General features: G+C 45.5%; 2 protein-coding genes across 7 annotated transcripts; one reads left to right on the forward strand and one right to left on the reverse strand.

Annotated features, from left to right (window-relative positions):
* The first annotated feature begins 6,557 nt into the window (after positions 1-6,557).
* On the forward strand, positions 6,558-71,299 carry LOC137425653 (uncharacterized). 4 transcript variants are annotated; one of them, XM_078776924.1, is made up of 8 exons: positions 6,558-6,645; positions 7,703-7,931; positions 8,283-8,339; positions 12,000-12,056; positions 19,571-19,594; positions 44,473-44,529; positions 65,085-65,141; positions 65,582-67,381. In XM_078776924.1, exons 2-8 carry the CDS (start codon positions 7,733-7,735, stop codon positions 66,379-66,381), a joined length of 1,251 nt encoding a protein of 416 aa, XP_078633050.1. In that variant the 5' UTR covers positions 6,558-6,645; positions 7,703-7,732; the 3' UTR covers positions 66,382-67,381. The 4 variants fall into 4 exon arrangements, with proteins under 4 accessions (XP_078633050.1, XP_078633052.1, XP_078633051.1 ...); XM_078776925.1 differs by having other exon boundaries at positions 6,566-6,791; XM_078776926.1 differs by lacking the exon at positions 19,571-19,594 and having other exon boundaries at positions 65,582-71,299.
* Positions 71,300-72,721: 1,422 nt separating this feature from the next.
* IQUB (IQ motif and ubiquitin domain containing) lies at positions 72,722-113,532 on the reverse strand. 3 transcript variants are annotated; one of them, XM_078776929.1, is made up of 11 exons: positions 112,956-113,532; positions 112,701-112,924; positions 105,316-105,491; positions 104,416-104,571; positions 88,645-88,855; positions 85,660-85,835; positions 82,884-83,054; positions 82,363-82,539; positions 75,598-75,849; positions 75,200-75,385; positions 72,722-72,950 (listed from the first exon to the last, which is right to left on the reverse strand). In XM_078776929.1, the coding sequence occupies exons 2-11, from the start codon at positions 112,750-112,752 to the stop codon at positions 72,804-72,806; spliced, it is 1,704 nt and encodes a 567-aa protein (XP_078633055.1). In that variant the 5' UTR covers positions 112,753-112,924; positions 112,956-113,532; the 3' UTR covers positions 72,722-72,803. The 3 variants fall into 3 exon arrangements, with proteins under 3 accessions (XP_078633055.1, XP_067970393.2, XP_078633054.1); XM_068114292.2 differs by having other exon boundaries at positions 112,701-113,529; XM_078776928.1 differs by lacking the exons at positions 85,660-85,835; positions 88,645-88,855 and having other exon boundaries at positions 112,701-113,529.
* Between the last annotated feature and the right edge of the window lie 30,647 nt (positions 113,533-144,179).

Below are 144,179 nucleotides of genomic sequence, written 5' to 3' on the forward strand. Positions count from 1 at the left end.
AAGGACATTGAGCTAAAACACTCAACACAGGGACTTCGGCTTCTCGGAACAACATTGTTGGTGTGCGTAATTCGACCTGAACCAAATTGTGACTTCAGTACTTTTTCCACCAGTATCTTCTATGCAAGTTCATTAAGGGTTTTGCTATTCATTCGGTAATTTTCAGGTAAAGCTTGCTTCACAATGATCAGGTCAAATGGTCAGCGCTCGATTGGCGAATAATTATAATCGACTTTGACAATTTATCTCACGAATAAAGATGTCTCAAGCTCGTACTAGCTCTTTCAACAGGTAGGATTCTCCAAGAACTATAACTTTGGTCACTTGTTACCTATCTTCCACCGATATACCTACCTACCATATATGGTGCAATTTTTATTTTTTAACCTCTTCAAAATGGTACTTGGACACTAATCCTCCACCATTTATGGTATCTATCATGATCATCTTTTCAGATGAAGATGCGAGAGACACATTGATGTCATGTGTTTTTATTTCGAACAAAGTATCCGCTCTCCACATGTGGCGTACGACAAGTACGTACCATAGTTTTATGCCGTAGTTTTGCTGTGCACTTTGATTTTCGGCCCTTGCCAAGGGAAACGCTGAGTTTTGTAACCGACCTGTCGGCAGGTACCACATCCAAATGTTTTGCGTTTTGTGAAAATTGTGTCTCAACCATGAAATGAGGATGTGTTTCCCATGCAAATGTGCTTTTCCTCGTATCACTAGTGCATGCCACCTTCCGCTAGCATTAGTTGTCGGATGCTAAAGACCACACGGTCTCCTTCGTGAAGAGTTGGCGAAATATCGCCGGCGCCATGAACAAATTGCAAATTCCTGCCCTGGCTTCCTGAATGGGAATGGCGACCCATCCAGGATTGTAGGCAGGTGATGGTGGAGGCAGCACTGATGCTCTGCATGGAGCATGCAGGGTACATGATGATTCTGATGCTGATTATGACGATGACGATGATGCTGATGCTGATTATGATGATGCTGATTATGATGATAATTATGAGTATGATGAGGATTATGATGATGATAAATGATGATAATTATGATCATGATGATTATTTTGATTATGATTATGCTGATGATTATGGTGATGCTCATGATGATGATTATGATCCTCATTATGGTGATGTTCATGATGCTGATTATGATGATGATTATGGTGATGCTCATGATGATTATGATGGTGATGCTAGGTAATTATGAAGATAATTATGATAATTATGAGTATGATGAGAATTATGATGATAATTATGATCATGCTGATTATTTTGATACTGATTATGCTGATGCTCATGATGATGATTATCATGCTGATTATGGTGATGCTCATGATGATGATGAGTATGGTGATGCTCATGATGCTGATGATTATGATGATGATTATGGCGATGCTCATGATGATTATGATGATGATTATGGTGATGCTCAGGATGATGATTATGGTGATGCTCATGATGATGATTATTATGGTGATGCTCATGATGATGATTATGATTATGGTGATGCTCATGATGATGATGATGATGATGATGATGATGATCGTGAATGATAATGAAATGCTTCCAAAATCATTAGTACCCTCTACTTTCTCTCCCAACCCCAACCTAACCTCAACCTCCCCCGACTGCTATGACCCCCATTTTGAATCATGATTCCACTTTTCACAATGAGTTACAGATCAAAGTTTCTCATAATCCAGTTTATGACTATGAGGTGACTGCTGCTCTCTAAGTACAGACATGCCAGACTTCTGCTCATCATTATATTTCCACTTTTCTATAACAAAAATGGTCGATTGATGAATTGAATCAGCGATTTATTCCCCCCTCTCCACCCTGTGTCCCCCCTAAGGCTGTTTTGGGGTGGTTTATTGAAATGGTAAATGCTAATGCCCTGTGCAGGACACTTGCCTTTCTTCGTGTGATGTTATGATCGTGCTCCTATAATGTGCATACATACGTATTATGTGTATATGCTTGTTTTTCACGAGATTAAGGAAAGAAATGTTGCAATCACACCTGCTCCCCCCCCCCCCCTCTCTTCACCTTCCCCCCACCCCCCTCTCCCCTGCCCCACATCATATTGTCTTGACTCTTGTGCTTAAAATCATGTTGAGCTTTTGTGCATTGAATCTTACTGTCTTGTAAATGTTGTTTCATTAATTTGCAGAAACGGTTCAAATTATTTATTATTTACCAAAGAAGTCACTTTAGTGAAGATGGCAATAAATATGGATCAGAAACATGCATCAAGTGCCCAGTAATATTGGGCTTGTTGACTGCTAACAATTCTGTTCTGTGTGTTTAGTTGTACTTGGAATTTGGTCAAGGAGTAAGTGATAGCTCGGCTACTCTTCCTGAAGGAAACCGTGGGATCTTTACTATCCACCAACAACCAGCACTGGCAGACTGGTCATCTGGCTTAACATCCTTCCGATGGATGGCGCACGCATTGATGGATGGTGCACGCATTGATGGATGGCGCACGCATTGATGGATGGCGCACACATTGATGGCGCACACATTGATGGATGGCGCACACATTGATTGATGGCGCACACATTGATTGATGGCGCACACATTGATGGATGGCGCACACATTGATGGATGGCGCACACATTGATTGATGGCGCACACATTGATTGATGGCGCACACATTGATTGATGGCGCACACATTGATTGATGGCGCACACATTGATGGATGGCGCACACATTGATTGATGGCGCACACATTTATGGCGCACACATTGATGGCGCACACATTGATGGATGGCGCACGCATTGATTGATGGCGCACGCATTGATTGATGGCGCACGCATTGATGGATGGCACTCGCATTGATGGATGGCGCACACATTGATTGATGGCGCACTCATTGATGGATGGCGCACGCATTGATGGATGGCGCGTGCATTGATGGATGGTGCACGCATTGATGGATGGCGCACGCATTGATGGCGCACGCATTGATGGATGGTACTCGCATTGATGGATGGCGCACACATTGATAGATGGCACACACATTGATGGATGGCACACGCATTGATGGATGGCGCACGCATTGATGGATGGCGCGTGCATTGATGGATGGCACGCGCATTGATGGATGGCACGCGCATTGATGGATGGCACGCACATTGATGGATGGCGCATGCATTGATGGATGGCGCGCACATTGATGGATGGTCCTGCGTGCAAAACACCAAGGCGACAGTTTATAGAGAGCTTCGTAAGCGAACCTCTATGGCAATTGCATGTATATGTAAATCCATTCAAAATTTCACTGTCATTCCCCATTCCCTTGGGAACAAAATTTCATGTTGTCATTTCAAATGTCCCTTCCATGATCCGCCATCTTGTATTCACAGTTTGGCGATATATGTATTTCTGGTGACGTCAAACGTTTTATATACACTCGAATCCCACATTCTCTGATGTTGAGTTTTTATTTAATTATAATAATAGGTATTGTTTTTATGTTAACTTCATCTCTTGGCCTTGCTGTGTTTTAATTTGTTGAGTGTAGTGACTAAGGTAGTGTAGCTGGTGGTACCTCATGAGGTGGTTCATAGAGAGCTTCGTAAGCGAACCTCCATGGCAATTGCATGTGAAAAAGTCACGTGAAAAAGTAAGTACACCCCATGTAAAGTTTTGACTTTTTCAACAAATTTCAACATACAGCTATTTGATCTTCATTTCAACAATATTGAGAGATAAAGGTGATATAATATAACAAATATCATGAAACATTTACATTTTGTAGTCCATTGTATAATTTAAATAAGCAGAAATGGAAATTTCGCATGTGGAAAAAGTAAGTACCCCCTTGGCTCTAATAGGTGGTATTGCCCCCTTTGGCAGAAACAACCTCAAGTAGGCGTTTCTTATAACTGTCTACCAGTCTCTGACATCGACTGGGAGAAATTTTGCCCACTCCTCCATGCAGAATTATTTCAGCTGTGCGATGTTTGAGGGGATTCTTGCATGCACAGCTCGTTTCAAATCCCCCCACAACATCTCGATGGGATTTAGATCGGGGCTTTGACTTGGCCATTCCAGAACCCTCCATTTCTTCCTTTTCAGCCATTCCTTGGTGGATTTACTGGTATGTTTAGGGTCATTGTCATGTTGCAAGGTCCACCTTCGGTTGAGCTTCAACTTTCCGACATATGGCCTCACATTATCCTCCCAGGCCCTGATGCAGCAAAGCTGCCCCAAACCATAATATTTCCACCACCATGCTTTACAGTTGGTATCAGGTTCTTGTGGTCAAATGCTGTCTTTGGTTTTCGCCAAACATGTCTTCGGGTACTGTGGCCAAATAGCTCCACCTTTGACTCATCTGTCCAGAGCACATTGTTCCGGAAGTGCTGGTCTTTGCCTCGGTGTTCATTGGCAAACTTTAGTCTTGCACTGATGTTCTTTCTGGACAGCAAAGGTTTCCTCCTGGCACACCTCCCATGTAGATCAAATTTGTGCAGCCTCTTTCTAATGGTAGACTCGTACACTTTGACAGCAACAGTGGCAAGATGTACCTGTAGGTCCCGTGATGACATTCTGGGGTTCTTTGAGACTTCTTTCAGCATCTTGCAGTTTGCTCTCGGGCTGAACTTGCTGGGACGGCCTGGCCTGAACAAGTTGGCAGTTGTTTGGAATCTTCTCCACTTGTAGATGATCTTCCGGACAGTCGAATGATTGATTTCAAATTGTTTGGAGATCTTTTTAAATCCCTTCCCAGACTCGTAGGCATCTATAACCTTCTTTCTGAAGGCATCAGAGAGCTCTTTTGATCTAGGCATGGTGACGCCGCACACTTCAACAACAAAGAGCAAACCAAACTAAATGTCTGGGGTTTAAATAAGACAGGTTCCTCCAAGATCCTCTCTAACGATGTTCTAATCATTTGCACCTGAGCTGGTGCACCTGATTCTAATTTTAGGTATTTGAAGTAGTGATAAATGTAGGGGTGTACTTACTTTTTCCACATGCGAAATTTGCATTTATGTTTATTTAAATTATACAATGGACTATAAAATGTAAATGTTTCATGATATTTGTTATATTATATCACCTTTATCTATCAATATTGTTGAAATGAAGATCAAATAGCTGTATGTTGAAATACGTTGAAAAAGTCAAAGCTGTACATGGGGTGTACTTACTTTTTCACGTGACTGTATATGTAAATGCATTCAAAATTTCACTGTCATTCCCCATTCCCTTGGGAACAAAATTTCATGTTGTCATTTCAAATGTCCCTTTCATGATCCGCCATCTTGTCCCTTCCATGATCCGCCATCTTGTCCCTTCCATGATCCGCCATCTTGCTCACGTGATCTTGCTTTGGTCTGACGCGACAGATAAATTATTTTCACCTTGTGATTTAAATCAATAAATTACAATACAGTACTGTACAGAAGGGATTTTGAATTCGAAACCGCTCATCATTTATGCCAGCTACACCGACTTCCTTTTTTCCACCAGCTACACCGGCTTCAGTTTTCCGCCAGCTGCACTGACTTCAGTTTTTCGCCAGCTACACCAAATTCAGTTTTCCGCCATCTACACCGACTTCAGTTTTCCGCCAGCTACACCGACTTCATTTATAATTCTAAGCCCAAGATCAAACAACATAGCCTAGCTAGGCCTCGGCCTACAGATGTTTGCGAGGGCTGCGTACTCGATCGACTGACCATTGTCGACGAAGCTCTCACTCTACGCAATGCGTATTTTCATATTAGCTGGGTCAAGATTCTGCACAACAGCCTATAGAGTTGAGCACGGCGCACGGAGGTGAGCACGCTGCACTACACATAATCCTGTCTTGTGGTCCATCATTGAGGTGCGCTTGGCGGTTGAATCATCCCGCCCGATGATGAGGCGACGGGACAGAAGATGGAAGTTTGGGAGGCGGGGGCAGGGAGGAAATAAGAAGTCTGGAAAGAACTTTGTGTACGTACCACGTACGTAATAAATGGATGTCCCTATTGCTTACAAAATGCTATTTAATAATCAACAGTTAACCGAAATCAAACGACCTTTATTTGATCAACTGGTCGAGTAGAGGTGTTTATAATATAATTCATTTATCCGGGGCATTGGTCGAGGTACTGAACCTTCAACGTTTTACATGTGATTCCTCCATTGTGACGTCATCGGCAAAAATGTGTTTTAAATTCACGATCTGTTCCTTACGAGTTGTTTTTGTTATTATAAGCTATCTTTTCAGTTTTATTTCCAATTAGCTTCTTCAGCCCTTTTTGTTTATTTGAATTTTTTTGCTGAAATCTTTAGGGAACAAATACATATATGTATTTATCGAACTAACGGCTCAAATATAGGCGGTGTATAGGCTCTGATCATGCAGCGTATTCACTATCTCCCCTCACCCAATGTCCCCAAACTCATTCTCTCATCCATTATGCCGAGAAATATTTGGCAGTTAATAATGTATTAAATATACCGATTTATAAGTATCGCTAATATTGCACGACATTGATGTGTGGAACTGAAATATACATGTTACACCAACCAACCAGCGATCCTCACATTGAACACGGAATTAATCTGCAGATGTGAGGGAGCTTTGTTGAAGTGATGTTTGCGATGTGGTGATGAACGTTGTTGTAAGTGTACACACCCGTTTATACCCCAACGATACGTTCCGTGTGATAATTCCGAATTCCGATATTAAAACTCTATTTGCGAAGAATACAATTGAGGAGATGCGGGATCTCCGTATTCATGGACAATGTCGTACACAGGGGGACAGGTACCGTACCGTAGCACGTTTACACCTGTGATTAAATATTTTAAAACACGTTTATGATATACTCTGTGAACCATTGTTAATGTTCTGAATATAAAGGTTGTTGATGCAGTAATTGAATTCTGAAGTTGTTTTTGGTTACAAACTAGAACGGCACTTTATCGACGTCACGACGTCGACTGATATGGCTCCGCCCACATTATTACATCATTATAATAATTTTGTCACGTTTGATTTAAATCCATTCAGCTGTTCACAAGTTAGCACATTTTTACCTGACTCGACCTCTGACCTTTGGCCTTTGACCTTGGGACCCCCAAAATCGAATCAGTTAATCTTTACATCATTATACATACCCGTTCCAAATTTGAATTTGATCACTTTAGCCATTCTCAAGTTATAGACCTATTACAGACTTTTACCTTTGACCTATGACCCCAAAATCGAATCGCTTGATCTTTACATCATCATACAAGCCTGTACCAAGTTTGAATTGGATCACTTCAGCCGTTCTCAAGTTATAGACCTATTACAGATTTGACCTTTGACCCCAAAATTCTGATCAGTTCATCTTTACATCATTAGACATAAGTGTACCAAATTTGGGCAGACTCCCATCACTGGTTCACAACATATCACGGTAACAGTATTTTTTTTTACCGAACATGACCTCTGACCTTTGCCCTCTTGGCCTCAAAATCTAATCAGTTCATCTCTACCTCGTTATACATATCTGCACCGAGTTTGACTAACATCCCTTTGGAATTTAGATGTTCTGAAGTTATCGCGGTAACGAAAATATTTCATGGACGGATGGACGGACAATTTGAAAACATATTGCCTCCGGCGATTTTGTCGGCAGAGTCATAAAAAACATTTCTCAACGTTTTATTGACTTTTTTTCTCATTTACAGGCGTCTCCTGTGACGTGATATTGACTGCAAATGGCGTCCACGCAAGAAAAGGCAAAGTGCGTTGCCTGGTTTATAGAGACCAAATCAGCTACACAGGTTCAACATCGGTTCAGGACGACCTATGGAAGGCAGCCACCACCGACAAAAATGATTCATGAGTGGCACGAAAGGTTTATGGAGACCGGTAGTATCCTACCGAGGAAGGGGGAAGGCCGGCCAAGCACAAGTGGTGAGAATGTTGAACACGTTCACGAGTCATTTGAGTGCAGTCCCTATAAGTTCATTCGGATACGCATGATGATCTTGGGAAATCCTGACAAAGCTTTAAGAACTAGTCTTTCACGTGCACCAAACCACTTTAATCTCATTATTTATTTATTTATTAATTATGGTTTGAATTTGGTGTGTACGTGTATGTTGTACACTTTGTACCCAAATTGTTGGGCTACTCTATGTCTGAGATAGGGGTCTGTATTCATCAGACATTCAAAAACATGAACATGTTCTCTAACATGAACTTTCCTACACAGTGACTCATCATGGATTTGCCTTTTATTTGAAAAACACTTTGTTGTTGCAGGAATGGCTGATTTGCAGAAGGTCAAGCACGAAGTGGTAGACCATTCTTACACAAATGGTGAGACTTTAGAGGGGAAGTAGGAGATTTTCTGCAGTTTCATTCAAGTTGTGAGCACGGCGCAGTGCTCAGTGACTAAGCAATGGTTTCCCAAATCCTCCACACATCGGGGTGGCCAGACCCTGATCTGCGGAGATCCGAGCACATATTTACTTAGGCTCCTGGCATTTGACGAAACTCCCTTTCTCTCTTCTTCTGCAGATACGAGCCAAAAACAGCATCATGTTTTCGAGCTTGCTTTTTCTCCATGTTCCTTGCTGCACACGTTTCTGAGATCCTGGAAACTTTTTATTTACTTATTTATGTACATTTATTTACAGGGTTTAAAGATCATGGAATAGCTTTCACACAAATATTGCAGTCGGATGCAGACACAGACACCAAACAACGCAGTACTTGACTTCAAGCCAATAGTTCATACAAATCAGATTAAAAGTGATAACCACACAAGATCTCCATCATCCTCATGTGCTAATTAGTCAAAGTGGCATTTCTTGTGAAGTTCCCGAGTTTGTTTGGAAAAGAAATTTCATCAAGGTGGATTAAATGCTTATTTAAATTTGTATTTCAAACAGATGCGGTGACGTAACAATTTGAACATTCGCTTTGAGTCTGGGAGGTGAGATAGAAAGGTGACGTCACAAGGATGACGTCAACAATACGCAGAATGTCCTAGGGAATTGTGTCCCATCTCCCATGGTCAGCCGCATTTTTGAAGTCAAGTCCGCTGTTGTCTTGGGTATTTGACTGCATGTGTGTGCGTGAATTTTTTTTGCATCTGCTCCGTGCGCTTTACACCATTTATAGTGGCCTGCAAAAGTATTCACCCCCCACCAATAATGCCACATTCAGATGAATTACGAATTACGTAGAAACAATTTTTCCAAGCGACCTTTTTTATTCATAACTGAAGAGATGAAGAGATCAAATTAAACTGTTATCATCGAAGGAGGTTTGTGTCAGGAATACCTGAAAATAACATGCTTGCCAGTCCCTGCTGATGAAAAGCAGCCCCGTAACATTATGCTGCCACCACCATGCTTGACAGTAGGGATGGTGTTGACTTGGTGATGTGCAGTGTTGGGGTTGCGCCAAACATAACGCTTTGAATTTAGACCAAAAAGTTCAATTTTTGTCACGTCTGATGACAAAACGTTTCTTCACAGGCCTGAAGTATCATCAGGATGCTTTTTCTTTACGAGCTTTGAGATGTCTTTTTCAGTAATGGCTTCTTTCTTGCCACCTATCCAAGAGGCCAGCTTTGTGAAGAGAACAGGATAATGTTGATTGATGAGCACTGACCCCCATCTCGGACAAAGAGCCTTGCAGATCTTTCAAAGTCATTGTTGGATTTTCAGTGACATCCCCAACCAGTTTCCTGTTTGCCCAGCTGCTGAGTTTGGATTGGTGACCTGATCTGGGTAGAGTCTGGTGGTATGAAACGTCTTCCACTTCTTAATGATGGATTTCACCGTACCCAAGGGGATAATGAGCGACTTTTAGATCTTCAAGAGATGACACTCCTGAATTATGTTTCTCCACCACTTTGTCTGATTTTTTTTTGGAAAGCTCCTTGGTCTTCATGTTTGCTTTGTTGGTTGACCAAGTGAGGGTTTTTATGGTCTCAAATTAGATTGAAGAGAGTGTGGAGAGTCTGTGATTTTGAGGGTTTTGTGTCCACTTCTTCAAGACGTTAGAGGTGTGAGGCAGGGGCACCAACCCAAAGGGGAGAGCATTATTCCATCGGGCTGCGGATGAAGGCCTTGTCGGTGGTTAGAAGTTTGGACTCGCCAAGAAAATGCTTTGCACAACAGAATATGCCCGGTCAGCAGCTGGCTTTGGAAGCAAACGATTTATGGGGTTTGCACAAGAGAGATTGTGGTTGATGGTGAACCACCCCACAAGTTTGAGAGAGCGAAATTCTTTGAAAGGTTTGTATACAAAGTCGAGGCTTGTGTAAGAGCTAACACATAAAACACACAGCACCATAAACAGAAACACACATAAAACATATAATAAAGGGAGTGGGAGACAAGAGGGGGAGAGAGAGAGGGAAGCACACAAACACAACAACAGCAGAGAACAGGGACATCGGGAGATCTGTGGAAGGTAGAGGGTTGGGGTGGGTTGGGGGGGTGGGGCAGGGGTGATGGAAAGGTTCACCAGACAGTCTTTTTGGGAAGACAGAGCGATAGTGTGAGATTCGTCAGGATAGAAAGACATATTGCACACATTGTCCAGCTGATGATTATATCAAGGTCTGGAACAGGAAAGAGGCTGCTGCCTGCCTGTCTGAAGGCTGAGGGATATATTTGTGATCAGCAAAAATATGAAGGTTTTTCAGAAAACCATAAAGAGCGTTGATAAAAATGAGGAATATGATTGGGTCCAAAACACTTGTGGCACTCTAGCTTCAACAGGGACAGGAGATGAGAGGATGCCATTAAGGGCCACATGACTAAGCAAGTACAGGATGTCAGAAAGCCATGAGAGGTGGTGGCCTTGGATTCCATAAGCTGAGGGTGTGTATTGCAAAGCAGGGTGCCAGATTGTCAGATGCTTTAGATATGAACAATTTACAGCTGGATTGACATTCAACCAAGACTAGAGAACATAAAGACGAGTGTTTATGCCTTTAAACGTTTTATTTTTGAATGTTTAAGGCTCGAGGCACGGACTGTATAGCCCTCATGGAGGCCAGACCTTAAATAAATGAGAAGAAATGTGTGTGATGTTTGTTTGCGAGAAAGAGAGATTAAAGCTAGCCCAGTAGCTGTAGCTTGAGTGAGACAGAAAGTAAGACCAGCAATCCTGACACGGAGAGCGTAAGATGGTTCCGGGCATCACTTTAACGTCCTGATTTTTTTTTTTTTTTTTTTTTTTTTGGATACTGAATCGAGGCTCGTGAAAGAGCTAACATTTATTTCACAAACAAATCAACCAGACAAACAAAACATACAAAAAGAGGGAGCGGAAGACAAGATGGGGAGAGAAGGGGAAGCACACAAACACAACATTTGAGAGCAGGGAGATGTGTGGGAGGGAGAGGGCCCGGGGGGAGGAGGCGTGGGAGGGGGTGGGAGAAGTATAAAACACAAGGACACCAAGGACTTCCCGGACAGAAGTTGGTATTTCATAAAGTGGATTTGGGGTGAAATTATGGTGGGTAGAAAAGATCAAGGTTTTGAATGGGGGAAGATAAGAGATGGTGGTGAACAGCAGTTTTAAAGACCTGGAGGGAGGAGTGGGATTGAAGAGAGTGAGGGAGTTTGTTCCAGAGGCGGGAGAAGAGAGGAATGAAGGAGTGAAGGTGAGCAGAGAGAGGACGGTAGTACGGTAGTACTACCCAAGTCCAAGTCAGGACGGTAGTACTACCCTGGGTGGTTGCTGTCTCCAACCTACTACCTGAAGCCTATATTTAGAATAGTCTTTAGAATTTATGACAAATGGAAACACCCACAAAAAATGTTCCCCTCGCTCTGCTCGGCGAAATTATATTTTTCAATGCAATGTTAATTTTTGCCCCCACCCTCCTCCCCCCGAACCTAAAATGATGGATCCACACCTGCTTCAAACCACTAATCACAACAAGGTATATCGTTATGGTAGAGTATAATTGTTGTGTAGGGAAGCTTTTATGAAGAAGGATCTTCTTTGCAGGCATGGATGGGGTGCTGGGCATCAAGAATGAAGTTGTGGATCTTTCTTGTGCAAAAGGTAATTATTTTCATACATATAGCATATGCTTGATATTAATAGTCATTTTACTGTTTGAATATTCAATTTGTAAGTGCACCTTTTTATTAGTTCCCTAACCGAAAGGGACTATAGGTTTGCTCTCCGTCCGTCCATCTGTCTGTCCCACCTATGGTTTTCTGGACTTTTCCCCATACCCTTTAACATATTCAACTGAAATTTTGTACATGGCTTTGTTAGGACAAGTTTGGGTTTCGGGGTGTTTCACAAATTTATGCCCTTTTTGCTTGGAACAAGAACATTAATTGAGACCGGTAGGGGACATGCATTGCAAAGCCATCCTCCATCTTGTTGTTTTGAACTTTCTGTTCAATAACTACCATTTTTACTTCTGCCACCAAAGGTATATGGAGGTTGTGTTTTCACCCCTGTCTGTCTGTTTGTCAGTGACGAGGATAACTAAAAAGGTTATGAACAGATTCAAAAGAAATTTGGTGGAAAGGTTGGGTGTGTAACAAGGATGAATTCGATTTTGGTTCAGGTCCGGATCCAGATCCGGCCAATCAGTGGGATAACTGTTCGGTCTGGCAGAACCTGGCAAGCTGTTCAGCCTGGCGAAGGTATGCGCTCTACCGAGTGCCGTTCTAGTTTAGAAATGGGATACCTGAAGCACATTTTCGAGTCTTTTGCACAAAATGAAATCTACAGGGATTCCCACATCGTGTGACCGAACCATGTTTTTTTAATCAAATGGCAAGGCCTCACTTCGAATATTGTCAACTGTTTTTGTCATCACATGTGTAGAACGACATTGCTGTGATTGAGAAGGTTCAGCATAGAGTGACTAGATTGATTCCGGGCCTAGCTAGACTACGCTTCGAGGAGTGGCTGAAGGAGACAATACTTTGCATATTACATTGGAGGTGATTACGAGGGGATATGATAGATGTTTGTGATAATTTTTGGGTAAAATGCCAGGGGCATTGAAAATGCCCCTTTAAAGAAGGGAATGTTCCTTGTGGCAAAGTATAGAAAAGAAGGGACATTCCATAGCTTGTAGAAAATGCCAAACGATATAAAATAAGGGGCATTCAAAAAATCTTGTATGCATGCTGGACTACCCTTGTGTTCTTAGGAGGAACCAAGTAATGCTCTAGAAAAGTTTATTTAAAGGGGCACCCTACATCTGGCAAATAAAATACATTTACTTCTTCACTCAGGTGTATGAATCAAATTGGCACCCCTTTTGCACATCCCTTTGATAATTATTCAAGACAATATAAAAGACTTCAAAAAGTAAGAAAAAATATATATATTCAACCCAGATGGGACTCAAACCTTCACTCCCCAGCTTGGGAGTCTGATGCCTTATCCATTAGGCCATTAACCCAGCACATGAGATTTGGGTAATAATATTTTGAAGAGTTTTAAAATGTGTATGTATACATATATATTTTTAATATATTTATTTATATATATTTAATTCTAAAACAAAAAATTATCGCACTTAGGTGAAATTTGTTTCGAAAGCCATTAACTAGACCTATTGGCCGATGTGTATTTCAAGTTTCAGCTGGTTTCAATGTATAGTCCTTGAGATATGAGCGCCAACACATTTTAGACGGATGGACGGATGGATGGACGGACGGACAGACACCAACGTGATTTTGAGGGTTTTCTAAATAAAACTCAAGAATGCGGAAACCGATGTTGCTGAAACTTGGAACATATTACCTCAATGTACAAAGCATTTACTTCTGAAATTTGCAGCCGATTTCATCCAGTAGAAGCCGAGAAACGTATTTTCAGTCCCCATGTTAAAGCTGCATACAGAGAAGATACCATACAGTCGTGGCCAAAAATATTGGCACCCTTGCTCTTTTTTCAAATAATGCACCATTTCTTCCAGAAAATTGTTGACATTAAAAAATCCTTTGGTATCCACATATGTATTTCTTTGGTTTGCAGTGGAACAAAAGAAAAGCTGAAAAAAATTACTAAATCTTAGTTTATTCCACACAGAAATCCTAAAATGACCTGGCCAATATTATTGGCACATTTTAGAAGTTGTTAGAAATAATTAGATTTCAAGCAGGTGTTACGTGGTCCCCTCGGTGACTACCTGGTCTCGGTGACCCCCGGACCGTGAGAGGAACTTCGCCAGAAAGTTGTATCACATATGCGCTTTCGCCACGCAATCCATATGAATTCCACCCAAGAGAAAACTGAGTTTCAATGATATATTTCAAGGGTAATGATACCATACAATTTCAATGCTACAATCAAGGATATTTTCCCCGAGCAATCCACCCTCAACAATTCACAATCCACAATCAATCCCCTAGATGATTAAGATGGCCATCTTATATATGTGTGTCCCCTTTTGTACTCACGACCCCCTTTTGGTCTCTGTCCCTCACAATGTCTCTGGGCCCCTCCTGACCAAGATGATGGTCGGCTTCGCCGCACTCGGGCGGTTGAACGAACCCCGGGTGGACGTGTTTCCACCGGGCAGGTATCGTACCGGGGACCACGGCTGCAGCCCCCTCGTGGCCATGCGAAGCGGGTACTGTAAAGCAAGCAAAAGCCACCCGCCGCTTGTACCGCGTTTTAGGCCCCAACGTGCGACCCGTACGCGTCTTTGTAGACGGTGCCGCGAACGGTGCCAGAAGCTGGGTCGGTGCACGGCCCCACGGCAACTTGACGCGTCCACCGGGTAGGTACACGTCCCGGTAACTCCTCTCGCCAGACGGGCTTGGGAACGCCGCTTTTCCACGCGGCGCAAGATCGATCCCACCTTTCGTCGGAGCGGGGCGAGGAAGAAGAATCCTCGTCGCTTCTTCCGACCTCGTGTCTCTCTTCTTCCGTTTCCGGTCTCTTTTTCCAGAAGGGCTCCTGGCCCTCCAACCACAACAACCCTTAATCGACTACACAGTGATAAGCAACCCTGAATCGTAATTCACATACATTCCCATAAATATGTAACACAGGTGATTCTCCTTTACTTTGGAATTGAACTCACCTGTGGTATATTTGAACTCTTGAACACCCTGCAATATAAAAATCACTCATTCAACCAGTTTGAATAGAGAAAAGGAGTCATTCAGCTGTTTTGTGTCACTGTGTGTACCGGCAATGAGCATGGAGAAAAGAAAGAAAACCAGAGAATTGTCTGTTGCGGTCAGACACAAGATTGTAGCCAAGCATGGACAATCTCAAGGCTACAAGTCCATCTCCAGAGACCTTGATGTTCCTGTAACGCAATGTTGTCAGGAAGTTTAAGGCCCATGGCACTGTAGTCAACCTCCCTGGATGTGGCCGAGAAGAGAAAACTTGATCGAAGATTGCAGCGAAGAATTATTCGAATGGTGGAGAAAGCACCTCCATCAACTGCCAAACAGATTCAGGCTAACCTTCAGACACAAGGTACGACAGTTTCACCTCGCACCATCCGTCGCCAACTCGATGAAAGGGGGTTCTATGGTAGGAGATCCATTCTATGAAGCAACAACCTCTTTCGGAGACTGTAAATACCATACTGGGAACATCTTATGGCTTAATCGACATGCGCAATATGGTGGCTATTATGTTTTGCTTAGTCCACACATATTGCCTGTGTTCCTAAAATTGAATTTACAGTCTCCGAAAGAGGTTGTTGCTCAATTTCTTAATGAGGTGTCAAAAACAACAAAATGGAGAATTCTTAAGAAGGACAAACATATTTTGGTACAAAATTAATGTTAAGCAAATATTACGAACAGCAGTTTCAATACACCCATGTTTGAAGAAGAAGTAGAAACTATTATACTATCTTCTCCAGCCATGCGATCCCTAAATATCTCTCAGACATTGACATCCCTCTGAGCAATTGGAACATTCAAATATATATCTCCATTAATGCACTCACTGATGGTTGCGACTGGAGTCAAACCCAGGCTATATGCACAACCTTCTCAACAATTAAGCTCTCAGACCATTAAAACATCCATTTCACAGATCTGTATGTAATCGAGTCTCGACTCAACACCTCCAAGGCAACACCTCCAACCCATCAACATTAGCCAGTTTATGACACCCCAGATTCCATCAAGGTACAAACGGTCCGAGCCATGGGTGCTTCTTAACCCTCTGGAGTCTACAAGCCGAATTTATCGGCTCGAACCACATTCAAATTTACCGCGCAATTACCGCCTCCTGGATTCGATGTGAATCATGGGAATCACATGGAATTTTCTCAACAGGCTCAAATCTGTCTCTAATCTCGTTTGTGATTGGTTGAATGCTCTGATTTATCCAAAAGATGGCCAATGAGGCTGATCATAACGGCAGTTGTTTGAGATACTGCGCGGTGATAAATGGCGGCTCGTCCGCAAAGGGAGCGCCGAATTCCATGTCGTTTTACTGATTTTGTGGCTGATACAGCGGATGGCAATGAACAGGATGAACAGAATGATTCCGATGGAAGTAGACAGGATAATGAACAATTATACCTGTCAAATGATGACAATTTTATTGATTCTGAGGGGGATGATGAAGATGAACATCAACATGGTCAGGGTGACGGTCATGGACATGGCATGTATGGTGACGGCGATGCCTTCCCGATCCCGTTTTGTCTATGGACCACCACAGCTTTCCCAGAGCCAGATGATCGAGGCATTTATTGCCACATCAAGGGTGACCAAGCTCGAACAAGGGATGATTTCATGATGAAAGTTGTAGACCGGGAGCTAAATCTCATAGGGGCCTAGATTAAGGAGTTTGTTGAACACCCATTACATGAAAGGTTTGACACCATAGATAGTTAGTATGGACCTTCTAGATCACTGCCAGGTAGGTAGTCGTCTCAAATTGTGGTAGCACTTTTTTCTACAGGTCATTTTATAAACCGACATGCAAACGCCGTGAAAAGCAATAATATTAAGGGGTAGGGGAAACATAATTTACTATTTCTTAACTTTTTTTAATCACAATGAAGTCATTTTGGTATCAATATGTGCCTAATGGAATGCTCTAACAGTCTAATGCAACTGTATAGCAACACAATAGGTTTTGGAGGAGGTATTAACCAAAATAGGGGGGAGGGAGTGACAAATAATGCTCCTTTTTGGTATCATTTTTAATGTAAAATTCAAAACTTAATATTATTATTGCTTTAATATTCCCAATTTCAAAAACAAACGCAAGCACCTCTCCTTGTGAAAATGTTGGCTTCAGTATGACCCAAACATAAGTATACTATGAACTGAGCACTGAGCAAGTTACAAAAGTCTTAAGAAGTATGCAAACATATGCATGAATAATTAGTCAAGTGCTATGATCTGAATATTTACAGTGCAGGTGAAAGAAATCATTGACCAACAAGCTTCTTTATAAAATGTTACCTAAATATGACTTTGCTAGTGCTTGTATTGCTATGGTACACTGGAAATGAGGTAGCTTTTAGCATTCACAGGAAAAGCAGCTCAAAGTATACCTTCATTGAAGACGGTACCCCATCCAGGCTGATGAAACACAAGTTCTGACCATACATTTCTTTGGTCATATCTTGTTTTAAAACAACAATAATAATGTAGATAATTCATGAAAATGCAATGTATAGTAACAAGATATTCATTTCTCTAGTTTACATGTATCTGTCGTGCAGGTGTATAACACATACTAAACCCCATAAGAAAAGTTGTGCTTAAAAATAGTACTACCTATGTTTACCGTTTAATTCGTCATCATCATCAGACTCTGAGTCATGGAAGGATGAATAGGGGTTGCAACATTCCTCATGTCCCATACGTTTACAAGATTCAGTACAGCCCAAATCGTTGACTTAATCAAACAGTCTGCTCTAGTACATGTGTTGCATCCACAGCGTGTTAATTCTAAGAGTCCACTTGGTGCAGGATCCTTAGTCATTCGGACTGCTTGCAGAGAGTCATTCTCTACTTCCCAACCATGCTCTTCTGGGGGTGGTAAGTGTCGCATGGCATCAAGGGACTTCTTCCAGACATATGCTTGCAAGTTTGCTCGTTTAAGGTGTTGGATAAGGCTGTCATTAGTTGGAGGAAGCCCTTCATTCTTTATGAACTTAGAGGCAAATTATATATATTGTTTCTAATCGTGCTTCTGTAAAATAGTTGACAATCAACAACAATTTTATATAAGAAATTATACCAAAAAGAAGCATTATTTGTCACTCCCTCCCCCCTATTTTGGTTAATATCTCCTCCAAAACCTATTGTGTTGCTATACAGTTGCATTAGACTGTTAGAGCATTCCATTAGACACATATTGATACCAAAATGACGTCATTGTGATTTTAAAAAGTTAAGAAATAGTAAATTATGTTTCCCCTACCCCTTAATATTATTGCTTTTCATGGCGTTTACATGTCGGTTTATAAAATGACCTGTAGAAAAAAAGTGCCACAATTTGAGACTACTACCTACCTAGCAGTGATCTAGAGGGTCCATACTAACTACCTATGGTGTCAAACCTTTCATGCAATGGGTGTTGAACGAGCTCATTTTTGTCAGGTCCCTGCTCCCGGTCTATTGGATCGAGCCTATTGCGGAACAATACTGAACCAGCCAGGGCAAATATTATTGATCCAGAGCAGCCTGTGCGTCACCCTCCGAATGCCCAGGAGTACACTGTTCATGGTCATGTCATACGTCGTCTGCCCGTTGTTATCACAAGAACAGGCAAACGTCGCCAAGGAGAACGGGACTGCGACATTTGCAAAAGGGCAGGCAATAGGCGCCGTCGGTCTGTACAAGAGTGCACAAGATGTGACATTGGCATTTGTAAAGAATGCATCCCAAACCATAGATAGCATGGTTGAGGTGAGGGCACATTTGATCAGTGTTGTTCCTGGCCTCAGAATTCTATGGTGAGGGTTTTCACATTCCTGCCCTTGGTTGCCTCGAGTTCAACCAGTTACTTCAAGTTCAATGCCTTTCATTTGAAGTTTGTATAACTGGAATTGTGGAATTATGGAATTGTTGTGATCTGTAATCTAGCTTGATTTGACTCTGGTATTTTTGCCTTATTTTTTTTTTAGATAAACCCTTGTTGAATGACAATGGCTGTCTTGTTTGTAGCCTGCACGAACTACATTCTCTCCCTCAGAAATACTTGAAAAAAATTACTGGTACTGAATGTAATAATGTATTTTTCTTTTGATGAAATGGTTGTACCTCCTGAGTTGTCCCATAAATGAGGGTCACTGTCCAAATTTCATGCTTCAAAATACACTTTTCGGGGGTCAGTGAGAACCCTGTTCATTGGTCCGGAAATCCTTTTGAGAAAAATGTTTTCCAAACGGGTTTATTGGCTCGAATGTGAAGAAAAGATTCTCACTGGTCTGTAGGTTCATTGGACCACAAATGGAAAGTGGAAAGTGAGCCTTTTTGAACAGTGAACCTTCGGACCAATGACATGAATGAGCTGTAAATGTGCTGTCACCTGAAACATTCCTGTGTTGGATTCCTTCCTCTAAAATTAAAAATAAAGTTTTTCTTGTCAAATTTCTCTTGCAGTCTTTCACAACCTGCTTGTGATGGGTAAGTTCCTGAAAATGTCAAATCTGCGAATTTATGACCCTGTGACCTTGACCTTGATGACCTCTATATTCTGCAAGGGCATTTCATTCTCTACATGATGGTATATGGTCTTTGGGGTGTAACTGGCAATCTTCATCCTGAATAGTGATGGCAAAGATGTATTACACTATTTCTAATGCATTAGCTTAGAAATAACCCAAAGAAAATTGGTCTCGTCCCTCACTAAATGTGCCGCTGTGCCCCAGCAACTTTATGGAAACTTATGAAACTTTATCACATTGAATTTTTTGTCCCTGCTGAGGTCCTTTATGTGAAAAAACATCCTTGCTGTCCACCATATTTTTGTAATGATGTGTGAAAGTAGACTGAAAAAGCATGAAAATGTCAAATCAGCCATTTTATGAGCTTGTGACCTTGATCTTGACTTTGAATGACCTTGGTGACCTTCGTAAAGTGCAAGGACATTTAATACCCTACGTGATGGTATGTGGTCTTAGGGGTCTAACTGGTAGTTTTCCTCCTGAAAATTGACCATTTGTGAAATAGGCATTAAAAATGCTAATGACCTAAATGGTCAGTAGACTGGAAAGGTTATGTAATGGTTTAATAATAATAGTAGACTCCAGAGGGTTAATGCACCCCACGAGCTCCTTCAACACAGCATCGCTTTCACTGTCCACTTGGCTTTGACTATATAATCTTTCCATTTCGGTCCACCTGTCCACACATTAAAAGCTAATTTCCCCTGTCCACAGACCTTGTACAGATGTCTGAGACCTTGTTCGAACACAAAGGGATCAATCACACTGACGTCATACTTCATTCCACAACCGAGATGTCAATCATAACGCAAAGCATTTGATCACAGCTCAACACGAGTGCTCCAACATGCCACCTGATCTCCCACTCGCCCATTCCTCATGGAAGCCCAACCTTGCTCCTGGTCAGGGACGAATGTCATGGCATTTACGGTCACCAACATCAGGTTGTTCTTAAAACCAGCTCCAAGCTCATTTCTTAGCTTCACAATACCGTTCCAAACAACGTCTTCAACGTCACAACTTTCTTGTATTGCGCAGTTGCGTCATCACGCCGAATCACCATGCGGAAACTCCCTCTCGCTTCATTGCGAACCAGAGTTTTATCGATTTCAATTTTGTCGACATGACAAAACACATCCAGTATTTTAGTAATTTAAAATGTTATTTTTTCGATCTTCCATGGATGTCCGGTCAACAGCAACACCCGAGCCTCGACCTGACACGGCGCAAATCACGGTGCATTACGTCATACGTTACGCACGGCGTCCGACTTCCCTTTTCAGTGTGAACCAACGAAAGCGCCTTTTAATTTTTTTTTTTTTTTTTTGTAGATCGTACGTGTCACCTCCCCCGTCTCCTCATGCTGAGCCCGGACTCTTGCACGAACGCTCGATCAATATTAATTATGTACCTCTATTGCTTAGGATGCCGAAACCAACAGTCCGGCTACGAACCATGCAAACTCAAACGACGTATTTCTGAGTCACCACTCCTCATTTTATATTCAACCCCTCATATGGTTTCCCAAATCTTCCACATATCGGGGTGGCCATATCCCGATATGCGGCATCCGAGCACATATATACTTTGGCTCCTGGCATTTGATGCAACTCCCTTTCTCTCTTCTTCTGCAGATACGAGCCAAATTCCTGCATTTTATCTCTCCCAGCTAGGAGCCAAATTCCTGCATTTTATCTCTCCCAGCTATGAGCCAAATTCCTGCATTTTATCTCTCCCAGCTACGAGCCAAATTCCTGCATTTTATCTCTCCCAGCTATGAGCCAAATTCCTGCATTTTATCTCTCCCAGCTACGAGCCAAATTCCTGCATTTTATCTCTCCCAGCTACGAGCCAAATTCCTGCATTTTATCTCTCCCAGCTACGAGCCAAATTCCTGCATTTTATCTCTCCCAGCTACGAGCCAAATTCCTGCATTTTATCTCTCCCAGCTACGAGCCAAATTCCTGCATTTTATCTCTCCCAGGTACGAGCCAAATTCCTGCATTTTATCTCTCCCAGCTACGAGCCAAATTCCTGCATTTTATCTCTCCCAGCTACGAGCCAAATTCCTGCATTTTATGTGTCCCAGCTACGAGCCAAATTCCTGCATTTTATCTCTCCCATTCATGAGCCAAATTCCTGCATTTTATCTCTCCCAGCTACGAGCCAAATTCCTGCATTTTATCTCTCCCAGCTACGAGCCAAATTCCTGCATTTTATCTCTCCCAGCTACCAGCCAAATTCCTGCATTTTATCTCTTCCAGCTACGAGCCAAATTCCTGCATTTTATCTCTCCCAGCTACGAGCCAAATTCCTGCATTTTATCTCTCCCAGCTACGATCCAAATTCCTGCATTTTATCTCTCCCAGCTACGAGCCAAATTCCTGCATTTTATCTCTCCCAGCTACGAGCCAAATTCCTGCATTTTATCTTTCCCAGCTATGAGCCAAATTCCTGCATTTTATCTCTCCCAGCTACGAGCCAAATTCCTGCATTTTATCTCTCCCAGCTACGAGCCAAATTCCTGCATTTTATCTCTCCCAGCTACGAGCCAAATTCCTGCATTTTATCTCTCCCAGCTACGAGCCAAATTCCTGCATTTTATCTCCCCCAGCTACGAGCCAAATTCCTGCATTTTATCTCTCCCAGCTACGAGCCAAATTCCTGCATTTTATCTCTCCCAGCTACGAGCCAAATTCCTGCATTTTATCTTTCCCAGCTACGAGCCAAATTCCTGCATTTTATCTCTCCCAGCTACGAGCCAAATTCCTGCATTTTATCTCTCCCAGCTACGAGCCAAATTCCTGCATTTTATCTCTCCCAGCTACGAGCCAAATTCCTGCATTTTATCTCTCCCAGCTACGAGCCAAATTCCTGCATTTTATCTCTCCCAGCTACGAGCCAAATTCCTGCATTTTATCTCTCCCAGCTACGAGCGAAATTCCTGCATTTTAACTCTCCCAGCTATGAGCCAAATTCCTGCATTTTATCTCTCCCAGCTAATAGCCAAATTCCTGCATTTTATCTCTCCCAGCTATGAGCCAAATTCCTGCATTTTATCTCTCCCAGCTACCAGCCAAATTCCTGCATTTTATCTCTTCCAGCTACGAGCCAAATTCCTGCATTTTATCTCTCCCAGCTACGAGCCAAATTCCTGCATTTTATCTCTCCCAGCTACGAGCCAAATTCCTGCATTTTATCTCTCCCAGCTACGAGCCAAATTCCTGCATTTTATCTCTCCCAGCTACGAGCCAAATTCCTGCATTTTATCTCTCCCAGCTATGAGCCAAATTCCTGCATTTTATCTTTCCCAGCTACGAGCCAAATTCCTGCATTTTATCTCTCCCAGCTACGAGCCAAATTCCTGCATTTTATCTCTCCCAGCTACGAGCCAAATTCCTGCATTTTATCTCTCCCAGCTACGAGCCAAATTCCTGCATTTTATCTCTCCCAGCTACGAGCCAAATTCCTGCATTTTATCTCCCCCAGCTACGAGCCAAATTCCTGCATTTTATCTCTCCCAGCTACGAGCCAAATTCCTGCATTTTATCTCTCCCAGCTACGAGCCAAATTCCTGCATTTTATCTTTCCCAGCTACGAGCCAAATTCCTGCATTTTATCTCTCCCAGCTACGAGCCAAATTCCTGCATTTTATCTCTCCCAGCTACGAGCCAAATTCCTGCATTTTATCTCTCCCAGCTACGAGCCAAATTCCTGCATTTTATCTCTCCCAGCTACGAGCCAAATTCCTGCATTTTATCTCTCCCAGCTACGAGCCAAATTCCTGCATTTTATCTCTCCCAGCTACGAGCCAAATTCCTGCATTTTATCTCTCCCAGCTACGAGCCAAATTCCTGCATTTTATCTCTCCCAGCTACGAGCCAAATTCCTGCATTTTATCTCTCCCAGCTAATAGCCAAATTCCTGCATTTTATCTCTCCCAGCTACGAGCCAAATTCCTGCATTTTATCTCTCCCAGCTACGAGCCAAATTTCCTGCATTTTATCTCTCCCAGCTACGAGCCAAATTCCTGCATTTTATCTCTCCCAGCTACGAGCCAAATTCCTGCATTTTATCTCTCCCAGCTACGAGCCAAATTCCTGCATTTTATCTCTCCCAGCTACGAGCCAAATTCCTGCATTTTATCTTTCCCAGCTACGAGCCAAATTCCTGCATTTTATCTCTCCCAGCTACGAGCCAAATTCCTGCATTTTATCTCTCCCAGCTACGAGCCAAATTCCTGCATTTTATCTCTCCCAGCTACGAGCCAAATTCCTGCATTTTATCTCTCCCAGCTACGAGCCAAATTCCTGCATTTTATCTCTCCCAGCTACGAGCCAAATTCCTGCATTTTATCTCTCCCAGCTACGAGCCAAATTCCTGCATTTTATCTCTCCCAGCTATGAGCCAAATTCCTGCATTTTATCTCTCCCAGCTACGAGCCAAATTCCTGCATTTTATCTCTCCCAGGTACGAGCCAAATTCCTGCATTTTATCTCTCCCAGCTACGAGCCAAATTCCTGCATTTTATCTCTCCCAGCTACGAGCCAAATTCCTGCATTTTATGTGTCCCAGCTACGAGCCAAATTCCTGCATTTTATCTCTCCCAGCTACCAGCCAAATTCCTGCATTTTATCTCTCCAAGCTATGAGCCAAATTCCTGCATTTTATCTCTCCCAGCTATGAGCCAAATTCCTGCATTTTATCTCTCCCAGCTACGAGCCAAATTCCTGCATTTTATCTCTCCCAGCTACCAGCCAAATTCCTGCATTTTATCTCTTCCAGCTACGAGCCAAATTCCTGCATTTTATCTCTCCCAGCTACGAGCCAAATTCCTGCATTTTATCTCTCCCAGTTACGAGCCAAATTCCTGCATTTTATCTCTCCCAGCTACGAGCCAAATTCCTGCATTTTATCTCTCCCAGCTACAAGCCAAATTCCTGCATTTTATCTCTCCCAGCTACGAGCCAAATTCCTGCATTTTATCTCTCCCAGCTACGAGCCAAATTCCTGCATTTTATCTCTCCCATCTACGAGCCAAATTCCTGCATTTTATCTCTCCCAGCTACGAGCCAAATTCCTGCATTTTATCTCTCCCAGCTACGAGCCAAATTCCTGCATTTTAGCTCCCCCAGCTACGAGCCAAATTCCTGCATTTTATCTCTCCCAGCTACGAGCCAAATTCCTGCATTTTATCTCTCCCAGCTACGAGCGAAATTCCTGCATTTTAACTCTCCCAGCTATGAGCCAAATTCCTGCATTTTATGTGTCCCAGCTACGAGCCAAATTCCTGCATTTTATCTCTCCCATTCATGAGCCAAATTCCTGCATTTTATCTCTCCCAGCTACGAGCCAAATTCCTGCATTTTATCTCTCCCAGCTACGAGCCAAATTCCTGCATTTTATCTCTCCCAGCTACGAGCCAAATTCCTGCATTTTATGTGTCCCAGCTACGAGCCAAATTCCTGCATTTTATCTCTCCCATTCATGAGCCAAATTCCTGCATTTTATCTCTCCCAGCTACGAGCCAAATTCCTGCATTTTATCTCTCCCAGCTACGAGCCAAATTCCTGCATTTTATCTCTCCCAGCTACCAGCCAAATTCCTGCATTTTATCTCTTCCAGCTACGAGCCAAATTCCTGCATTTTATCTCTCCCAGCTACGAGCCAAATTCCTGCATTTTATCTCTCCCAGCTACGATCCAAATTCCTGCATTTTATCTCTCCCAGCTACGAGCCAAATTCCTGCATTTTATCTCTCCCAGCTACGAGCCAAATTCCTGCATTTTATCTTTCCCAGCTATGAGCCAAATTCCTGCATTTTATCTCTCCCAGCTACGAGCCAAATTCCTGCATTTTATCTCTCCCAGCTACGAGCCAAATTCCTGCATTTTATCTCTCCCAGCTACGAGCCAAATTCCTGCATTTTATCTCTCCCAGCTACGAGCCAAATTCCTGCATTTTATCTCCCCCAGCTACGAGCCAAATTCCTGCATTTTATCTCTCCCAGCTACGAGCCAAATTCCTGCATTTTATCTCTCCCAGCTACGAGCCAAATTCCTGCATTTTATCTTTCCCAGCTACGAGCCAAATTCCTGCATTTTATCTCTCCCAGCTACGAGCCAAATTCCTGCATTTTATCTCTCCCAGCTACGAGCCAAATTCCTGCATTTTATCTCTCCCAGCTACGAGCCAAATTCCTGCATTTTATCTCTCCCAGCTACGAGCCAAATTCCTGCATTTTATCTCTCCCAGCTACGAGCCAAATTCCTGCATTTTATCTCTCCCAGCTACGAGCGAAATTCCTGCATTTTAACTCTCCCAGCTATGAGCCAAATTCCTGCATTTTATCTCTCCCAGCTAATAGCCAAATTCCTGCATTTTATCTCTCCCAGCTATGAGCCAAATTCCTGCATTTTATCTCTCCCAGCTACCAGCCAAATTCCTGCATTTTATCTCTTCCAGCTACGAGCCAAATTCCTGCATTTTATCTCTCCCAGCTACGAGCCAAATTCCTGCATTTTATCTCTCCCAGCTACGAGCCAAATTCCTGCATTTTATCTCTCCCAGCTACGAGCCAAATTCCTGCATTTTATCTCTCCCAGCTACGAGCCAAATTCCTGCATTTTATCTTTCCCAGCTATGAGCCAAATTCCTGCATTTTATCTTTCCCAGCTACGAGCCAAATTCCTGCATTTTATCTCTCCCAGCTACGAGCCAAATTCCTGCATTTTATCTCTCCCAGCTACGAGCCAAATTCCTGCATTTTATCTCTCCCAGCTACGAGCCAAATTCCTGCATTTTATCTCTCCCAGCTACGAGCCAAATTCCTGCATTTTATCTCCCCCAGCTACGAGCCAAATTCCTGCATTTTATCTCTCCCAGCTACGAGCCAAATTCCTGCATTTTATCTCTCCCAGCTACGAGCCAAATTCCTGCATTTTATCTTTCCCAGCTACGAGCCAAATTCCTGCATTTTATCTCTCCCAGCTACGAGCCAAATTCCTGCATTTTATCTCTCCCAGCTACGAGCCAAATTCCTGCATTTTATCTCTCCCAGCTACGAGCCAAATTCCTGCATTTTATCTCTCCCAGCTACGAGCCAAATTCCTGCATTTTATCTCTCCCAGCTACGAGCCAAATTCCTGCATTTTATCTCTCCCAGCTACGAGCCAAATTCCTGCATTTTATCTCTCCCAGCTACGAGCCAAATTCCTGCATTTTATCTCTCCCAGCTACGAGCCAAATTCCTGCATTTTATCTCTCCCAGCTAATAGCCAAATTCCTGCATTTTATCTCTCCCAGCTACGAGCCAAATTCCTGCATTTTATCTCTCCCAGCTACGAGCCAAATTTCCTGCATTTTATCTCTCCCAGCTACGAGCCAAATTCCTGCATTTTATCTCTCCCAGCTACGAGCCAAATTCCTGCATTTTATCTCTCCCAGCTACGAGCCAAATTCCTGCATTTTATCTCTCCCAGCTACGAGCCAAATTCCTGCATTTTATCTTTCCCAGCTACGAGCCAAATTCCTGCATTTTATCTCTCCCAGCTACGAGCCAAATTCCTGCATTTTATCTCTCCCAGCTACGAGCCAAATTCCTGCATTTTATCTCTCCCAGCTACGAGCCAAATTCCTGCATTTTATCTCTCCCAGCTACGAGCCAAATTCCTGCATTTTATCTCTCCCAGCTACGAGCCAAATTCCTGCATTTTATCTCTCCCAGCTACGAGCCAAATTCCTGCATTTTATCTCTCCCAGCTATGAGCCAAATTCCTGCATTTTATCTCTCCCAGCTACGAGCCAAATTCCTGCATTTTATCTCTCCCAGGTACGAGCCAAATTCCTGCATTTTATCTCTCCCAGCTACGAGCCAAATTCCTGCATTTTATCTCTCCCAGCTACGAGCCAAATTCCTGCATTTTATGTGTCCCAGCTACGAGCCAAATTCCTGCATTTTATCTCTCCCAGCTACCAGCCAAATTCCTGCATTTTATCTCTCCAAGCTATGAGCCAAATTCCTGCATTTTATCTCTCCCAGCTATGAGCCAAATTCCTGCATTTTATCTCTCCCAGCTACGAGCCAAATTCCTGCATTTTATCTCTCCCAGCTACCAGCCAAATTCCTGCATTTTATCTCTTCCAGCTACGAGCCAAATTCCTGCATTTTATCTCTCCCAGCTACGAGCCAAATTCCTGCATTTTATCTCTCCCAGTTACGAGCCAAATTCCTGCATTTTATCTCTCCCAGCTACGAGCCAAATTCCTGCATTTTATCTCTCCCAGCTACAAGCCAAATTCCTGCATTTTATCTCTCCCAGCTACGAGCCAAATTCCTGCATTTTATCTCTCCCAGCTACGAGCCAAATTCCTGCATTTTATCTCTCCCATCTACGAGCCAAATTCCTGCATTTTATCTCTCCCAGCTACGAGCCAAATTCCTGCATTTTATCTCTCCCAGCTACGAGCCAAATTCCTGCATTTTAGCTCCCCCAGCTACGAGCCAAATTCCTGCATTTTATCTCTCCCAGCTACGAGCCAAATTCCTGCATTTTATCTCTCCCAGCTACGAGCGAAATTCCTGCATTTTAACTCTCCCAGCTATGAGCCAAATTCCTGCATTTTATCTCTCCCAGGTACGAGCCAAATTCCTGCATTTTATCTCTCCCAGCTACGAGCCAAATTCCTGCATTTTATCTCTCCCAGCTATGAGCCAAATTCCTGCATTTTATCTCTCCCAGCTACGAGCCAAATTCCTGCATTTTATCTCTCCCAGCTACGAGCCAAATTCCTGCATTTTATCTCTCCCAGCTACGAGCCAAATTCCTGCATTTTATCTCTCCCAGCTACGAGTCAAATTCCTGCATTTTATCTCTCCCAGCTACGAGTCAAATTCCTGCATTTTATCTCTCCCAGCTACGAGCCAAATTCCTGCATTTTATCTTTCCCAGCTACGATCCAAATTCCTGCATTTTATCTCTCCCAGCTACGAGCCAAATTCCTGCATTTTATCTCTCCCAGCTACAAGCCAATTTCCTGCATTTTATCTCTCCCAGCTATGAGGCAAATTCCTGCATTTTATCTCTCCCAGCTACAAGTCAAATTCCTGCATTTTATCTCTCCCAGCTACGAGCCAAATTCCTGCATTTTATCTCTCCTAGCTACGAGTCAAATTCCTGCATTTTATCTCTCCCAGCTACGAGCCAAATTCTTGCATTTTATCTCTCCCAGGTACGAGCCAAATTCCTGCATTTTATCTCTCCCAGCTATGAGCCAAGTTCCTGCATTTGATCTCTCCCAGCTAAGAGCCAAATTCCTGCATTTTATCTCTCCCAGCTACGAGCCAAATTCCTGCATTTTATCTCTCCCAGGTACGAGCCAAATTCCTGCATTTTATCTCTCCCAGCTACGAGCCAAATTCCTGCATTTTATCTCTCCCAGCTACGAGCCAAATTCCTGCATTTAACTCTCCCAGCTACGAGGCAAATTCCTGCATTTTATCTCTCCCAGCGACGAGCCAAATTCCTGCGTTTTATCTCTCCCAGCTACGAGCCAAATTCCTGCATTTTATCTCTCCCAGCTACGAGACAAATTCCTGCGTTTTATCTCTCCCAGCTACGAGCCAAATTCCTGCATTTTATCTCTCCCAGCAACGAGCCAAATTCCTGCATTTTATCTCTCCCAGCTACGAGCCAAATTCCTGCATTTTATCTCTCCCAGCTACGAGCCAAATTCCTGCATTTTATCTCTCCCAGCTGCGAGCCAAATTCCTGCATTTTATCTCTCCCAGCTACGAGCCAAATTCCTGCATTTTATCTCTCCCAGCTACGAGCCAAATTCCTGCATTTTATCTCTCCCGGCTACGAGCCAAATTCCTGCATTTTATCTCTCCCAGCTACGAGCCAATTTCCTGCATTTTATCTCTCCCAGCTACGAGCTAAATCCTGCATTTTATCTCTCCCTGCTACGAGCCAAATTCCTGCATTTTATCTCTCCCAGCTACGAGCCAAATCCTGCATTTTATCTCTCCCACCTACGAGCTAAATTCATGCATTTTATCTCTCCCAGCTACGAGCCAAATTCCTGCATTTTATCTCTCCTAGCTACGAGCCAAATTCCTGCATTTTATCTCTCCCAGCTACGAGCCAAATTCCTGCATTTTATCTCTCCCAGCTACGAGCCAAATTCCTGCATTTTATCTCTCCCAGCTACGAGCCAAATTCCTGCATTTTATCTCTCCCAGCTACGAGCCAAATTCCTGCATTTTATCTCTCCCAGCTACGAGCCAAATTCCTGCATTTTATCTCTCCCAGCTACGAGCCAAATTCCTGCATTTTATCTTTCCCAGCTACGATCCAAATTCCTGCATTTTATCTCTCCCAGCTACGAGCCAAATTCCTGCAATTTATCTCTCCCAGCTACAAGCCAATTTCCTGCATTTTATCTCTCCCAGCTATGAGGCAAATTCCTGCATTTTATCTCTCCCAGCTACAAGTCAAATTCCTGCATTTTATCTCTCCCAGCTACGAGCCAAATTCCTGCATTTTATCTCTCCTAGCTACGAGTCAAATTCCTGCATTTTATCTCTCCCAGCTACGAGCCAAATTCTTGCATTTTATCTCTCCCAGGTACGAGCCAAATTCCTGCATTTTATCTCTCCCAGCTATGAGCCAAGTTCCTGCATTTGATCTCTCCCAGCTAAGAGCCAAATTCCTGCATTTTATCTCTCCCAGCTACGAGCCAAATTCCTGCATTTTATCTCTCCCAGGTACGAGCCAAATTCCTGCATTTTATCTCTCCCAGCTACGAGCCAAATTCCTGCATTTTATCTCTCCCAGCTACGAGCCAAATTCCTGCATTTAACTCTCCCAGCTACGAGGCAAATTCCTGCATTTTATCTCTCCCAGCGACGAGCCAAATTCCTGCGTTTTATCTCTCCCAGCTACGAGCCAAATTCCTGCATTTTATCTCTCCCAGCTACGAGACAAATTCCTGCGTTTTATCTCTCCCAGCTACGAGCCAAATTCCTGCATTTTATCTCTCCCAGCAACGACCCAAATTCCTGCATTTTATCTCTCCCAGCTACGAGCCAAATTCCTGCATTTTATCTCTCCCAGCTACGAGCCAAATTCCTGCATTTTATCTCTCCCAGCTGCGAGCCAAATTCCTGCATTTTATCTCTCCCAGCTACGAGCCAAATTCCTGCATTTTATCTCTCCCAGCTACGAGCCAAATTCCTGCATTTTATCTCTCCCGGCTACGAGCCAAATTCCTGCATTTTATCTCTCCCAGCTACGAGCCAATTTCCTGCATTTTATCTCTCCCAGCTACGAGCTAAATCCTGCATTTTATCTCTCCCTGCTACGAGCCAAATTCCTGCATTTTATCTCTCCCAGCTACGAGCCAAATCCTGCATTTTATCTCTCCCACCTCCGAGCTAAATTCATGCATTTTATCTCTCCCAGCTACGAGCCAAATTCCTGCATTTTATCTCTCCTAGCTACGAGCCAAATTCCTGCATTTTATCTCTCCCAGCTACGAGCCAAATTCCTGCATTTTATCTCTCCCAGCTACGAGCCAAATTCCTGCATTTTATCTCTCCCAGCTACGAGCCAAATTCCTGCATTTTATCGCTCCCAGCTAGCTTTTTGAACGTGCCATCTCTGGGGAAACCTTTAATTTTATCCATATGTTCCCCTGTCCAATGGGACCTTTTCTGAGCACCCCGGATTGATTGTTCACCAAAATGCAAGATGCAGTGAAGCACTGCCTGACTTTTCATTTTCACCTTGATTATAAAATCATAAAAGTCCAAAATGTTTCAGAATGCCTCAATTTAACTCAGGCTGATCTTTCTTTACAGCAGTTGAATGATGACGCTGCTTCTCAACCTTATCCTGACTCATTCTCTCATCCAAGCATGATGTGGACAAATTCATCAATTGGAACTCCCGAATTCTACATGATCAATATTATTTTGTTGTTTCCCCACATCAATCCTATTTTGCTGCTACTCTCCTGCGTCATCTCTCTGCACCTGTTAAATCGGCCATCGCGCTGCTTATGTAGGCCAAACACTTCACACAGTAAAACACTGGATCCAATATGCAAATTAATGCAGTTTACGAAGACACCTTCATGCACGAGTACAAACCAATGACCACAAAATACAAGGAAAACACTATCGAACAACATGGACACAACCTCTTTTTACTTCCAATTGAAGAACAACAAATTTCAATATTTTATATCCCAGCTTCAAGGTGGAATATCAACTCCCAATTGAATCGATCTTTTTTTTTCTTCATTCATTCATTTTCATTCAACCTTTCATTCTACCAAAAATTTCATTTCATTCAATTCATTTTCTACCAAAACTCATGATCATAGAAGCCATGATATCCTGGGCTGGAGGTATAGTCAGGTTCACTATGTTTTTTCGTTCAAAATTTTGGTAGATTAGCAAAACTATACATTTTTGGAATATTCAGAGCATGAGGAATCCAAAAATTAATGTTTACATTTGCGTAGACACCTTTGCGAAAATGACACTCAGGACAGTGATGAAGATCTGTAAAAGCATATTCCTGAACGGTATAGACCTCGTAGATCCTGTGTATAGGACTTATAGTTCAATCTGATACTACCTATAACTTCCTATAACAACCTATAACTTCAAAGGACTTGCAATATCATGTATTATGTAATACAGTTATATCACAAATATAAAGACAATGGTTTTCAATTACCTTTGTTTGTTGCTTTTCTATAATCCTGAGCACTATTTTGAGGCCTTTATTGGATTCCTTGACCCAGAAAACATAGGATTAGCATATTTAATTAAGTTTCTCGGTTGACTAGAAGCCGAGATCGCGCAAAATATGTATTTTATGGTGGCCATTTTCAAAATCCAAAATGGCGGCCATGCAGGTGTCTGTGCAAATGCCAACATTGATTTTCAGATTCTCCATGCTCTGAAGATTCCAAAAATGTACAAGTTTGCTAATCCCAAATTTTTGAAAGAAATTATATTTGTTAACATAGTGAACCTGACTATCTTCATCACTGTCCTGAGTGTCATTTTCGCAAAGGTGTCTACGCAAATGTAAACATTAATTTTTGGATTCCTCATGCTCTGAATATTCCAAAAATGTATAGTTTTGCTAATCTACCAAAATTTTGAACGAAATTATATTTGTTAACATAGTGAACCTGACTAGTACCCGGTCAGGAAATCTGTGCCACTTGAGCCATTAACCTTGCATAGGGATCTGGTCCTAATTCTGTGTCAGTCAAGTTGCTCGTTTTTGTCAATTCGGTCGCATCTGGTTTTCTGCATTCAGTCACGGGCATCTGTTTCTGTAAAACTGAGATTTGTTTCTTAGTCACGTCTAAACCATCTCGTAAACTTGCGCATTTTGACTCCATTTCTCGTGTCACGCATTCCTCCATCCAGAGTCCAAAGGCCTGCCAGTCAGGTCCTTTATTTTTCTTTTTATCGTCTCTGTGGCTTTTAATTATTTCCTTAAATCCTCTAACCACATTCGTTGGAACGTTCCCTATACCGGGAATGCGGACTTCTGTCCGACAGTTATTCCAACCCACTGATGTACAAATTGCACGGATTCCTCCCATGCTGTTTTCAAAATGTACTCCGGCGGAGTACCTGCTGATGGGCGATCGGTTTCATCCGGTGGTCCATCTTGATTTCCCATTCTTTCTTTTTTTCCCTTTATTTTCCTCTCAGTGAGGTCACTACTCACGGTATTCCCTGTAGTCCTTAGTCACTGAATGATCTTTCCCTTATCCTGAGGTCACACCTCGTTTTCCTTTACCCCCCGAGGTCCCACCTCGTTTCCTTTACACCCGAGGTCCCACCTAGTTTCCTTAAAATTTGTCCTATTTCACATAAACGGCCTGTGTACTTTTTACAAAGTTTAATAATTCTGGTTCGGGCTCACGCAAAGCTGTGGGGGAAAGGATTCGATTTACCTGGAAGCGACATGACTTTGCTCCTACGAGAGATATAAAAGGTCTCTCACCTTGTTCCCCTAGTTCAGTGGGTACCCGAGCAACTGCTGTCACCCCCAGAAATCCTCGGTCCTCCCATCCACAGCTGGCGAGCCCTTCTCGCTGTAAATGTCGATGTCCGAGCAGATAATGAATACACCGCACTGAAATACAATCCGTTTATTTGAATACACATGCGGAGAAAGGGTAGCATTGAATCACTTGCAAAACCCTTTTCTGAGAGTCTGTCCTTGTTAAATTCTTTTTTATATATGTATGTATGTATATATATATATATATATATATATATATATATATATATATTGTTACAGACACGACTCTGATGTTAAGGTGGGCCGAGCGGAATGGCCGTCGTGTCCGCACAAGTTACCCGATTGTGCCCGAATGTTGACTAATCGCGCTACGCTGGCTCAATAGGAAAGAGAAGACACCCGGCTGGGTTATAATGACACAATACGACACCAGGGTTTCGATTCTCAAGTATATTCGTACGGAAAAAGGTTAGATTACAGGGGCTAGAGGTATATTACAGGAAGACAGGCACTTAGACACACTCTTATATTATCCCCGGACAGACGACAGACACACGGGACAAAATTGCTGACTCACACGGGGGTTGATGAAAAGGGAAGGCAGGTCGCGATGGCTCAGGTGCACCTGGCTCAGGGACAGAATCACGTACGGTGGTGTCCAGAGATGCGTGAAGGTATCACAGCGCTTGTGGGTCGCGACTTTGGTCTCAAGCTGGGGAGGTCGCTCAGCGCTCGGGAGGGTGGCGTCTTTTCCTTCCAAGCTCGGGGCGCATCTCACGTCACGTCCGGCGCGGGGCCGCGTATATCCGGCGGGGAGTCACGCCCTCGCTCGTTAGCTCCGCCCCATATGGCATCGGCCCATGGCTTCTCATTGGGTGCGGGGGTTACCGGCTCCGCCCTTGACGAGGGGCCGACAGGGAGCCCCCTTCTGGGTAACCCCGTCGAGCACATGTTCAATGGCGGCCAACCGAGCCGGAGTGAGGACGCAAAGCCGCTGTTGTTGTGGTTGTTGTTGGAGCTTGAGATGATGGGAAGAGATGCGGGGAGGTATGGGAAGGTCCTAAACTCCTACTGGTGCCATATCATCACATTCTGGTGCAACGAAGAGTCATAATTAATGGAAACAAGTCCTTAACTGACATAGATTAAGAATAACTAGCAAGATGTCCTATAATTGTCTACGTGTGGTGCGGGGGACCTGGGCACGACATTTAATGGGGGGATGAAGGGGAAGATCGGCTCTAATGGGTGTTGTTTACAGACAATGGGACTAGGGAATGGGGTAAGGGAGAGTTGGGGAGTATCGGAGAAAATAGGGGAATATTTACAAGCGGATATGGAGGCCAAATTCCATATTCGCAACATTGCACCCTTCTCTACCCTCGGGGCGTCCCGACCCGATAAATTTTTACCTACTTTAGTGTGGCACGCAATGTAGTTCCCTCTACTATTAACTCTACCCTGAGTGCGACAGTTTTACAGATATTCACAAATGAGTAAATATGTCCCCCTGCGACGTTGCACCCTTCTCCTCACAGAAACACACCCACAGGATAACCGAATCCGGAAAGAATTCTCAAACTAAACATACAGCCGGTAGGGAGCATTATTTACAAGACTACGCTGCTATTTACACTACGATCCAGGACCTGTTTTTGGAGGAACACATGCAGATGTTATGCATAGAGAGAGCGCGCTTGCCAACATCGATACACCAACCCACGAGTGCTCTGTGGCCGACGGCCTTTAATAACGTGCAGAGCACCCTTTCCCGAGCATCAACAGCACCACCCCACCACCAATCGGTGCAGTCACCATTGTTCATTGGAATAAAAATAACTTCAACAACCCCTAACCCTGCAGGTGTCTCTTGCTCTTCTTGTGGTGCACTTGGTGTTAATTAACAGTGGTTCACCTTTATGGCATAGGTGCCACGTTGACCCATAGGTCCTTCCACGGGTGGTGCTTGGCCGCAAAAGAGCTGCGGTCCATTGTGGGTGGCCACAAACATTGCGGTCCATATGGTGTATCGATCCAGGCAGCCAACAGCGAAAGTGCAGGCCCACAACTGCGTAGCCAGCACCTCTCTCTCCTCTCTCTCTACCCCAAAGCCAGATCCTCGGAGGTGGGAGACAAAAGAAGAAACAAGTGAGTAAGGTGGTAAGGGCGCAAAAGTGCACGCAATGCAAGGTGATGCACACTGGGGGCACATGGGAACCAGGTGAGACAGGTACGTTCCTACCGTACGCCCCCCCCACCAGGTAACCTACATGGCCCCTCCCTTACCCCTTACTGTATCAACAAAACACAACACTACCCATAAACATCTACTTTACAAATCCACAAACATCCCTACTGTCTTCCCCGTTCCTCCCATATACCAAATTCGTCTTCTCTCCCTCCTAACCAATCAAATTTGCCATTTTCAACTCTCATCAAAATTTGCCATCTCCAACTCAACATCATAATTTGCCATTACCAATTCATCATCAGTCCCTCCTAGGGAGGGAGAGATGGAATCACCCCAATGTCTCATCCACGTCGTGATGCGTCTCACAAATCCACACAGCGATTCATCTCCTGCAACAAAACAAAGAAAACACAGGTGTGGAGTCATCATCATCACCACAGGTAAGTGGCTGCGTATGGTGCGACAGGTTCATCAATCCTAACTATCTCCTAAATGACTTTAACAACTTTACACTACCCGGGGTCTCTCTCCGGCCAAACCATTGGCCCTCTTACACTATGGGTTCTAAAAACCAATTCCCATTGGCCAAACTGTGGTGCTCTTCAATTTGGGGTCTCACTCCCCCGATTCATCTCCCGGTGCCCTCGTACAATTTCTGGGCTGCGACGTGTACCTCTCCCAGTGGGTCTACCCACCTGCACACCTCCACCACTGCAGTTGCCTCCGAGCTTACCTGCTCCTTACCCTAACCTAACTACCAGGGGAAGGCCCTCTGGCTCTCTCCCCACTCCGTGCCCTCTCTGGCACTGGGCTGCCCGATCCACACCCGGGATCCTCAGGCACCCACTCACAACTACCGGCTCCCAGAGCCCACCTGCGGCCTCACCTGGCCGACATCCTCACAGTGGTGGAGTGCCCAACCAACTACACACACTAACAGGCTACACGCCCAGCCATTTCCACAACACTAATGCACCCATTCACAACACCATTCTGCAACCGCACCACAAATGCCAATATCCAACCACAATTTACCTGCACCCTCTACCTAACACTTACACTACCCGCCCCGGGTACTCGTGAAAGGGGTCCACTCTTCCCCCATCCACACCTTCGCACCATGCACACCACTCCGTACCACTTACTCCAACTTTCTCCACACACCTGTACTTGCACACCTGTGCTCTCACACCTGGTGCCACCGGCACCCTTCTCTCCCCAAGCGCATTCGCGCTGATCCACAACACTCACTACTCATACACTGCTCCACACACCTGTCCAGTTGCACACCTGTGCAATCACACCTGTTCAATCCTCACACACACAGCATCATCTCAGCTAACTACTCCCTTCTGAAACTTGCGCTTCCCAGTCGTCCCTTTAAACTATTGCGCTCCCACGTCATTATCATCCACACTAATCTACCTGCGTCCCCACTACAGGTATCAGTCACTAACTAAACTTAACGTTACCTACTGTCATCTTCGCTAGATCCCTATCAATATCCTAACCCACCCGGGCTAGTTTTCACTGCCATACACCCCATAAACTATTGCTCCTTTGCCCCACTCACATGGGAAAGATGGTGGATTTGCCATCCCACCACATCGGGGGTCTCTCACTACCAATTTTGCACATCAAATTTCAACAAATCAAAAATTTGCCAATCACTGCCCATCATCTGCCAATCACTACTGCCAATCCCTTGCCAATCATCAAATTTTGTTTTTCTCTAATTTTGGGTCCAAAACACTAACCTCATCACCCAGTCGACTCACTAATACCTCTCGGTGCGCCAATCCCTGTCCAAAGCCCGGCTTCGTAAAGCCAAGCAATGGATGCTGGTTGTTTTGTGCCAGCGGCTGGATACATCCGGCACTCGGTGCAGGGAAGGAGGTTTACCCGGCCCGAGATCCCACGCACCTTCTTGGTACGGAGCCATCCAATGTCCCGATCTCGACCTGCCGGAATTCCTCAACAAAAAGTGGTCGCCATGACGACTCTTTCTATCGGGCCGCCCGCTCCGCCTATTGGAGCACAGACGTGGCCGTTCAAAGCGAGGCCCAGCGTGGATCGCGCACGGCGGTTCTTTCGAACCCGCCGTGGCTCGGATCCCCGCTGGTTCTCGCGGCACGCGAAGCCCGGCACGCACCGAGGGCCCGCTTCGGCTAAAAGTCGACCTGACCTTTAACCCGTGTAACGTCGATGCTTCACCTGGACGCTTACACCCCGCAGCCCGTTCCTTGCTCACACATCCAGCTGTGCCCATGCTCCTCGTACCTTTCCTTACACACCCAGGTACACTCATTCCACTCACAGCCTTGGTCACACACCTGACCACCGAACACCTTGGCACACATTCGTTGCTCGCACACCTCACCAAAACACCTCTTCGCGCCCCCTCCTCAGTCACCTCCTCTGTGACAATCACAGGTGTGCCCTCATTCGCACACCCATCCACGTGCCTCACCACCAACTCCAGCGTGCATTCCCACTCACGCTCTACCATTCCAGGTGTGCATCCTTCCATCCCAGGTGTACATCCTCGCTCACCTGTCACAACTAACTCACGCTCCTTGTCACTCTCACTACTTTCACCTCCATTCTTGACAGCGCACTCACCCTTACTCTTGACAGCGCAGTCTTTCCCCATGCACCTGTCCGTCACACACCTTTCTCGCGCACACTCTCCCGTTACACCCTCTGTAACACTCACCACAGGTGGACACTCTTCCTTACTTCTGACAGCGCACTCTTTCCTCATGCACCTGTCCGTCACACACCTTTCTCGCGCACACTCCTGCGCACACTCTCCCGTCACACCCTCTGTAACACTCACCACACCACGCTTCCATGTGCTCCCTCGCACACGCGCTACGACCGACTCATTCTCGCCAACACCCTCACTCCTGGGCACACACTTTTTCCTCACACACCCCAGAGTCGGACTTTCTCGCACACCTCCTCTTTCGCACACCAGACCTGTCGCACACTTCACCAACGGCCTCTCACGAACACCCGGGTCCATCTCGACCCCCAAGCTTATTAAATCCCCTGGCGCATCATACGCACGACCATATTGGTCACCACTTACACCAGGTCCTCTTCCTCTTCGCTTCTCCTCCATCACCTGCGAATCCCTCATCCGGTTAACGAGCACATCACGATCCAAACACAGACTTTGGACCAATTCTTTTATCTCCTCTTTTATCTCTTTGTTATCCCCTCTCCGTCGCTTCTTAATTTCGCTCACCCCTTCTTCCACTTCTTCTAATTTGTGCCTCACCTCTTTTATTCCCCGGTACGTCTCCTCAAGCTCGTCCTCCAAGGCTACCTTGACCGTTTCCATGTGCGTCCTCACCTGCCGGTCCTTCGTCTCCATTACCTCTATCACCTCGTCCAACCTCGTTGTCAGTCCCTCACGTACCATCTGACATTCCCTCTTCGTCGCTACCAAGTCATCTTTTAGTTCTTTCTGTGTCGCCTTTAAACCTCCTAATACCGCAGTGTTCCTTTGAACCTGCTCCACTAACTCCGTCTGTCCCACCGTCAGCTGCTCCACCTCCTGCGTCAGGTCCTCTATGCCCCCTTGTAACTTTACAGTCCCCTTTCTCACCTCCTTCTCCATGTGCTCCTTACAGTGCCTCACCTCCTCGCGCACTCCTCCGACCTCCTCACCCACTCCTCTTCTGATCTCCTCTCCCATCACTTGCATCTCCTGCCCAGATGCCACCCTCATCTGCTCCATTTCCTCCCTGTGAGCATCCAGTTTGGTTTCTACCCCCATTCTGACCCCTTCTATCTGCTGCCCCATTTGGTTAACTTCCCTTTCCGCTTGGTCCCTCATGTCCCTCAATTTGCCTTCCATCCTGTTTTCTAACCCCTCTAACCCATTTTTCACTCCCTCTATCTGATTCTCTTGAGCGGCCATTCTGTTTTCTACCCCCGTTAACCCCTCCTGTATTTCCCCTAATCTATTGTCTAATCCCTCTATTCTACTCCCTAACCCTCCGATCTGCGCCCCCATGTCCTCCCTCAATTTCTCGCTATTGGACCCCATTCTTTGTTCTAACCGTTGGCTATTGGCCCCCATTTGGCCCTCCAATCGCTCACCCTGAGCATCCATCCGGTTCCCCATTACCCCCAATTGGTTACTCTGCAGTTTGAGGGACGCCTGCATTTGCGCCATAAATTGCTCCATGAGGACCTGCATCTGGGCCATCCCTCCCACTTGTGCAGCGGGTGCGGCCGACGTAGCTATGTGCGAGGCGCCATTTCGCGCGTCTGCTACCCCCGCTGTTTCGCTCTCCTCACGTGTCTCAATTTGGTCCTGGACCGACCCTGCTTCACTCTCCCCTACCGGACCCCAGCCGTCTTGATCCGCCATAGCGCGACTTTCAAAATTCGAGTTTCGTAAAACAAATTCGAAATTTCGCCGTTATACTTTCGTCGAGCGCAGTACCCGCGCTCCGGATCGATTTTGTCGAGCGCCGTACGCGCTCCGGATCGATTTTGTCGAGCGCAGTACGCGCTCCGGATCGATTTTCCCTCCCAAAATTTGGGCCTAACTAATTTAGTCCCGGGTCCGAATCTCACTCCTCGACACCAATTGTTACAGACACGACTCTGATGTTAAGGTGGGCCGAGCGGAATGGCCGTCGTGTCCGCACAAGTTACCCGATTGTGCCCGAATGTTGACTAATCGCGCTACGCTGGCTCAATAGGAAAGAGAAGACACCCGGCTGGGTTATAATGACACAATACGACACCAGGGTTTCGATTCTCAAGTATATTCGTACGGAAAAAGGTTAGATTACAGGGGCTAGAGGTATATTACAGGAAGACAGGCACTTAGACACACTCTTATATTATCCCCGGACAGACGACAGACACACGGGACAAAATTGCTGACTCACACGGGGGTTGATGAAAAGGGAAGGCAGGTCGCGATGGCTCAGGTGCACCTGGCTCAGGGACAGAATCACGTACGGTGGTGTCCAGAGATGCGTGAAGGTATCACAGCGCTTGTGGGTCGCGACTTTGGTCTCAAGCTGGGGAGGTCGCTCAGCGCTCGGGAGGGTGGCGTCTTTTCCTTCCAAGCTCGGGGCGCATCTCACGTCACGTCCGGCGCGGGGCCGCGTATATCCGGCGGGGAGTCACGCCCTCGCTCGTTAGCTCCGCCCCATATGGCATCGGCCCATGGCTTCTCATTGGGTGCGGGGGTTACCGGCTCCGCCCTTGACGAGGGGCCGACAGGGAGCCCCCTTCTGGGTAACCCCGTCGAGCACATGTTCAATGGCGGCCAACCGAGCCGGAGTGAGGACGCAAAGCCGCTGTTGTTGTGGTTGTTGTTGGAGCTTGAGATGATGGGAAGAGATGCGGGGAGGTATGGGAAGGTCCTAAACTCCTACTGGTGCCATATCATCACATTCTGGTGCAACGAAGAGTCATAATTAATGGAAACAAGTCCTTAACTGACATAGATTAAGAATAACTAGCAAGATGTCCTATAATTGTCTACGTGTGGTGCGGGGGACCTGGGCACGACATTTAATGGGGGGATGAAGGGGAAGATCGGCTCTAATGGGTGTTGTTTACAGACAATGGGACTAGGGAATGGGGTAAGGGAGAGTTGGGGAGTATCGGAGAAAATAGGGGAATATTTACAAGCGGATATGGAGGCCAAATTCCATATTCGCAACAATATATATATATATATATATATATATATATCCAACCCGCCTGGGATATCAGCGTAGCAAAGATTAAGATACAGAACGAGGAGATAACCAACAAAGGCGTGCCCTGCACACAAAGCGCTCCGCGTACGCATTGAAGGTCAGTTTCCTCGAAACGCAGGTGGTACATATTTTCTCGAAACGCAAGTTTTTGTCATGCAGGAAAAACAATACATATAAGGCTCCACCTGTTGGCTGGTAGAATGAAGCATAAGATACATGTTTTCAAAGTCAACCTTCCACACACATCATCTCTATGTTTACAGAAAACAAAATGAAGCCTTCAAAGAAAAGAACACCTTCCCTACAGTCAAACATGGAGGAGGTTCAGTGATGTTTTGGGGTTGCTGAGCTGCCTCTGGCTCTGGGTACCTTGAATGTGTGCATGGCATCATGAAATCAGGAGATTACCAAGGCATTTTGGAGCGCAATGTTGAACCCAGTGTCAGAAAGCTGGGTCTCCGTCGAAGGTCATGGGTCTTGCAGCAGGACAATGACCCCAAACACACTTCAAAAAGCACCTAGGATGGTTCAAGCCAAACCGCTGGACTGTTCTGAAGTGGCCAGGAATGAGTCCAGATCTAAATCCCATTGAACACCTGTGGGAGATCTGAAAACAGCAGTTGGAAGAAGGCACCCTTCAAATCTGGGAGAACTGAAGCAGTTTGCACAAGAAGAGTGGGCCAAACTGCCAGTAGAGAGGTGGAGGAAGCTCAGTCATGGCTGAAGGAAGCGCTTGGCTGCAGTTATTTTGTCCAAAGGTTGTGCTACCAAATATTAAGTCTGGAGTGTCAATAATTTTGTCAATGCCATTTCTTTTTATTTTCTGATTTAAAAGGACATATTAAGTTCTGAATCAAAAACAAAGGTTCTGTAATATTAACAGTGAAATAAAGAATTGTGGAGACCAAATACTTTTGTCAATTTCAACTTATTTTGAGAGAAAATTGTGAGTTATTTGAAAAAAGTGCAAGGGTGCCAATATTTTTGGCCACGACTGTTTTTAAAGGGAGGGGCGCCTTGCGCCTCCCTTTGATGAAGGGTATAGTTAAAATTTCAGTGGAATAGACAGTGACAGGACCAGGGGCCACAACCTTTCAGTAAAGAAGAGGAGTTAGTACTGATGTCAATGCAGGTTAGGACGGATGTCAAATGCAATGATGGAGTTAAGACTATCTGCTCATGATCTGGAGTTAAGACTACCTGTTTTTATGCCCCTTTTGTGCAATGCAATGCAGTGATGTTGGCTGAATTCTCAAGTAGAAGGAAAATGACCTCGGGCTCCTGAACAGGGCAGAGCAGGATTTTGGAACACAGGTGCTGATGCCACCCTGGCCCTTCGCAGAATCGGAGTCTAGGGTTGCCAGAAAATTCCCCACCTCATGTGAGAAAGGGTCCAAGAGCAGATGGGTGTGCGTGGATAAGGTAGTGACATGGAGTGAGGGGATGGATGGAGGGGTGCATGCTCCAGAGACGGACTTCACAAGGTGCCATCATGTCTTTGATAAAGGAGACAGATTTGAGATTTCAATCTTGAGATTGGTCAGATGTTGTTCTCTGACTCCCCTGAGAGTGGACACACACTTGTTTGTGGGATTTGTGGAATGATCTGACATTACTTTCGCTGGTATTTGCCTTCCATGAAGAGAAGACAGCTTCAGAAGAGGTGAGTCACGATGTGTCGCATTGTGTGAAAAAGTCATTATGCCGCCCGATGCATGCTACATGTTAAAATAACAATCTCAGCACAAATTACATTAATGACAAGGGCATTGCTTCACATCGAATGAAATAACCTTTACTCTTTGCATTTTGAGGAACCTGCTTTAATCATTACATCCAGTGGCTTCTTCCCATCACAGACTGGTCGGTGGTCTCTCTGTCTTCTACCACGCCCTTTATTCCCGTGCACCCCCTGCTCTTACCGTGCCCCCTTTTCCCTCCCCCAGGTTTCTGTAGGGTGCATGTGGTCCGCCATCCACCTCCTACTGGTGAAACTCCAAAAATCCAGAATCACTGCTTACCTCCACTCGTTCGTTCCTTCTTTCCCCCACCTGTGGAACCAACTTCCACATCCTGTTCAATCTCATTCTTCCCTCCAGGTCTTCAATACAGCTGTACACCACCATCTCAAATCATCCTCCATCCAAAACCATGATCTTTTCTACTCCCATCCCCCAAGCACACCTCATTCCAAATTTCCACTTTTTCCTTCCTGAGAGTTTTCTTCTGTATCCATCTTGTCCACCCCATGCATTCTCCCCACACCCATTATTTGTCCAAGTCGGTCGGCCTCTATTTTGTTCTTCAACCCTGGTGTTGGTGTTTCCTGCCTTACCTTCTCTCTGCTGTTCCTTTTGTTCCGTTGCATCTTGATCCATTCAGTGTACGAGCTCTTCCACGAGCCTTGACCGTTTATTTAAAAAAAAAAAAAATGTAAACAGGAAAAATATTTGCCTTTCTGGTACTAATTCATTTTCTTTAGTCGTTCATCTTCATTTATATTTGTGTCTATTTATATGGTATTTATTTGTGTTTATTTATATATGTTCATTGTGTCTATGCCGAGTCATCATAAGGCCTACATAGTCAGTCCTTGTACGGCTACCCCAGTACAAACCAGCTGTGCAGATTAATCACAGATGACATCCTCATCTTCTCTGTACCATTTCCCATTGGATGGGGATTTCGTTTTTCTACCAACTGTTGAACTACCCTCAAACGTTTCTTGAAATCTAAAAAGCAGATTGATTGTTAAATTTACTCACATTTTTTCCATTATGTAAATAAAAGTGAAAGCCAAAAGCGAACTGTATAGCATTTGTTATTGTGACTGTCGCTGCAGATTTGACCACAGAGGTGAAAGTTGAACCTGAAGCGTCAAATTTTGCTCCTGCACAAGGTAAGGTACACCTCCTCATACATTCCATGAGCCGTTCTCCACGGCAGATACATCTGTTACTGTACTTTACTAGTGTGTTCTTTCAAACCCGTAAGCATTGCAGGTTGTGTGGCGCCATCCAGCTCGCAAATGTTGTCTCGACATCAAAATTCCTCTCGCACCTGCAGCTGAGACCGAAACGGTGATTGGTCCTTGGAAATAAATGTATGCATCACGTCACTGTTGTAGAGTCACTTGGCAAGTATTCCTTGTTTTGGTTTCTGAGGCTAAATGGAATAATGAGTTGTTAGTACTGCAAATGCTCATCCCAGCAGGAATTTGGAACTTAGTCACGGTGCAGCGATAGCGTGCTTCCTCTTTAGGAAAGGATTTTTAACGTCCACCAACGACCAATGCTGGCAGATAGGATACCCGGCTTAATGTCTTTCCAATTATGCACCGTGCACATTGATGCCTTGCTCTGCATGCAAACACCCAGGTAACCAGGTTGACGGCTTATAGTTGAGTCGGGAATCAAACCAGGGTGAGACACCGATAACCGATCCTGCCAGCCTAAAATAAGTTTATTTAAATGGTAGTTTTGTTACTTTTTTGTCACTCTCAACAACAACAACATGCATTTAAGCCCATTTTCCCTACTAGAGCGGGGGTTAGCTTTGCGGTCCCCATGACAATCTTCTCCATTTTGCCCTATTTTCTGCATCTCTCCTTGTTCACCCCCTTGCCCGCATTTCTTCTTCCACCATCTTTAGCCAAGTCTTTCTCGGTCTTCCCCGTCCTCTACTTCCTTCTACATTCATTTCCATCTCTCTTCTCAACCAGTCACTTTCATCCTTCCTCAACACATGACCAAACCATCTCAACCTGTTCCTCTTCACAGCATCAATCACAGGCTCTATTCCCATCATCTTTCACAATTCATCATTTGTCTTCCTCTCTCTCAACGATACTCCGCACATCCACCGAACGATTTGCATTTCCACCCTTTCCAGCCTTCGTTGCTGCTCTACGTTCATTACCCATGTCTCGCTCCCATAAATCATAACACTTCTCACACATGCAAGTAGTGTAATAATGTTGCTTCTGGGACACCTCCGTTTAACATGGGAAATCCCTATCTAATGTCATTTACCCCCTTGTCTTTTTCAAAAATCATAAACACCTCTATTTCTCCCACCCTCATCTTTATGAACCTTTTGTCTGTAGTACCTATCCTTAATGTTGTTCATTAGACCACTCAAACACTACAAATATTTGTTTTCTCTTATAGACCTATCATCCTTCTTCTACATATCATCTGGCAGATTAATCTTTGACCCACTCAAACATTGACCCATTCACTTCCATATTAATTCTTTCCCTCCCTCATTGACCCTAAACACCTATATTTCTCTCACCCTGTTCTTTACGAACCTTCTAACCTTTTGACATGTTATCCTTATTCATTAGACCACTTAAACACCTGTGATCCTTCTGACCTCATGGACCTTTTAACCTTTTACTCTTAATATCATCTGGTGAATATAACCCACTCAAACAACGACCCTACAAATATTTGTTTATGCGTGGGAAATAATTTAATTCTCCTACAACTCTCTTCACCATCTAATATATTAACAAAAAATATGTTTGAGTTTGGTTCTTTATTAAGATATTTTAACTGAGCTAAGATAAAATGGTAAACCTCCCTCAATGTTCTTGCTTGAGCGCCTCCAGTGCCACATACCATTTTTAAATTAAAGTATATATTTTCCTGACAACCATCAAAGTTTTCCGTCCACTCAAAAATATTTCCATCTTTTTTACCCAATTCACCGGTATTTAAATTAATTCTCTTATTTGTTTTGTGAACTTTTTTACCAGTTGCCTTTTCAATTATACCTATTTGATATTTTTCACATTCATTATGTTTTCCATTTATATACCAAGGTTGATTACACCTCCACTCTTTAGTCTGGTTGATACTTGGTTCTATCATTTATATAATAGTAAAAAAGGCGGCGGTAGCCCGTTAAAATCCCCAACCCCCCCCCTTTTTAACTTATCACTTATATATATCTTATCACTTATATATATCTTATCACTTATGTATATCTTATCACTTATATATATATCTTATCACTTATATATATATCTTATCACTTATATACTTATATAACCATAAGGGAGACTATCAATTCCATTTTCTAAAATAAACCTCTTATCATCAAAAGCCCCCAATGCTTTCTTATTTATCTCTTCTGAATATAATTGATGTTTATAACTTCTTATTCCATTAATCTTTCTAAACTCTTCTTTCTTTGTTGTTAAACAGTTATAATAATCCTTAAAGTTTATTGTTTCTTTAATAACATTTTTCTTTACACCTTTTAACTTCTTATCAGTCTTTTCAACGTTATTCACAATGTATTTATAAGCATAAGCCTTTGACCTCAATCCCACAAATTCACTCATAACATTTCCTCCTAATTCATCCTTGAACTTTCCAATCACCTTTTTATTTTTAGAAGAGAACAACTCACTCTCTGGACTGTAATTACTCGTGTCATAGATATTAATGTCTCTTTTCATGTCTGAATAAACATCGTTGGTATTAATTTTCAAAATAAAACTATCTGTATCCATATAAAGTAGATTAACATCATTTTGATATTTCTTCCTCAAGTTATTATAAAAGTAATCATACATTAATGACTTTGATAAATCAAGAATTGTTGTTCCAATATAAATAGGTTTGTTCATTTCAATACTCTCTTTAATCAAATGGATCGCACAAAAGTTCTCAGTAAAGACCTCAGCTCGAGTAAAACTCGGTCTATTAATTAATTTTGATGCTTGTTCCCAAGATGTTGATAGTCTGATATTTTGTCTTTTCCTCACATTCTCCATAGTCTTACCAAAGACCGCATTATTCATCAATTTATAAAAGTCTTTCTCAAAATCTGTTTTTGACTCTGTTCTTCTTTGTGTATTAAAATCAATGTACCCCTTTAACCAATGACTTTGATTGAACTTTAGAACCCTATGGATCTTCTCTACTCTTAGACCTTTTGATAAATATTGTCGCAAATTTCTTTGGTGTAGAACATAATTTTTCTTGTTATATAATGTAGTAAGTAATTTTTCTGTTGATTCACCTATATCAAACGATCGTTGATAATCACTCAACCATTCTTTCTTTGGACTTGCTTTCTCACAAGCAAATGGGAGATCTTTGTGTAGGTTATGGAGTTCCTCTGGATATTTTAAATCAATTTCAAAATAATAACCAACTTTTTCTTCATCCAATTCTTTTTGTGTAGAGATACATACATCTTGTAAAACGTTTTTGTAGTCTTTTTCCTTTACCCATCTAAGTTTTCCATAAGGAAGAGCCTGAGACATTGCCCAGCCATACAGGTTGTTCGCGTCATAGTACATCAAGTAAGAACTCTCTTTCGTTGGATCATAATTTGGAAGATATTTGTTATTTGCTTTTGCGTATCTACTCGAGCAGACTTGTGAAATTCCACCTCTTTTTGCCTTTTCAATCATCAAAAGCATATCAACATCGGTTATCAAATCCAAATCTTGTTTTGTCATTTTCAACATCGCACTCCAGGCCAATCCAGGTGCTGTGTAGTAGTGAGCAGGATCCAATCCATATCCAGTGCGACAAACAGATCTAAAGGCTTCAAATACATCGGCCAATAAAAGCACATCAGTTTTGAGATACAAATCGTGATACTCGCCAAGATTCTTGATGTTATATTTTTCCCAAACATTTTGTGCGTGTACATAATCTTTATCAGATATATGACTATTATTTAATTTGTTATAGAAATTTTCTTTTGAAGGAAGTTGTGTTTCATTGAATCTCTCAAATGAGTCCATATAGTCATAGGGGTAAATTCCCTTTTGTGTTAGAAAATCTTTATCTAAAAAATACTCTGAAAGACATGGAAACTCTTTTAGATTTTGAACCAAGTTAACCAATGGACTTGCCATGAATTTAAATGTATCAAGAAATCTGATATGAGTAATAGGAGATGTGTGAATTGTTTTTGTGAATGAAATGTATTTCTGATCCGTGTTTGGAATTGCTGAGATACTTCCAGAAGTCTTTGAGAGTTCCTTGATAAATAGATGTGTATCATAATGAGCGTTGTTATGAAGAAAGACAGGAATGAAAGAGGGGAGTTGATAATTAATATTACAACTTTGATGAGCCGGACCTCTATATTTACCAGTGAGATGACAATGGTCTCTAACCTTTAGACCTTTACCAATTTTCTCCTCACAAATATGACAGACATTGTTTTTTATAAATTCCCTTTTTTCTTTACTTGTTAAGGACATTGGTTTATTGGTTTCTCTCATTATCTTGGTTAATCGAACACAGTCTTTTTCTAGTCGTTTCACAAACTCCTCTGGGGTATTTGAGCCTCTATACATCTCTAACTTGTTATATTTATCACCAACGGATGATTTGATATAATAACAAAAACCACAAGGAGTATGTTTTTGATATTTATTTGTGTATGATTCTTTTGGATCTTGAGAAGCAGTATCAATTTTTTCTAAAATACTTTCAAAATCAGCATATATAACAAATGGATGTTTGATCTTTTTATTTTCATCTTTGAATGTGATCTTTGAGCCTTCTTTAGGCATATTGATTACCGTTGATTTATGTTCGCCACAATAATTTGAATGTTTATCTAATCTTTCTTGTGAATTGAAGAAGTTAAGACAACGCAAACAAATATATATTTTATTTGTTCTCTTACAGACTTGTGGTTTTATTAATTTAGCAATATCTTTGATGTATGTATAATGTGAATTTTCGTCTGAATTAAAATATAGAAGATTAATATGAGTTTGTTTACAATTGTCAGAAAGCTTTAAAACCTGAATGTTGTTTGTTTCTGTTAGACCATAAACATTAACTGATAAATTATTCATCTTTTCAAATTTAGGAATATCATTTAAAGTCATCGGAAACTTTACATCTTTTGTATTTAATGTATTCTCATATTTTTTATAATGAGATACTCTTTCATCATGAAAATGTGGAGGATGTAAGTGTGCTAAAATAGACCAGAGAAAACATTTATTGTCTTTATTTTTGATATTGATAACTGCTTTTCTATTTTTGATAACACTGGGTAAATCAATGTAAGAAGAAGCTTTTAGAGGATCTGATTTAAGAATATGAATGTCTATGTAAATAATTTTTCCTATATTGAATCCACTTCCTACGATTGAATTATCCACATCTTGCTCTTGTTTAATAAGTTCATCATAGACTCCTGATGTTTTAAAATCTTGATATGAAGATATAAAGTGTGGCTCAGTTCTCATGTATGGTGCATCTATAACTCCTTCATCCTTTGTCATTTCTAATTTTACTCCCATATAAAATTTAAGTGGTTTCATTTCCTTTAGTGTTTTTTCAATCAACGTTTGAACAGCAGGTTTAACTATTTCTACAGCATCAACTATAGACTCTGGTTCAGGAGGTTTGAAGTTAAAGACTCTTATTTTAATATGTCCTTTGAATGCTCCATCAGAGTTTTTAGTTGTGATAAAATTTGATAAATGTAGATTTGTTTTAAGATGTATTTTGAATCCTTTCTTGAGGATATTTTTATTACATGTAGAACAGTGTTTTGTTTCAGGTGGAAGAGGGGAAAGTTTGTTAAAAATGTTGTATGTATGTTTTGCGGTGAGAATATGTTGTTTATAATATTTTACTTCCTTCTCGCAAGTATCACAATAAACCATATTTATAGCGTGAGAAAACGTGGTGTTTTATATATATCACTGTGCTTAAAATAAAACACTTTTGAGCTTTACAGCTCCGTTTTATATATATCGCTGTGCTTAAACTAAAACACTTTTTCACTCAGAATCATCTAAGTCATAACTATCACATGAATACTCAGAATCATACTCAGAGTCATCAATAAAGCTACTCTCATAACTATCATTTGAGCACAAACTATTAGTATCATAACTATCATCTGTGTTCAATGAAATACTATCATCACCATCGTCCAAGTTCAATGAAATACTATCATCACTATCGTCCGAGTTCAATGAAATAGTAAAATCTTCACTGCTGTATTGACTCATATTTAATTAGCAAGAAAAATATTCCCATCAATATCTATATACTTTCTTTCATTAACAGATTCAATCTCTACAATTTTTATATCAAAAGTTATCTTTAAATAATCTCTAACTATCATAGAACGAAATGACATTTCACCAGAAATATTAACATCATTCATTTTACTTAGATCTACACCCTTTGGATTATTAAAGAAAATACAAATGTCTCCTCGAGAATTATTAATGGTCTTATCATTCTTTTTCAAAGTATCGTGGTCAATCACTTTTTCAAGCTTTGAATAAATTGCCAGGAGTAGAGGAGAAACTTTTGTTAGATTTACTTTAATGGATGTCTTTCCAGGTATAGTTAGAGCTCTTCCTTTAAATGAAATAGAGGGGCTCATGTTATTTTCCATAACTGGTTTTACCCAAAAATTTCCATATTTATCTTTGTTCAATTTAACATCTTTGACATATTTTTCTATATCTTCCACCGAAGTAGAGATTGATTGAAATTTGTCTTTTGTGCTTTGAAACATTGTATTTATTAATGAATAAACTTGCGTTTAGTTTAAGTAAAAATTTACCACATAAATATGATAAGTTCTGAAGGATATTTAGAATTTCCAGACTCTCCATATGATAAATTAGAGAATTGTCCGGCTTGTGATAGAGTGGGGCTTAATGATGAGGATTCATATAAACAATGTTTATTCTGTGATTATATTCTAATTAATGATAATAAGAAATATAAAAAAACATATAACTCTTTTAAATTAGAACCAAAAATGAATTACTTTACAAGTTTAATAAGAGAGATGAATGTTAAGCATTATGGTGATAATACACCATTTCTTACAAGGAAAGAGACTCTTTGTATTGAGGAAATGTATAAGGGTTTAATGATATTTATTATTCAAAATAATTTTAATGGAAATGTTAATACAAGATACTACATAAATAAAATAATGAATTATTTTGAAATTAAACCCGAACTCAGGATAAAATATAGAGTTTCTAAAATAGCTCAAAAAAAGTTGGATGACTTGTTTTCCAAATATATAAATGAATGATTTTTTACCCGTTTGGGAAAATAAGATAAAATTTAATAACCATAAAAACATTCCAAATTCATTGAGATGTCTAATAGTTGGTTCAAGCGGATGTGGGAAAACCTGTTTACTTTTAAAGATGCTCCTTGGTCCTAATTTTTTAGATTATGATAATTTAATAATTTTTACAAAGTCAAGTTTTCAACCCGAGTATCAACTACTCTCACAGGGTTTTAATGCAGGTCTTAAAAAGGAAGACATTATCGGTTTATTTAAACTTCAAAACAAACTGAATGATTATAATATTGAAGATATAATACAATTATTTTGTGATACACAGAAATCAAAATCGAAACCCATAACTTGTATTCTCAGTGATAATACGGATGATATACCTTCACCTCAAGATTTAGATAAATCAAAAAAGAACCTCGTCATCTTTGATGATTGTGTTAATGAGAGAAACCAAACAGTAATGGATAGCTACTATACAAGAGGGAGACATTCTTCTTGTAATTGTATATATCTTAGTCAATCATATTTTCAACTCCCTCGACGCTCAATAAGAAACAATGCCAATACTTTTATTTTATTTAAGTTAAATTCAATAGATGTAAATAATTTTTGGAGAGATAATTGCTCTACGTTATGTAGTAAAAAAGAATTTGAAAATTATATGAAACACACGATTGGAAAATATAAATATATTGTTGTGAAACAAGATGAGATACTAAATGATATTTTTCAATAAATAAATACAGAAAATGAATACCGAAGAAAGAGAAAGAAAGTTTAAGGAACATCAACAATTAGTTTCAAAAGTTGTTAAACAACAGGAAGAGATAAAGAAGAAACGGAGACAGAAACTAACTGGTGAAGAAGCCTTTGAAAGAAAACAAGAGAAATTCTTTAAACCACTTTTGAAAACTCAACACTCACCTACAGTTCCCACGGTAGAATTTACTCCGAAAAAACTTCAAATGCTCAAAGATTTTAGTCAGATAACAAAACAAGAACTTGGTGAATTAGAATATGATGACGAGGGATTATTTCGGAAACTTGAGGAGGTAAATCAACCCCCTAATTATGTTGTGGAAGCTCTTCAAAACAATGAATATTCGGCGGGTTCAAAAACCAGAGCAGGTCTCATTCCAACAGAAGAACCAGCAGTGTTTCATCTTGTGGAAGAAAAGGTATTGATATTTAATGATGAATTGATGTTCTTGAGTTCTACTCAACCAAATGTTAAATTAACTCCAAGATTAATGTTTCTTCTAACAAACCCCGGATTCAGCGGTTCAAAATATTTTGAGGAACCACTTGATATGGAAAGAGAGGAAGATAGGGTATATATTGAGTTGTTAAATGCACTTGATTATGGAGTTTCTGTTGCTGGTAAAAGTAAGAAGAATGAGAAGGAGAAACATATTATTGATGCTTTAAGTAAACTTGGTTCAGGTGTTAGTTTTCTTCCAAATGACACATCACAATTAGTTAATAGGCTATTATTGTTGTTAGGTAGTAAGAAGGCTGGAAACAACAATTGTTTTAATGAATCCTCAGCCATTTTAGATCAGTTGATGAATATGAAAATAATTAATAAATGTCAATACAAAGATATTTTATTAGATATTAAATAAGATGAGAAGCACAATTCTTAGTTTTAATTTCACAACGAGCGATTACACAGCTTCATTCCCTTACCCACTACAACTTGACCCCCTTACCTCATATGAGGCATCTTTATTGTCAATGGAAACTTATAATACCTTGTTTAATATCACAGAGAAAAACAACAAGTTTAGTTATAATCCAGGAAGTGGATATAAAACTATAACCGTTTCACCTGGAGCTTACGAGATTTCTCAAATATCTTCAGAAGTCTCTCGCCTTATGAAAGAAAAAGGTGATGAACCAAAAAATATTGTAATAGATATTCAAAAACACACTTCAAAATCAACTATTAAACTTAAAAATAATTATAAAGTTGATTTCACGATTGAAAATTCGTTTAGAGAGCTATTGGGTTTCTCTTCAAAAAAGATTGAAAATAACGGGACGTTTTACAGTGATAATGTTATCCAAATATCCTCCGGTATAAATTCAGTATTAATTCATTGTGATTTGATTGATGGTGCTTATAACGATGGAATAAGAACAAATACAATATTTTCATTCAGTGCATACTCAACCCCGATTGGTTATAAATTTAATATGGAACCAAAAAATCTTGTCTATTTACCTGTGTCAGGAAAAACCATATACAGAGTAAATTTTAGGATAACCGACCAAGATAATCGTATGATATCCTTTAATGATGAAATTATATCCATCAGAATTCACCTACGTGAAGTTTTTCAATAAATAAATAATGGTTATTGTGAGAAAACACGAGTTGGGAAAATATAAAATAATTACAGGGGAGGGCATGTTCCTTTCACCAGACTATACAAGGTATGTGGGTAGAGGATACTATAAACCTAAGAGACAACGAGGTGTAGGTCATCAATTTCGAAATAAAGGAGATGGGATAATTGATACTCTAATGGGTATTGGTTCAACCATCCTTAAACATAAAGACCTAATTGGTTCAACTGCTTCTGCCGTGGGCTCCGTTGCGGGTGCTATAAAGAGTATAAAAGATGCTCAAAAGGAGTCTCATAAATTACAAGCAATCAAAGAAATAAAAAAAGGTAAAACTCAACTATCTTCACAAGAACGACAAAAAATCATTAAAATACTTGGGTCAGGCTTTCAACAATTTTAATGCTATATAAATACAAGTATGGAAGCGATTGATAGTATCTATGATTTGGATGATACGATTATCATTTCAAACTCCACTAAAAAGGAAGACTATTTTAAGGTAAATGCTATAACAGGAACAGACTGGAATTCAAACGGAACAAAAAGTTTTGAAATAAATAATCAACAAACTTACTTGAATATAGCTGATAGTTTCTTGCTGTGTAAATTTAAATTCACTAAGGCTGCGAATAATACTAATGCTACACTCGTAAATGATTTCTTCTGGAAAATGTTTGACAGTGTCCGCCTGTATATTGGAACACAAGAGGTTGAAGCGGTTGATTATGTCTCTGCTACATCTGAAATGATGAAATTTACACTATATTCGTTTAGTGATAGAATGGGTAAGGGAGCTGTTGAAGGTTTTATTCCTGATATGTCAACGGGTACAAACGCAGACCCTGGTTATAGTCAAAGGAAGTCAATGTATAATGATGACGCAAAAGCTGAGAATAGTTTTACCGTAGCAGTACCTCTGAAAGGTATATTTGGATTTTGTGATTATGATAAAGTTTTGTATGGGCTTAAAATTAGATTTCAACTACAAAGGAATGATAATGTAAATAGATTGCTTTTTGGGGATGAAAATGCTTTTGGAGAAAATAATAAATTTGTTATTAATGATTTGTGTTGGTATATCAGTGAATATACTCCTAATCTTAAAACGGAAGAGATGTTAAATAGAAGACTTAACTCAAAGAAACCGCTAAATGTATCATACCTTAAAAGAAGATGTCAACACGTTAAACTGGAACACACTACCTACACTTGGAATTTAGGTGTTCTTCAAGGAAAGCCACGATACCTCTGGCTCATTTTTAAAAAACCAGATGGAGAGGACGGTACTAATAAGAATAATGCCCTGAGTGATAATGCAAAGGTGAAACAACTTCGGGTTTCTCTTGATGGCACATTTTATCCGCGAGATAGATTGGAAATTGATTGGGAAAAAAATGATTATGCGGAAGCCTACAAGTCCTACCAAAAGGTGTGTGAAAGTAATGGTAATAATGATCCTATTTTGGATATGGTTGCGTTTAAAGGTTTATATACAATCTACGCAATTGACCTGAGTTCTCAAAAGGAAACTATAAAGTCTAATCGAGTGGATACTTCTCTATACATTGAAAGAGGGGAGAGTGAAGAGGTTAATGCATATTGTTTGCTTTTGGAGGAAACAGAATTACAGATTAATACAGATAATGGTGTTATGATTAATATCACATAGGTTTTTTCTCATAAATAAATGGTTGGGGTATATGTTAATCAAATCAATCTTAATAAATTAACATCTTGTATTCAAAATCAAAAGCCTTGTATTATTAATGTTAATACAATTCAAAGAAAAGGAGCTGTAAGAATTGATGTTTTACTCACACACACACAAGTAAAAACACTAAATGATGTTGGATCACTTAAAATTAAAATGACGAAACCTATGTTAAAGAAATATTCAATAGACGAGTCAAGAGGAGGATTTCTCCCGTTTCTAATTCCTTTATTTGCTGGTTTAAGTGCGGCGGGAGCATTGACTGGTGGTATTTCAGCAGCGGTAAAAACTGCTAACGAAAGGAAGGCACAACTAAAAGCTCAAAAAGAATTGGAAAGACATAACAAGGAGTTGGAGAAACAAATTAGTGGAAGTGGTGTAATTGTAGATTTTGCTCAAAAACTTGAAAGTCTACCTGATAAAGCTAGATTGTTGGTTGGAGATATGCTTTCCTCTATCGCTCAAGCGGGTGTTAAACTAACTAAACGGGGTAATGGATTGTATCTTTCTCATAAATAAATGGATAAATGGTTTAAACAATTTGGAAAGAATACAACGTCAAATATAGAACTAGCTAAGTATTGTAAAACACTAAAAATTGATAATGTGGTTATTTGTATGAGAGATGAATTAACACATATAAATAAGAATACAAAGAATATTATTATGAATTTAGACACACAGAATGGTTCTCATTGGGTTTGTATTCATAATAGTCAGGATAAATATTATTTTGATAGTTATGGTATGCCACCACCTGTTGAAGTAATACAATTCTTACAGAATGGTGTTTATCAAACATTCCAAGTTCAAGAAATTAATTCTAAATGTTGTGGCCAATTATGTTTATATGTATTATTTCAACTCAACAATAATGAAAATTTTTATGATATCATTTTTTATCTAATATAAATGACCTATGTTGGAAAAGATGGTTCTATCTTTGGAAAATCCTCTCAGGATATTGATTTATCAAATTATTATACAAAGGCACAGGCTGAACGACAAAAATATAGTGTAAGTAAAAATATTAATATGAAGAATACTTATAAATTAATCAATTATCCAAACCCTACAGATGCGAATGACTTGATTAGATTCAGTGATTTATCACAATATATATCTTTAAAGAAAACAGCACGTTTTGTGAAACAAGTAAAATTTACAACCACAACACCTGGTTATACTGACCATACACCTTTCCTCATTGAATTTAACTACCTGCTTACAATTAAATTTTATAAAGAAGGACATTTAGTTAATATGCGAATTAATAAATGGGGGTATGATATGCCTGATTTAGGGTATAATTGGTCTTTTTCAATAAACATAGAAGACCTACATGATTTAAATCAGTCTCGTAAAGAAGAATATTATCCACTTGGTGAAGATAAGGATTTATGTGGAAGTACAATTAGTAAACAACAAATACGTGATTTTAAGAAAATAAAAATATATGATAGTATAGCGATGGTTCGCATGACAAAGAAGGAAGGTAATGAGATAAGGATAGAAAGCCGAGGAATACAAACCGATTTGGTAGTGGGAAGATGGGGTGGTATTACCTGTCATAATATTAATCTCACATATATTTCTGATACATAAATGGCAGGAAGAAGACTACAAGAGAATTATAATTTTTGTATTCAAGGATACCTACAAGAAAAGGGTGCTCGGTATTACATACCTTATGATTTGGAGCATATACATGGGAATTTTGTCATAAAAAACTGGCCTTATACTGATATTGTTAAACCCACAAATAGAGACTTGTTTAAAATATTAAATAAAAATGAACTTCTCAAAGTTATGAAATATAAAACTCTTTTAGAAATCGTCAACAAATCTTATTGGTATCCTATTATGAGAAAAATAATTATAGATACAAGAGTATCTCAAAATCCAGATGAGTATATGTATAATATTCTTTGGGGTTCAAACTCAAGGGTAGCAAGGGATGAGGAAGGAGTTGAAGAAGAGAAGGAGGAAAGAGAGAAAAAGGAGAAGGAGGAAAGGGAGAGGGAGGAGAAGGAGGAGAGGGAGAAAAAGGAGGAGAAGGAGGAGAGGGAGAAAAAGGAGAAGGAGGAAAGGGAGAAAAGGGAGAAGGAGGAAAGGGAGAAAAGGGAGAAAAAGGAGAAGGAGGAGAGGGAGAAAATGGAGGAGGAGGAGAGGGAGCAAAGAGAGAGGGAGGAAAAATATAAAAAGATGGAAATCATTGAGATTCATAAAAGATTGAGTGTATTAAAGCAAATAAATCAATCTCAACGCACCGAAGAGGAAATTAAAGAATTAACAACTCTTATGAAGATAATGGTTTCAAAAATAAGAACGTCAATGTCTTCAATTTCAGGGAGGAGATTTAAACGAGAAAGTGGTGAAGAAGAAGAAGAAGAAGAAGGAAAAGATTATGTGATTGATGATGTTGGTGTCATTGACTTTAGTTAGTTTTTATTTGTAAATAAATGGAGGAGAGAGTGAAGGCATTCCTTAGGATTCTTTATGTTTTAAAAATAAAGATTGAAATGTATATGTTGAAAACCAAAAAGGTTTTGATACTCTGTCGGAATTTTTCTGATAAATAAATATGAGTTATTGTCTCAAATGTAAAAAGAAAACTAAATCTAAAAATATCTCTTATGTTAAAGCTAAAAATAATAGAGTTTATCAAAAAGGAATATGTCAAGTATGTGGCTCTAAAAAGTGCCAATTCATCTCTCCTAAAAGAGGAGGAGACATACAAAAGTTTCTGTCAGGAAGTAAATTTACAACAACTGGAATTCCAGGGGAATTACACCTTCCAGGGTATTCTTTCTGTGGTCCAGGAACAAACTTGGATAAAAGATTAGATGAGGCTGACAATCCTAAACCTTGGTCTAAACCTACAAATAGGGTTGACGAAGTGTGTATGAAGCATGATATTGCTTATGGGAAAACCACTACGTTGACTGAAAAACATAAAGCCGACAGCGAAATGTTGTATAATTTGTCTTTGATACAAAATCCAACGTTGAGAGAGAAAGTTGATAGGTTTATTGTGAGAAATTTGATAAATGCTAAATTGAAACTTGGTCTTGGTTATTCCTCAAAAAACTATTAGGCTCTAATGATGCCATCAAGACTGAGGAGCTTTTGGCTGAAGAATTACACAAACCTATAATCACAAAGTTTAAAAGAAGGAAGGTTTATTCTAAATACACTGACCACATATGGTCCGCTGATTTAATTGAATTGAATAATGACAGGGGATACAGGTATGCTTTAACCGTTATTGATTTGAGGAGTAGATTTGCCTGGTTTGTCCCTTTAAAAAATAAAAGGGGTGATACTTTAATGTTAGCCTTTAAGCTAATATTTGATCGGGATAAAAGGAAACCAAAGAAGTTATGGACTGATGAGGGAACAGAGTTCTATAACAAAATATTCATGAAATTTCTTAAGGGGAAGGGTATTAAATTATACAGCACCTTTAATGAAGGAAAGGCAGTTGTTATTGAGCGTTTTAATCGTACTTTAAAAGAGAAATTATATAAAAAATTCACACAACTCGGTTCTCAAAAATGGGTGTATTTAATTCAGGATATTGTAGATAATTACAATAATACAGTTCATTCATCAACACAATCAAAACCATCAGAAACATTTACAAAATTAGAATATGAAAAGGAGATTAATTTGAGAAAGCCCAAGTTTAAAGTTGGTGATATTGTAAGAATATACAAATGGAAAAGTCATTTTGAGAAAGGTTATACACAAAAATGGACTCGTGAATTATTTAAAATCATTGATGTAATGGATACAGTCCCTTGGACCTACAAATTATATGATTTAAATGGAGAAGAAATCTTGGGTTCATTTTACTCACAAGAATTACAAAAAACACAAGTAAGCAGATAATAACCTTGAAAATAATAAATAAATAAATAAAATGTAATGGGGATACGTTTTTAAATCTGTGAACCCCAAACACAGAATCCCACAACTTTTTAGTTGGGGCTTAACTTTTGTGTGTGTATAATGGGGATACGTTTTTAAATCTGTGAACCCCAAACACAGAATCCCACAACTTTTTAGTTGGGGCTTAACTTTTGTGTGTGTATAATGGGGATACGTTTTTAAATCTGTGAACCCCAAACACAGAATCCCACAACTTTTTAGTTGGGGCTTAACTTTTGTGTGTGTATAATGGGGATACGTTTTTAAATCTGTGAACCCCAAACACAGAATCCCACAACTTTTTAGTTGGGGCTTAACTTTTGTGTGTGTGTGTATGTGCGAGTGAGTCATAATAATATACAAACCCTAACCCAACCCAAGCCCTAACCCAACCCCATCCCTAACCCAAACCCATCCCTAACCCAACCCATCCCTAACCCAACCCCATCCCTAACCCAACCCCATCCCTAACCCAACCCCATCCCTAACCCAACCCCATCCCTAACCCAACCCCATCCCTAACCCAACCCCAACCCTAACCCAACCCCATCCCTAACCCAACCCCATCCCTAACCCAACCCATCCCTAACCCTCACATTCAAAATCCCAACCCTAACCCAATCCCATCCCTAACCCAACCCCAACCCTAACCCTCACATTCAAAATCCCAACCCTAACCCAACCCATCCCTAACCCAACCCCATCCCTAACCCAACCCCATCCCTAACCCAACCCCAACCCTAACCCTCACATTCAAAATCCCAACCCTAACCCAACCCCATCCCTAACCCTCACATTCAAAATCCCACCCAAACCCTAACATAATCTTTCTTTTCTTCTTTTTTAAATACGTATTTCTTTTTTTTTTTTCCTCTTCCTCCAATTCTGTCTTTCAAGGCTTTTAAGTTTGAAGAAGTAGAAATGGGAAGAAAGAATTTTCCAGCATTTTCTTCCTCGAACTTTCTTGATATTGCTTAAATCAAGCGTCATTAAATAAAGAACATTGTTCATTGCTTTAGAATCCAAAGAGTCTCCAAGAGGAACCCCACAGGTAGAGTCTCCAAAATAAAACCAACTTTCCAAGTTCCCAAGGTATAACCACATTCCTGTTGAGCCTCCAAGATAGGTATCACATTCCGAGTCATCAAAACAAAACCCCCATTCCGAGTCTCCAAAAATATAACCATCTTTCCAAGTCCCCAAGGTAAAACCACAATTTTCAGAAATATTGGGGGTTTCCGTGATAAGTCTCACATAGTATAACTGCGGACCATCAGGGAAAACTTCCCTTTCCCAATTTTTTAGGGTTTCTATGATGTGTCTCACATAGTATAACTGCGGACCATCAGGGAGAATTCCCATTTCACAATTTTTTAGGGTTTCTATGATGTGTCTCACATAGTATAACTGCGGACCATCAGGGAGAACTCTCCTTGCCCAATTTTTTAGGGTTTCTATGATGTGGCTCACATAGTATAACTGCGGACCATCAGGGAGAACTCTCCTTGCCCAATTTTTTAGGGTTTCTATGATGTGTCTCACATAGTATAACTGCGGACCATCAGGGAGAACTCTCCTTGCCCAATTTTTTAGGGTTTCTATGATGTGTCTCACATAGTATAACTGCGGACCATCAGGGAGAACTCTCCTTGCCCAATTTTTTAGGGTTTCTATGATGTGTCTCACATAGTATAACTGCGGACCATCAGGGAGAACTCTCCTTTCCCAATTTTCAGAAATTTGTGGGTCTCCAATGTATGACTTGTATTCTGGCTCATCAAGGTAGAACTTGTTCAGTGGGTTTTGTTTTGATAACTCACAACAAGTATCATCATGGTAAAACTCTTTTTCAGGATTTTGTGGATCTCCAAGGTATAACTCTTTGGCTGGGTCATCAAGGTAGAACTCGTTCTGGGGGTCTTGGTTGTTCAAAATGTCTTCAAACAAAAAAATAACTTCATCCCAAGTTGTGTTAAAAGCAGAATTTTCATTTCGTATCTCAGATACAATTTCCTGTGAAAGAAAATAACAATGTATTAATTTAATACAATATTTTTTATTTGTATAAATCAAGCTCTATGAATATTAAAATAAACTTTGTTAACTCTTACACGAGTCTCATCTTAAAAAAAAAAAAAAAAAAAAAAAAAAAAATTTAAATAAATAAATAAATAAATAAACAAACTTACCTCCATTGATAAGAGGTTCGAGTCCAGTTCATCAATCTGAAGGTTGAGTTCTACACAGGTAGTAGGACTCCATGGAATAGCAAAGTTATCCCATTCCATTTCGGCATAGTAGTCCATTCTCAAGTGAAGCAGAAAGCGTGTTTGAAAAAGCCTGTGTGGTCGGTGCCTTTTATAAGGACTGGGTGTGTCTTCCTGTGGAAATTCCCTGGGCGTGTCTTAACTGGAAATGATGTGATGGAAATTCCCTGAAAATGATGTAATGTATTATCTGGAAATGATACAATGCTGAAGAGTTTATAAAGTGGGTGGGACTTAGCAAAAGTGGGAGGAGCTTAGCAAAAGTGGGCGGGGCTTAGTAAAAAGTGGGCGTGGCTTAACAAAAAGTGGGCGGGGCTTAGTAAAAAATGGGCGTGGTTTACCAAAAAGTGGGCGGAGCTTACCAAAAAATGGTATGTGGCACTGGAGGCGCTCAAACAAGAACATTGAGGGAGGTTTACCATTTTATCTTAGCTCAGTTAAAATATCTTAATAAAGAACCAAACTCAAACATATTTTTTGTTAATATATTAGATGGTGAAGAGAGTTGTAGGAGAATTAAATTATTTCCCACGCATAAACAAATATTTGTAGGGTCGTTGTTTGAGTGGGTTATATTCACCAGATGATATTAAGAGTAAAAGGTTAAAAGGTCCATGAGGTCAGAAGGATCACAGGTGTTTAAGTGGTCTAATGAATAAGGATAACATGTCAAAAGGTTAGAAGGTTCGTAAAGAACAGGGTGAGAGAAATATAGGTGTTTAGGGGCAATGAGGGAGGGAAAGAATTAATATGGAAGTGAATGGGTCAATGTTTGAGTGGGTCAAAGATTAATCTGCCAGATGATATGTAGAAGAAGGATGATAGGTCTATAAGAGAAAACAAATATTTGTAGTGTTTGAGTGGTCTAATGAACAACATTAAGGATAGGTACTACAGACAAAAGGTTCATAAAGATGAGGGTGGGAGAAATAGAGGTGTTTATGATTTTTGAAAAAGACAAGGGGGTAAATGACATTAGATAGGGATTTCCCATGTTAAACGGAGGTGTCCCAGAAGCAACATTATTACACTACTCATGCAGCATACACCTTTCCCTTCAGCTTCAACGACACTCCCCTCCTCGTCGGCACGCCACTCAGTTCCCGAAACGTCTTAGTTCCCAAAGTTCCTGAAAAAAGCCACTCAGTTTTTGTCACTCAGAGAGAGAAAAATGCTCTTCAATATTTTTTACTGGATTCAAGGCTCGTGGAGGAGCGACAAGACATTGATTTGGAAAAACCGGACTTGACTTCGGACAAACTTAGCCTCTGACCTTGGGGGAAGTGACCTTTCTGCAGTACTCTGGGTACCGGTGACGCCATATTTTATGACGTCGCTTTTCACTTTGCAGCCAGAAATCAAGGAGAAATCAGCTTCCCCCATTTCTCTCTCTCTCTCTCTCTCTCTCTCTCTCTCTCTTCTCTCCTCTCTCTCTCTTCTCTCTCTCCTCTCTCTCCTCTCTCTCATGGAATTTAGGGGAAAATGACACGAGGAAGAAATGATCTCAATATTGTGTATTCACGTTGCTGTTTGAGTACTGTACCGCTAAACTGTTATTTTATCTTTTATGCACAAAATAATCAGAATTGATATTCCATTGGAGCCTATCGGGGACGACCAATTTATCAGTCATGGAAAGCATGAGCAACACAGTTGTAATGTTGCAATTGTTTTGAGTTTGTTGTTCATCTGATCGGCGAGTGCTTCCGGTATGCATTGCTTTTGCTGACGTCCTTTGAATGTCTCCGTTTCCTTTCAACCCCGCACGTGCGAAGCGAAAACCGGGCTTAAGCAATTGGTTCACTTTGTCCCTATGTGTCCGCAAACGTCAGTTTTTGATGGAGGAACAACTCGATTTCAATTGAATATTATCAAGATTGGATGTTCACCAACATCTCAAATCGTTCCCCAATCCAAAGCCATGATCTTTTCTACACCTGTTAAAAGACGCTGCAATGGCGATAACTTCTGAAAATGCTTGTGATGAAATATGTTGTATTGTCTCGGGCTGAGTGGCGAGACTATCCACTGGAAAGGAATGATCTTGAGGGGACTTGTATAAACTGTGTCCGTTCGGTGTGCGAGAGGTGGCATACTGTATCCCTGCGCAGTAGACTATCGAGATTTACTAGGTATGCAAAGGCTTGCTTGCAAGGAATTAGAAAGAGATGTATGCTTTGGTTGCCTTTACATGGGACTAATAAACTGTATTGTTGTGTTGTAGGATTGGCTTGAGAAATAGTTCAATAAAGCTTCAATTATTGCCAGATGTCTGAGTTTGATTCCACAATAATTTAGTCAGCTATGGCCGCCTCATATGTCTCACAAAGAGTGAAATAATCATAGACCGTGTTCGACACATTACAGTGTAGGATGGTCAACTTCTGCGCGTCCACGAGCTCAGGAACCGTCGCCATGTGGTGTCCGAGGGCTCGTTCCCAGTATGACCATTGGCTCGAGGCATCGCTCGCATGAGGGTCCCCATCGAACCTGTCCAGCTTGATCAGCTTCTCTGTGGCTCGTGACGCTGAGTTCGAGCGAGGCGAAGTTGAGAGATAGCTGAATAAATTGTTGTGGAATCAAACTTTTTTTTTTCTACAGCCTTTAAAATCTGTATTTTATTTCAATTTAATTATATACTTGAACACTGTAGAACACACATCGTTTCTTGGCACTTTCAAAAACCTTCCGTTTAGCAGTATTCGGACAAAATATTGCGGCATTTTAAATCATTTTGACCAATCAAATTTGCCGCTCGGAGATCCCGCCCATGCCCTTGTTTTTAGCTGCGACGAGCAGCTCTATGAGAGGACCGCGTTGTTGTTCTTGTTGTTGGGGTGCCTTTTTGAATAGCACAGGCGCATACACTCGGACGTGCGTTGGTATGAGGTAAGAACATATTGCAACGGATATCCTCATGATTCTACACGTTGCTGGTGAGCACGATGTGGTCATTTTTCTCTTGTTCAAGACTGCGCAGGGTCCGGTGTTCTATGAACTGTAGTTTTGAATTCAAAGGATTCATTTTGTCAGGCGAAACAAATGCAAACATTCATCGATACAGTATAGATTGTGGTTGGGTAAACAGACATTTCAGAAAACCAAACTTCTTTCCTGTTGTGCTTGCAGACCTTTCCATAAAGGTGAAAGCTGAACCAAAAGTTGATAATTTCCCAGCTTCACAAGGTACGCACGTGTTCCAACACAAAATGATTATTCCATGAACCAACATCCGCATCAGGTCAATACTTGTGTGCAGAAAATGTATCGGTTTCATGAAATGGTACTGTCAAATCAAATGTCACCATGCTTCCGTAACTGAGATTAAATAGGTAGCGGGGGAACTGCAATTGAATTATTTGGATTATTTAATTGATGTATGTATGATGGAGCTTGAAGAAAACCATTTTGTGATTCAGTTTATGCTCCTAAAATGTTTGTGATCTCCTGCTGCGTGGCTGGTGATGAAAAATGGAGAAGAACTATACGATTGTTCACCACCATGGTCTACTTGGGTAAAGAAAATTGCTCACAGAAAACGATGAATGTTTACTTTGTTTAAAACTATATACAGCACTCTAAATTCTCAAGCCTTTTCTTTTTGTCCATGTGGAATGTTGCGCTAGGGTTGGCTGGGAAATCCATCAACAAGTACACCTGCACCACGTGTCAGGAGGAGTTATCAACCGAAGACCTTCTGCATCTTCACTTGGAGACTCATGATGAAAAACCTGAACAGAAGAAGCACAAGTGCAACCTCTGCCCCTACAGCTCGGATCGTAAGGACAATTTCATTGCGCATTTGAGGATCCACTCGGGCGAGCGCCCTTACACCTGCTCCGTGTGCGAGAAGGCTTTTTCTTCATCGTCTGCTTGTCAAAATCACATCCGTGTCCATACGGGAGAGCGCCCGTACAAGTGTACCATCTGCGGTAAAGCTTTTACGCAGTCGACGTCGTGTCAGACACACATGAGGATTCATACGGGTGAACGTCCACATAAGTGCGCTACGTGTGGCAAGACTTTTGCCAATCCTGCAGCTTATCGGAAACACCTGAGAATCCACACCGGAGAGCGTCCGTACAAGTGCTCTTACTGTGAAAAGCAATTTCCGTCATCGTCAGACTGTCGGATTCACATGAGGGTTCACACAGGTGAACGGCCACATAAATGCACTTCCTGTGAAAAGACCTTTGCACATAAAACTGCGTATCAGAAACATGTGAGAATCCATACCGGAGAGCGTCCCTACAAGTGCGAATTTTGTAAGAAGGCTTTCTCTTGTTCGTCGGATTTTCAAAGGCACGTGAGAACTCATACAGGAGAACGTCCATATAAATGCACTTCCTGTGAAAAAAGTTTTATTCGATCAGCACATTGTCAGGGACATATGAAAATTCATAGAAGACCATTTGTTTTGAGCTAGTTACTTTAAAGTAACACTCCATGAAAAACGCTCAATAGAAGAAGAAGAACTTAGCTTCGGTATCTTGCTACAATTCACCAAATGTCCCTCCGTCTGTCTGTCCGTCCGTCCGTTCTCAGGTACCGCAAAAACGGCTGAACCGATCGCAACGATATTTTGGGTGGGTAATCCTGGGACCCCCTGGAGTAAAATAGGCTATATTGTTTTTCCAATTTCAGCTTTTTTCTCCAGCATTTTCAGTTTTGGACTCCCGCATAACGTTATTGTCCTGGGTACCGCAAAAACGGCTGCACTGATCGCAACGATACACCTCAATGCCCATGGGATTACCACGGGTGACCCCACTAGTATTATTTCATTCATCAGACAAGCTGTTTGATGCACTCCAGCTGGAAATATATATCTTTTTAAATAGGTAAAGTACAATAATTATTTACTGGGATCTATCATAATATTAAAGATCAGAAACATTTTCACAAGTCTGTGCTGAAGTTACGCCAGAACAGTGGAAAATGTTCCCAGCTGGAAGTGGTCTAACTCCAACATGGTGATAGTTATGGGGAGTAGTCTAACTCCAGTATGGTGATAGTGACTGGGAGTGGTCTAACTCCAACACGCCGATAGTAATTGGGAGTGGTGTAACTCCAACATGGTGATAGTGACTGGGAATGGTCTAATTCCAACACACTGACAGTGATTGGAAGTGGTGGCTATCTTCAACATGCTGATAGTTACTGGAAGTGGTGGCTATCTTCAACATGCTGATAGTTACTGGAAGTGGTGGCTATCTTCAACATGATGATAGTTACTGGAAGTGGTGGCTATCTTCAACATGCTGATAGTGACTGGAAGTGGTGGCTATCTTCAACATGCTGATAGTGACTGGAAGTGGTGGCTATCTTCAACATGCTGATAGTTACTGGAAGTGGTGGCTATCTTCAACATGCTGATAGTGACTGGAAGTGGTGGCTATCTTCAACATGGTGATAGTGACTGGAAGTGGTGGCTATCTTCAACATGGTGATAGTGACTGGAAGTGGTGGCTATCTTCAACATGCTGATAGTGACTGGAAGTGGTGGCTATCTTCAACATGGTGATAGTGACTGGAAGTGGTGGCTATCTTCAACATGGTGATAGTGACTGGAAGTGGTGGCTATCTTCAACATGCTGATAGTGACTGGAAGTGGTGGCTATCTTCAACATGGTGATAGTGACTGGAAGTGGTGGCTATCTTCAACATGCTGATAGTTACTGGAAGTGGTGGCTATCTTCAACATGCTGATAGTGACTGGAAGTGGTGGCTATCTTCAACATGCTGATAGTTACTGGAAGTGGTGGCTATCTTCAACATGCTGATAGTTACTGGAAGTGGTGGCTATCTTCAACATGCTGATAGTGACTGGAAGTGGTGGCTATCTTCAACATGCTGATAGTTACTGGAAGTGGTGGCTATCTTCAACATGCTGATAGTTACTGGAAGTGGTGGCTATATTCAACATGCTGATAGTGACTGGATGTGGTCCAACTCCAGCGGTGATAGTTACTGGGAGTGATCTGCCTCCCGCACGGTGATAGTTACTGGGAGTGATCTTCCTCCCGTACGGTGATAGTTACTGGGAGTGATCTGCCTCCCGCACGGTGATAGTTACTGGGAGTGATCTGCCTCCCGCACGGTGATAGTTACTGGGAGTGATCTGTCTCCAACCTGGGAGTGATCTGTCTCCCGTACGGTGATAGTTACTGGGAGTGATCTGCCTCCCGCACGGTGATAGTTACTGGGAGTGATCTGTCTCCAACCTGGGAGTGATCTGTCTCCAACACGGTGATAGTTACTGGGAGTGATCTGTCTCCCATACGGTGATAGTTACTGGGAGTGATCTTTCTCCAACCTGGGAGTGATCTGCCTCCCGCACGGTGATAGTTACTGGGAGTGATCTTTCTCCAACCTGGGAGTGATCTGCCTCCCGCACGATGATAGTTACTGGGAGTGATCTGTCTCCAACCTGGGAGTGATCTGTCTCCCGTACGGTGATAGTTACTGGGAGTGATCTGCCTCCCGCACGGTGATAGTTACTGGGAGTGATCTTTCTCCAACCTGGGAGTGATCTGTCTCCAACACGGTGATAGTTACTGGGAGTGATCTTTCTCCAACCTGGGAGTGATCTGTCTCCCGTACGGTGATAGTTACTGGGAGTGATCTGTCTCCAACCTGGGAGTGATCTGTCTCCAACACGGTGATAGTTACTGGGAGTGATCTGTCTCCCGTACGGTGATAGTTACTGGGAGTGATCTGCCTCCCGCACGGTGATAGTTACTGGGAGTGATCTTTCTCCAACCTGGGAGTGATCTGCCTCCCGCACGGTGATAGTTACTGGGAGTGATCTGTCTCCAACCTGGGAGTGATCTGTCTCCCGTACGGTGATAGTTACTGGGAGTGATCTGCCTCCCGCACGGTGATAGTTACTGGGAGTGATCTTTCTCCAACCTGGGAGTGATCTGTCTCCAACACGGTGATAGTTACTGGGAGTGATCTGTCTCCCGTACGGTGATATTTATTGGGAGTGATCTGTCTCCCGTACGGTGATAGTTACTGGGAGTGATCTGTCTCCCGTACGGTGATAGTTACTGGGAGTGATCTGTCTCCCGTACGGTGATAGTTACTGGGAGTGATCTGACTAATATGATGAAATGAATGGGTTTTTTTTTTTAAACAGATTTGGAAAACAGAGTTTATTCTGTAGAGATTGAGGGGATGGAATTGGAATGGGAGTAAAGAGGAGTGGGACGAAGGAAAATAATTTGGTGAAAATAAAATAAAAGTTTTTCCTTGAAGAAAATAACGAGCGAAACTTCCTGCCATCTCGCAGCATTGATAACTCAATCACCTCACAACAAAAAGGGACAGAAATGCACACTAGATATTCAAAGGACAATGGAGCACAGGACAGAGAATAAAAATTCAATTTCGCTCCTTTATCTTCAGATGCAAAATCTCTCCGGTGAACCTTTAAACCGAACACTCAGCTGTCCTGTCAGAAGTAGCAGTCAAATGTGTCACCATTGTTCTTCTTCTTCCTCAGGTTCGTTGCATTGCTTATTATATATTGGGTTGAAAGTTTTGTGGTGGGTTTGGGGTTGTTGAATTTTCAAGGATTAGGATTGGAATCGATTTATTTTCGTTAAGATGTTGGAACTTCCCAGCAACGATGGAGTGGGGGGTTGGAGAGCTGGCGGATAGCGATGGAGTATGTGTGCGTTTTTGAGTGCCTGGCTGATTGATTATGGAGTACACGTGTGTGCTGTTGAGTGCCTGGCTGATTGATTATGTAGTACATGTGTGTGCTGTTGAGTGCCTGACTGATTGATTATGGAGTACACGTGTGTGCTGTTGAGTGCCTGACTGATTGATTATGTAGTACATGTGTGTGCTGTTTAGTGCCTGGCTGATTGATTATGTAGTACATGTGTGTGCTGTAGAGTGCCTGACTGATTATGTAGTACATGTGTGTGCTGTTTAGTGCCTGGCTGATTGATTATGTAGTACATGTGTGTGCTGTAGAGTGACTGACTGATTATGTAGTACACGTGTGTGCTGTTTAGTGCCTGGCTGATTGATTATGTTGTACATGTGTGTGCTGTAGAGTGCCTGGATGATTGATTATGGAGTACACGTGTGTGCTGTTGAGTGCCTGACTGATTGATTATGTAGTACATGTGTGTGCTGTTGAGTGCCTGACTGATTGATTATGTAGTACATGTGTGTGCTGTTTAGTGCCTGGCTGATTGATTATGTAGTACATGTGTGTGCTGTTTAGTGCCTGGCTGATTGATTATGTAGTACATGTGTGTGCTGTAGAGTGCCTGACTGATTATGTAGTACATGTGTGTGCTGTTTAGTGCCTGGCTGATTGATTATGTAGTACATGTGTGTGTGCTGTTTAGTGCCTGGCTGATTGATTATGTAGTACATGTGTGTGCTGTAGAGTGCCTGACTGATTATGTAGTACATGTGTGTGCTGTTTAGTGCCTGGCTGATTGATTATGTTGTACATGTGTGTGCTGTTTAGTGCCTGGCTGATTGATTATGTAGTACATGTGTGTGCTGTAGAGTGCCTGACTGATTATGTAGTACATGTGTGTGCTGTTTAGTGCCTGGCTGATTGATTATGTAGTACATGTGTGTGCTGTAGAGTGACTGACTGATTATGTAGTACACGTGTGTGCTGTTTAGTGCCTGGCTGATTGATTATGTTGTACATGTGTGTGCTGTAGAGTGCCTGGATGATTGATTATGGAGTACACGTGTGTGCTGTTGAGTGCCTGGCTGATTGATTATGTAGTACATGTGTGTGCTGTTTAGTGCCTGGCTGATTGATTATGTAGTACATGTGTGTGCTGTAGAGTGCCTGACTGATTATGTAGTACATGTGTGTGCTGTTTAGTGCCTGGCTGATTGATTATGTAGTACATGTGTGTGCTGTTGAGGGCCTGACTGATTGATTATGGAGTACACGTGTGTGCTGTTGAGTGCCTGGCTGACTGTTATCCATCAGAAACAGGAACTGCTGAATCCGCATGTATTCAAAGTGTGTCCCTCATGCCACGGGGCTGTTTGTATAAATTGTAAAATTTGTACCGATTGCGAGTCAAAGTGGGAATTGAAACTAATTACCGGTATTCCATTGACAGTAGGGCCTTGTGTTATCCTGTTAACTCTTTCAGACAGTGCAGTAGACCAAATTTCTGTCCTTTGGCGGTCAACTCATTTGGTGTTAGAAATGATGCTAATTATTCTCATGAGCTGTTGTGGTTAACTTGGAATGAGCAGATGAATCAGAAATATCAGTCTTCATATGTAAGCCTACCTGTACGTGGGGCAGGGCATATTTTATCATCACATTAAAAATGCAAAATTTACCTGAGTCCTCGTGCTTTTCACCTTTTATGTTCTATGTAGGGCTACGCATCTTTCTTTTGCTGTAATTTGACGTTATTACCTCTGCCACCGAGAGTGGATGGAAGTTATGTTTTCACGCCTGTTTGTCTGTCTGTCTGATCAGGATATCTCAAAAAGTTGTGAACGGATTCGGCCGACATTTGGTGGGGAGGTTGCCTTTGTGACGAGGACAAATTGATTAGATTTTAGTGAAGATCCGAATCTGGATACGAGATTTTTAAAAAAAATTCTTAGTGATTTACTGTGGGAGTGGAAGGAGGGATTTGAGAAACATGGGCTGAAGATGAGCACGGAGAAGATGGAGGTGATGTGGGTTGGGCAGCAGAGAAAATAAATGAATATCATGTTAGAGGGGAAGGAGATCAGACAAGGAAATAGGTTTAAGTATCTGGGGGGGGGAGGGACAGTAACTGGGGATGGTAAGTTAGAGACAGAGGTGTGGATGAGGATTCAGGTGGGTGCGAATGTGTGGAGGAGGGAGTAATGGCGGACAGAAAGATTTCAAGGAAATTGAAAGGGAAGGTTCTGATGTTATGTGTAACGCCGGCCTACCTTTATTGTCTGGAGACGGTGGCACTGACAGAGAGACAACAACAGGAGCTGCAGGTTTGAGAGAACAACTGGGTCAGGAGGATTGTGGGAGTCAAGAGGGTGGATAGAAGGAGAAAGGATGAACTGACGGAGGAGATTGGTGTGCAGATGAGCTTGACGGAGATTGGTGAAATGCCAGCTGAGATGGGCTGGATATTTGGTGTGGATGGGGGAAGATAGAATGGCAAAGAGAGTGGATAGGTTGAGGGAATAAGGTAGGAGGAAAAGAGGTAGACTGCAGTTGAGATAGGAGGATTGTGTGAGGGGGGATATCAGTGAGGTGGGGGTAGTTGGAGGGTGGAGAGAGTCGGCTGAGGACAGAGGAGAGTGGAGGAGTATTGTGGTCAAGGCAAGGCAGGAACATTAATTGGTGCCATTGGACCTCACACCTCATAAAGGGAAGAGGAGGAGAACAACTTTATGTTGTTGGCGATGGCTCACCTACTCTTCACGAAGAACACCATGAGATCTTTAACATCCACCAACGAATGCCTGGAGACGGGATGCCCGTTTAACGTCCATCCGAGGGACGACACACATTGACACATCACCCTGCCTGTGAAACAGTCCAAAGAAAGAGATTATAACATACGTATTCACTCAAGCCTCCAGCCGGTTCCTCAGTTGAGGTGCTAAATATGAAGTATGCTGTTTTTATCCTTTCAACCTCAGCCAACCACACGTAGAGAGAGTAGTAGCACTTTCACAATCACTGCATGCCATTGAAGGCAAGAACCAGAAAAAAAGGACTTCTTTACTTTTTCCAGGTTAATGATTGGAGTTTAACACAGTTGTAATATGTGGACCATTTTATTGATTAGGGTTATAGTTATGCTCGGATCCGAAGGTAACATTGGGTTCAGGCAGTTACGCTCATGTTTTTGTTGCCCGTACAGTTTGGCCTTGGGGTTTCGCTGACATCAGGTCAATGTGCTTGGCCATCGTGTCGATGCTGCTGAAGTAAAAACGAGCCAGTACATGGCGGTGATGGACCGCAGCGAGAAAATGGTCCTTGTAAGCCTGTGTGCAATACGTGCAAATAACACCAAGGATGTTACTCTCAAAGTTAGTATGAAAGGCAATTTGACTCATTATATTTACATTGTACTACCCTTAAAGGAGCTCAGTCCCCAAAGAAAACCAGACAATTGGATGTGGAAATGCAGGTGGGGTTCACATGCATAACATCCAGAAGAAAGTGCGTAGATGAAGAGAGACCGATGAATGTACACTTGCTTCTTTATCAAAGCCAGGGTCTTTGCACCTCTAATCCATATTATTTAGGATCTTGCATTAACTTCCTCAGAGAAAAAAAACCAAACAAAACATATATTGTGCATAGCACAGTACTTGCGAAATCCCGAAAATAAGTTGTTGACTTTCAGCATTTATTGACCTTTTGGCCTCTGTTGACCTCAAAAATAATTGGTGGTTGAATTCAATGATCAAGTTGTAAATCCTCTTCAAATTTCAATTCAATCGGATAAAAATTGAGGATTTTAGAAATTCCACACAAGTTGCTGACCTTTGTCCTATGTTGACCTTTTGGCATACACTACCAGTCAAAAGTTTAGGTACACCCAACATTTTTTGTTATTTTAAAGTTTAACGTGCAAAATGAACGTAAAATGTGAACAAAACTCTTTACTTACCAAAGATATATCTGCTTATCTACTGACAATATATTGTGCTTCAATGCATCTTTCTTGTGTGGAACGTTGGTTTAAGGCAATTTTTGGAAATAGGTCGAAAAGTGCAAAACTAAATTCAAACTGAAACGTGAAGTTAATGTTATTAATGTTTCATCTCAGGAGCAACAAATAATTTACATTTACAAATAGTTTACAAATAATCTGCTTTGTGTGGAATGAATGTTTGTTCTGTGTTTCTTCATCACGTGCAATGTCTATTGCCAGGAGTTGCAAAAAAATGTTTACAGAAAGGGCAGCCATACAATCTAATGAATTTTTTTGGTGTTTCAGATTGCATGAACATGGGTGCCAAAGCTCAGCTAATGCCAGAAAAAAAACAGGCAATAATTGTAACTTTGAGAAAAGAAGGCCAATCCTTGAGAGAAATTGTAAAAAATTACAAGTGTCAGTAAAAGCAGTTGCTTGTGCCATTAAACAACATAACGAAAATGGTAGAAATGCAGATAGAAAATGTTCTGGTCGACCAAGAATCACAACAGAATTGTAGGACAAGTTATCTGAATCACCAGTCTGCGCAACAGACGTCTTACAGCACCAAATATTAGAGCAAAGCTAAACAGCTCCAGCATTGCAACTGTTTCTAGGCCTTCTTTTCTCAAAGTTACAATTGCCTTTCTTTTTTCTGGTGTTAGCTTAGCTTTGGCACCCATGTTCATGCAATCTGAAACACAAAAAAAACTCATTAGATTGTATGGCTGGCCTTTCTGTGAACATTTTTTTGCAATGCCTGGCAATAATAGACATTGCACGTGATGAAGAAACTAAGCACAAACATTCATTCCACACAGAGCAGAGTATGTGTAAACACTTTTTTCTCCTGAGATGAAACGTTAATAACATTATCTTTGTGTTTCAGTTTTGATTTAGTATTGCACTTTTCGACCTATTTTCCAAAGTTGCTTTCAACCTACATTTCACACAAGAAAGATGCATTGAAGCACAATACATTATCAGTAGATAAGCAGATATATCTTTGGTAAGAGTTTTGTTCACATCTTGTGTTCATTTTGCACATTAAACGCATCATGTTGGGTGTACTTGAACTTTTGAACGGTAGTGTATGTTGACCCAAAAACAATTTGGTGGTTGAATTCAATGATCAAGTATGCAAATCCTCTTCAAATTTCAAGTCAATCAGATGAAAATTGACGATTTTAGAAATTCGACCTATGTTGACCTTTTGGTCTACATTGACCTCAAAAATAATTGGTGGTGGAATTCAGTGACTGGATATGCAAATCCTGTTAAAATTTCAAGTCAATCAGATGAAAATTGAGGATTTTAGAAACTTCACCTAAGTTGTTGACCTTTGGCCAATGTTGACCTTTGGCCTATGTTGACCTTTTGACCTCAATCAATGGGCTTCTTCCTTATGTCCAACGCTACTCTACCATTTGCCGTTTCGTAAAGATCGGTTAAAAATTGTGACCTGCAGGCGACTGACATACATACAGAATAACGCACAAGACCAACCAATATCCTCGAAAAATCTTCGATTTTCGCAAGTAATAAATGAAGGTGTTATATTACTTTAAAAGGTTCATTTGTAACCTATACCTGGGTCCTGTCCTTAAGATGCAGGTGGAGCCTTGCTTCATCTTCAGTCAGAAGGATGCAGTTCCATGGATTCCAAGGAATGTTCTTGTCCCATCTCACCATGACCAGCTCAACGAGATCTCTGCTACCACCATGCGCTGATTGTCCACTCCATATGACCTCCACGAGGTATCGGAAGTCCTCTTCCTGAATGTGGCATAAGGTTACGATCATTCAGGAAGCAATGAGCTGTTTTTTCACTTGTCATTGTTATCATTGTCACCGGAACTAAATAGGCTTGAATTACAATGTGAATTTGATAACGATTTGAGTACTGTAGGAATGCGAGGGAGAAAAACGGGAGAAGCAAGCTTTGTGCAATAAGTAAATGTGGTTTTCCAGAAGTCAGGAAAAGATACCCCGATCAGGAAGGCCAGACACGAGGAGTTATCTCCCGATGCTTGCTCGGTAGTTCGCAGCTTAAGCAACATCGTGCGGAAGAGGGACGTTTCTTTCCTCTTTCTTCCAGAATTATCCAATGCGGTGCAGCTTCGGCAATGACTTATTGTCTTTGTCAATGCAGCCGGAGCAAATGCCGCTGAAGGCAGGTAACTTTGGCAACAAACGCAAAAGTTTACATTTTTCTGAAGTGTTCCAGGGTCCTGGGGTACCTGGAAAAGAATTAAATTGAAACAAATGAAATGTCACTTTATATTTAAGATACCAATTGATATTGCTCCACTCATTGTTCAGCATTTTATAAACTTGGCAAAAGAACCATTGAAAAGTGAAACAAGATGCATTTCAAAGTCTGAGAGCTTCTCTGAAATGCCGACATGACCATATTGTTAAGTGTGTAGGGTATATGGGGCCTTAGCATAAATCATGTGCTTACATAGTTGGATCATTACCTCCGCCACCAAAGGTGGATGCAGGTATGTTTTCATCCCTGTCTGTCTGTCTCTGTCTGTCCTTTAACTTTTAACTTTTTTGCCTTTGTCCGTTTGTGAACAAGATATCTCAAAGTTGTGGCCGGATTCAGACGAATTTTGGCAGATATTTAGCATCTGTGACAAGGACGAAATGATTAGATTTTGGTGAAGATCCGGATTCGGATCCGGCTACTAGAATTTTAAAAGTGATTCTTCACCATTGGGAGAGAGGGCCAAAAACGATACATAGCAGGATATCTCAAAAACTTTTGAACGGATTTGGATAAAACTTGGTGGACCGGTTGGGTGTCTGACAAGGACAAATATATTCGATTTCGGTGAAGATGGGAATATGGTTTCGGACTTGAGAATTATTTAAAATTTTAAGTGATTTTTCGCCATTGGGAGATAGGGCCAAAAACTGTACATTGCAGGAAATCTCAAAAAATTATGAATGGATTTGGACGAAACCTGGTGTAGAGGTTGTGTGTGTGACAAGGAAGAATCGATTCGATTTTGGTGAAGATCTGAATATGGATTCGGCTACAAGAATTATTTAATTTTTAAGTGATTCTTCACCATTGAGAGATCGGGTGAAAAGCAATATATAACATGATAATTTAAAAAGTTATGGACGAGTTATGAATACATTTGGTGGATGAGTTGGTTAGGTGACAAGAACAAGCCGAATAGATTTTGGTTCAGGTCCGAATCCAGATCCGGCCTATCTGTGGGATACAAAAGTAAACCGTTCACCAGGCGGAGGTATGCTCTCTACTGACTGCCATTGTAGTTTTTATAATAATAATAATAACAAGTACACATACATTCAAAGTACACCGCCCCATGCCAAATAATTAAATATGCTGCAGCGCGGCATTGCCGGGGCGCCTCCGGCGCCCGGCAATACCGCAGTGCAGCTCATTGAGGCTGCATTGGGAGGGAGAGGTGTACACTAATTGATTGATTAATTGTATAATTAAAATCAATAAAAGATTATCACAAAATATTTTCATAATCAATTGGCTAATCGCATAACTAAACCAGTAGTGCTTCATCCGAAGATGTATCTTTTAGAAATTTAATTAAATAAGTCATTTATAAAAAATTAAATAATTAATTGATTACTCAATAAATAATTAATCGATTAATCAATAAATACTTAATAGATGAAATGATTAATCAATAAATCAAAAATATCCTTGATAGCCACATCACTTGGTCACTCATGTCCAAATATTAGCTTCCCAGCTCAAAAGGTGCCTGAGATATTGGCCAAATGAGAAAGAAAATAAATAAATGATTAATAATGAAAATAAATAAATAATAATCATAAAAAAATTAAATTATTAATCAATTTGGTCAGAGAACACATAAACTACCACTATTTCATCAGAATCTGTAACTTTAAAAAAAAATTTTTTTTTGTCATTAATCGAATAATTAAATAATTAATCGATTAATTGATTAATTAATAAATCAAAAATATCCTTTGCAGCCAAATCACCTGGTCATTGGCATGTCCAAATATCAGCTTCCTAACTCAAAAGGTGCCTGAGTTAATAATGGTCAGAAGAGAAATGAAATTTAATTAATTAAATAAGTACTTAATTAAACGCTAATAATTAAATAACTCCTCAATTAATTGATTATTCAAAAAACAAAAAATACCGTATTTGACAAAGGACTTGCTCACTACTGTGCCGAAATTTCAGCTTCCTAGCTCAAAGGATGGCTGAGATATCGCCCGGACAACCAAGAAAGAAAACAAACAAGTACACATACATTCAAAGTACACCGCCCCATGCCAAATAATTAAACAAGTACACATACATTCAAAGTACACCGCCCCATGCCAAATAATTAAATATGCTGCAGCGCGGCATTGCCGGGGCGCCTCTGGCGCCCGGCAATACCGCAGTGCAGCTCATTGAGGCTGCATTGGGAGGGAGAGGTGTACACTAATTGATTGATTAATTGTATAATTAAAATCAATAAAAGATTATCACAAAATATTTTCATAATCAATTGGCTAATAGCATACCTAAAGCACTAGTGCTTCATCCGAAGATGTATCTTTTAGAAATTTAATTAAATAAGTCATTTATAAAAAATTAAATAATTAATTGATTACTCAATAAATAATTAATCGATTAATCAATAAATAATTAATAGATGAAATGATTAATCAATAAATCAAAAATATCCTTGATAGCCACATCACTTTGTCACTCATGTCCAAATATTAGCTTCCCAGCTCAAAAGGTGCCTGAGATATTGGCCAAATGAGACAGAAAATAAATAAATGATTAATAATGAAAATAAATAAATAATAATCATAAAAAAATTAAATTATTAATCAATTTGGTCAGAGAACACATAAACTACCACTATTTCATCAGAATCTTTAACTTTAAAAAAAAATTTTTTTTTGTCATTAATCGAATAATTAAATAATTAATCGATTAATTGATTAATTAATAAATCAAAAATATCCTTTGCAGCCAAATCACCTGGTAATTGGCATGTCCAAATGTCAGCTTCCTAACTCAAAAGGTGCCTGAGTTAATGGTCAGAAGAGAAAGGAAATTTAATTAATTAAATAAGTACTAAATTAATCGCTAATAATTAAATAACTCCTCAATTTATTGATTAATCAAAAAAAATAAATACTGTTTTTGACAAAGGACTTGCTCACGATTGTGCCGAAATTTCAGCTTCCTAGCTCAAAGGATGGCTGAGATATCGTCCGGACAAACAAACAAGAAAGAAAATAATGAAAATAAATAAATAATAATCATAAAAAAATTAAATTATTAATCAATTTGGTCAGAGAACACATAAACTACCACTATTTCATCAGAATCTGTAACTTTAAAAAAAAATTTTTTTTTGTCATTAATCGAATAATTAAATAATTAATCGATTAATTGATTAATTAATAAATCAAAAATATCCTTTGCAGCCAAATCACCTGGTCATTGGCATGTCCAAATATCAGCTTCCTAACTCAAAAGGTGCCTGAGTTAATAATGGTCAGAAGAGAAATGAAATTTAATTAATTAAATAAGTACTTAATTAAACGCTAATAATTAAATAACTCCTCAATTAATTGATTATTCAAAAAACAAAAAATACCGTATTTGACAAAGGACTTGCTCACTACTGTGCCGAAATTTAAGCTTCCTAGCTCAAAGGATGGCTGAGATATCGTCCGGACAACCAAGAAAACAAACAAACAAGAAACCAGAGTGAAAACTGAGTACTCTCTTTCAGCGTGCGTCACTGCCGAGCCCCCTTTGGTGCCCGGCAATGACGATTTGCAATGCCTGGAGATGGCATAGGAAAGGAGCGGTGTACAATATGCTGCAGCGCGGCATTGCCGGGGCGCCTCCGGCGCCCGGCAATACCGCAGTGCAGCTCATTGAGGCTGCATTGGGAGGGAGAGGTGTACACTAATTGATTGATTAATTGTATAATTAAAATCAATAAAAGATTATCACAAAATATTTTCATAATCAATTGGCTAATCGCATAACTAAACCACTGGTGCTTCATCCGAAGATGTATCTTTTAGAAATTTAATTAAATAAGTCATTTATAAAAAATTCATTGATTACTCAATAAATAATTAATCGATTAATCAATAAATAATTAATAGATGAAATGATTAATCAATAAATCAAAAATATCCTTGATAGCCACATCACTTGGTCACTCATGTCCAAATATTAGCTTCCCAGCTCAAAAGGTGCCTGAGATATTGGCCAAATGAGAAAGAAAATAAATAAATGATTAATAATGAATATAAATAAATAATAATCATAAAAAAATTAAATTATTAATCAATTTGGTCAGAGAACACATAAACTACCACTATTTCATCAGAATCTGTAACTTTAAAAAAAAAAATTTTTTTTGTCATTAATCGAATAATTAAATAATTAATCGATTAATTGATTAATTAATAAATCAAAAATATCATTTGCAGCCAAATCACCTGGTCATTGGCATGTCCAAATATCAGCTTCCTAACTCAAAAGGTGCCTGAGTTAATGGTCAGAAGAGAAAGGAAATTTAATTAATTAAATAAGAACTTAATTAATCGCTAATAATTAAATAACTCCTTAATTTATTGATTAATCAAAAAAAAAAAAATACCGTTTTTGACAAAGGACTTTCTCACTATTGTGCCAAAATTTCAGCTTCCTAGCTCAAAGGATGGCTGAGATATCGCCCGGACAACCAAGAAAGAAAACAAACAAACAAACAAACAAGAAACCAGAGTGAAAACTGAGTACTCTCTTTCAGCGTGCGTCACTGCCGAGCCCCCTTCGGTGCCCAGCAATGACGATTTGCAATGCCTGGAGATGGCATAGGAAAGGAGCGGTGTACAACAAACAACCAGAGTGAAAACTGAGTACTCTCTTTCAGCGTGCGTCACTGCCGAGCCCCCTTTGGTGCCCGGCAATGACGATTTGCAATGCCTGGAGATGGCATAGGAAAGGAGCGGTGTACAATAATTCATTTATTTTGTATAGCGCTTTTCATGAAAGGCGCTTTGACAGAGTGCAAAACGTAATGCATAACAAAACATGAAAACAACAATTGCAAAAAGACAAGAATCAATAGGGAAATATTTAAAGCAAAAGGAGGGAGAAGGAGAGGAGATAGTCAGGGGTTAAATGCTGTGGGTTGAATGTTGAATGCAGTGTTGAACAGGTGGGTCTTGAGTGATGTTTTGAATGTGGTGAGTGAGGAGGAGTCTCTGATGGTGTGAGGTAGTGAGTTCCAGAGGGTGGGAGCAGCGATGGAGAAGGCCCTGTCCCCCCAGGATCTGAATTTGGTCCGGATGGGGGGGGGGGGGGGGGGTCAGGAGGTTGGTACCAGCAGAGCGGAGGTTGCGGGTGGGAGTGTGTCTGGAAAGGAGGTCAGCCAGGTAGGATGGGGCCAGGTTATGGAGGGCTTTGTAGGTCAAGAGGAGGATTTTGTACTGGATTCTCTGGGAGATGGGGAGCCAGTGAAGCTTGTAAAGGACGGGGGTGATGTGGTCACGGGTCCGGGAATGGGTGAGTAGACGGGCAGCGGAGTTCTGAATGTATTGGAGTTTATTGGTGATTGTTGAGGGTGAACCATAGAGGAGGCTATTGCAGTAGTCCAGACGGGAGGTGATGAAGGCGTGGATGAGGGTTTCTGCAGCCATGGAGGAGAGGGATGAGCGGAGACGGGCGATGTTTTTCAGGTGAAAGAAGGCTGTCTTTGTGATCTGTTTAGTGTATTTGTCGAAGGAGAGGGTTTGGTCAAAGATGACGCCAAGATTTCGGATGAGAGGGGAGGTGGATACTGGGATACCGTCGATGTTGAGGGCAAAGTTATGGGTGGATTTTGAGAGCGTTTTTGGGCCAATGATGATTATTTCAGATTTATCACAGTTAAGTTTGAGGAAGTTGATTTGAAGCCAGGATTTTATTTCAGAGATGCAGTTTGTCAGGATAGAGTGGGTGTCGGTGGAGACGGACTTGGTGGAGATGAAAAGCTGGATGTCATCGGCGAATATCTGCAACAAGGACTTCTTGTTTAGGTGAAGTTGCCCTATTTTTTTTGTATGCACTTGGAAGGTGGTGATGTTTGCGCTCGAGATCGATCTGGTTAACAACATCGTGTGATCTGTCCTTCCTGTCTGAATTGAATAGGGCCAGGTGAGGTAAGGTGATGCGAACCCCAAGAGGGTCATTGATAAGAGGTTGTCACTAGTTGGCTTTATATTGCACCACCCCTTATATTTCTCCCTTCCCTGTGGCAAAGAGGAGGACCCGAGTGCACAACATCACCTTCAGGATGTTATTTATTTATTGGGCATGGAGGCGGTGTACTTTGAATGTATCTGCACTTGTTAGAATAATCCCTGAGGGAAATACAGTAGTTAAATTAGTTTGGAGTAGATGATGAATATCCTTAGTTTAGGTGAGCATGGTACACAAGGTGTCACGACGTTAGAGATTTGCGGCCCATTCGCTCAGGGATGTGGATCTTCCAAATTTTTAGGGATTAAGTTGGCTATTCACAGGAGTCGTATCTTCCAGCGTGGACACAATATTCTTTCACAGCCAAAAGATGTGACTGACTCCACCGAAATTACTGTTCATGTATTGAAATAGCATTTCCTGCCTGACGGTGCATTTTAAAAATACAAGGACGTATGGTGGAATTTTTTTTCTTTGCTGATGATCAGAATATAGTTACAGGAAGTACCCGGAGAAGGCGAGCAGCTTCGGGGTTGAACATTGGCGTTTTGCAGTACTTCAAGAAGAGCGTGGAAATCCGTTGACGGAGGCCTTCTAGGCAAGCTTCCTTCATCCCTCTTGCCATCAGATCAACCTCCCGGTCAGCAAGGTCACCGATCTCCTGCGCCATCTTGCTGTTGTGATTCTGTGGGTGGTGGAACAAAACGTGATGATCAAAATCCCTGACTAACCCTGTAATTACAAGACCTATCAATTGTTGATGGAACATATCAGGTGTTTTTGATAAACGGTTATCATTTTATCATCATTTCAGCTTTACTCATATTACCTCGTGTATCACAAGTGCCATTTTAGGGGAATTCAAGGGAAATGCTCTTTGAAAACCCCAAATAATTACTTTCAAGCATTTGTGCTTTTACGCACATCATTAACTCGAGGACATCTGAAACAGAACCGAATGCTGATCGTGGGTAAAGACATAATACATCATCTGCAGTGATGACTATAGACGGAGACACACAGGCAAACCTTGATCCTGCTTTTCAAATTCACCAAGGCCTCTACTCTTTTCTCCCGACTCAACCCGGCATTCGTGATTGAACTGTAGATGTCACGAAGGCCTCGAGCATGAACCGTTAATGGCGTGTCCATTTCACGAACCGCCCCACGTGGGGAAAGCCATTGCTTGGTGTGAGCACACTGAAAAGAAAATACCTTTTTTTACTCTACTGTATTATTTCAACGGTGGTGCTGCATTTCCACTCGCAAGCCGTTTTGAAAAGCTCTTTGAGAACTCGCAGCTTGCTTCGGTCAATGATAATTGAATGGTGCCCTGAAATGCGTAAAAAGCAAAAGTGCAGCCAAAATGATCTCAGAACAATGCAGCCAAAATACTGTTGCAGCCAAATACTGTTGCAGCCAAAATACTGTTGCAGCCAAAATACTGTTGCAGCCAAATACTGTTGCAGCCAAAAAAATACTGTTGCAGCCAAAAAAATACTGTTGCAGCCAAAAAAATACTGTTGCAGCCAAAAAAATACTGTTGCAGCCAAATACTGTTGCAGCCAAATACTGTTGCAGCCAAAAACTGTTGCAGCCAAATACTGTTGCAGACATAAAAATACTGTTGCAGCCAAAAAAATACTGTTGCAGCTAAATACTGTTGCAGCCAAATACTGTTGCAGCCAAAAACTGTTGCAGACATAAAAATACTGTTGCAGCCAAAAAAATAATGTTGCAGCCAAAAAAATAATGTTGCAGCCAAATACTGTTGCAGCTAAATACTGTTGCAGCCAAATACTGTTGCAGCCAAATACTGTTGCAGCCAAAAACTGTTGCAGCCAAATACTGTTGCAGACATAAAAATACTGTTGCAGCCAAAAAAATACTGTTGCAGCTAAATACTGTTGCAGCCAAATACTGTTGCAGCCAAATACTGTTGCAGCCAAAAACTGTTGCAGCCAAATACTGTTGCAGACATAAAAATACTGTTGCAGCCAAAAAAATAATGTTGCAGCCAAATACTGTTGCAGCTAAATACTGTTGCAGCCAAATACTGTTGCAGCCAAATACTGTTGCAGCCAAAAACTGTTGCAGCCAAATACTGTTGCAGACATAAAAATACTGTTGCAGCCAAAAAAATACTGTTGCAGCTAAATACTGTTGCAGCCAAATACTGTTGCAGCCAAATACTGTTGCAGCCAAAAACTGTTGCAGCCAAATACTGTTGCAGACATAAAAAAACTGTTGCAGCCCAAAAAATAATGTTGCAGCCAAATACTGTTGCAGCTAAATACTGTTGCAGCCAAATACTGTTGCAGCCAAATACTGTTGCAGCCAAAATACTGTTGCAGCTAAATACTGTTGCAGCCAAATACTGTTGCAGCCAAAAAAATACTGTTGCAGCCAAAAACTGTTGCAGCCAAAAAAATACTGTTGCAGCCAAAAAAATACTGTTGCAGCCAAATACTGTTGCAGCTAAATACTGTTGCAGCTAAATACTGTTGCAGCCAAATACTGTTGTAGCCAAAGACTGTTGCAGCCAAAATACTGTTGCAGCCAAAATACTGTTGCAGCCAAATACTGTTGCAGCCAAATACTGTTGCAGCTAAATACTCTTTCAGCCAAATACTGTTGCAGCCAAATACTGTTGCAGCCAAATACTGTTGCAGTCAAATACTGTTGCAGCCAAATACTGTTGCACCCAAATCAGCAAAATGCTGCTGTAAAAAAAATTATAAAATTAAATTATAAAATTATTAACTTATTCTTCTAATTATTATTATTATTATCTTATTATTTTTATAATAGAATTGTCTTATTATTATCTTATTTAATTTTACAGCATTTAGTTTTACAGCAAAAGTGCAGCCAAAAAGCTTTGTCAAAATGCTGTCATGATTACATGAGAGCATCATTCCATTGTGTTAACCTGCTTAATTGGAGCACCTGCTGGATGATGACATGTCACCATGTGCAATGGGGCTGATGGCATGGCCTAGAGGTACGCACACTCGCCTCTAAGCTGTCTAACCTGGGTTTGAATCCTGACCCTGCTACAAACTGTCATCCCATCTACAAACTGCCAGCATTAGTATGGTTGACGTTGAAGTTCCCATGGTGCCCTTTGCCAAGAGTAGGCGAGCTTTCGCCGGCACCATGAACAAATTCCTGCCCCAACTAGCAGAGGGCATTCAATCAGTGCCACAGCCACGTCCTCATCCAATGATGCTACCACACAGCCTTGTGCTGCATATAAACGAAGAAGAAGAGGGTGTAACAGTTTCTAGAGACCAGCACAAGCTACTGGATATACAAAGGTATTGTTCTGGCTTTGCCTGGTAATACTACAGAAATCAACCTAGCATAGTTGTTGTATAGCCCCGGATAGTTCTTTGGAACAAATCAACGGTACGGAGACAGCCGATCAATCTCCCAGGAGCGATCGAGATATTCCTCACATCCAGGATGGTGTACCCACCTTCACAAAATCAGGGCCACGACAGAGTTAGAGAGGGATAAGGGGGAAAGGGCCGGTCCATGGGGACCGATCGGCACTCCCACCGTGACCTCGCTGCCCTGATGAATCCAGGCAGCAGAGATGAATGGGGAAGATTTTGGCCCTGACGTGTGTTGGGGGGTACAACCACCGCGAAGAGGCATTCCCGATAGTACCTAGAATAGTTGACTTGCAAGGAGGAACAAAGAATCACAGCATCAAGTTTCTTGGCGCACCATTTATGGTGATTGCTGAGTGGCAGACCAGCACATGCACACACAATCTTTAAGCGTGATTTTAAGCCACCTTGTGGAGGAAGTGGTGTGCTGCCTTTTTTCTGTTTTCCTGAACTGCGATTTTCTTGTAGTAGTCGATTGAAGCCAACATCTGAGTCTGGTGTTCGAGAAGTCTGCAGAGAGCTGCCTTACGTTCGTCACCTTGCTTCAGTGCATTAATGATGGCGAGTTCTTCGTGGCACCATTCTGTTTGAAGTACAAGGCAGTTTGGGTTCGGGTAACGGTTACAAATCACACTCGCGAACTAGAATGGCACTCGGTAGAGCGCATACCTCCGCCAGGCTGAACAGTTTGTACGGTATCAGCTTGTTCTTATCACCTGACCAACTCATTCACCTAGTTTAGTCATAAGTCATCCATAACTTTTTTAAACATCATGTTGTATATCGCTTTTCGCCCAATCCTTCATTGGTGGAGAATCACTTAAAAAATTAAATAATTCTCATATCCGAATCCATATTCAGATATTCACCAAAATCGAATCGATTCGTCCTTTTCACACACCCAATCGATCCACCACGTTTCGTCCAAATCCGTCCATAAAGTTTTGAGATATCGTGCTATGTATTGTGTTAAGTGCTCCTCCCCAACCCCCTGGTCACGGTGTACCTCCGAGCCCCGAGAGGGGTCACGGCAGAAAAATTTGCGTTATTCTGTATGTCAAAGATGAATGGCGAAGCCACACCAATTGTGACCAACAAACAAATATTGTATTAAGATCACACAAGAATAACAGTATAACAATAATATGAATCAAAAGTACAATCCATATCCTATGGATTGTACTTTTGGATTGTACAATCATATCCTATGGATTGTACCATCAGTTTTGTAATATACAGTATAGCTCACTGTGCTCCAAGTAAGTGAAACAAGAACATCCCCGATGTCTAATCCCCGGCTTCAAGCCAAAGTCGATCCGCTCCAGCGATCGACAGATCAATGTCCAATCGAGACCAGAATCCCGTTAGGTTGGCAGTTACAGTCCTGCTGCCAAAGCTGTGCAAAGGCGCCCTCCAGGCGACTGGGAAATCACACCCTCGGGTATGGACGTTCCGCGGCTCATAGTCGGCGAACCTCTGATTTACCTTCAAAATCCGCGTTGCACACACACACACACACACACACACACACACACACACACACACACACACACACACACACACACACACACACACACACACACACACACACACACACACACACACACACACACACACACACACACACACACACACCAGATACGTCTGAATGCGGTGAAAACGGCTGACGCGAAGCAAAGAAAAGCCTTGCGCGACGCGCAAAGGCTGAAGCGAAGCAAATAAACCTTGCCCGACGCACAAAGCGCGCGAGTCAAAATGGCCGACGGCCCGTTCTCGAGACGTAACGGCCCTTCGATGATTCTCTTCGGAATCAATCGCAAAACCTGACACATAGGTTGATCTGTCACAGCGATAACGACTCTGTCGCAGGAATTCCTTTCCCCCGAAAGTTCACTCGTGACTCTTGCTTGCCAATGTTCGCTCAGGATCGCAAAGCAACTATGCTTCTTGTCCGACTCCACTCGCTCCGCCTTCTTTTTCTCTTCCTCTTCGTCGTCCGGTTCCCGATCCGGTTTCCTGTTTCTTTTAACTGTAACTTTTTCAGCTTTTGAAAACAGTTCATAAACAATAAACCTTTTGAAAACAATAATAGTACATGGAATCAAAAATGTTTACAGTGGATGAAAACCACCACAACGGAAGTGACGAATCCGTAACAATTGGTTTTAGCCCCCTTCACTCAATCGTGATGAATCACATAAAAATTAAATAAATCTCTTATCCGAATCCATATTCAGATCTTCACCAAAATCGAATTCATTAGTCCTTTTCACACACCCAACCTGTCCACCAGGTTTCGTCCAAATCTGTCCACAACTTTTTGAGATATCTGGCTATGTGTCGTTTTTGGACCCATCTCCCAATGGTGAAGAATCACTTTAAAATTAAATAAATATCGTATCCGAATCCATATTCAGATCTTCACCAAAATCGAATCGATTCATCCTTGTCACACACCCAATCGATCCACCAAGTTTCGTCCAAATAGGTCCATAACTTTTTGAGATACTGTGCTATGCATTGGTTTTAGCCCAATCACTCAATCGTGAAGAATCACATAAAAATTAAATAAACCTCTTATCCAAATCCATATTCACATGTTCAGCAAAATCGAATCCATTAGTCCTTGTCACACACACAACCTGTCCACCAAGTTTCGTCCAAATCCGTCCACAACGTTTTGAGATATATTGCTATAAATCGTTTTTGAACCTAACTCCCAATGGTGAAGAATCACTTTTAAAAATTCTACTAGCCGGGTCCGAATCCGGATCTTCACGAAAATCGAATCGATGATTCCTTGTCACACACCCAAGCTCACCACCAAGTTTCGTCCAAATCTGTCCACAACTTTTTGAGATATCCTGCTATGTATCGTTTTTGGACACATCTCCCAATGGTGAAGAATCCCTTAAAAATTAAATAAATATCGTATCCGAATCCATATTCAGATCTTCACCAAAATCGAATCCATTAGTCCTTGTGACACACACAACCTCTCCACCAAGTTTCGTCCAAATCCGTCTTCAATGTTTTGAGATATATTGCTATAAATCGTTTTTGGACATATCTCCCAATGGTGAAGAATCACTTAAAAACTTCTACCAGCCGGATCCGAATTCGTATCTCCACCAAAATCTATTAATTTCTTCCGTGTCACATGCACTACGTGTCCACCAAATTTCGTCTGAATCCGTCCACAACTTTTTGAGATATCTTGTTCATAGACAGACAGACAGGCAAGCAACAAGACGGGTGAAAACATAACCTCCATCCACGTTCGGTGGCACAGGTAAAAAGGTTTTGAACCGTTATCGTTGGAATTCATCTTGAGAAACTGCGAATCTGGACTTACTATCGGCGCAATTTCATTTGAAAGTGCCAAAACTTACTTTCCAGGCTGTAGAATAGGAACTCAAAGTCTTCCTTGCTTTTCGGGTTCATACAATGATCTATTTCCCATTTTCGACGCTCTTCCTTATTCTGTTGCTTTCGTTTCTCCATTTGTATGTGCCACTGGCCGTTTTCCAGGCACATCCGTTTTAAATTATTCACGAGGATGCGATCCAGCCTTGCACGGAGGTGCTTCTGCAGGATAACAACCTGAGACAAAAATAATCGATTTCCCATGAGGAACAGTTGTAATCACAGTTTTATCAACAACAACAACAACAACAACACAACAGGCATCTTCAGGCCATTTTCTCTGCTAGTAGTCCAAGCCATTTAGCATTTGACGGGTAAAAAACTGCAACACTACCGATCTCATTAGTATTGATTACCCTCAAGGTACCTTTATAAACATACTAAAAGTATAAAGGTCTAAAAATATGGGGTGACTCTCAAATAATGCAATCAAGTTTTCTCCATTTAGCCCCATGTTAAAAGACGTACATATGCCGCATGCTATGATTATTGTCGCTCTCTGAACTTCTATTGCTTATTTTATACACTGGACCTAATCACTAGCACGATATAATAAATAAAGGATATCATACTGTACAATATTGTATATATAAGTGAAGTTTTTACTGTTTTAGTGTCTTATTTAACCACACCCCGTTTTACAAAGACTGCTCACTCCACAGCAAGCGACGGTACATCATTATTTGTTTGTGAACCATATATATCTTAGTTTTTAATCCCATCAATGACATGTATTTAGTATGTTTAGGTCTATTGGCAATAACATACAGTAATAGTATATTCAACTTTTCTATATTTGCAGGTAATCCAACCCTGAAGAATGGCGGCCAATTCGTGTGTGTTCTGCAATGAATCCACCAACAACGATAATCCAGTAGTGACACTTCGTGAAAAGGGAAGTCGGACTATTAATGTTGTTAGTGACCAGCGCAGTGACCCTGATGATTGAGCAAGTACTCATGAGAAGTATGAAGACCAGCGGGGGGTTAACAAGAGGAAGAGGAATGACAGAGCAACAACGCTTAACGTGGCTTTTGTCCATGCCGGCTTGTTCGGAGACGAACAGATCGATGCAAGAGCTCACTGGAGTGAAGTACAGCACAGGTGAACAGAACAAAGAGATGGGCAAAACCAGGCAGCATCGCGACATGCAAGATACAAGTACACTACAGGTCGCTCTAGTTGACAGAAATCCTTTCAAGTGTCATCCATCCCTCAGGAACATAATGACTGGTGTCAACGCTGGCAGTAAGGTTGATGTCGACAATGCCAAGCTCATTGGAGACAAGATCATGCACTCCATGACAAATCAGTCAGTTGTCCACTACACGTTCAAGCGCAAAGACCAAGCCACCACATTTCTGAAGGCCAGATCATCTGTGCGAGTTGGTAAAGACCAGGTACAGATAGACCCAGAACTGCTATTCCAGCGTCTCATCATCATCTCAAAATCTGCTGAAGATAAGGAAGAGATGTTTCGCTTTGAGTTATGCCCTCATCCACCTGCGCTGTTTGATGAAAAGCTGATGCTACGTGAAGCCCACAAGTCCGTACTCGGAGATGCTATCTGGTCTAAACTTGAACCAGGTACCATAGAGTCAATCAGCGAAATCCAGTATGTCTTGGATGGTGGAAGTCTGCTGCACCGTATACCATGGCCACATGGTTCACCAACATATCGAGAGATCTGCATGCTCCACTGTGACTATGTTACAAGAAAGTACGGAAAGGCCATCGTAATATTTGATGGATATCTTGGTCAATCAACCAAGCACATGACCCACCAGAGGCGAGCAGCAGGTAGAGGTGGACCAGAAGTGACTTTCACTGATGACATGAAGTTGACCATGAAGAAAGACATCTTCCTGGGAAACCTCAACAACAAACAGAACTTCATCAACATGTTGAGCAGATACCTCCGGCTTTCTGGATGCCAGACCCATCATTCCCAGGAAGATGCTGACCTGCTAATCGTCCAGACCGCAGTCAGTTCGGCGAACATGAGGAACACAGCCCTTATAGGAGAAGACACAGATCTGATCGTCCTACTCTGCTTCTACGCAAACCTAGAAGCACACGACTTGTTTATGTATAGTCAGGCAAAATCCACTACAAAACCAAACCACATCTGGAATGTGAAGTCCATGAAACGTCAGCTAGGTGCAGCTGTGTGTGAAAGCATCCTATTCATACACGCAGTATTGGGATGTGACACGACGTCTCGACTGTACGGCCTTGGCAAAGGAGCGTCACTGAAGAAATTCATGATGAGCACACTCTTCCAAACTCAATCCCAACAGTTCTTGGCTGAGGATGCATCACCAGATGTGGTCGAGGCTGCAGGAGAGATAGCACTCGTGTGTCTCTACAAGGGTAAACCTGATGAAAGTTTGGATTCCCTCAGGTACAAGCGGTTTTGTGAACAGGTCGCAGTCAAGACTTCGAAGATACTCCCACAGACCTTACCGCCCACATCTGCTGCAGCGAGATATCACAGCAGACGGGTGTATCTGCAAATACAGCAGTGGAAAGGAAACAACAGCCTACAACCAGTGGATTGGGGCTGGAGAATGAGCGACGGCAATCTTGTTCCTGTTATGACCGACCTCCCTCCAGCACCTCAGGATTTGTTGAATGTTATCCGGTGCAACTGTTCGACCGATTGTGGTTCCGCACGGTGTACATGCCGCAAGAACAACTTGGAGTGTTCTCCTGCTTGTGGTCAGTGCCGTGGATCTGGCTGCACCAACTCCGTCCTGGACAGTTTCAGCGACGACGATGACGAGGAAAATGATGATTAGGTAGTGGACTGTTGTTATAGACCGTTACATGCAGCTGAATTAGTTAATTGTGGACATTTTTTTACTTTTAAGCGAATCCTTGACTTCCGACAGTATTTTATGAGTCAGTATTATTAGTGTCTCTATATGTGATTTTATTATGAGTTTGCGATTTTAATCAACAAAATGTGCCATAATTCTGAAACAGTCATGACAAGTGATTCATGTATTTGCATATCAGTGATCAGTATTTAGCTATTGGGAATTTTGTTTACGTGCTTATTTTTTTGTTCCGTACGGGCCGTACTGGGGCTGTAACATGCTGTAATTCCTGATATTAAAAGTATAATTATATACCATGTGCTCGGAATGTATCGCAAAATGTGAACAAATCGTACCGCAAAAGGATGAAAAGGGGGGTCCATGTACCAGTGATTTTGACAGACACCCCATATTTTTAGAGCTTTAGACTTTTGATATGTTATCTGGTATATATTACTGCATACAATTTCGCACTGATATGTAGTGTTGCAGTTTTTTCCTATCTGGCCCCATATTTGGGCTAAATGGCTTGGACTATAGAGCGGGGGTTAGCCTTGCGGTCCTCAGTTGTCATACCCTTCCTCTTCGTCTTCAGTTGTCATACCCTTCCTCTTCGTCTTCAGTTGTCATACCCTTCCTCTTCGTCTTCAGTTGTCATACCCTTCCTCTTCGTCTTCAGTTGTCATACCCTTCCTCTTCGTCTTCAGTTGTCATACCCTTCCTCTTCGTCTTCACTTGTCATGCCCTTCCTCTTCGTCTTCAGTTGTCATACCCTTCCTCTTCATCTTCAGTTGTCATACCCTTCCTCTTCGTCTTCAGTTGTCATACCCTTCCTCTTCGTCTTCAGTTGTCATACCCTTCCTCCCGTCCATACAACACACAACATGCATTTTTAGGCCATTTTCCGTGCTAGAGCTGGGGTTAGCCTTGCGATCCCCGTGACAATCTTCTCCATCTCTCCTTGTTAACCCCCTTGCCCGCATTTCTTCTTACACCATCTTTAGCCAAGTCTTTCTCGGTCTTCCCCGTCCTCTACTTACTTCTACATTCATTTCCATCACTCTTCTCAACCAGTCACTTTCATCCTTCCTCAACACATGACCAAACTATCTCAACCTGTTCCTCTTCACAGCATCAATCACAGGCTCTATTCCCATCATCTTTCGCAATTCATCATTTGTCTTCCTCTCTCTCAATCCATTAGTCCTTGTCACGCGAATGGATCACACTAATGTCACACTAATGGACACTCCACACATCCACTGAACCATTCGCAATTCCACCCTTTCCAGCCTTCGTTGCTGCTCGACGTTCATTACCCATGTCTCGCTCCCATAAATCATAACACTTCTCACACATGCAGCATACACCTTCCCCTTCAGTTTCAACGACACTCCCCTCCTCGTCAGCATGCCACTCAGTTCCCGAAACTTCTTCCATGCACATCTCACTCGAGCAACCGTTGCTGAGTCTGATCCACCTTCTCCATTCAGCATGTCTCCTAGGTCGCAACATGTTTTCACACCTTCCAGCTTCATGCCGTCTCCAAGATCCAACTCAACATTTCCTCCATCTGCAGCTCCCTCTGTGCACACCTTACATTTGAATGTAGCTGCCACACTGGTTAATGACCCTCTCAGACCACTACATTTTTGATGAACCCACTCAGCGCACATTGCACATTGAATGGAGTTCACTCCGACACCCTTCCAGCACACAGCACACGGCCACTTCCCAGTTCTTTCCACCTCAGCACATGCTTTACCACTTGCCATCACCTTTGTCTTTCCGATATTCACCTTCAGACCTTTTGTCTCCATACATTCCTTCCACTTGTTCATCTTTTCCTTCAGTCCATCCATACTTTCCGCAATCAACACCAGATCATCTGCATACAACAACTCCCATGGCAAACCCTCCTTTACGTTCTGAGCCAGCACCTCCATCACAGCTAAAAATAGTAGTGGACTTAGTACCGACCCCTGATGCACTCCCACCTTCACCTCAAACTCACCACTGTTCCCGTCCTTCGTCCTTACAGCTGTGCGCGCTCTCGTACATTGCCATGTCTACTCTGATCAACCATTCCTCCACTCCTAACTTCCTCAATGCCCCTGTCACTACTTTGCGTGGAACCCTATCGAATGCTTTCTCCAGATCAACAAACCCAAGAAACAACTTCTTCCTCTTCTCCATGTACTTCTCCTGCAACTGCCTCACAATAAAAAGTGCATCTGTCGTTCCTCTTCCTGGCATAAATCCAAACTGCATTTCGTCAATCTTCACTTTCTTCCTTATCCTCCTCTCCAACACCCTTTCCAATACCTTCATTCCATACTCAAATAACTATTACTCTATACGAGCAGTGCAGAGGGTCACCCTTCCCCTTGTATAGAGGGACGAGCGGACTCGGTTCCCAATCCACTGGAATGCGACCTTCTTTCACCACCAGATTACAGATCTCTGTCATTCTCTTCACACCCCAACTTCCTGCTGCCATCAACATATCTCCCACAACTTCCGTCGGCCCTCCCGCTTTTCTATTCTTCATTGCTTTTAGCCCTGGTGTTGGGCTAGCGGCTAGGGTGCCGGCTTAGGATCCTAGGATCCTGGGTTCGAATCCCGGTCAATCGCTGAATTAACGCCAGGGGGGTTGACTCAGCCTGTCATCCTTCCGAGGTCGGCAAATTGAGTACCAGTTCACTGGTAATTCCCTGCTTGTCGTTAAAGGCGGCAAAAAGGGTTGGCGTCAGGAAGGGCATCCGGCCATAAAACATTGCTTCAAAAAGGGGACCGAAAAACAACAACAACCACAGTTCCCGAAAAAGGCCAACCCCCGCTTGCGGGGAAAAATGGCCTCTAAAGGTGGTTTTTTAAATTGCTTTTATCGCTTTTTTTTTTCTTTTTTTTTTTGTATACAAGATCGAGGCTCGTGAAAGAGCGAAAGAGCTCGCTTCCTCAACTTCCTTCTCAGTTATCTTCTCTGCCGGTCCTAAAACTGGGTTACTCTCTATGTTGCCATCCCATTCATTCTCTGCATTCAACAGCATTTCCATATATCTCTTCCATCTTCCTTTAATTCCATCTGGGTCCACAACGATTTGTCCCACTTCATCCTTCAAACAACTGACCCCCATGACATCACTCCTCTCTTTCGCTATCTGCTTTGCAATCCTGAATACCGTTCTCTGACCCTCTTCCGAATCCAAGCGTTCTCCGAACATTTTCCTACACGTCTCCTGCGCCTTTGCTACCTCTTTCTTTGCAGCCTTCTTGGCTGCCTTCTTACTGTCATGCCCTGCTTTTTCTGCTCCCGTACCCTTCTCCTTCTGCCACTCCTTGAACTTCTTCCTCTTCTCGTCAATCCTCTTTCGAACTTCATCATCCCACCACCATGTTTCCGAGTGCCTCGGTGGTCCTTTTGTCCATCCACATACCTCACCAACGGCTCCCAACAGACTATCTTTCATTGACATCCAACCACTTTCAAGCTCAACCACATCATCCTCTACCATACTCAGCCTCTCTTTTAATGCCCTCCTCACTGTCACCTCTTTCAACCTCCACACCTCCACACATAAAATAGAATCCTGAAAGAATTCCGTTCCACTTTCTGAAACCCGCAAATGGAGATTACAATCAACGGTAAACCTGCAGTGGTGCAGAAGTTAAATTTACTCTGTTCTTTCAGAACTTTCACATTGTATTACGACAGGATAGCTGATGGATTATAACATGCAAACAGAGAATCGCTCCTGTCTGGAATTTTATCATCAGTGGAATTGGGTCCACGCCATCAGTGGAGAAGGATTAATAAATCAAGCTGTTCTTTGCACTTTCTTTTCAATATTGAAGGCCCCTCATTGTGAAGGGTATTTTTGATGCATCAATTAATCAATTAATTATTTAATTCTTAGATTAATGACTTGATTGATTTTTTATAGTTACAGATTCGGATTAAACGGTGGTGGTTTAGGTATTCTATTAGCAGTTGATTAATTATTTAATTATTGTACTGAAGGAGCTGCGCTCCAACGCGAGTCGAAAGAATTGACGCGACCAAAGACGGAATTCGTCCGAGTTGCTTTATTGAAACAAAACAGCTCAGGTATTCTGAAAAGCCCGTTTATCGGGCAGCAATATATATACACATTTATGCCCGGGCGTTTGCCCGGGAAAACCGAGACCAGGCATGCCCGGGTGTCAAGGGCGAGTCCTGGAAAGGCGAGTCTGGACATGCCCGGGCGTCCTGGACGCGGCCTGGCAAGTCGAGGCTGGGCGTGCCCGGGCGCTCTGGGCGAGCCCTGGAAAGGCGAGAGCGGGCATGCCCGGACGCTCTGGGCGAGCCCTGGAAAGGCGAGTCTGGACATGCCCGGGCGTCCTGGACGCGGCCTGGCAAGTCGAGGCTGGGCGTGCCCGGGCGCTCTGGGCGAGCCCTGGAAAGGCGAGAGCGGGCATGCCCGGGAAAGATGAGACCGGGCGTGCCCGGGAGGTTCGGGCGTGCCCGGGAACAGCGAGTCCGGGCATGCCCAGGAGAGGCGCGTCTGGGCCTGTCCGGACGAGCCCGGCATGGCGATCGCGCCCTGGCCACGTTATGGCAGGTGCAAGGCGATTGTGTACATTCAGCGGGAACCGCTACACACGCCCCTCCAGAATCGACCTGCACCGGCAGGGTCAATTTAAGGGGGGGTCCGGATGACCCGGCCGAAGCGACCCCTGGAGGGTCGTGGGGGGGGGGGGGGGGGGTCCGATCCGGTGGTGGGTGGTCGAGCGGGGGGAACTGTAGACGGGGGGCGGCCTCGCCGCGGAGGAAGGGCCAACCGTGGTGGTCGGTCGACGTCCACGTGCGCCGGTTTGAGGCGGTCCACAGAGATCCGGTCCGACCGGCCGCCGACGACGAAGGACTTGTCGCCCCGTCGCAGGACCCGGAAGGGCCCGTCGTACCGCGGCCGGAGTGGCCCCCGGTGCGCGTCATGACGCACAAAGACGTACTCCGCTGTGCGAAGCGCCGGGGGGGGGGGGGGGGACGTAGGACTGGGGGCCACCGTGGCGGGACGTTGGCACGGGGGCAAATCGGCGGGCGGCCTCCTGGAGGTCCGAGCGCTGGTGTGCGGCGGACCAGGGACTGGTAGCGTCAGGCACGAACTCGCCCGGGACACGGAGCGGCTGGCCGTAGACGAGCTCGGCGGCGGACGCCCGGAGGTCCTCCTTGGGGGCCGTGCGGAGGCCCAAAAGGACCCACGGCAGCCGGTCGGTCCAACCATCGTCCTGAAGGCCGGCCATGAGTGCGGCCTTCATGGAGCGGTGAAACCGCTCGCACAACCCGTTGGCTTGGGGGTGGTAGGCCATGGTGCGGTGCAGCGTGACCCCCAACGAGCAGGCGACCGCGCCCCAAAGTTCGGACGTGAACTGTGGGCCGCGGTCGGACGAGATGTCCGCCGGTGCGCTGAAGCGCGTGACCCAGGTGGCGATGAACGCCTGCGCCACATCGGCGGTGGTGGTTGAGGTGAGGGGCACGGCCTCCGGCCACCTGGTGGTCCTGTCCACCATGTTGAGCAGGTGGGTGAACCCCCGCGATGGGGGCAGGGGACCCACCAGGTCCACGTGGACATGGTCGAAACGCCGTGCAGGCACGGTGAAAGGTGCTAGAGGGGCCTGGGTGTGGCGGTGGACCTTGGCCCGCTGGCAGGCCGTGCAGGCGTTGGCCCAGTCGCGGACGTTCCGTCGAAGGCCGTGCCAGACGAAACGCGCCGACACCAGCTTCTGAGAAGCTTTCCGGCCCGGGTGAGAAGGGCCGTGGAAGGAGGCGAAGATGCGGCGCTGCCAGGAAACGGGCACGATGGGGCGAGGCTGGCCCTGGGAGACGTCGCAGAGCAGGACGGTGCCCGCGAAGGGGATGTCGGCCAGGCGGAGGCCCGTGTCCGCCGCCCGGAGGGCCTGCACCGAGGTGTTGGTGGTCTGGTCGGCCGCCATGAGCGCGAAGTCCACGCCGAGGTGGACCGCATTCGCGCTGGCCCGAGAAAGACAGTCGGCCACGGCGTTGTCTTTGCCGGCGAAGTGCCGGATGTCCGTGGTGAATTCCGACACGGCGGAGAGGTGGTGCTGCTGGCGGGCCGACCACGGCTCCGTGACTTTGGCCATTGCGGAGACCAACGGCTTGTGGTCGACGAAAGCCGTGAACGGGCGGCCCTCCAGGAGGTGTCGGAAATGGCGAACGGCCAGGAATAGACCGAGCAGCTCACGGTCGAACGTGCTGTATTTTAACTCGTTCGGCCGGAGCTGCCGGCTGAAAAAAGCGAGTGGCTGCCAAACCCCGTCCACCCATTGTTCATGGACGGCGCCCACCGCGTAGTTGGAGGCGTCCGTAGTGAGGGCGATGGGCGCGTTGAGCACCGGGTGAGCCAGCAGCGTTGCGTCAGCGAGGGCCCGTTTTGCGCTCGCGAAGGCCGCGTCCATGGCCGCGGACCAAACGATGTCACGCTTGGCCGGCTTGCCCCGGAGGGCCTCGTAAAGGGGCTGCATGAGCTGAGCAGCGCGGGGCACGAATCGGTGATAAAAATTCACCATGCCGAGGAACTCTTGTAGGGCCTTGATGGAACGGGGACGCGGGAACGTGGTGATGGCCTCGACCTTGGACGGCAGCGGCACGGCCCCGGGCTTGGTGATGCGGTGGCCCAAAAAGTCAACGGTCGTCGTGCCAAAGTGGCATTTGGCCGGGTTGACAATTAAGCCATGCTCGCTGAGGCGACCGAACAGTGTTCGGAGGTGCTCGGCACGGGACGTGCTGGCGACGAGGATGTCGTCCAGATAGACGAAAAGAAATGGCAGGTCGCGCAGCATGCCGTCCATTAAGCGCTGGAACGCCTGGGCCGCGTTCTTGAGGCCAAACCTCAAAAATTCGAACAGGCCGAACGGCGTGATGACGGCCGTCTTCGGGATGTCGGCCGCCCGGACAGGTACCTGGTGGTATCCCCGTATCAGGTCAATTTTGGAAAATATGACCCGTCCTGCCAAACAGGTCGAAAAGTCCTGGATGTGCGGGATCGGGTACCTGTCGGGGGTGGTAGCGTCGTTGAGGCGGCGGTAGTCGCCACACAGGCGCCATCCGCCCCCCGGCTTTGGCACGATGTGCAGTGGTGAGGTCCACGCGCTATTGGAGCGCCGCACGATGCCGAGGTGCTCCAACGCGTCGAACTCGGCCTTTGCCATGGCGAGCGTGGCCGGGTCAAGGCAGCGGGCCCTGGCGTAGAACGGCGGGCCCATAGTGGGTATGTGGTGCTCGATCCCATGTCGCACTGCGACGGCCGAGAACGTCGGCCGCGTGAGGGCCGGGAATTCCGCGAGCAGGCGAGCGAACTCGTTCGCCGCCGGGAGGGCACACGCCAGTTCGGTCGGCGCGGAGCTGCTTATCATGCACGCCAGGGAGCTGAAGGTCTCGGCGTTGACAAGGCGACGACGTTTGACGTCGACCAGCAGCCCGTGCGTGCAGAGGAAGTCGGCGCCCAGCAAAGCCATGGGGACGCAGGCGGTCACAAAGGTCCACTGAAAGCGCTGTCTGCCGAAGCAGAGGATGACATCGCGCGGGCCGAAAGAGCGTATGGCCGAGCCATTAGCAGCGACCAAAGAGGGGCCGCAAATGGCGTCCCGCCTGTCCTGCTCGGAGGCGGGTATGACGCTCAGTTGGGCGCCGGTGTCACAAAGGAAACGCTGCCCGGACGCTTTGTCCTGAATAAAAAGCAAGTTGCCCGAGTGGCCGGCGCTCATGGCTGGGAATGAACGCCAGCCCGGCCGTTTACCGACTTGCCGAAAGTGCACGGGGGTCGGCACGTCCGAGCCTTGTGTCCGAACCTGGCGTGGTAATAACACCACGCCTGGTCAGGTGGAGGCCCCGGCCGTCGTGTCGGAAGCGGTCGGCACGGCGTGGCGGCCACCAGTTGCACCGGTAGTTCGGCCTCCAACCGCGCAGGGCGCTCGGGCATCGTGGGCGTCGCCTCGGACGGCGGCAGGCTCCAGGTAGCCGCGCCGATGTGTTGGCCCGCCGAGGAGATCTTATCGGCTTCCCTGGCGAGGGCGCGGGGATCGGTGATCGACGTGCCAGCCAGGGCGAGGCGTACCGGGTGAGGCAGCTGGCGAAGGAACAGCTCGCGGAACAGAAAATCCGGAGAGTGCTCACCGAGCAACGAGAGCATATAGTCCATGCGCTCGGACGGGCGCGTGTCGCCCAGGTCGAGCAGGCGCCGTGCGCGTGCCGCCGGTGAGAGGGCGAAAGCATCGAGGAGGAGCGTCTTCAATGCGTCATACTTGTCGGCAGCCGGCGGGTGCTCGAGGAGGCTCAGGGCGCGGGCCGCGGTGGCGGAACCGAGCGCTGCCACGACGTGGTGGAAGCGGGTGTCGTCCGCGGTGATGCCTCGCAGGGCGAACTGGGAGTCCGCCTGGGCGAACCAAACAGCCGCGTGAGCCTCCCAGAAGGTAGGCAGTTTAAGAGTCACTGCCGTGTCCATGTCGGTAGGTCACCAGTGAAGGAGCTGCGCTCCAACGCGAGTCGAAAGAATTGACGCGACCAAAGACGGAATTCGTCCGAGTTGCTTTATTGAAACAAAACAGCTCAGGTATTCTGAAAAGCCCGTTTATCGGGCAGCAATATATATACACATTTATGCCCGGGCGTTTGCCCGGGAAAACCGAGACCGGGCATGCCCGGGTGTCAAGGGCGAGTCCTGGAAAGGCGAGTCTGGACATGCCCGGGCATCCTGGACGCGGCCTGGCAAGTCGAGGCTGGGCATGCCCGAGCGCTCTGGGCGAGCCCTGGAAAGGCGAGAGCGGGCATGCCCGGACGCTCTGGGTGAGCCCTGGAAAGGCGAGTCTGGACATGCCCGGGCGTCCTGGACGCGGCCTGGCAAGTCGAGGCTGGGCGTGCCCTGGCGCTCTGGGCGAGCCCTGGAAAGGCGAGAGCGGGCATGCCCAGGAAAGACGAGACCGGGCGTGCCCGGGAGGTTCGGGCGTGCCCGGGAACAGCGAGTCCGGGCATGCCCAGGAGAGGCGCGTCTGGGCCCGTCCGGACGAGCCCGGCATGGCGATCGCGCCCTGGCCGCGTCCTGGGAGGTGCAAGGCGATTGTGTACATTCAGCGGGAACCGCTACAGTACAATTATTATTTATTTATTTTCATTATTAATCACTTATATATTTTCTTTCTCATCTGGGAAATATCTCAGGCACCTTTTGAGCTAGGAAGCTAATATTCAGACATGACAGTTACCAAGTGATGTGGCTATCAAGGATGTTTTTGATTCATTGATTAATCAGTTATTTAATTTTTTTCGATTAATGACATTGAATTAATTTTCAAAAAGTTATAGCTTCGGATGAAACACTGGTGGTTGAGGTATGCGATTTGCCAATTAATTAATTATTTTCCGATCATTATTGATTTTCATTTCGCAATTAATCAATCAATCATTGTACACCCATTTTTTTTGGGGGGGGGGGGGGGGTACAAGATTGAAGCTCGTGGAACAGCTAACATTAATCACAAAAAAACAAAGGGAAACATCAAAAAAACATGAAATAAAGGGAGTGGGCGACAAGATGGGGAGAGAGAGGGTAGGGAGAGAGAGGGAAGCACAAAAGCACAATAGTAGAGAACAGGGAGATCTGTGGGAGGGAGAGCGCTTGGGGGGAGGAGGCATGGCAAGTGGGGGGGTGGGGGGGGGGTGGGAGAGGTATAAAACACATGGACACTGCTCGGACTTCAAGGAAAGAAGTCGGTATTTCAAAAAAGTGGATCTGGGGTGAAATTAATGGGGGTAGAAAAGATCATGGTTTTGGATGGGTGAAGATAAGAGATGGTGGTGAACAGCTGTTTTAAAGACCTGGAGAGAGGAGTGGGATTGAAGAGAGTGAGGGAGTTTGTTCCAGAGGCGGAAGTAAAGAGGAATGAAAGAGAGAAGGTGAGCAGAGAGTCTTGATTTTAGCAGTTTCACCATAAGAGGGTTGCTGGCAGATCTTGTGCGACCTGGAGGAATATTTGGGGGACAGAGCACAGACAGAGCTGGGGGAGCAAGGTCGGAGAGGAGTCGGTAGAAGACAGAAAGACCACCAACCTGCCTGTGGTGAGTGAGTGAAAGGACCTCAGAGTTAGCTTCATCGCGGGACATTCCAATGATTCTGAAAGCTTTAGCTTCAACAGCATGAAGCCAAGCTCGGTGTGAGGCAGAAGCACCAGCCCAGAGGGGAGGACAGTATTCCATTGAGCTGCGGATGAAAGCCTTGTATGTGGTGAGGAGTTCAGGTGTGCCAAGGAAGGACTTCGCACGACGGAGGATGCCCAATCGCCGACTGTCTTTGGAGGCCAGCTTGGAAATGTGGGTTTTCCAGGAAAGATCATGGCAGATAGTGAGACCCAAAAGCTTGAGTGACAGAACTTCTTGGAGAGGATTGTTGAGAAAGTATATGGGAGGGTTATCCAGTCGGTCTTTTCGGAGAGACATCGTAAGAGTGTGAGATTTGTCAGGATTGAAAGACATGTTCCACTTGTTTGCCCAGTCTGTGATTTTGTCCAGGTCTGCAGAGAGTGAGGAGGCTGCAGACTGCCGATCTGAGGGATGAGGAATGGAGCGGCAGAGAGTGGAGTCATCAGCAAAGAGATAGAGAGGATTTTCCAGAGAGTCGGAGAGATCATTAATGACGACCAGAAAAGCACAGGGCCCAGAACACTGCCTTGGGGAACTCCAGCCTGAACAGGAAGGGGAGATGAGAGAAATACATTCAGGGCCACACGTTGAATGCAACCAGAAAGGAAGTCCGCAAGCCATGCGTGGACATTTCTATGGATACAATAGGAGGAGAGTTTGGCGAGCAGAGCGGGGTGCCAGACCGTATCGAAGGCATGTGGTATGTCAAGGGAGACAGCTCTGATTTCCTGTTGCATATTGAGGACCTCCATCCATTTTTGAGACAGCAGAAGCAGCATGTCCAGAGTGGAATGGCCTGGTCTGAAGCCAAATTGATGATCAGAGATCAAGCCATTGGAGAAGAGGAAAGATTGGATGTCCGAAGCAATGATGGATTCCATGACTTCGCTGAAAATTGGGAGCAGACTGATTGGTCTGTAGTTGCAAAGATCTGTTTTTGCACCTTTTTGTGTAAAGCGGTAATGTTTGCCGATTTCCAAGCGGATGGCAGATGGCCTTGAGCAAAAGAGAGGGTGAAAATAACAGAGAGAGGGTGAGATATAGCGGCAGAGAAGCATTTTAGGACATGTGGGCTGATGCCGTCTGGTCCAGTTGCAGAATCAGAGTCGAGGTTTGACAAAAACTTCTCCACCTTGTCAGGAGAGAAGGACATAGAGTCCAGGAGCAGTTGGGTTCGACTGGGTAAGGTGGGAACCGAGAGAGATGGGTTTGGGACACAATATTTTGAGGCAAACACAGAGTTGAGGCATTCAGCATTTTCACGTGCGGAGTCAGTTGTGTAGCCATTTGAGGTTGGGGAGGGGATGGAGGGGAACAAACACCAGAAACAGATTTGACCAGACGCCACCAGGATTTGGAAGAGGGAGACAGGTTTGGGAGTTCAGTCTTGAGAGTAGAAAGATTGTGTTTCCTGACTCTCCTGAGGGTAGACTCACACTTGTTCCAGGACTTGTGAAATGAAATGAGATTGCCTTCCATTGGATTTGCCTTCCAGGAGGTTAAGGCAAGTTGTTTCAGGGCAACTGCCTCACCACAATATTCCGTGTATCATGGACGAGAGGAAGTGATAGATGTGATGCAGTGATGGGAATCGAGCCTGTGATGGATGCTGTGAAGAGGAACAGGTTGAGATGGTTTGGTCATGTGTTGAGGAAGGATGAAAGTGACTGGTTGAGAAGAGTTCTGGAAATGAATGTAGAAGGAAGTAGAGGACGGGGAAGACCGAGAAAGACTTGGCTAAAGATGGTGTAAGAAGAAATGCGGGCAAGGGGGTTAACAAGGAGAGATGCAGAAAATAGGGCAAGATGGAGAAGATTGTCACGGGGACCGCAAGGCTCACCCCCGCTCTAGCAGGGAAAATGGCCTAAAAATGCATGTTGTGTGTTGTATGGACGGGAGGAAGGGCATGACAACTGAAGACGAAGAGGAAGGGTATGACAACTGAAGACGAAGAGGAAGGGTATGACAACTGAAGACGAAGAGGAAGGGTATGACAACTGAAGACGAAGAGGAAGGGTATGACAACTGAAGACGAGATGGGATAAATCTGTGAATACCATGGACGGGATGGGATAAATCTCCCCCTCCCAACACCGTCTCTGAGCTGCATGGCGGTATTGCCGCACGCTGGAGGATGTTATTTATTTATTTGGAATGGGGGGCGGTATACTTTGAATGTATCCATGTGTACTTGATTTTGTTTTATTTCCTTTTTTATGGCCCACCCTTTATATAATAATAATAATAATGGTGACCATCTTGTCTTGTTCGAATATTTCTGAATACATAACAGCTGCAGTCCAAAGTAGAACGGAACCCGGTAGAGCACGTACCTCCGCCAGGCTGAACAGTTTACATTTCGAATCCCACTGATCGGCCGGATCTGCATCCAGACCTGAATCAAAATCGAATGGGCTTGTTCTCGTCACCTGCCCAACTCATCCACCAAGTTTTGTCAGAATCTGTCCCCAACCTTTTGGGATATTGTGCTATTTCCCATTTTGACCCCATCTCTCAATGATGAAGAATCACTTTGATCAGGATCTGGATTCTGATCTTCACCAAAATCGAATCGATTCATCCTTGTCACACACCAAACCCGTCTATCAAATATCGATCGAGTCCGTCCATAACTTTTTGAGGTATCCTGTTCACAGACGACCAGACAGGGGTGAAACCAACCTCTGTACAAACTCGCTGGCGGACGTAATTATGGCACTCACAGCTTCCTCCCTTCGTGCGTCGATTTCATCTGCTGTGATGTACTTTTTTGGAAAAATCTGCACTTGGGTTGTGTTGATGATGAAGTAGCCAACTCTGGGTGTCTGTGTAGACGTGGTGTTTGCAGTCTGTTGGGACTGATGCTTCTCAGCAAGTGTCTGCAAATACATGGAATAATGCCGTTACATAAAAGTTAAGTTTTAAAATGTATTTGCAATGATGTCTGCTTAAAGGTTGTCCAGTGATGTCCAACAACTTCCTGTATTTTTTACCAATTTTGAATAGGACTTCTTCCTTTGTATTCCCTACTCCAAATGGGATGCTCCATGATGCAGTGCCACTGCAGCAGTGTCCGTGACATTGCTGCGAGTTGTGTGTGAATTATTGGACAGACAATCTGCAAATATTGCCTTTCTCTTAAATCTTCTTCTTTCTTCTTTTATACGCAGCACAAGGCTGCGGGGCAGCGTCATTGGCTGAGGACCTTGGCTGTGCCGCCGATTCAGTGCCCCCTCTGTATGTTGCGGCAGAAATTTGGAATTTTGTTCAGGGTGCCGGCGATAACTCACCTACTCTTTTCGAAGGGATCTTTAATGTCCACTAATGACCAGTGCTAGCTGATTTTCGGCTTAATGTCCTTCCTGTGGAATTGAAGCCTCTCCCTGCTTGCAAAACACCAAGATCACAGTTTATACCTGGGTTGGGATTCTAACCCAGGCTAAACAGCTCAAAGGTGAGCATGCACACCTCTATCTAAGCTATCCTGCCAGCCCACTGTCTTCCTGAAACAAATGTGATCGAATGTTTCCGTTTCTTCTTATAAAATACAAAAACATTTATAAAAGCATTTATGGAAAACCCTGCAGGTGCACTCTGGCACGATCTGGTGTGTGAGGTCTCACCTGAGTATCACGACTGAATCTCTCTGCAGCTTTGGGAGGTGTGCACCTTTGGAGGCACTGTGTGCTGGCATTGTGGTACTCGGTTCCTGTCCTTGTATCACGGTACCCACCAATAAATGGCTTTTGTCCCACTGCGTATTCCAATTCCCCGGACGTTTCCTCCAAATCACCTCCTTCTGCCTCACAGTGCAATGGGGGTGAACATCCAGCGGATAGAAAATCAGTCAAAATCAATATCCTTCCACAAGTAAGTTATATAGATCTCGTGGTAATAATTTGGTGAATTTGTTAAGCATGCTTTCTTATCTACATTTAGTCTCGGTGCTTAAATTAACATGTAGTACGAGTACGTTTACAATCCCAGACATCCCAAGCGTCGTCAACAGCTCCACTTAACCCTAACTGCATTGTGGGTGGAGGATGGTGGGAGTGGAGGGGGACAGGGAGGGGGAGGGAGGGAGGAGGGGATCAAGTTCATCGACCAGTGATCAGTCAGGGAAAGCTCAAAATCCCCCAGTTATGTTAGGGTTAAGCAAATGGAAGAAACCATGATGGGGTTTCCATGACAGCGATGACGTCACGAACCTCGTCTTGGATTCAACAAGGGACCACTTATTCCCAGTCAGCTGGTACTCATTTTGCCGACCTCGGATGGATGGCAGGCTGAGTCAACCCACCTGGTGTTAACTTAACGGCATGACAGGAACTCAAACTCAGGACCCCAAGATCTCAAGCCAACCACCTTAACGGTTAAGCCAACACCAGGTTCGCTCTACTGCGTGAGCTTTCCAGTAGTTGTTGAGAAAATTTTGTCCGATTTATTTATGGGATTTATAACTCCCCTTCCTGGATGTTACTCAAGGTAAAGTAGGCTACCTATCATTCCTCCCTTTGGGTCTTAGCCCTTTAGACTGATGAGACCCCTTTGACCTTTGAAGACCCTTCAGGACCCCCAAGATCCACAATGGGGTTTCATCCACAAGCTGTTATTTCAACAATTCATGATTTTAAATCTTGTTGATTGATGTTTGTTTGATTTTGTGTCGATTGCAATCGTCCAATCGACCCAGAGGACTCAAAAGACCCAAAAGTCTTTGAGGACCCCAAAAGCCCAGATGACGCAAACGTCCCTGAGGACCCAAAAGGACCCGAAGATCCAAAAACCCCAGAAGACCCAAAAGTCCCCGATGACCCAAAAGACTCCGAAGACCCAAAGACCACTCTCCGAGGACCCAGAAGACCCCCCCGAGTCCGGCAGGCATGTATGATTTATGCTACATGGCGGTGAAGACCAATGAAAATTTGGTACAATGGATGCACGAGTAATGTAGTGAAATTATACCAAGGTGAACCCAGGGGTGCTCGCTACGGAAGGGGCGTCTATAAGACCCGGGACAACCGGGGCGCACGGACACTCCAGCGGAACTCACTGTGACATAATCCAGTAGTTTGAATGGTATGTACGCCCCAAATGCTGCGCTGACAATACGCTGCGCTAACCATTGTTATATTGAATCAACCATTGCTGCTCATGAAATGCTCTGATTTAATGCCTGTTGCATGCATGTATTCTTACAGGATGTACTGCAGATCTAAATGATATTAAACCTACCCAGAGGTCAAGTCGTGTCTGAGCTTGATTTTCACGACATTTAATATCATTTAGATCGCCGGAATGGCTGACCACAAGATGATCGTGGTACTGATTCTCGGAGCCGACCCTCAAGCTGAGGGATCAGCATCGGAGTTCGCTCACTGGCTCAACACGCTGGAGAATTACTTTGCTGCTCACGAAACTGAGCCCACCGCTGCGATAAAGCTGTCCGTGTTACAGTCGAAGGTCTATCACACTGTTTTCAGGAACATTTCTCGACTTGGGACGTACGCTACGGCTCTAGCCGAGCTGAAGCGCCTCTACGTAAAGACACGGAGCACTGTGCACGGCCGGCATCAACTCTCCCAGCGGCTACAGCAACCATCTGAATCGATCGATCGCTTTGCGCAGGAGTTGCGCTACCTGTTGGCAGACTGCGTGCAGGACGTCCGGACCCACGAGCAAGTGCAGGACGACTTGCTCCGAGATGCATTCATCTCCGGAATTAGTTCTGGAGTCTTGCGGCTCCGACTCTTGGAGGTCACGGATCTGACATTTACAGAAGCACTACGGCTGGCACGCGTATACACAGATGCCCGAGAACAATTGACCGCATATGATCACCCATGAGTCGTGGCGGGGACCTCGCAACTCGCGCGACCTGAGAGGGCTACCGCCGAGGATACGGAGGGGGACCCGACCACCACTACGGCCGAGTCTCTGGGAGCTCCTGAAGCGGACTCCGCTTCCGGCCTCACTGCTGCCGCCGCTGCACGGCCACGGCCTGCCCGGTATGCAAAATGTTATTTTTGTGGTAATCGGCAGCATCCTCGCTCTGAATGCCCGGCCCGGGAGGCGACATGTCACCTGTGCTCCACCAAGGGCCATTTTGCAAAGGTCTGCAGAAAGGCCGCTCGGGGCACGCATCCCCGCGCGACCTTGAATGGGCTCATCGCGGAGCCAACGGATCGAGCGCCGGACGGGGCGCCTCGCTCGGCTTTGAAGAGCCGCTCTCCACCTCGCGGGCCTCTGGCTACCCGCCCGACCTTGGTGAGATACATCGGGCCGCCGAAACAAATGGCGCGAACGCGACCGATCACAGCGCGTCCGACCTTGACTGGCGTTTGAACGCCTACTTCAAACAAGCGACATGCTCCTGCTTTGGAAACTCCTCTCGAAGTGCGGCAAACGCAGCACGTGACACGAGCCCCATCTGACGGCAGCTTTTGCGAATTACATGCACCCACTTTGGCATGTGAATCTGCAGACGGCAGAAATCTTTCTCACGTGACGCGAGCGCCATCTGGCGGCAGCTCTTACGACCAACCCACACCCACTCTGGCAAATGAAACTGCTGATGAGCCAACTGACTTCAATGCTCCTGCTGAGGCCCAACCTGCCGACGCTGCCCGAAGGATTGCAGCCGGCGTGGGATCCACCCGCGAGGCGCGATCTTCTCGCCCGGCCGGAACTATACCTGCCGGGTCTGCCGGCCTAGCGCAGGCCTTCATTCCGCTCACGGTCGCGGGCGTTTTTGCGCAAGCTTTGATCGACACGGGGTCCACGGATAGTTTTATCGATCAGCGACTCGTGCATCAACATGGGTGGCCGGCCTTATGCGCTGACGTTCTGTTAGGACTTGATTTCCTTAAGCGGCATGGACGTTTGGAAATAGACTTCGGAGGGCCGGACACGCTCGCTGTGTGCGCCCTCGCTCAAATGGACATGGAGCCACTCTCACTGTTCCCCAACCTGACCACTGATTGTACCCCTGTAGCCGTCAAATCGCGGCGTTACTCTCGCGCGGACGCGCAATTCATTGCGGAAGAAATGGCCCTGCTCTTGAAGGACGGTATCATAGAACACAGTAGGTCACCGTGGCGGGCCCAAGTCTTAGTGGTGCGGAGTGAGGCCCACCGCCGGCGTATGGTAATCGACTATTCGCAGACGATTAATCGTTTTACACAGCTGGATGCCTACCCCTTACCGGGGATGGACGCCCTGGTACGCCAGGTGGCCCTGTATTCCGTTTATAGCACTCTCGATCTGCGTAGTGCGTATCATCAAGTCCCCATCTCTAGGGCTGATCGCGTCTTTACAGCCTTTGAATCGGGTCAGCGGTTGTACCAGTTCACGAGACTTCCCTTTGGGGTAACGAACGGCATCGCTTGTTTTCAGAGAGCTATGGATGACCTCGTTGCGAAGGAGAATTTGACCGATGTCTTTGTCTATCTGGACAATCTTACGGTTTGTGGGTATGACCAGGAGCATCACGACGCTAATCTGAAACGCTTCCTCGAGGTCGCGCGGAAATATCGCTTAACCATGAATGCAGCGAAGTGTCAATACTCTCTACGCACGGTAGACCTTTTGGGGTACACCGTGACCCATGGCTCCGTCTCTCCGGATAAGGAGCGTCTGCGCCCTTTGCTCGATATGGCTCCGCCTAGTGATCGGGCTTCGCTGAAACGCGCTCTAGGGATGTTCGCCCACTACTCAAAGTGGGTGCAAAATTTCTCCACGAAGCTCCGCCCCCTCGTGGCCTGCGACACTTTCCCCATGGGCCCGGCCGCCCTGGCGGCCTTCGAGGGCCTTAAAGTCGACATTGCTGGCGCCGCTGTCGCGACGATTGACGAGAGTGCCTCTTTCGTTTTGGAGAGTGATGCCTCGGATCATGCGATAGCGGCGACTCTCTCCCAAGGAGGCCGCCCTGTGGCTTTCTTCTCGCGGACTCTCACCTCCGCCGAGCGGAGGCATTCGTCTGTCGAAAAGGAAGCGTACGCGATCGTCGAATCAATTCGGCGATGGCGGCCGTATCTGCTTGGGCGGAGTTTCCAAATCATCACGGACCAACAGAGTGTTGCGTTTATGTACGACACCTTACATGCTCAGCGCATTAAGAATGAGAAAATCACCCATTGGCGTATCGAACTCGCCGACTTCTGCTACACCATCAAATACCGCCCGGGGAAGGATAACCTGGTCGCTGACGCCTTATCGAGGCCGGCCACTTGCGCGGGGGTTGTAACTTTGGAGGGGCTGCGCACTTTGCACAGCACTATGTGTCATCCCGGGGTAACGCGCTTCGCGCATTTTGTGCGCGCGGGCAATCTGCCGTACTCGATGGAGGACATCCGCCGCATCTGCCGTGATTGCGCGATCTGTGTGGAACTCAAACCGCGTTTTTATAGCCCCCCTCTGGGGACACTCGTTAGGGCTACTAGACCGTGGGAGCGCTTGGCGATGGACTGCAAAGGGCCGCTGCCAATGTCGAGCAACTCTCGCTATCTGCTCACTATCGTCGATGAGTATTCCCGATTCCCCTTTGCTTACACGTGCGGGGATATGTCGGCTGCCACGGTTATTCGGTGCCTGCAGAATTTGTTTTCTATGTTCGGGTATCCGGCCTACGTGCATACCGATCGGGGTGCGGTGTTCCTGTCCCAGGAGGTGAGGGGCTACTTGCTCCAGCATAATGTCGCTTCGAGCTACACCACCCCGTACCGGCCCCAAGCGAATGGACAGATCGAACGCTTTAATGGGATTATATGGCGGGCCGTCATGCTAAGCCTTCGGACCCTCGGCCGAGGCCTCGATAAATGGGCGTGGTCACTACCTGCCGCTCTAAACTCGATCCGGGCTCTCCTATGTACTGCCACCAACCAGACTCCTCACGAACGACTGTTCCACCACCCTAGAAGCTCCGGCAGTATCCAATCTTTACCCAGCTGGCTCGCTGAACCGGGGCCCGCCTATCTCAAACGAGCGGTTCGCGCTAGCAAGTACGACCCCCTTGTTGACAAGGTGCAGGTCCTCCAGGCTAATCCCGAGCATGCTCGCATGTTAACGGCGGATGGCCGCGAGTCTACTGTCTCCGTACGCCATCTCGCCCCATGTGGGGACGACGACAGGGATATCGACGAACCCGTCTACGAGTCTATGGACTCTATCGAAGCTTCCCCTATGGAACTACCACTGTTACTCCCGTCGTCCCCCGCTCCCGTGCCCGAAGGCGCAGGGGCGCCCCCTCCGACTCCAACCTCCGGCGGCTATTCCGACGCGGGGGACTCCGGGCTAGGGGACGCCGTGCCCGGTAGATTCCGGACACGAACTGGCAGGGAGGTTCGCCGCCCCGACCGCTACGGGTGGACCGACTGACGTGGATTGACGTGACCCATTCGTTTATTGCTGATGCTTGCTTGCAACCTGCCGAGCGGCAGTATAGTTCTAACGGCGGGGAGAATGTAGTGAAATTATACCAAGGTGAACCCAGGGGTGCTCGCTACGGAAGGGGCGTCTATAAGACCCGGGACAACCGGGGCGCGCGGACACTCCAGCGGAACTCACTGTGACATAATCCAGTAGTTTGAATGGTATGTACGCCCCAAATGCTGCGCTGACAATACGCTGCGCTAACCATTGTTATATTGAATCAACAATTGCTGCTCATGAAATGCTCTGATTTAATGCCTGTTGCATGCATGTATTCTTACAGGATGTACTGCAGATCTAAATGATATTAAACCTACCCAGAGGTCAAGTCGTGTCTGAGCTTGATTTTCACGACAAGTAATATTTAATATTGTCGTGTGACTACCCTCTGGTGAACACCGCCGGCAGTTTTCAAACCTGCAATAATGAATTCAACCGACACAGGATTTACAATGTACAAAAAATACTGGATTTATTAAAGAAAATGCTGGTCACAAAATAATGCACGATAAAACTATATTTCTGAACCCCACAGACAGACTTCAATACAAACAAAGGGAAATATAACTGCAAAATTAATGTGTAGTTTGTGGCATTTAGCTCGAATCACCTCTTGAATCTCGGCAGGAATCATCAAAACCCCCTCGCCTCCTTGGTGGGAATCTGCGTGTGTTGGTGCTAACTAGGCCTTGCCACGCGTCCGCTCACTCCTGGCTTTGTCGAGAGCGCAGCGAGCAGGCCGCACCCGTCCACTCGTCGTTCTTGCTTTGGAAACCGCTGTGCTCGGTCCACAGTTCTCGGTCCGCAGTTCCTCCTCCTCACAATCACTATGAAGATGTCGGAACACGACCGTTCGTGATGAATTTTCCTTGCGCAAGAGCAATAGCGACCGTTCCCTATGGGATCCAGAACGAGAAGCAGAAAATGTCGGCACACGACCGTTCACCAGAACCCGAGAGATCAAATGTCCGCCGTTCTAATTGTTTTGTCCTCGAGTCTCTGACGTCATCTCACGACGTCTCCATGTCCGCTCCTATCAGCGAGTCTCATCGTACCAGTCCTTGTGCCAATCAAATCCCGGACCAATCGCTGCTCTTCTAGGCGTGGCTCCATGGCCCTGCCTGATTCAGGTGGTGATGTAGCGGCTGCGGCACCAGCGGTAGTGTTCGATGCCTGGTTTGCGGTTGGTATTTATTTAGCGTTATTAATTATGTTGTCGATTGCTTGGCTTGGCTATGGTGCGTAGTGCGGTGTCATAAGGAACAGAGGAAAACTATAACAGAGGCAATTACATACAGGGGATTAATCTAGCCATAATCCCTCACTAATTAACAAACCCCACCCCTCTCATGGGGACAAATATTCAAGCTCTTCCATGACATACGGTCTACACAAATTTCCTACTTATTATACATCGAGGTTTCTTCTTCTTCACGACAGTCGGCGCACACTAATCTATTCACTCTACCTGGCTCTAAGGTAATCATTGTCTACCCCCTACAAACATAACAATATTTATTATTCTAATGATTTAACCTCACAGGTGTTTCTTGCCACCAATCTGTCTCACGGTTCTTACCTGATCTCGAAACGTCTTCAGCTCGTGATTCTTTCTTCGCCATTCCCTTCATTCCCGCCTTCTCGTCCACATCTTGTTTCTCTGTGTCTGGAGTTCGATCCTCCTCGCCTCGAGTCTCACATTCCTCCACCGATCGATATTCGCCATGACTTTCCCTTTCTGTATGTTGCGTTGGTTCTTCACTTCCTCTGCCTTCTGCGTCGCTCTTCACTCCTTCACTTCCTCTGCCTTCTTCGTCGCTCTTCACTCCTTCACTTCCTCTGCCTTCTTCGTCGCTCTTCACTCCACTTTTTCTGCCTTCTTCGCTCTTTACCTCTTCACTTCCTCTGTCTTCCTCTTCGCTCTTTACTTCCTCACTTCCTCTACCTTCGTCGCTCTTTACTTCCTCACTTCCTCTGCCTTCTTCGTCGCTCTTCACTCCTTCACTTCTTCTGCCTTCTTCGCTCTTTACCTCTTCACTTCCTCTGTCTTCCTCTTCGCTCTCTACTTCCTCACTTCCTCTACCTTCGTCGCTCTTTACTTCCTCACTTCCTCTGCCTTCTTTGTCGCTCTTCACTCCTTCACTTCCTCTGCCTTCTTCGTCGCTCTTCACTCCTTCACTTCTTCTGGCTTCTTCGCTCTTTACCTCTTCACCTCCTCTGTCTTCCTCTTCGCTCTTTACTTCCTCACTTCCTCTACCTTCGTCGCTCTTTACTTCCTCACTTCCTCTGCCTTCTTTGTCGCTCTTCACCTCTTCACTCATCGCTGCTCCTCTACCAAACAGCACGTACACAGCACGCGACGGAAGCTCATGCGCGTGAACCGTGAAGCCGACTTTGCACGGCGCGTTCTCATCGCCGTGGTTACGGATCACGTGACACAAGCGACTCTGTGATTGGTATTTGGTTCATTCGCGAGTCGCCCCGGTAACCGTAGTTAAGGACGTTGCGACGACTGAACGGTTTGAAACGATATGAAATATGAAGTTAACACTTTTTGAGTGAAATCTTCACCCGAGTGCGATATGCCGCGTCCCGATGGCCTCGTCGAGCGCGGAGCGACGGATCTCCCTCAACAACTCGCCGCCATTCCCGCATCGGAGCTTCGCGCTTCGCTGGACCCGCGGATTGAGCAACCGGGATTCCTGCGGAATCTGCGCGGCGTCGAGCTTCGGCATCGGCTCCACAAAGCCAGGTGCGTCCGCGCGCGGTCACCAGGTGCTTTTGGCTGCAAGTCCTGCAACGGATATTATCTTCTTTAAAATAAATAAAAACTCCATCAGTGATTTAGAAATGCTTTACTATTGAATATTGATGTTAAAATGTCTTCGCTTCGCAATGCCGCCTGGTTTCCTACTTCGAGCAGTTTCTCGCTCTTTTAACACCTCCATGAACTAAAAAAATTAAAGCAAACTCCATCACAAGTCGAACCTCGCGAGTTGGACAACCTGACAGCTTCTTCTTCTTCGTTCGTACTGCAGTAGAAACTCCCGAGTTGGACAACCTGACAGCTTCTTCTTCGTTCGTACTGCAGTAGAAACTCCCGAGTTGGACAACCTGACAGCTTCTTCTTCGTTCGTACTGCAGTAGAAACTCCCGAGTTGGACAACCTGACAGCTTCTTCTTCGTTCGTACTGCAGTACAGTAGAAACTCCCGAGTTGGACAACCTGGCAGCTTCTTCTTCGTTCGTACTGCAGTACAGTAGAAACTCCCGAGTTGGACAACCTGACAGCTTCTTCTTCGTTCGTACTGCAGTAGAAACTCCCGAGTTGGACAACCTGACAGCTTCTTCTTCGTTCGTACTGCAGTACAGTAGAAACTCCCGAGTTGGACAACCTGGCAGCTTCTTCTTCTTCGTTCGAACTGCAGTAGAAACTCCCGAGTTGGACAACCTGGCAGATTCTTCTTCTTCGTTCGTACTGCAGTAGAACAACGAGTTTGCCAATTGTGAGCTTCTTCTTCCTCGTTCATACCGCAGTCGAACTTCGCGGGTTGGACTTGGACATTTGAGAGCTTCTTCTTCGTTCGTACGCAGCACAAGGCAGCGGGGTCGCATCATTGGCTGAGAGCGTGACTGCGCTGCTGATACAGTGCCTTCTGCTGGTTATGGCGGGAATTTGGTCAGGGTGCCGGCGATAACTCGACTACTCTTCACAAAGGACACCGTGGGATATTTAACGTTCACTAACTAACGCCAGCAGACGGGCAACCCGGCTTAACGTCCATCCAGGGATGGCACACACATCGATGAATGACCCTGCCTGTGCAACACCAGGATGGCAGTTTATAGCTGGGTCCGGATTCGAACCTAAGCTATAGACAGCTGAGAGACAGCTGGAGTAGAGAAATGACGGAGCCATTCAAGAAAAGTGAAATTATGAAATGTATTTAATCCTCGTTTCGTGAAATGTACCAAATAGTCAGGTTCACTATGTTAACAAATATAATTTCTTTCAAAATTTTGGGATTAGCAAACCTGTACATTTTTGGAATATTCAGAGCATGGAGAATCTGTAAATCAATGTTGGCATTTGCACAGACACCTGCATGGCCGCCATTTTGGATTTTGAAAATGGCCGCCATAAAATACATATTTTGCGCTATCTCGGCTTCTAGTCAACCTAGAGACTTAATTAAATATGCTAATCCTATGTTTTCTGGGTCAAGGAATCCAATAAAGGCCTCAAAATAGTGCTCAGGATTATAGAAAAGCAACAAACAAAGGTAATTGAAAACCATTGTCTTTATATTTGTGATATTGTAGCGGTTCCCGCTGAATGTACACAATCGCCTTGCACCTGCCAGGACGCGGCCAGGGCGCGATCGCCATGCCAGGCTCGTTCGGACGGGCCCAGACGCGCCTCTCCTGGGCATGCCCGGACTCGCTGTTCCCGGGCACGCCCGAACCTCCCGGGCACGCCCGGTCTCGTCTTTCCCGGGCATGCCCGCTCTCGCCTTTCCAGGGCTCGCCCAGAGCGCCCGGGCAAGCCCAGCCTCGACTTGCCAGGCCGCGTCCAGGACGCCCGGGCATGTCCAGACTCGTCTTTCCAAGGCTCGCCCAGAGCGTCCGGGCATGCCCGCTCTCGCCTTTCCAGGGCTCGCCCAGAGCGCTCGGGCACGCCCAGTCTCGACTTGCCAGGCCGCGCCCAGGATGCCCGGGCATGTCCAGACTCGCCTTTCCAGGACTCGCCCTTGACACCCGGGCATGCCCGGTCTCGGTTTTCCCGGGCAAACGCCCGGGCATAAATGCGTATATATATTGCTGCCTGATAAACGGGCTTTTGGAGAATACCTGAGCTGTTTTGTTTCAATAAAGCAACTCGGACGAATTCCGTCTTTGGTCGCGTCAATTCTTTCGACTCGTGTTGGAGCGCAGCCCCTTCACTGGTGACCTACCGACATGGACACGGCAGTGACTCTTAAACTGCCTACCTTCTGGGAGGCTCACGCGGCTGTTTGGTTCGCCCAGGCGGACTCCCAGTTCACCCTGCGAGGCATCACCGCGGACGACACCCGCTTCCACCACGTCGTGGCAGCGCTCGGTTCCGCCACCGCGGCCCGTGCCCTGAGCCTCCTCGAGCACCCGCCGGCTGCCGACAAGTATGACGCGCTGAAGACGCTCCTCCTCGACGCTTTCGCCCTCTCACCGGCGGCACGCGCACGGCGCCTGCTCGACCTGCCTGAGCTCGGCGACACGCGCCCGTCCGAGCGCATGGACTATATGCTCTCGTTGCTCGGTGAGCACTCTCCGGATTTTCTGTTCCGCGAGCTGTTGCTTCGCCAGCTGCCTCACCCGGTACACCTCGCCCTGGCTGGCACGTCGATCACCGATCCCCGCGCCCTCGCCAGGGAAGCCGATAAGATCTCCTCGGCGGGCCAACACATCGGCGCAGCTACCTGGAGCCCGCCGCCGTCCGAGGCGACGCCCACGACGCCCGAGCGCCCTGCGCGGTTGGAGGCCGAACTGCCGGTGCAAATGGCGGCCGCCACGCTGCGCCGACCGCTTTCGACACGACGGCCGGGGCCGCCACCTGACCAGGCGTGGTGTTATTACCACGCCAGGTTCGGACACAAGGCTCGGACGTGCCGACCCCCGTGCACTTTCGGCAAGTCGGGAAACGGCCGGGCCGGTGTTCATTCCCAGCCATGAGCGCCGGCCACTCGGGCAACTTGCTTTTTATTCGGGACAAAGCGTCCGGGCGGCGTTTCCTTTGTGACACCGGCGCCCAACTGAGCGTCATACCCGCCTCCGAGCAGGACAGGCGGGACGCTGTTTGCGGCCCCTCTTTGGTCGCTGCTAATGGCTCGGCCATACGCACTTTCGGCCCGCGCGACGTCACTCTCTGCTTCGGCAGCCAGCGCTTTCGGTGGACCTTTGTGACCGCCTGCGTCCCCATGGCTTTGCTGGGCGCCGACTTCCTCTGCGCGCACGGTCTGCTGGTCGACGTCAAACGTCGTCGCCTTGTCAATGCTGAGACCTTCAGCTCCCTGGCATGCACGATGAGCAGCTCCGCACCGACCGAACTGGCGTGCGCCCTCCCGACGGCGAACGAGTTCGCTCGCCTGCTCGCGGAATTCCCGGCCCTCACGCGGCCGACGTTTTCGGCCGTCGCGGTGCGGCATGGGATCGAGCACCACATACCCACTACGGGCCCGCCGGTCTACGCCAGGGCCCGCCGCCTCGACCCGGCCAGGCTCGCCGTGGCAAAGGCTGAGTTCGACGCGTTGGAGCACCTCGGCATCGTGCGACGCTCCAATAGCGCGTGGGCCTCACCACTGCACATCGTGCCAAAGCCGGGGGGCGGATGGCGCCCGTGTGGCGACTACCGCCGCCTCAACGACGCTACCACCCCCGACAGGTACCCGATCCCGCACATCCAGGACTTTTCCGCCCGTTTGGCGGGACAGGTCATATTTTCCAAAATTGACCTGATACGGGGATACCACCAGGTACCTGTGCGGGCGGCCGACGTCCCGAAGACGGCCGTCATCACGCCGTTCGGCCTGTTCGAATTTTTGAGGATGCCGTTTGGCCTCAAGAACACGGCCCAGGCATTCCAGCGCTTAATGGACGGCATGCTGCGCGACCTGCCATTTCTTTTCGTCTATCTGGACGACATCCTCGTCGCCAGCACGTCCCGCGCCGAGCACCTCCTCCACCTCAGAACACTGTTCGGTCGCCTCAGCGAGCATGGCTTAATTGTCAACCCGGCCAAATGCCACTTTGGCACGACGACCGTTGACTTTTTGGGCCACCGCATCACCAAGACTGGGGCCGTGCCGCTGCTGACCAAGGTCGAGGCCATCACCACGTTCCCGCGTCCCCGTTCCATCAAGGCCCTACAAGAGTTCCTCGGCATGGTGAATTTTTATCACCGATTCGTGCCCCGCGCTGCTCAGCTCATGCGGCCCCTTTACGAGGCCCTCCGGGGCAAGCCGGCCAAGCATGACATCGTTTGGTCCGCGGCCATGGACGCGGCCTTCGCGAGCGCAAAACGGGCCCTCGCCGACGCAACGCTGCTGGCTCACCCGGTGCTCAACGTGCCCATCGCCCTCACTATGGACGCCTCCAACTACGCGGTGGGCGCCGTCCATGATCAATGGGTGGACGGGGTTTGGCAGCCACTCGCTTTTTTCAGCCGGCAGCTCCGGCCGAATGAGTTAAAATACAGCACGTTCGACAGCGAGCTGCTCGGTCTATTCCTGGCCGTTCGCCATTTCCGACACCTCCTGGAGGGCCGCCCGTTCACGGCTTTCGTCGACCACAAGCCGTTGGTCTATGCAATGGCCAAAGTCATGGAGCAGTGGTCGGCCCGCCAGCAGCGCCACCTCTCCGCCGTGTCGGAATTCACCACGGACATCCGGCACGTCGCCGGCAAAGACAACGCCGTGGCCAACTGTCTTTCTCGGGCCAGCGCGAACGCGGTCCACCTCGGCGTGGACTTCGCGCTCATGGCGGCCGACCAGACCACCGACACCTCGGTGCAGGCCCTCCGGGCGGCGGACACGGGCCTCCGCCTGGCCGACATCCCCTTCGCGGGCACCGTGCTGCTCTGCGACGTCTCCCAGGGCCAGCCTCGCCCCATCGTGCCCGTTTCCTGGCAGCGCCGCATCTTCGCCTCCATCCACGGCCTTTCTCACCCGGGCCGGAAGGTTTCTCAGAAGCTGGTGTCGGCGCGTTTCGTCTGGCACGGCCTTCGACGGAACATCCGCGACTGGGCCAACGCCTGCACGGCCTGCCAGCGGGCCAAGGTCCACCGCCACACCCAGGCCCCGCTAGCACCTTTCACCGTGCCTGCACGGCATTTCGACCACGTCCACGTGGACCTGGTGGGTCCCCTGCCCCCATCGCGGGGGTTCACCCACCTGCTCACCATGGTGGACAGGACCACGAGGTGGCCGGAGGCCGTGCCCCTCACCTCCACCACCACCGCCGACGTGGCGCAGGCGTTCATCGCCACCTGGGTCGCGCGCTTTGGCGCACCGGCGGACATCTCGTCCGACCGCGGCCCACAGTTCACGTCCGAACTTTGGGGCACGGTCGCCCACTCGTTGGGGGTCACGCTGCACCGCACCACGGCCTACCACCCCCAAGCCAACGGGTTGTGCGAGCGGTTTCACCGCTCCATGAAGGCCGCACTCATGGCCGGCCTTCAGGACGACGGTTGGACCGACCGGCTGCCGTGGGTCCTTTTGGGCCTCCGCACGGCCCCCAAGGAGGACCTCCGGGCGTCCGCCGCCGAGCTCGTCTACGGGCAGCCGTTCCGCGTCCCGGGCGAGTTCGTGCCCGACGCTACCAGTCCCTGGTCCGCCGCACACCGGCGCTCGGACCTCCAGGAGGCCGCCCGCCGATTTGCCCCCGTGCCAACGTCCCGCCACGGTGGCTCCCAATCCTACGTCCCCCCGGCGCTCCGCACAGCGGAGTACGTCTTTGTGCGTCATGACGCGCACCGGGGGCCACTCCGGCCGCCGTACGACGGGCCCTTCCAGGTCCTGCGACGGGGTGGCAAGTCCTTCGTCGTCGACGTCGGCGGCCGGTCGGACCGGATCTCTGTGGACCGCCTCAAACCGGCGCACGTGGACGTCGACCGACCACCACGGTTGGCCCTTCCTCCGCGGCGAGGCCGCCCCCCGTCTACAGTTCCCCCCGCTCGACCACCCACCACCGGATCGGACCCCCCCCCACGACCCTCCAGGGGTCGCTTCGGCCAGGTCATTCGGACCCCCCTTAAATTGATGGTGCAGGTCGATTCTGGAGGGGCGTGTGTAGCGGTTCCCGCTGAATGTACACAATCGCCTTGCACCTGCCAGGACGCGGCCAGGGCGCGATCGCCATGCCGGGCTCGTCCGGACGGGCCCAGACGCGCCTCTCCTGGGCATGCCCGGACTCGCTGTTCCCGGGCACGCCCGAACCTCCCGGGCACGCCCGGTCTCGTCTTTCCCGGGCATGCCCGCTCTCGCCTTTCCAGGGCTCGCCCAGAGCGCCCGGGCAAGCCCAGCCTCGACTTGCCAGGCCACGTCCAGGACGCCCGGGCATGTCCAGACTCGTCTTTCCAGGGCTCGCCCAGAGCGTCCGGGCATGCCCGCTCTCGCCTTTCCAGGGCTCGCCCAGAGCGCTCGGGCACGCCCAGCCTCGACTTGCCAGGCCGCGTCCAGGATGCCCGGGCATGTCCAGACTCGCCTTTCCAGGACTCGCCCTTGACACCCGGGCATGCCCGGTCTCGGTTTTCCCGGGCAAACGCCCGGGCATAAATGCGTATATATATTGCTGCCTGATAAACGGGCTTTTGGAGAATACCTGAGCTGTTTTGTTTCAATAAAGCAACTCGGACGAATTCCTTCTTTGGTCGCGTCAATTCTTTCGACTCGTGTTGGAGCGCAGCCCCTTCACTGGTGACCTACCGACATGGACATGGCAGTGACTCTTAAACTGCCTACCTTCTGGGAGGCTCACGCGGTTGTTTGGTTCGCCCAGGCGGACTCCCAGTTCACCCTGCGAGGCATCACCGCGGACGACACCCGCTTCCACCACGTCGTGGCAGCGCTCGGTTCCGCCACAGCGGCCCGCGCCCTGAGCCTCCTCGAGCACCCGCCGGCTGCCGACAAGTATGCGCGCTGAAGACGCTCCTCCTCGACGCTTTCGCCCTCTCACCGGCGGCACGCGCACGGCGCCTGCTCGACCTGCCTGAGCTCGGCGACACGCGCCCGTCCGAGCGCATGGAATATATGCTCTCGTTGCTCGGTGAGCACTCTCCGGATTTTCTGTTCCGCGAGCTGTTGCTTCGCCAGCTGCCTCACCCGGTACACCTCGCCCTGGCTGGCACGTCGATCACCGAACCCCGCGCCCTCGCCAGGGAAGCCGATAAGATCTCCTCGGCGGGCCAACACATCGGCGCAGCTACCTGGAGCCCGCCGCCGTCCGAGGCGACGCCCACGACGCCCGAGCGCCCTGCGCGGTTGGAGGCCGAACTGCCGGTGCAAATGGCGGCCGCCACGCTGCGCCGACCGCTTCCGACACGACGGCCGGGGCCTCCACCTGACCAGGCGTGGTGTTATTACCACGCCAGGTTCGGACACAAGGCTCGGACGTGCCGACCCCCGTGCACTTTCGGCAAGTCGGGAAACGGCCGAGCCGGTGTTCATTCCCAGCCATGAGCGCCGGCCACTCGGGCAACTTGCTTTTTATTCGGGACAAAGCGTCCGGGCGGCGTTTCCTTTGTGACACCGGCGCCCAACTGAGCGTCATACCTGCCTCCGAGCAGGACAGGCGGGACGCCGTTTGCGGCCCCTCTTTGGTCGCTGCTAATGGCTCGGCCATACGCACTTTCGGCCTGCGCGACGTCACCCTCTGCTTCGGCAGCCAGCGCTTTCGGTGGACCTTTGTGACCGTCTGCGTCCCCATGGCTTTGCTGGGCGCCGACTTCCTCTGCGCGCACGGTCTGCTGGTCGACGTCAAACGTCGTCGCCTTGTCAATGCTGAGACCTTCAGCTCCCTGGCATGCACGATGAGCAGCTCCGCACCGACCGAACTGGCGTGCGCCCTCCCGACGGCGAACGAGTTCGCTCGCCTGCTCGCGGAATTCCCGGCCCTCACGCGGCCGACGTTTTCGGCCGTCGCGGTGCGGAATGGGATCGAGCACCACATACCCACTACGGGCCCGCCGGTCTACGCCAGGGCCCGCCGCCTCGACCCGGCCAAGCTCGCCGTGGCAAAGGCCGAGTTCGACGCGTTGGAGCACCTCGGCATCGTGCGGCGCTCCAATAGCGCGTGGGCCTCACCACTGCACATCGTGCCAAAGCCGGGGGGCGGATGGCGCCCGTGTGGCGACTACCGCCGCCTCAACGACGCTACCACCCCCGACAGGTACCCGATCCCGCACATCCAGGACTTTTCCGCCCGTTTGGCGGGACAGGTCATATTTTCCAAAATTGACCTGATACGGGGATACCACCAGGTACCTGTCCGGGCGGCCGACGTCCCGAAGACGGCCGTCATCACGCCGTTCGGCCTGTTCGAATTTTTGAGGATGCCGTTTGGCCTCAAGAACACGGCCCAGGCGTTCCAGCGCTTAATGGACGGCATGCTGCGCGACCTGCCATTTCTTTTCGTCTATCTGGACGACATCCTCGTCGCCAGCACGTTCCGCGCCGAGCACCTCCTCCACCTCCGAACACTGTTCGGTCGCCTCAGCGAGCACGGCTTAATTGTCAACCCGGCCAAATGCCACTTTGGCACGACGACCGTTGACTTTTTGGGCCACCGCATCACCAAGACTGGGGCCGTGCCGCTGCTGACCAAGGTCGAGGCCATCACCACGTTCCCGCGTCCCCGTTCCATCAAGGCCCTACAAGAGTTCCTCGGCATGGTGAATTTTTATCACCGATTCGTGCCCCGCGCTGCTCAGCTCATGCGGCCCCTTTACGAGGCCCTCCGGGGCAAGCCGGCCAAGCATGACATCGTTTGGTCCGCGGCCATGGACGCGGCCTTCGCGAGCGCAAAACGGGTCCTCGCCGACGCAACGCTGCTGGCTCACCCGGTGCTCAACGTGCCCATCGCCCTCACTATGGACGCCTCCAACTACGCGGTGGGCGCCATCCATGATCAATGGGTGGACGGGGTTTGGCAGCCACTCGCTTTTTTCAGCCGGCAGCTCCGGCCGAATGAGTTAAAATACAGCACGTTCGACCGCGAGCTGCTCGGTCTATTCCAGGCCGTTCGCCATTTCCGACACCTCCTGGAGGGCCGCCCGTTCACGGCTTTCGTCGACCACAAGCCGTTGGTCTATGCAATGGCCAAAGTCATGGAGCAGTGGTCGGCCCGCCAGCAGCGCCACCTCTCCGCCATGTCGGAATTCACCACGGACATCCGGCACGTCGCCGGCAAAGACAACGCCGTGGCCAACTGTCTTTCTCGGGCCAGCGCGAACGCGGTCCACCTCGGCGTGGACTTCGCGCTCATGGCGGCCGACCAGACCACCGACACCTCGGTGCAGGCCCTCCGGGTGGCGGAGACGGGCCTCTGCCTGGCCGACATCCCCTTCGCGGGCACCGTCCTGCTCTGCGACGTCTCCCAAGGCCAGCCTCGCCCCATCGTGCCCGTTTCCTGGCAGCGCCGCATCTTCGCCTCCATCCACGGCCTTTCTCACCCGGGCCGGAAGGTTTCTCAGAAGCTGGTGTCGGCGTGTTTCGTCTGGCACGGCCTTCGACGGAACATCCGCGACTGGGCCAACGCCTGCACGGCCTGCCAGTGGGCCAAGGTCCACCGCTACACCCAGGCCCCGCTAGCACCTTTCACCGTGCCTGCACGGCATTTCGACCACGTCCACGTGGACCTGGTGGGTCCCCTGCCCCCATCGCGGGGGTTCACCCACCTGCTCACCATGGTGGACAGGACCACGAGGTGGCCGGAGGCCGTGCCCCTCACCTCCACCACCACCGCCGACGTGGCGCAGGCGTTCATCGCCACCTGGGTCGCGCGCTTCGGCGCACCGGCGGACATCTCGTCCGACTGCGGCCCACAGTTCACGTCCGAACTTTGGGGCACGGTCGCCCACTCGTTGGGGGTCACGCTGCACCGCACCACGGCCTACCACCCCCAAGCCAACGGGTTGTGCGAGCGGTTTCACCGCTCCATGAAGGCCGCACTCATGGCCGGCCTTCAGGACGACGGTTGGACCGACCGGCTGCCGTGGGTCCTTTTGGGCCTCCGCACGGCCCCCAAGGAGGACCTCCGGGCGTCCGCCGCCGAGCTCGTCTACGGGCAGCCGTTCCGCGTCCCGGGCGAGTTCGTGCCCGACGCTACCAGTTCCTGGTCCGCCGCACATAGGCGCTCGGACCTCCAGGAGGCCGCCCGCCGATTTGCCCCCGTGCCAACGTCCCGCCACGGTGGCCCCCAATCCTACGTCCCCCCGGCGCTTCGCACAGCGGAGTACGTCTTTGTGCGTCATGACGCGCACCGGGGGCCACTCCGGCCGCCGTACGACGGTCCCTTCCGGGTCCTGCGACGGGGTGGCAAGTCCTTCGTCGTCGACGTCGGCGGCCGGTCGGACCGGATCTCTGTGGACCGCCTCAAACCGGCGCACGTGGACGTCGACCGACCACCACGGTTGGCCCTTCCTCCGCGGCGAGGTCGCCCCCCGTCTACAGTTCCCCCCGCTCGACCACCCACCACCGGATCGGACCCCCCCCCCCCCACGACCCTCCAGGGGTCGCTTCGGCCAGGTCATCCGGACCCCCCTTAAATTGATGGTGCAGGTCGATTCTGGAGGGGCGTGTGTAGCGGTTCCCGCTGAATGTACACAATCGCCTTGCACCTGCCAGGACGCGGCCAGGGCGCGATCGCCATGCCGGGCTCGTCCGGACGGGCCCAGACGCGCCTCTCCTGGGCATGCCCGGACTCGCTGTTCCCGGGCACGCCCGAACCTCCCGGGCACGCCCGGTCTCGTCTTTCCCGGGCATGCCCGCTCTCGCCTTTCCAGGGCTCGCCCAGAGCGCCCGGGCACGCCCAGCCTCGACTTGCCAGGCCACGTCCAGGACGCCCGGGCATGTCCAGACTCGCCTTTCCAGGGCTCGCCCAGAGCGCCCGGGCACGCCCAGCCTCGACTTGCCAGGCCGCGTCCAGGACGCCCGGGCATGTCCAGACTCGCCTTTCCAGGACTCGCCCTTGACACCCGGGCATGCCCGGTCTCGGTTTTCCCGGGCAAATGCTCGGGCATAAATGTGTATATATAGTGCTGCCCGATAAACGGGCTTTTGGAGAATACCTGAGCTGTTTTGTTTCAATAAAGCAACTCGGACGAATTCCGTCTTTGGTCGCGTCAATTCTTTCGACTCGCGTTGGAGCGCAGCCCCTTCAATATAACTGTATTACATAATACATGATATTGCAAGTCCTTTGAAGTTATAGGTTGTTATAGGAAGTTATAGGTAGTATCAGATTGAACTATAAGTCCTATACACAGGATCTACTAGGTCTATACCGTTCAGGAATATGCTTTTACAGATCTTCATCACTGTCCTGAGTGTCATTTTGGCAAAGGTGTCTACGCAAATACCAACATTAATTTTTGGATTCCTCATGCTCTGAATATTCCAAAAATGTATAGTTTTGCTAATCTACCAAAATTTTGAACGAAAAAACATAGTGAACCTGACTAAAATGGTAATTACGTCGACTCGAAGAAAAAAGATTGCTCTGAATCATTAGAATAGTTTCCCTTGTTTTAATTACAACGGACCACTTACTAACTTAAACCACTTACTAACTTAAACCACTTACTCACTTTAAACCACTTACTAACTTTAAACCACTTACTAACTTAAACCACTTACGAACTTAAACCACTTACTAACTTAAACCACTTACTAACTTTAAACCACTTACTAACTTAAACCACTTAGGAACTTAAACCACTTACTAACTTCAACCACTTACTAACTTAAACCACTTACGAACTTAAACCACTTACTAACTTCAACCACTTACTAACTTAAACCACTTACGAACTTAAACCACTTACTAACCCTAACGCTTCACGAGCGGAGCGGGTTGTCCTCTGATGCAACCAATGGTGCCATGAACCGAACATGGTCTACAATGGGGTTGCATCCACAAGATTTGTGTTATTTCGACAATTCATGATTTTAAATCTTGTTGATTGATGGCTGTTTGATTTTGTGTCTTGCAATCGTCCATTGTGTGTCGACCGCCTCTGACATCAATTCTTCCTGGGAATTCTTCCAAAGTAAACTGCTCTCTCTCATTTTTTTTTTTTTTTTTTTTTTGTATACAAGATCGAGGCTCGTGAAAGAGCGAACATTAATCACACAGAAAGACAAACAGACACACAAAACAAATAACATCGGGAGCGGTAGACAAGATGGGGAGAGAGGGGGAAGGACACAAACACAACATTTGAGAGCAGGGACCGAGAGACATGGAGACATCGAGAGAACTGTGGGAGGGAGAGGGCTTTGGGGGGCAGGCATGGGAAGGGGGGGGGGGGGGTGGGAGAGGTATAAAACATATGGACACTGCCAAGACTTCCAGGAAAGAAGTTGGAATTTCAAACAAGGTGGATCTGGGGTGAATTAGTGGGGGTAGAAAAGATCAAGGTTTTGGATGGGGGAAGATAAGAGATGGTGGTGAACAGCTGTTTTGATTTATCCCATCACCGGATCAGGGGGTCAACTCATGCACAGATTTATCCCATCTCGTCTTCAGCCGCTCCATTCCTCATCCCTCAGATCGGCAGTCTGCTGCCTCCTCACTCTCTGCAGACCTGGACAAAATCACAGACTGGGCAAACAAGTGGAACATGTCTTTCAATCCTGACAAATCTCACACTCTTACGATGTCTCTCCGAAAAGACCGACTGGACAACCCTCCCATCCACTTTCTGAATAATCCTCTCCAAGAAGTTCTGTCACTCAAGCTTTTGGGTCTCACTATCTGCCATGATCTTTCCTGGGAAAACCACATTTCCAAGCTGGCCTCCAAAGCCAGTCGCCGACTGGGCATCCTCCATCGTGCGAAGTCCTTCCTTGGCACACCTGAGCTCCTCACCACATACAAGGCTTTCATCCGCAGCTCAATGGAGTACTGCTCTCCCCTCTGGGCTGGTGCTCCTGCCTCACACCTTGCTCGTCTTCACGCTGTAGAAACCAAAGCGTTCAGAATCATTGGAATCTCCCGCGATGAAGCTAACTCCAAGGGCCTTTCACTCACTCACCGCAGGCAGGTTGGTGGTCTTTCCGTCTTCTACCGACTCCTCTCCGGCCTTGCCCTCCCCAGCTCTCTCTGGGCTCTGTCCCCCAAATATTCCTACAGGTCGCACAAGATCTGCCTGCAACCCTCTTATGGTTAAACTGCCAAAATCAAGACTCTCTGCTCACCTTCACTCCTTCATTCCTCTTTTCTCCCGCCTCTGGAACAAACTCGCTCACTCTCTTCAATCCCACTCCTCCCTCCAGGTCTTTAAAACAGCTGTTCACCACCATCTCTTATCTTCCCCCATCCAAAACCTTGATCTTTTCTACCCCCGCTAATTTCACCCCAAATCCACTTTTTTGAGGTGCCGACTTCTTTCCTGGAAGTCCTTGGTGTCCTTGCGTTTTATACCTATCCTGCCTCCCCCCAGGCCCTCTCCCTCCCACAGATCTTCCGATATCCCTGCTCTCTGCTGTTGTACTTGTGTGCTTCCCTCTCTCCCCATCTTGTCTCCCGCTCCCTTTATCTTATGTTTTATGCGTCAGTTTGTTTTTATGTGATTAATGTTAGCTCTTACACGAGCCTCTATCTTGTATACAAAAAAATAAAAATAAATAATAATGACTGATGTGTAAATTTTATTATCCCCAGAATGAAGGATGCAATCAAAGCTCATGAAGAAGCAGCTGAGTACAGCCGAAAGAACGTTTCCATGGCAACAGAACCCCAGCTTCCCTCCTTGGTCAGTGTAATAGTGCAACGACCTATCAACATTGATTACTTTGGATTGAGGAATGGGTCCTGGGGAATGGGTCCTAGGGAATGGGTCCTGGGGAATGGGTCCTGGGGAATGGGTCCTGGGGAATGGGTCCTGGGGAATGGGTCCTGGGGAATGGGTCCTCGGGAATGAGTCTTGTGGAATCATTATTTAGGAATGAGTTAAGGAATGGGTCTTGGTGAATAAGTCTTGATTAATGTATGAGTCCTGGTAAATGGATTTTGGGGAATGGGCCCTGTGGAATGATTCTTGAGGAATGGGTTTTGGGAAATGGGTCATGTCCTGTGGAATGAGTCTTGGGGAATGAGTTGTGGAATGGGTCTTGAGGGATGGGTCTTGAGGGATGGGTCTTGAGGGATGGGTCTTGAGGGATTGGTCTTGAGGGATGGGTCTTGAGGGATGGGTCTTGAGGGATTGGTCTTGAGGGATGGGTCTTGAGGGATGGATCCTTTTATTTTTTTTGGTTTGAGGCTCCAGGCACAGCTATATAGCCCTCATCGAGGCCAGGCCTTAAATAGAAGAGAAGAAAAGTGCAGGATGGAAAGTGTCTGGTGTTTGTTTGCAAGAAAGAGAGACTAAAGCTAGCTCGGTAGCTCTAGTTTGAGTGAGACAGAAAGTAAGACCAGCAACCCTGACATGGAGAGTGTAAGATGGTTCCGGGCACCATTTTAATGCTCCTAAGTCAGAACGGTAGGGCGAACCTGGGGCAGTTGCTGTCCACAACCTACAACCTAAAAGCTTGAGGGATGGATCTTGTGGAAAGAGTCTTGTGGAAAGAGTCTTGTGGAAAGTCTTGTGGAAAGAGTCTTGTGGAAAGAGTCTTGTGGAAAGAGTCTTGTGGAAAGAGTCTTGTGGAAAGAGTCTTGTGGAAAGAGTCTTGTGGAGAGAGTCTTGTGGAAAGGGTCTTGTGGAAAGGGTCTTGTGGAAAGGGTCTTGTGGAAAGGGTCTTGTGGAAAGGGTCTTGTGGAAAGGGTCTTGTGGAAACGGTCTTGTGGAAACAGTCTTGTGGAAAGAGTCTTGTGGAAAGGGTTTTGTGGAAAGGGTCTTGTGGAAAGTGTTACGTGCTCCTCCCCGACCCCCTGGTCACGATGTACCTCCGAGCCCCGAGAGGAGTCACAGCAGAAAAATGTGTTATTCTGTATGTCAAAGATCAATGGAGAAGCCACCCCAATTGTTACTCACAAACAAATATTGTATTAAGATCACACAAGAATAACAGTACAACAATAATCGTAATCAAAAGTACAATCAATATGTCATATGATGGTACCATCATTTTCGTAATATATAACTCACTGTGCTCCAAGTGAGTGAACCAAGAACATTCCCCAATGTCTCTTATTCCTGGCTTCAAGCCAAAGTTGATTCGCTCCAGCGATTGCCAGAATGATGTCCAACGAGACCAGAATCCCGTGCAGATGGCAAGTACAGGCACACAGCCAAAGCTGCACAAAGGCGCCATCAAGGCGACTGGGAAATCCAAAGGCACCCTCCAGGCGACTGGGAAATCACACCCTCGGATATGGACTTTCACGGCTCACAGTCGGAGAACCGCAAATTAATCTTCAAAAGCCACGGTGCACACACACACACCAGATACGTCTGAAAGCAGTGAAAACGGCTGACGAAGCAAAGAAACCTTGCTCGACGCACGAAGCGCGCGAGTCAAAATGGCCGATGACCCGTTCTTGAGACGTAACGGCCCGACGGTAATTCTCCTCGGAATCCACCGCCAAAAACCTGACACGCAGGTTGATCGGTCACAGCGATGACAACTCTGTCGCAGGAATCCCTTTCCCGGGAAACCCGAAAGTTCGCAAGTGACTCCCTTCCGACAACGTTCGCTTCAGAGCTCGGAGCAGCTCGGCTTTCTTGTCCGACTCACTCGCTCCGCCTTCTTTCTCTCCTCTTCCTCTTTGTCGCCGTCCGGTTCCTGTTTCATTTAAAACATTAACCTTTTTACCTTTTGACAATAATAATTGCTATTTCCCTCAAACAACAATAATAATAATACATGGAACCAGAAATGTTTCAAGTGGATGAAAACCACAACAACGGAAGTGACGAATCCGTAACAAAAGGGTCTTGTGGAAAGGGTCTTGTGGAAAGTGTCTTGTGGAAAGAGTCTTGTGGAAAGAGTCTTGTGGAAAGAGTCTTGTGGAAAGAGTCTTGTGGAAAGAGTCTTGTGGAAAGAGTCTTGTGGAAATAGTCTTGTAGAAAGAGTCTTGTGGAATGAGTCTTGTCTTGTGGGATGAGGCTTGTTTTGTGGAATGAGTCTTGTCTTGTGGAATGAGTCTTGTCTTGTGGAATGGGTCTTGTCTTGTGGAATGAGTCTTGTCTTGTGGAATGAGTCTTGTCTTGTGAAATGAATCTTGTCTTGTGGAATGTCTTGTCTCGTGGAATGAGTCTTGTCTTGTGGAATGAGTCTTGTCTTGCGGAATGAGCCTTGTCTTGTGGAATGAGTCTTGTCTTGTTGAATGAGTCTTGTGGAATGAGTCTTGTGGAATGAGTCTTGTGGAATGAGTCTTGTGGAATGAGTCTTGTGGAATAAGTCTTGTGAAATGAGTCTTGTGGAATGAGTCTTGTGGAATGAGTCTTGGAATGAGTCTTGGAATGAGTCTTGGAATGAGTCTTGGAATGAGTCTTGTGGAATGAGTCTTGTGGAATGAGTCTTGTTGAATGAGTCTTGGAATGAGTCTTGGAATGAGTCTTGGAATGAGTCTTGGAATGAGTCTTTTGGAATGAATCTTGGAATGAGTCTTGTGGAATGAGTCTTGGATTGAGTCTTGGAATGAGTCTTGGAATGAGTCTTGTGGAATGAGTCTTGTGGAATGAGTCTCGTTGAATGAGTCTCGGAATGAGTCTTGGAATGAGTCTTGGAATGAGTCTTGGAATGAGTCTTGGAATGAGTCTTGGAATGAGTCTTGGAATGAGTCTTTTGGAATGAATCTTGGAATGAGTCTTGTGGAATGAGTCTTGGATTGAGTCTTGTGGAATGAGTCTTGGAATGAGTCTTGTGGAATGAGTCTTGTGGAATGAGTCTTGTGGAATGAGTCTTGTGGAATGAGTCTTGTGCAATGAGTCTTGGAATTAGTCTTGTTCTTGGGGAAATGGTTCTTGGCGGAATGCGTCTTTGGTATGAGTCTTGGGTGATTCTGGTAAAAATTTCTACAGAAATTGGTGTGCAATACGCAGTGAATACACAGTAACAAAAAAATTGGCTGAACTGGCTGTCCATTGTGCACACAAGTCATGTGACTTTGATCACGTTCTTCATTGTGCAAATAATCTTGAATTTGGCTAAAATAAATAACCTGGTTGCCTGTGTGTTCTCCTCCGAGCTATCTGATTCTGGGTTCTTTTGACGGAGGAATCGTATCTGCTTTAAACTGCCTTTATGGTGGAGTGTCGCGAGAGGGCGCTGCATCACGAAGCATGCTCTTTTCAGACAGGGCATTCAGCCCCCTGTCAAAGGTGCAATTAAATGCATGTAAATTGTAAAATATCAAATGGAATTTAACGCTAAAGAAGGTTTAACGAGAAATCCTGAAATTCTCATCACATTTTCTCAGATATCATAGGTTTCTGCAAGAAGTCGATGATCTTGAGAAATACTATAAGCAAGAAGTCGATGATCACGAGATTTAAATGTCAGAGGGTGTAAACTGATGTACAATGTTACAGTGATAAAAAGGCTGGCATGTACCATGCAGACACATAGAACGAGCGAGGGTACAAAATGTTCAAGAACAAGAAGTGTGGTGTACAAGGTTGGTGAATACACCATGGGCCAAATTTGCAAAAGGTGTTTAAGAGTTAGACGCATGTAGAATCGCTAATCGTGCGATGATCAACCATTCAAAGTTAGTCGCCAATCGCCTAAGAGTGATTATCTAATGCTGATCAAAACCTCATCACAATCGTTGAAATAAAGAAACTTTTACACTCTGTCAGCGAGGGCATGTTTTAGAGAGCGTTTAAGGCCTTGAAGCAAGCATCGCATGGCTTATAATTGGTAGTTTACGTGGAACAGTGAATTTGAATATGTTAGGAGTGCTTGAATTGGCTCAAGAGGAGGCAGAAGAGGATAGGAATAGGGCAGGTTGCCAACGGGCATTAAGAATCTTCGAGGATAGATGCAATGAAGAAGTATGACGATGTCAAATTTGTCGAGTTACGGACTCTCGAAGGAATCGTTATGCTGAATCTAGTGTAAAATGGCCTGGATCAACCTACGATGAGGAGCAATTCACTGAATCTCCTCCGACATTTGTTCGTGGCGCTGTGATTCCATGCAAGCGCATCATTCTGATTGGATGTTGGAGATAGGGGCGGGGTTTCACAGGTTAATCGGCTGTTTAGACGCGCACAACTAATCGGCTGTTTATCTCCCTTCGTAAATTGGTGTTTAGACGGGCGATTACCCGTGTGCGTACAACGATGTTTTTTGTCACCGTTTAAGCTTTAGGCATGTGTTAGGAAGATGCTTGCTCCTTTCGTAAATTTGGTCCTTAATGTGTTTCGTGAGTAATGGAGACAGCATGAGATGAGATGAAAACTCAGCTGCCACCTTGAAAGACTGAAGAGAAGAGTGTGGTTGGTTGATACCACAGAGGGTGCAAGAACAGATGAAGAAATAATGAGGCTAAGGGCCTCAGTATGTTGTTGGTTAAACATGGCGACGATGCACAAAACTTTTTACCCTGTTCCAGAGGATGGTCACAGAATAATTCAGGATACATCAAGTAGTCTTTCCATAGAGGAATCACAGTAATCACTGGTTAAGGCAGGGCATTGCATCACTGTGCTGGGTGCCAGTCGGGAATTAGGTGCCAATCTAGACATGGGTGCCAGTCCAGAGCTGAGTGTCAGTTGGGTATTGGGTGCCAGTCCATAGCTGGGTACGAATCCATGGCTGGATGTCAGTCCCTTACTGGATGCCAGACCAAGGCTTGGTACCACTCCACTGCTGGCTACCACTCTGCTGCTGGCTACCACTCCACTGCTGGCTACCAATCCAGGGCTGAGTGCCAATCCAGGGCTGTGTGCCAATCAAGGGCTGGGTGCCAATCCAGGGCTGGGTGCCAGTCCAGGGCTGGGTGCCATTCCATAGCTGGGTACGAATCCAGGGCTGGATGTCAGTCCCTTGCTGGATGCCAGTCCAGGGCTTGGTACCACTCCACTGCTGGCTTCCACTCTGCTGCTGGCAACACTCCACTGCTGGCTACCAATCCGGGGCTGGGTGCCAATCCAGGGCTGGGTGCCAGTCCAGGGCTGGGTGCCAATCAAGGGCTGGGTGCCAATCAAGGGCTGGGTGCCAATCCAGGGCTGGGTGCCAGTCCAGGGCTGGGTGCCATTCCATAGCTGGGTATGAATCCAGGGCTGGATGTCAGTCCCTTGCTGGGTGCCAGTCCAGGGCTTGGTACCACTCAACTGCTGGCTACCACTCTGCTGCTGGCTACCACTCTACTGCTGGCTACCAATCCAGGGCTGGGTGCCAATCCAGGGCTGGGTGCCAGTCCAGGGCTAGGTGCTTGTCCCTTGCTGGATGCCAGTTGAGGGCTGTATGCCAGTCGAGGGCAGCGTGCCAATCGACGCCGGCATGCCAGTCGAGGGTGGTGTGCAAGTCAGGGTGGTGTGGCCGTCCCTTGCTGGGTGCCAGTTGAGGAGGGTGTGCCAGCTGAGGTCAGTGTGCCAGCTGAGGGCAGCGTGCCAGTCGAGGGTGGCATGCCAGTCGAGGGTGGCATGCCAGTTGAGGGTGGCGTGCCAGTCGAGGGTGGTGTGGCCGTCCCTTGCTGGGTGCCAGTTGAGGAGGGTGTGCCAGCTGAGGGCGGTGTGCCATCTGAGGGCAGTGTGCCAGCTGAGGGCGGCGTGCTAGTCAACGGTGGCGTGCTAGTCGAGGGTGGCAGGCCAGTTGAGGGCGGCGTGCCAGCTGAGGGCGGCGTGCCAGTCGTGGGTGGCATGCCAGTTGAGGGCGGCATGCCAGTTGAGGGTGGTGTAGCTGTCCCTTGCTGGGTGCCAGTTGAGGGTGGTGTGCCAGTCATGGGCGGCGTGCCAGTCGAGGGGGGCATGCCAGTCGAGAGGGGCATGCCAGTTGAGCGCGGTGTGCCAGCTGAGGGCGGCGTGCCAGCTGAGGGCAGTGTGCCAGTCATGGGCGGCGTGCCAGTTGAGGGTGGTGTAGCCGTCCCTTGCTGGATGCCATTTGAGGGTGGTGTGCCAGTCGAGGGGGGCGTGCCAGTCGAGGGGGGCATGCCAGTCGAGGGGGGCGTGCCAGTCGAGGGGGGCGTGCGTGCCAGTCGAGGGTGGTGTACGTGCCAGTCGAGGGCGGCGTGCGTGCCAGTCGAGGGTGGCATGCGTGCCAGTCGAGGGTGGTGTTGCCGTCCCTTGCTGGGTGCCAGTCCATTGCTGGATGACAGTCAGTGTAAAAAGAACGATATGTTTCTAACGATATGGTGCTAACCTTGTTTGAGGTTCTAGACCCACGTTCCATAAAAATGACAGAGCAATGCTTCTTGTGTTTGAATCTCTTGATATAATTTTCTGATATCCATGCTAACAACATCTACATAATTGTGTTTATTTTCCCAGGGAATCAGTGAAGAAAGGATGCGAGTGGTAAGTTAATATTCATCCCTATTATTAATTCCCTCAAAGTGGATTACCAGCTAAAAGCATATGCAGTTTACTCATACGTCAACTTGTATCATATACTGTGCGTACTCCAATGGCTGCTGCAATGTCACGCATGTTGTGAATGGTTTAGCTAATCTACTCAAGTCACACAACACGTATTCTCGACCTTGTATGATTAATTATGGCTTAAAAATGGGTTCAATGAACTACGAGACTTGCTCTCACATTTACCTACACAGCTATCTACCCTGTGACAGGTGTTTACTATGACTTGTAATACTCTATTGAGGGCCTGCTCATGAAGTCATCTGCATGCGCTCATGATCTACCTCATTTACCTGTACATTTCACGACCACACCAGTTTCCTCCATTAACACGAACATTCTAACACAATGACATATTCTCTGTCACTCGGTGATTTGTTTTTCTTGTAACGAATCTATTTTCTATTTTTCAATATCATTGTTTGTTCAACTTCCTCGTGAGTTTTAATGAGTGAACCTGAATATACTTTAAGTGTGAAGTTGGGAAAGGGGAGGAAGGTGGGTTTAAGGGTTTGAGAATGTCTCTTACTCAAGATACTGCCTGATGGAAGACAAAATAGTTTCTTTAAAACATCAACACGCAGTTAAGACAGCCACCTTAACATCTCCTTCCATTGATAGTTTTCGTTTTCAGGGTCATTGCAAAACCAGTTGAATGAAGCTGATTTGTGGGTCTTGGTCTCTGTATCTCCCATTTTCTTGTAGGTCAGGTATCGGAAACTCCGGCAGTTTGTGGAGAGTAGACCCGTGGCATCCATTGCTGAAAGTTGCCTTAATGCCATCATGAAGCGTGTACCCATTGAGGTTTGGTCAGGCTTGCTTCCCCAAAGACTGGTGCAACCTCTACTGGACGAAGTAGTGTCCGACTACAAGAAAAGCATGAAATTGAACACTGGTGAGGCTATTGTTACTCAAATGAGCCCAACGGTTCGTGCTGAGCTGAGAACCTCATAAATTGCTAAGGGGCACCGACATATTTATTCTAAGTACTCAAATATGGTGGAATTTTGACACCGCTCCCACACCCTCCATGCCACAGGCTCCTCCCACACCCTCCCTGCTGCAGGCTCCTCCCCTTATATGTTTCATACATTGCCGTTTTTCTTTCCTTGATTGTATCTTCCAGAACCTCATTATTTTCATTATGCACTCTCCAATGCCTTCCTTTCTCTCTCTCTCTCTCTCTCTCTCTCTCTCTCTCTCTCTCTCTCTGTCGCCATCTGCTGGCTGTCGGTGCGCTGGGTGTGGTGTCATGGCGTCTGCTCGCTTCGTGTCGTGAGTGCTCTGTCTTGGCTGTTTGTTCCACCCCCCCCCCCATTTCGCTCCTTCGTGCCCTTGTTTCTATTTGTAAAGCTTCCCTGTGTTTCCCCTTCTATGTTGAGACGAGAGAGAGAGCCATAGAGCACACTTATCGTGCAGGTTAAGGTAATCGCCGTTCTTGGACGGTTCCCTGTTGTTTTTTCCCCCGACTTATTTTCTTCACTTCAAACCTTTTTTTCTCGCTTATATTTCCTTAGTTTGTTTTTTTAACGCTCCCTTTCCCTAGCTGGGAAATTCGGAGTGCATTACTAACTTCCTCTTCCCGAGCTGGGAGGACGAGGTCGAGCCTCGTGTGTCCAAACATGGCGGCTGCTCATTCGCAGCGATATGCAGCGTTTGAGCAACTATCACGTGAGCATGGCATTGCGTGTTCTCCACCGGAGGGTATTACAGTAGAAGCCATTGTTCTCGCGATCGGGAACATGATCGGGTTTGATAAGGTACGTGCCGCATCGCGTATGAACAAACGGGTTATCGTGTTTGTGTCCGATGTAGAGCACGTTGCTCTCATCGTACAACAAGGTTTGTCCCTCGACTCCGGACACTTTGTTATGGTTTATCCCTTGGATACTCCTGCTCAGAAAGTGGTTATTTCAAATGCACCACCATTTCTCGATACCGACACCATCCTTGCAGTGCTGCAGCGATATGGTCAATGTGTGTCCCCATTAATAATGCTCTTTCTTTGGGCTGTAAGGATGAACGTGTCAGTCACGTGATGACTTTCCGTAGGCAGGTCTTTATGGTTCTCAAAAAGGAATATCCCTCCTTGAATGTTGCTTTAAAATTCACGACAAATGGCCGCGATTACCAAGTCGACATCACCACCGACACCCGAAAGTGCTTTGGTTGTGGTGCAGTGGGACATATGAAACGGTTTTGCCGCAATCAGAAGGAACAGCCTAACATGGTCGAAACGGGAAACAATGACTCGCAGATTAATGTTAACGTTTCCTGCTCGACAAATGTGCAGGATAAACCAGGTAAACAAGTGGACATGCCCCCTCCCGTTGAACCAATGGACAGCGCAAATGAGGGGTTTGTTACCGTTTCCAAAGTAAAATAACGTAAATCGGCTGTAAGAAGTGCGTCACCTTCTGGGAAAAGGCAAATCGGTGAAAACACCATCACTGGATTTCAATGTGAAAACAGGTTTGCCTTATTGGAGGAAAAGGACACCTCCACTAGTACAAACATCATCAAGGAAAAAGTGGATTCTAACTTTCCAATCCCAGTGAGTGTCGCTGATCCTTCAAACAGTGTCATCTCACACGAGGACGTTCATTGTGCAGCTTCCTCCTGTCAATCGCAAGAGGAGGAAAAGCACTTAAAATCTCCCCCTAAAAAAGGAATAAATGAGGAAAATAAGGGCACAGAGAGAATAAAAGAGGATAATTTAAATCCACTGGAGGAGAGTGACATCCATGAACCGAGCATGGTGGTCATGTCACAAACATGCTCGGAGCCCCCCACCTCGCATCCCGAAGAAGCTTCAAATGTGACTCCGGCACAAAACGTTCCTGAAGAAGTTTACTTTATTGAAACTGAGCAATCATGTGATGTGCGCCAGGAAGCTGAAACACCAATTGATTCCCCATATGAGGAATCTGATGGTGAGGGTCAAGAGGAGTCCTCTCAGATTCTAAAGGCTGTAAACAGCCCTTCGGATGACGAGCTTCGGGACTTTTTGAGAGATTCCTATCGGAAAAGGAACATTGAACTGAAAGATCATTTCCCCGATCTTCAGGTGTTGATTTTTAAATTGAAGGAAATTGTGCGTAACCCTGACACTCCAAATTTCACTGATGCTCAGAAGCACCGGCTAAGAAAAATGATCCAGAAAACTCGGCAGGAGCTTCGTAAATGAGGTCCCTATGGGTTTTTTGATCTATTTAGTTATTTATCTTCTTTCTTTTTCCGAAAGAATGAGTGTTAGTTTTGGCAGTCTAAACATTAACGGTGGTGTTAGTTTAGAACGCAAAGTTCAGGTAAAAGATCTGACCCGGCGTTTGCACCTGGATGTCTTGTTACTGCAAGAAACGCATGGAGATCTGAATGGCCAAGCCCAATGGAGAAGGCTAATGAAGGGCCAGTGGTTCTTCAGTGATATCAATTGTCTCACTGCTGGAATTGCTTTCTTTGTCTCCTCCTCATTAACACTCACACAAGTTCAATATAATGAAATAATTCCCGGACATCTGGCTTGTCTTCAATTCACTGCCAATAATCAAATCTTTGTTTTTGTAAACATATATGCCCCCTGTAAGAATGCTGAAAGGCAAAACTTCTTTCTAAAGCTAGAGGATCTTCTGAGTACAATTGACTTAAATTTCTCTTTTATAATGAGTGGCGACTTCAACTGCACTCTTGACCCTGCGTTAGATAGAAACAGTGCGGAGCCACATCCTAGATCTGCCAAACCTTTGGAGAAAATCATCAAGACAATGGGATTAATAGATGTCTGGCGTATTCAGCACCCTATGCAATGGCAGTTTACTTGGTCTAGATGTACGTCTGAGATGCACACACTAGCCAGGTTAGACAGAATTTATGTCAATACTGTAATGCTTGACAAGATATTGAAATCTGATATCGTGCCTTCTCTTTTTTCTGATCACCTGGCTGTAACCTTGTCCTTTAAGCTTGCTCTGCAGCAACATGGCAGTCCATATTGGAAGTTCAATGTCATGTTGCTGGAAAATGCTGCTTTTTGTGAAGCTTTCAAAGTGTTTTGGATTAGCCTCAAAGAAAGAAAGAATAATTTTGATAACCCGATATTGTGGTGGGACTACGCAAAGGCACAGATCGCTGTCTTTTGCCAACAGTTTAATTACTTCTCTTCTTTCAGTGTAAAAAGGGAGAGGTTCACACTAGAAAAGGAAATAATGAAGTTGCAAACTGATGTGGCAAATAGCCCCAATAGAACAAATAATCATTTGCTTATGGAAAAGAAGACTCTACTAAACAGCCTAGTCGAATACCAAGCAAAAGGTGCAATGGTCCGTCTACGGATGGATCAGCTATATAATTTAGATGCACCGACCAATTTTTTTTTCCATTTTGATAAAAAGTCTACCAATCAAAGGCAAATTGAAACCTTAAAGCTCTCAACTGGTAACACTGTGATGTCACAAGATAATATAAAGAGGGAGGTCTATAACTTCTTTTCAGACCTGTTTATGGCAAATGATGTTGACGATGGCTCAATAAGTTACTTCACATCTGACTTACCCATGCTAAGTGCTGCTCAAAGGGATCAGCTTGGCTCCTTACTTTCCTTGGAAGAGCTTACACTTTCCCTTGCTTCTTTACCTACAGGTAAATCTCCTGGATTGGACGGCCTCCCAATATAGTTTTATAAATCCTTTTGGCCCTTATTAGGCCCAGAACTATTGGAGGTCTTTAATAGTTCATTACGTTGTGGTGACTTGCCGATGAGCTGCCGCAGAGCAGTCATTAGTCTATTACCCAAGAAAGGAGACCCTCAGCTCATTGATAAATTGGTGTCCAATCTCTCTTCTAACTTCAGATTATAAAATATTTTCTAAAGTTCTAGCTCGACGCATCGCCCCACTCCTAGAGTCGTTGATTCAAAGTGATCAGTCTTTCTGTATCCCTAACCGACAGATACACGATAACATTTTTTTATTAAGAGATCTTTGGGATGTGTGTAAAATAAAAAATGACAATCTTGGTTTGATTGTGCTTGACCAAGAGAAGGCTTTTGACCGTGTAAGTCATGTATATCTTTCCAAGATGCTAGAGTGTTTTGGATTTGGTCCTGTTTTTCTTTCCATGGTAAAACTGCTCTATAATGGCATTTCCTCAATACTCAGTGTAAACTCTGAGCTAACTTCACCTGTAAAGGTTGGAAGGGGTATCCGTCAGGGATGTCCTTTATCTGGTATTCTCTACTCTTTAACTATTGAGCCTCTTTTAATCAAAGTCTGCAGCATCTTAACCGGATGCAGAAATTTGCTCACAAGGCCTGTGAAAGTCTCTGCATATGCTGACGATATTTGCATCATCGTACATAATAGTGATGAGATCAAGAAACTGGTGGATTGCTTGGACTATTATGGTTCAGCTTCTTCAGCTTTGGTAAACTGGAACAAGTGCCAGGCGATGTGGATGGGCCCATGCCAGCGCCCTATGCCTGTCCTCCCGAAACACCTCACCTGGTCCCTCAACGGAATGAAGTACCTTGGTGTTTACATCGGTGATGAAGCAACACAAGCGAAAAATTGGGAGGGTCTCGCTGACTCTCTCGAACAAAAGCTGTGGAAATGGAAAGGTTTGCTGGCTTTGCTTTCATACCGGGGACGAGTCCTGGTCATAAACAACCTAGCAGCATCTATACTGTGGCACAGAATCAAAGCCATTCCACCTCCTGAACGCTTTCTGCTGAATATACAGAAGACAATAATAAACTTCTTCTGGAGTGGAAAACATTGGCTTCGTCCAGAGATCTTGAATCTTCCCTTAGAGGAAGGCGGGCATGGTCTTGTGGACATCGTATGCAGGGCTATGGCATTTGGCATCGCCTCAATCTGGCGGCTTCTCTATGGTCCATCAGACCTAGCCTGGAGGTCCACTGCTCTCATCCTCCTCCATCAAGCCGGCATACTGGACTATTCATTTGGTCTATTCCTAATGAACATGAAATGTATTGATCTGTCCTTGCTTCCACCATTTTACAATATAATTTTGAATGCTTGGCGTGTTTTCATGGTCGACCGTGATTATGCTTCCTACACCCAAGAGATGTTTTTCAGAGAGCCTCTTTTCTACAACTCTCTCTTCAAAAGAATAAGAACGGAATGCTCTTTTATTGATTATTTTGTTCAGAATGGTGTCCATCACGTTGCTGATCTAATGATTGAGACTAGGAGATGGTTAAGTGCTGCAGCACTTGCAAATAAAGTTGGCATGTGGTCTAACCGCATAATATCTGCTGTGCTATGCAAAATACTTAGCGTATACCGCAAAGTTAAGGTGCACTGGGAGCAATCTCCTCGCACTGGTGATGGCCCAATTGTTTGTGAGCCAAGCCTCTGTTTCCCAAATTTAGAAGTCACCCCCACTGTAATGAATTCTGGTACAATAATAAAATATTTACCAAAAATACGTTTTGGATCTGCAGGTCTGGAAAATCGTGCAATATACCAGGCCTGCGTCAAAGCAATCCGGCCCTCCTTAGGAGCTTGGCAGTCAAGGAAGTGGCACAATTGCTTGCCTACAGAATACCCCTTCCAACCTAACTGGAAAGCCTATTATCACATACTTATTCCAAAGAAAACTGCCGACCTGTCGTGGAGGTTGGCACATTGGGTATTACCCACCAATAAGCTCTTGCATGTTTTTTCTTCTGAAATATCTGACCATTGTCCCTTCTGTGGTGCTCTTGAGACCGTGTCACATGCTTATGTTGAATGTGCACGCTTGATTCCTTTATTTGGTTTGCTGCATGAAATGTGCATGAAGCTTTCTTTAAACTTTACTTTGAATTCTTTCATTTTTTGCTTTGCCTCAAACACACACCAAATAGAAGTGGCCCTAGCGAACTTTCTCGTTGCCATGGCAAAGAAAGCAATATATCGCACGAGGAAAATGCAAATTTAAAATCCTACAAGATGTACAGATAACCTCCCGGCCTGTTTTAAAGGACTTGTTTTTGCCCGGATTAAAATGGAATTTTGTTTCTATACATATATGGATAAAGTATTGATCTTCAAAAGTATATGGGCATTGAATAATGCGCTTTGCTCTGTGCAAAATGGTGTGCTGATCACAGATTGATCACTCCTCGAGCATGATATGATTTCTTTGTGAGGAGCAAAACACTTTATTATTTTTTTCCTGTTCCCTTTCTTGATGTACTAATGGTCTTCATGTAAATGTTCCCTTTAAAATGGTTTTGCTTGTTTTTTTACCTCTGATTTGTGAAATGCTTTGTGAAATGGTTGTATTTATACGTTTTACAAAATATACTTTTTGATATTTTTGTAATAAAAGGATGTAAAAGTCAAAGTCTCTCTCTCTCTCTCTCTCTCTCTCTCTCTCTGTCTCTGTCTCTCTCTCTCTCTCTCTCTCTCTCGCGCCCCCTGCTGGTCGTTGGTGAGTCGTGCGTGGGTGTGGCAATCATGGCTACTGCATGTGAGGAGCTGTGAGTACTGTGTTGTGTTGTTGCCTTTCCCATTCCCCTTCTCACTCCCTCTGTGTCCTTGTACGTGTTTGTGAAGTTTTCCCCGTGTTTTCCTTCTTCGTTGAGACAAGAGAGAGAAAGAGAGCGCGCACGGTGAGTTTGGTGTGAGTCCTGAAGAACCTTGTGTTCTTCGGGCCTGTGCTCTGCTTGTCGTGTTTTTCATTATTGTCGTTTATCGGCTCCCTTATTCTATTTCTTTTCATTTTACCTTCGCCTGCAGGCTTTGCTTGCGATAGGTTCTATTTTGTTTTGCTTTTTCAAATCTTTCCTTAGTTTTGGTTCATTTATCGCTATGGCAAACAGTCGTTTGCAGAGAAGCATTTACGAGTCACTTACTCGTAAAAATGGGGTAATAGTTAGTCCACCCGACGGGGTTCGGGTCGATGACGTCGTGATGGGCTTGGGTGAACTCGTTGGTTTTGAAAATGTGTTAGCAGCTTCAAAGATGAACCAACGAGTTGTTGTTTTTCTTTCCGAGGAGCGCTATGTCGCTCAGGCGGTTGAAACTGGTTTGTCCTTACCGCCGGATATTTTCGTTAACGTTAGCATGTTGGACTCACCGGCGGTGAAAATCACTTTATCTAATTTACCGCCTTTTGTTAAAAACGAACAGATTTTGTCCGTTTTAACACAGTTTGGCACCGTGGTGTCAAAAATCTCCATGATTCCCTTCCGTTTGCGTTCGGATTCTACAGTCCGCCATATCATGTCCTTCCGGCGGCACTGTTACATGGTGTTAAAAAACAATGCTCAATCGCTCAATGCCTCAGCTACGTTGGTCGTTGAAAATCGAAATTATCGAATGTACATCGCAACAGAGACAATGACGTGTTTCACGTGTGGTGCCTTCGGACATTTAAAAGGTGCTTGTCCGAAGTGTATATCCGGTGGCACATCTAGACAGTCAGGAACAAATGCCGATCCTAGTGGCACATCTAGACGGACAGAACCAAATGTCGATCTTCGCAATGATAATGGCGCGTCTGGGACGGCAGATCAGCCTTCACATTCGAGCGCGGAAATCGATAATTCACCGGCTGATGACGCGGGTTTTACTACCGTGTCCTCCAGGAGGAGTTATAAAAGAGGAGGCGGTAATGAGGACATACAGGCGAGCGTTTCGAAAAAGATAGCGCCGTCGAACGAACGTAATGTTTCTCTTTTAGAAACAGAAGCTCCTGCAGCTGGTCTTCTGCTGCAGAATAGGTTCAGTGTGTTTGCTGAAATGGAAGAAGACGTTTCCGTTCATTCCTCTCAGGAACAAGGACCAAGCGCAATGCCCCAAGATGTTGTGGTAACCACCCCGGTTACTGAAACTAAAGTCAAGAACCATAAACTTGCTCTCGTCCCGCGCCCTGCTGACGATGAAGTGTCTGAGGTAATGGAGGCAGAAGAAGTAGCAGCTCCAGAAGGAGAGTGCAAAGCCTCTGATATAAAAACGTCAATTCCTGTTACGGTTTTTAAAACTCCCGCTGTGGAAACAGCTGCACCTTTAGTAGAAGACGATATTCCCGTTATGAGAGCATCGGTTTCGGTGTGTGGGGGAAAAAATGAAGACCTTTCGGATTACGACTCAGATGGAGCCTCGTCGCTTGCCTCTAGTGCTAGTAGCGAGGTCTGGAATGACCCAGCAATAGCCAAGGAACTGGAGGGTGATGATGATTTATCACCCACGGAAATTCTAAAGTTTCTTCAGGACACCTTTCGAAAGAAAAAGGTTAAAATCATAACCTTCTTCCCGAACCTGTCTGTCTTTATAAACTCCTCAAGACGTCTCCTCCTTAAGGCTGAACAACTTGGTGTGACTGAGTCACAAGTATTTCGCCTTAGAAAGTGTGTATTGAAAGTTCGGAAAGAGCTACAAGCACACCCTAACTTCCCTTTACATGATAAACCTTCCCTACCTACACCATGACCTTCTCTGTTGTAACTTTAAATATAAATGGGGGACGCTCACCCCTGCGTAAAGCTCAGGTAAAGTTGCTTGTCGAGCAAAAACATTTTGATGTTGCTCTTTTGCAAGAGACAAGATGTAGCTCTTCGTGCATGAGCGAATGGACTCGCATCATGAAAGGACAGTGGTTCTTTAGTAGCTTGACCTGTCCTAGTGCTGGAGTGGCTATTTATTTAAATCCTTCTTTCTGTCCTGAAAATGTCACTTTTAAGGAGATTACCAAAGGGCATTTAGTTTCAGTTAATTTCTTTTATAATGGTTATAAACACACTTTAATAAATGTATATTCACCCAGTACGAGCACAGAAAGATTAGTCTTTTTCACACAGTTAGAAATGTCCCTCACACACCTTGAT

This window comes from Myxine glutinosa, chromosome 4 (genome assembly GCF_964187855.1).
Source record: "Myxine glutinosa chromosome 4, kmMyxGlut1.1, whole genome shotgun sequence".
NCBI classification, from domain to species: Eukaryota; Metazoa; Chordata; class Myxini; order Myxiniformes; family Myxinidae; genus Myxine; species Myxine glutinosa.

Coding starts and splice junctions, on each gene's coding strand:
- LOC137425653 (XM_078776924.1), top strand. CDS start 7,733: ATGGCGTCCACGCAAGAAAAGGCAAAGTGCGTTGCCTGGTTTATAGAG. Junction 8,340..11,999: donor AGACCATTCTTACACAAATG/GTGAGACTTTAG, acceptor TCTTCTTTGCAG/GCATGGATGGGGTGCTGGGC. Junction 19,595..44,472: donor TCACAACCTGCTTGTGATGG/GTAAGTTCCTGA, acceptor CTGTCGCTGCAG/ATTTGACCACAGAGGTGAAA.
- IQUB (XM_068114292.2), bottom strand. CDS start 113,442: ATGAGTGAAGAGGTGAAGAGCGACAAAGAAGGCAGAGGAAGTGAGGAA. Junction 88,856..104,415: donor ACGCACGAAGGGAGGAAGCT/GTGAGTGCCATA, acceptor TTTTTGTCTCAG/GTTGTTATCCTGCAGAAGCA. Junction 72,951..75,199: donor ATCTTAAGGACAGGACCCAG/GTATAGGTTACA, acceptor TATTGCACACAG/GCTTACAAGGACCATTTTCT.